The 142,447-nt window shown below is 43.6% G+C and overlaps 7 protein-coding genes, 1 long non-coding RNA gene, 3 other non-coding genes and 2 pseudogenes across 18 annotated transcripts; 6 read left to right on the top strand and 7 right to left on the bottom strand.

Annotated features, from left to right (window-relative positions):
- The first annotated feature begins 29,623 nt into the window (after positions 1-29,623).
- On the top strand, positions 29,624-31,579 carry SOWAHD (sosondowah ankyrin repeat domain family member D). Its single transcript, XM_059680569.1, has one exon. It carries the CDS (start codon positions 30,031-30,033, stop codon positions 30,997-30,999), a length of 969 nt encoding a protein of 322 aa, XP_059536552.1. The 5' UTR covers positions 29,624-30,030; the 3' UTR covers positions 31,000-31,579.
- A 6,345-nt stretch (positions 31,580-37,924) lies between these two features.
- LOC132225270 (nucleoside diphosphate kinase A 1-like) lies at positions 37,925-38,624 on the top strand. Its single transcript, XM_059680570.1, has one exon. The coding sequence runs from the start codon at positions 37,984-37,986 to the stop codon at positions 38,380-38,382; it is 399 nt and encodes a 132-aa protein (XP_059536553.1). The 5' UTR covers positions 37,925-37,983; the 3' UTR covers positions 38,383-38,624.
- A 4,829-nt stretch (positions 38,625-43,453) lies between these two features.
- LOC132225362 (U6 spliceosomal RNA) lies at positions 43,454-43,561 on the top strand. Its single transcript, XR_009450881.1, has one exon. It is a non-coding gene; the product is annotated as a U6 spliceosomal RNA (small nuclear RNA).
- A 14,657-nt stretch (positions 43,562-58,218) lies between these two features.
- RPL39 (ribosomal protein L39) lies at positions 58,219-62,051 on the bottom strand. 2 transcript variants are annotated; one of them, XM_059679799.1, is made up of 3 exons: positions 61,895-62,051; positions 60,301-60,404; positions 58,219-58,469 (listed from the first exon to the last, which is right to left on the bottom strand). In XM_059679799.1, the coding sequence occupies exons 1-3, from the start codon at positions 61,895-61,897 to the stop codon at positions 58,421-58,423; spliced, it is 156 nt and encodes a 51-aa protein (XP_059535782.1). In that variant the 5' UTR covers positions 61,898-62,051; the 3' UTR covers positions 58,219-58,420. The 2 variants fall into 2 exon arrangements, with proteins under 2 accessions (XP_059535782.1, XP_059535781.1); XM_059679798.1 differs by having other exon boundaries at positions 60,301-60,425; positions 61,895-61,983.
- On the bottom strand, positions 58,984-59,115 carry LOC132225384 (small nucleolar RNA SNORA69). Its single transcript, XR_009450898.1, has one exon. It is a non-coding gene; the product is annotated as a small nucleolar RNA SNORA69 (small nucleolar RNA).
- LOC132224701 (uncharacterized) lies at positions 62,007-88,264 on the top strand. Of its 3 annotated transcripts, none has more exons than XR_009450713.1 (4): positions 62,032-62,117; positions 69,571-69,755; positions 86,151-86,205; positions 88,145-88,264. It is a non-coding gene; the product is annotated as an uncharacterized LOC132224701 (long non-coding RNA). The 3 variants fall into 3 exon arrangements; XR_009450714.1 differs by having other exon boundaries at positions 88,118-88,264; XR_009450712.1 differs by lacking the exons at positions 69,571-69,755; positions 86,151-86,205; positions 88,145-88,264 and adding an exon at positions 67,344-67,523 and having other exon boundaries at positions 62,007-62,117.
- Positions 78,904-93,749, bottom strand: UPF3B (UPF3B regulator of nonsense mediated mRNA decay). 3 transcript variants are annotated; one of them, XM_059679795.1, is made up of 11 exons: positions 93,509-93,749; positions 92,514-92,620; positions 92,235-92,341; positions 87,864-87,962; positions 86,467-86,577; positions 85,561-85,604; positions 84,935-85,117; positions 84,493-84,531; positions 82,542-82,702; positions 81,667-81,961; positions 78,904-79,906 (listed from the first exon to the last, which is right to left on the bottom strand). In XM_059679795.1, exons 1-11 carry the CDS (start codon positions 93,662-93,664, stop codon positions 79,757-79,759), a joined length of 1,452 nt encoding a protein of 483 aa, XP_059535778.1. In that variant the 5' UTR covers positions 93,665-93,749; the 3' UTR covers positions 78,904-79,756. The 3 variants fall into 3 exon arrangements, with proteins under 3 accessions (XP_059535778.1, XP_059535779.1, XP_059535780.1); XM_059679796.1 differs by lacking the exon at positions 84,493-84,531 and having other exon boundaries at positions 93,509-93,748; XM_059679797.1 differs by lacking the exon at positions 92,514-92,620 and having other exon boundaries at positions 93,509-93,645.
- A 1,518-nt stretch (positions 93,750-95,267) lies between these two features.
- LOC132225303 (small nucleolar RNA U3) lies at positions 95,268-95,480 on the top strand. The gene has a single exon (XR_009450834.1). It is a non-coding gene; the product is annotated as a small nucleolar RNA U3 (small nucleolar RNA).
- Positions 95,481-102,266: 6,786 nt separating this feature from the next.
- Positions 102,267-124,372, bottom strand: RNF113A (ring finger protein 113A). Of its 3 annotated transcripts, none has more exons than XM_059679712.1 (3): positions 123,270-124,372; positions 123,081-123,149; positions 102,267-102,558 (listed from the first exon to the last, which is right to left on the bottom strand). In XM_059679712.1, the coding sequence occupies exons 1-2, from the start codon at positions 124,261-124,263 to the stop codon at positions 123,091-123,093; spliced, it is 1,053 nt and encodes a 350-aa protein (XP_059535695.1). In that variant the 5' UTR covers positions 124,264-124,372; the 3' UTR covers positions 102,267-102,558; positions 123,081-123,090. The 3 variants fall into 3 exon arrangements, with proteins under 3 accessions (XP_059535695.1, XP_059535694.1, XP_059535696.1); XM_059679711.1 differs by having other exon boundaries at positions 102,267-102,585; positions 123,270-124,371; XM_059679713.1 differs by having other exon boundaries at positions 102,267-102,547; positions 123,270-124,371.
- Positions 106,355-112,221, bottom strand: LOC132224503 (transcription elongation factor A protein-like 8). The gene has a single exon (XM_059679715.1). It carries the CDS (start codon positions 111,241-111,243, stop codon positions 111,031-111,033), a length of 213 nt encoding a protein of 70 aa, XP_059535698.1. The 5' UTR covers positions 111,244-112,221; the 3' UTR covers positions 106,355-111,030.
- On the bottom strand, positions 113,805-116,911 carry LOC132223898 (RWD domain-containing protein 1-like; annotated as a pseudogene).
- LOC132224501 (thioredoxin reductase-like selenoprotein T) lies at positions 121,401-122,094 on the bottom strand (annotated as a pseudogene).
- Positions 124,373-124,412: 40 nt separating the features above from the next.
- Positions 124,413-133,311, top strand: NDUFA1 (NADH:ubiquinone oxidoreductase subunit A1). The gene is made up of 3 exons (XM_059679714.1): positions 124,413-124,616; positions 125,757-125,846; positions 133,179-133,311. The coding sequence occupies exons 1-3, from the start codon at positions 124,515-124,517 to the stop codon at positions 133,197-133,199; spliced, it is 213 nt and encodes a 70-aa protein (XP_059535697.1). The 5' UTR covers positions 124,413-124,514; the 3' UTR covers positions 133,200-133,311.
- Positions 133,312-142,447: the final 9,136 nt, after the last annotated feature.

Here is a 142,447-nt window from a genome sequence, read left to right as displayed (position 1 = left end):
GTGGGGGATGAAGTTGGTAGGAGATGGGGTTGGTGAGATAGAGAAGGGCCCAATCATGTAGGGTCATGTGGGTCACAGCAAAGGATGGAGATCTCATTGTAAAGGAGATGGGAAAAGAGAGAACTTGTGGACATGGGCAACAGTGTGGTGATTGGGGAATATGGGGGGTCGGTGGTGGAAGAGAGCATAGAAGGGATAAATGGTGATAGAAAAATAAAATAAATAAATGGGATGGGAAGTGTTTGCTAAGACTGCATGTTATGGCATGAGAGGAATGTGAGGTGCTAGGACAATGCAAGGATTTTCACCCAAGCAACTGTAAGGATGGAGATTTCATTAAGTGAGGCAAAGGACACTGGAGGGAAACTCAGAAGGACTTCAATTTGGATGTGCTATGTTTGAGAGGCTCATTGGATCTCTCAAAGTGGGGCTGTTGAGAAGGCATCTGGATGTGTCCATATAGAACCCAGAAGAGAGGTCAAGGCAGCAGGTGTCCATACTGAGGGGAGTTTAAAGACTTGAAATGAGATCCTCAAGAGAGTGAGTACACAGACCGAATTGGTCCAAGGCCCAAGCCCTGTGGTTCTCCAACATCCACACTCAGGAAGATGCAGAGGAGGAGCCAGTAGGAGGCACTGAAGACTGACTGACTAGCCAGTGAGATCAAAGGAAACCCAGTGGAGCTTAGTGTCCCAGAAGCCAAGGGAAGGAAGAGTTGCATAGAGTGATCAACTATATCAAATGCTGGTGAGAGACCCAGTAAGGTAAGGACTCAGAACTCACCACAGCAGGAAAGGAGGGCATGAATGACCTTGGCATATTGCTATTTTATGGGAATGCAACCTGTGCAGTCAAACAGGGCCCTGGTTTCAGCAGGGTCCTGTGCTAATCTAATGCTTTTCTATGACCATCTTGAAATTCTTAAATAACTTCTTGTAGTGGTTTGAATGATGACCCTTCTCCCAAATATATAGCCACTTGAAATGTTACCTTAGTTGTAAAAGGGGTATTTGAAGATGCAATTAAGGTAAAGATCTTGAGATGAGTTCATATTGGATTAGGGGAGGCCCCAAATTCCAAGGTGTTATAATGAGAGAAGAGTGCAAAAAGACACAAAGAGAAGGTGATGTGAAGATGGAGGCAGAGATAGGAGTGATGTGAGGGAAGCAGAGTTTTGTGACCCCAAAATATGCTTTTGGGGGGCATTGATTATTTTCAGCTGATTATTTTTAAGGTACAAAAGACTCATAAAAGAAACTTTGACTTTCCCCTAACTGCATAAAAGAATTTAAATAGAGAGCCTGCTCCAGGAAGAAAACTATCTTAATAAATAACTACAGTTTAATATGAACCTGTGTGTCATAGACAGGGAGGAACCTAGCAAAACTGGTTTTATCAAAGTCCTCTCTGTCATTGTTAAAGATGGCCCAACAAACATTTATTTACCAAACATTGGCTTTTTCATCTCTACATGAATTGCCTTTCTGCCTTTTGAAGTTTTGACGTACCAAACCATTACACACACACACACACACACACACACACACACACACACACACACACACAATGGAGGGAAGGAGGGAGGAAGGGAGGAAGGGTGTGAGGGAGAGAGATTTGTTGCTCCACTCATCTGTGCATTCACTGGTTGCTTCCTGTATATACCCCAACTGAGGATCAAACACAACCCTGGCATATTGGGATGATGTTCCAACCAACTAACCCACCCAGCTAGGGCCAGGGTCTCATATTCTTATGGAGCCCTGTATATACATATGGAATAAAAATAGTCATTTTCCCCTGTTAATCTGTCTCATGTCAATTTGATTATTAGACTAGCCAGAACTTAGAAAGGTAGAATGAAATTTGTTTTTCCTCCCCTATAGATGCATCTACAAGGCAAGGAATGCCAAGAATTGCCTGTACCCATCAGAAGTTAGTAGAGAGTCATGGAACAGATTCTCTTTCAAAGCCTCCAGAAGTAACCCACCCTGATGACACCATGACTTGAGACTTCTGGCCTTCAGACCTGTGAGAGAATCAATTTCTATTGTTTTTAAGCTACTCAGTTTGTGGTAATTTGTTAAGATAACTCTAGGAAACAAATACACTTTTGAACAAGGGGCCCCATATTCTCACTTTGCACTGGGCCTTGAAAATTATATAGTCAGTCCTGCCTTGGCAAGTGTGGATTCTGAGGCTTGGTAGGTTGTGAACTTTGGAATGTGTTCAAGAGACAATGGGAGGTGAGGAAGTAGACTGCCAGAAAAGACAACTTGAATTTCAGGGAGTCTTGCTATAAAGGATATCACACAGAAATGGGGTGATGGATAGTTGGGGATATATGATCAAGAAGGTTGTGGTCCCTCTGGTCGGTGTGACTCAGTTGGTTGAGCATCATCCCATGCACCCAGATGTCGCTGGTTAGATTCCCAGTCAGCACACATGCCCGGGTTTCAGGTTCGATCTCCAGTAGGGGACGTGCTGATCAATTGTTCTCTCTCTCATTGATGTTTCTCTCTCTCTCCCTCTCTTATCCTCTCTCTCTTTAAAAATCAATAAAAACATATTTTTTTAAAAGAAAGTTATGGTCTTTTTAAAGAGAGGAAACATTACATGCTTGAATATAGATGGCAATGCTCCATTGGCAGGGAGAGGGATTAGTGATGCAGGAATAGTAGGGGAAATTTGCTTGAGCAAAGTCCTTCCAAGGGGAACAAATGGAAAATTTTATCTTTTCCCCCCAAAATCAGTGTTTTGTGTCTTAGTTGAAATTCTGCACCCACACCACACACAGCAAGCAGCAACAGCAGCATCTCTAGTCACCAGTATGTTTACCAAGAGTGTTCACATCCATGGTCTCATTTGATCCTAACAAAAAGCCTGTGAGATAATAAAGTAATTCCTTTCATGTCCATTTTTCAGATAAGAAATAGAAACTCAGGGGAGAAACCAAGATGGCGGCACAGGTAAAAACCGGAAATTGCTGCCTCCCACAACAACTTCAAAAATACAACGAAAAGACAAAACGGACATCATCCAGAACTACAGGAAGGCTGGTTGAGTGGAAATTCTACAACTAGAAGGAAAAAGAAAAGCACATGTAGACTCAGAGGAGCTGCGGAAGTAAAGTGCAGAGGTACGGAGGCTCGAGCGCGCTCGGAAAGGGGCGGGCACCTGAGGACGTGGCTGTCTTTTTGAATCGGGAGGGAGTCATAAGCTCCTGACTGCTCTGAACTCCGGTTCCTGGAAGTCTCTGGGGACCCAGGACTCATACGGGGAGAAACTAGACTGTCTGGCAGCAGGCAGAACTTGGAACTTGAGGGCGGCTTTCCCTCAGAGGTGCTTGCAGCAATTACCGGGACACAGACGCGCGGCCCCTTAGGGCAGGACTAAGGATCCGCCATAGCTGCTTGCTCCGCCCTTTGATTCCCTGAGTCCCCGCCCCACCCAGGCTGCGGCAGAGGCTTTTGCATATGAATGCCCTGGCCCTTTGCAACCTGAAAATTACCTAACAAATTGCAGCTGGGCCAGACAGACCCAGAACTTCCAAGAGAAGGCCCAAGGCCCCACAGCAGCTTGCATTGCTTCACAGCTGGGCCTCATCTGGGTACCTCCAAACTCCAAAAAAGGAAGGGGAATCTGCAGTTCTCTTCTTAGCTCCTGCTGGGTAACCTCAGGCAGAGGCTAAATTAGCACCTCCTTAGATCCAAGAGCCAGTGTACCCAGTGGTCAGAGTGGGACCATCCAGATTACAACTCCTCAGATCCATAAGGGACACACTCAGGGAGCAGACTCAGTGAGTACCAAAGCCCCACTGAAGCAAGTCTTGCCCCAGAAGGGTGTCTTCGGCACAGAAGTTCTCCCACTGCAGACACAGCTGATTCTCGCTGCCAATTGGCCTGGAGGTCAATTCCTCCCAGTGACCCTACAACAATCAAGGCATAACTACAACAAGACTGTGCACAAAGCCCACAAGGGGGTGTACCAAGAGTGTCTACCTCAGGTAACTGGGGAGGCTAAGCCACTGGGCCCTACAGGACACCTAGCACACAAAGCCACTCTATCAACACAGGGAAGCATAAAAAATGCGGAGACAAAGAAACAGGTCGCAAATGACAGAAATGGAGGAAAGCAAACGACTGGATATAGAGTTCAAGGCCACGTTTATAAGGTTTTTCAAGAATTTTATGGAAACCGCCGATAAATTTAGTGAGACCCTGGAGGATATGAAAAAAGACCAACTAGAAATTAAGCATACACTGACTGAAATAAAGAATAATATCCAGAGATCCAACAGCAGACAGGAGGATCCCAAGAATCAAGTCAAAGATTTGAAATACAAAGAAACAAAAAATACCCAACTGAGAAAGAAAAAAGAAAAAAGAATCCAAAAATATGAAGCTAGTGTAAGGAGCCTCTGGGACAACTTCAAGCATACCAACATCAGAATTATAGGGGTACCAGAAGAAGAGAGAGGGCAAAATATTGAAAACCTATTTGAAGAAATAATGACAGAAAACTTCCCCTACCTGGTGAAAGAAATAGACTTACAAGTCCAGGAAGCGCAGAGAACCCCAAACAAAAGGAATCCAAAGAGGACCACACCAAGACACATCATAATTAAAATGCCAAGAGCAAAAGACAAAGAGAGAATCTTAAAAGCAGCAAGAGAAAGACAGTCAGTTACCTACAAGGGAGTACCCATACGACTGTCAGCTGATTTCTCAACAGAAACTATGCAGGCCAGAAGAGAGTGGCAAGAAATATTCAAAGTGATGAACAGCAAGAACCTACAACCAAGATTACTTTATCCAGCAAAGCTATCATTCAGAATTGAAGGTCAGATAAAGAGCTTCACAGATAAGAAAAAGCTAAAGGAGTTCATCACCACCAAACCAGCATTATATGAGATGCTGAAAGGTATTCTTTAAGAAGAGGAAGAAGAAAAAGGAACTCTTACCATTTGCCACAGCATGGATGGAACTGGAGAGCATTATGCTAAGTGAAATAAGCCAGTCAGAGAAGGATAAATACCACATGATCTCACTCATTTGTGGAATATAATGAACAACATAAACTGATGAACAAGGGCTGATCCAGAGACGGAGAGGCATTGATTGGACTGTCGGGCCTTGGAGGGAAGGTAGGGGAGGGTTGGGGTAAGGGGGAAAGATCAACCAAAGGACTTATATGCAAGCATATAGGCCTAACCAATGGACACGGACAACAGGGGGGTGAGGGCATGAGCGCGGGGGGGGGGGGGTAGGGGGTAACGTGGGGATAAGGACACATATGTAATATCTTAATCAATAAAAAATATATTTTAAAAAAAGAAATAGAAACTCAGAGAGGTGACAATGGCCCAGGGCCATGGTAACTGGCAGACCTAAGGCTCCATTCACAATAAGGTCTTTCCTTCTCTTCTTGGCTGCCCATTTAAGCTAGTTTCAAAGTGCAGAGAGTGGAGGTAGCAAATTCATGAGGCATCTCCACTTATGAGTGTGGAAACCAGGATCTCAATAGGGGGTGCTGGCTGCTTCTCTCACAACAGTGATGCAGACCAGCCCTTGGCAAGATTCCCTCCCCAGAGTCAGCTTCAGAGTGGGCCAAATGGCAGGCAGCCAAGCTTGTGGAACGCACCCACTTGGAGCCAAGAGCCCTGTGAAGGGCACTGCAGGGACATGGGGTCCAACAAGCTCAGGCTTCTGCCCCAGAGAAGACAAGGGGCAATGGAGGCAGATTGAAGAGCAGGCAAGGCCAATGGCTGTGGAATTGAGGCTGGAGCAGGATGGCAGTTTGAAGCGCTGGTTGAAGGAGGGAAGTGACAAGCTGGGCTGTGGCAGGAGTGGGTGGGAGGGCAGTCAGGCTCTTAAGAAAACAAACAGCACATGTGGTCTGAAGTGTTTATCTCTCAAGCAGATTCCTAAGTATATCAAATCTTTTGTTGCTAAAGTGTTCTGAGATGCATGTTAAAACAACCTTCACCCCCTAAGATCTACTTTTTAAGTCTAACATCCCCTGCAGTTATCAACTGCATGTACAGCCTCTAGAGGTTAGTATGCTAAGCTGACCAACATGATGGTTGTAACTATCCATAGGGTTTGTCTCCAAAGAAAAGAATTGTTTAGCATAGCAGAAATATAAGCTATCTAGGCATGTTGTAAAGCCATTTGAAAGTAACTCAAAGCAAATTTTGTGAATATTAGTGTAGTGCTCTAGTCACATTCTGCTTTAAAAGGTTTTGGCAGCCCTAGCTGGTTTGGCTCAATGGATAGAGTATCAGTCTGCAGACTGAGGGGTCCCAGGTTCAATTCTGGCCAAGGGCACATGCTGGGTTGCAGGCTCAATACCCAGTAGGGGGGGCGCAGGAGGCAGCCAATCAGTGATTCTCATCATTGATATTTCTATCTCCCTCTCCCTTCCTCTCTAAAATCAATAAAATATATTTTAAAAAAAAGGTTATGGCAAATACAGACAAATTAAAAAAAAAAAAAAACAGCACATGAACTCTCCTTAGTGACAGTACACTGATCAGAGAAATATCACTTGCAGGCCTGGAAATGGCCAGGGAGGCATAACAGTGATTCTTGCTGCAGCCTCTTCCTCACTCCAGAGCTGAGGCTGCAGGGCAAGGTAGGTAGGCTTTTGCCATGTGACAAATAGACATAGCATTCTGTGCTTAGTTACCAAAGTCAAGACCAGGAGCTCGGAAGTCCCATTCCCAGTGGAACTGAGTGACCCAGATGCTAAAAGGACGGGCAGAGGATGGGCCGGGCCAGCAGGTGCCACGTGGGGCACTTGCCACAGCCTATCAGGCAGGTGCCAAGGGGAGCAAGGAGGCTGAGTGGCTCCATTTGCAGGAGGGGAGGGCCAGCTACTGCTCTCTGAATGTCCGCTAAAGAAAACAAGCTCCAGGAAGAGGACAAAGAAGCCCAAGGTCAGCCAGGGATCACAAAACAATACCAAATCCAGCTCTGATTCACTGAGGCTTGCCATTTGCCAGGCATTGTGCTATGTGATGTCTTTAGAAGCGCTACTTCAATCCTTAGGACACTACTGGGAGGCAGATGTAATTAATATGACCCCCCACTGTAGAGATGAGGAAGCTGAAGCACAGAGCAGTGCAGTGCCTTACAAAGGTCACATACTTAACTCTCCAAGGTGGGATTCAAACCAGGTCTTTCTGATTCCAAAGCCCATTCTTTTTTTTTTTTCTTTTTTAATTGTATTGATTTCAAAGAGGAAAGGAGAGGGAGAGAGAAATAGAAACATCAATGATGAGAGAGAATCATCAGTGGGCTGCCTCCTGCACGCGCCCTACTAAGGATTGAGCCCGCAACCTGGGCATGTGTCCTGATGGGAATCGAACTGTGAACTCCTGATTCATAGGTCAACACTCAACCACTGAGCCATGCCAGCTGGGCGAGCACCTCTATCTTGAACCCAATGGCCTCCTTAACATCACCACCTGGATGCCACATCATATTTAGGAGGCTCAACACCAAATCCCTGATGCCTTCCCCCAAAATCTGTTCCATCCACAATCTTCCTTGTATCAGGAATGGTGACTTCATGCTTTCAGTCACTCAAGCCAAAACCTTGGTGTCATCTTGCACTCCACATCCAATTCATCAGCAAATTCTGTCAGCTCTATCTTCACCATATATCCAGAACCCAGCCACTTCTTACTTCTTGGTAAAACGTAAGCAGATCACATCACTTCTCTGCTCGAAGCTGCACAACGGCTCCATCTTACTCAAAGCCAAAGTCCAAGTCTTCATCTCCAACTCTTCGCCCGCACTCACCTGCTGTGGGAATCAGATGACCGCCTTGCTATTCCTCCAATATGGCAGCCAAGCTCCTGGCCTGGATGCTATTTTCCCAGGTATCTGGTTGGCCTGTTGGCTCACCTCCTTCAGATCTTCTTGGTGAGACCTATAGGGGTTCAGAACAGGCCTCCTCAAGATATGCCACTTTGGCATTTGAATTGTTTTTGAGTGAAGGTAACCAAGACCCCATGGACTTGCCCATAATAAGAGTTATTAGCAGAGATAACTTTTTTATGACCTATCTATAGGGCAGGGCAGACTTCTCATTACTGAACATATGCTCATTCTGAACCCCTTCTGTTGTGTTGTGTATCAGTTTCATATGATTTCAATCTACTTGTTTATGACAAAAATTGAAGTTGTTTTTAAGAGTGAGGTTGCCCTAGCCAGTTTGGCTCAGTAGAAAGAGCATCAGCCTGCGGACTGAAGGGTCCCAGGTTCGATTCTGGTCAAGGGCATTAAAAAAAGAAAAAAAAAAGTGAAGTTGTTTTGCTCTAAGAATGAAGTTGTCATTATAAGTAAAGTTATTTAAATTTTTATTTTCCAATTACAGTTGACATACAATAGTATATTAGTTTCAGGTGTACAGCATAGTGATTAGACATTTATATACCTTACGGAGGTAAAGTTGTTTCACTCTGAATGAGGTAAGCTGTGTCAGGATGTCATCTCATCTGTTGTCACTAATAAGCACCCAGTAGCTCAGCTGCTGAGAGGCACCACTGGGGCTTAAGGAAAAGAACATGTGAAGAAACATGGCAGGGAAACATTTAGACTATCAATACCAAGAGTTTGTCAAGACTATCTGAGAATGTTTGGTCTGGTCAAGGCTACCCTTTGCTGATCAAAATCTCCCCAAAGACTTTTGGGGCATTAGCTCCTGCCATGGTAACAGCGACTCTGTTACCAGCAGCATCAAAAGCCACACGGCTGCCCTGAAAAGGAGAACAGCTCACCCATCAACAAGGCACCATCATTCCCTAGCAATGTGCTCTGGAAACGAGAAACTTTTACTTTTGCTCTGGCAGCTGAACTTCAGTTCTCAATTAGCTAAGCCATCTCTCACAAGTACCAACTCATATAAAGGTCCACCTCAACTAAATTTGGACTTTATTCCTTTCATCTCTGCTTAACTAAAACAATAGTGGGGTTAATCTATCATCGGTTTTGGGTTATGTTATCTCTTATGTTTTCTATTTATTTTAGAGAGAGAAGAAGGGAGAGGGAGAGAGCAATAGAAACACCGACCAGAGAGAAAGATCAACATCCATTGGCTGCCTCCTGCACGCCCCACCCCCCTCCCCCCGGCTGGGGGTCAAGCCCAAAACCCAGGCATATGCCCTGACCAGGAATCAAACCAATTACCTCTTGATGTATGGGTAGACGCTCAACCACTGAGCCACACTGGGAAGGCTGTTATTTCTTTATTGGCTTATTAAGAGACATTGTCCTGTATGCTATTGGCTTATTAAATTATTATAATTCCTAAACTAGCTGGTTTGGCTCAGTAGATAGAGCATCAGCCTGCGGACTGAAGGGTCCCAGATTTGATTCCGATCAAGGGCACATGCCTGGGTTGAACATCCAGATAAAAATGTAGTTTTGTATTACTTTTGTGGGATTTAAAATAAATAAAAATGAGTCCATTGCTCTAGCTGGTTTTGCTCAATGGGTAGAGCCTCGGCCTGCGGACTGAAGGGTCCCAGGCTCGATTTTGGTCCAGGGCACATGCCCGGGTTGTAAGCTCAATTCCCAGTAGGGGGCGTGCAGGAGGCAGCCAGTCAATGATTCTCTCTCATCATTGATGTTTCTATCTCTCTCCCTTCCTCCTTGTAAAAATCAATAAAAAATACTTTAAAAAAATGAATCCATTGAAAAATTATATGTTGTAACAGTTTCAATAAAATGAACAGAAAGTTTGAAGGACTCAGTAAAAGTGCTAAAAGCCATTCTTAGGGCAAGGGCCTGTTGTTAACCTCCAAGACTACATTCCTCCGTCCCTCCTCCCCTTTATCTCCCATCTCCAGCCCCCGACCCCGCACATCACACATAATGCTTCCATAGCACCTATCCTGAGTCTAAGAGCTAGGGATAGACAAAGGAGCCCTTTTCCCACAGAGTTGACTTTCTGGCCGGGGAGCCAGAGCCCCCCAGCTGTTCAGCCAGGACCCTGTGAATTGAAGGTCTGGATTGTGCAACTATAGAATCCAAAACACTTCATTTCTGGTCACCAAATGTGTGGAGATTGTTCCTTATATCAAACAATTCTCTGCCACACCAGCTAAGTGCCCTGCAATTTCACTCAATTCTGATGCAATCTACCCGTAAATAGCATCAGATTCCACAGGTAAAGGGCTCAGTCTCACAAGATTGCCTTCCCCAATACAGATGCCAGTTGCAAATGCAGGTTATCACTTGTGCTTCTGACCAACTGGCTATAGATCAGAGGTTCCAATGACCCCCTCCTTGAGTTTAATTAATTTGCTAGAATAGCTCACAGAACTCAGGGAAACACTTAGGTTTACCAGTTTATTAAAGGATATGATAAAGGATAAAGATGAACAGCCAGATAAAGAGATACATAGGGCAAGGTGTGGGAGGGTCCTGAGTGCCGGAGCTTCTGTGTCCATGGAGTTGGCTGTGTCATCTTGTGTGGATGAGTTCACCAGCCTGGAAGCTCTGCAAACCCCTGCCATTAGGATTTTACAGAGGCTTCCTTACACAGCCTTGATCAATTATTAACTCCATTTCCAGCCCTTCTCCCCTCTCTGTAGGATGAAGGGGTGAAGCTGAAAATTCAGTTTCTAATCATGGCTTGGTCACTCTGGTGACCAGCCCATATCCAGGAGCCATCCAGAAGCCCGCCAAGAACACTACTTGCCTCAATAGGGCAAAAGATGTGCCTATTGCTCTTATCATTTAGGAATCTAGGAATTTAGGAAGGGTTTTAGGAGCTCTGTTCCAGGGGCCAGAGGAAGAGACCAATATATATTTTCTATTATCTCACAATTAGAGGCCTGGTACATGAAAATTCATGCACTGGATGGGGGTCCCTCAGCCTGGCCTGCCCCCTCTCACAGCCCGGGAGCCCTCAGGGGTGGGAGGCAACCCGGTGATCAGGGGAAGACGACGCCCCATCACACCTCTGCTGTTGCAACTGCCAGCGGTGCAAGCCTCGGCCAGCCCTGGTTACCTGCGCCTCAGGCCAGCCCTAGGCTGCTGGGCAGCTGCCATCCAAGGCTTGCTTGCACCTTGGGCTGGCCCTGGGCGGCTGGGCAGCCACCATCTGAGGCTTGCCTGTGCCGGGCCAGCCCTGGGCGGCTGAGGGACTGAGGGGACTGGGGGACTCGGGAGGCAGGCACATGGAGTGGCCGGGCCTGCCCCTAGGCCACATGCCTGCTGCCCCAGTGGGGCTGAGGGGACTGGGCACCACCATCTTGTGGATGTGAGCACCGCCATCTTTGAGGGCATGGCAGTCTGTTAGCATATTCCCTCCTTATTGGCTGTGGGTGCCGCCATCTTTGAGGGTGTGGCAGTCAATTAGCATATTTCTTCCTTATTGATTGTGGGCACCATCATATTTGCGACGGCATGAGGGTCACTTAGCATATTCCCTCTTTATTAGATGGAATGATTTTCAAAAGAAAAACTTTGGTGGAGTGGTGTGGGGGAAAGCCATATCACAGTATGTTAAGAGAAGGTTGGAGGAAAAAGATGAGGCAGCAAATGCAGATCACTCTTTTGAACAATCTCGTCTAATAAAGTGGGAATATGCAAGTCAACCGTCACACTGTAATTATCAATATGGCCGCACCCACAGTGGAGGCAGGGATCCTGTAACACAAGATGGCTGTGCCCACAGTGGAGGCCGAGTTCCTGTAATGAGCCGTAACGAGCAAGCAGCAGAGACCTGAAGCTGCGTGGCACTGGGCTGGGGCGGGGGACCTGAGGCTGCACTCCCCACCTGGTGAGGCTTGACAGGGGACCTCAGGCCGCTCCCCCTGCCCCAGGCCAGGGGACCTCAGACCATGCCGCCACCCCAGCGCCAAGGGACCTGAGGCTGTGCTCCTTGCCCAGCAGGGCTTGACGGGGGACCTGAGGCTGCACCCCCACCCGGTGGGGTTTGACAGGGGATCTCAAACCACGCCCTCTGCCCAGCGGGGCTTGATGGGGGACCTTAAGGCTTGCCCCACACCCAGTGGGGCTTGATGGAGGATCTCAAACTGTGCCCCCCACCCGGCAGGGCTTGACGGGGTCTCAGGCCATGTCCCCCACCCAGCAGGGCTTGACTGGGGACCTAAAGGCACTCCCCCGACCCTGGTCCAGGCCGAGGGGACCTCAGGCCATGCCCCCCACCCTGGTGCCGGGTCAGGGGGCCTCAGACTGTGCCCCCTTCCTGGCAGGGCTTGACGGGGGACCTCAGGCCATGCCACCTGCCCTGGCACCAGGCCAAGGGACCTAAGGCCCCACCCCCTGCCCTGGTGCCGGGCCGGGGAACCTGAGGGTGCACTGGGGGACCTGAGGCTGCGCCCCCCCACCCACCCAGTGGGGCTTGACAAAGGTGGGGCCAGCTAGGTCTGGACCTCACCCAATGTGGGTGGGGCCGGCTGGGTCTGGGTCTGGGTCTCCCGCGATTTTGATGCACCTCAGGTGGGTGGGGACTTGACTCTGGGTCCTGCAGCACACCCCAGACTCTGACAAGAGGAAGATTTTCATATACATTTTACTAATTTCCTTTCATCTCTGACACTTCTATTATAGAGAAGGGGCAAATAGCAATTTAAAAATATTTCCTCTAATTAATCCCCTTTTAATGTGCACAAATTTTGTGCACTGGGCCACCAGTTTAGAAATAAAGGAAAGAGAGAAAGGGGGCAATAGCTAAAGGGAACCATTTTTGTTTTTCTTCAATTGGAGAATAAACAGCATATTTGTGTGCTAATGGAAAAGGTCTGATGGAGAGAGAAAAAATGATGATATAGGAGAGGGGAAAACTGCTGCAGCAAGGTCTTGAGGTTGGTGAGAGGGAAATGGGATCAACTGTAGAAGTGGAACATAGACAGTTAATTATAGTAACAGAACTTCACAGAGACTCAGTATAGTGTCTTCAACCCTAAAGCTTGGATAAGACCTTAGAAGTGATGTATTCCAACTTTATTCTGTACACAGGAATTGCCTCAAGCAGCCTCCCAGAAAATGCTGGTCCAGCCTCTGCTTAAACATCTCCAGTGATGATGAACTGGCTACTTCCCAAAGTCGCCATTTGCATCTTACATCCCCTATAATGGTTAGGTAGCTATTCTTAATTGTACTGCACCAAAATCTGTCTATCTGTCAATTTCACCCACTGGACACCAGGATTTGTGCTCCAGGACCACAGAGACTCACAGTAATATAAATTGCCAAGCATTTTTCAGATTTCAAGCACTCTTTTTTGTTTTAATTCCCAGCTGAGGACATTTTCATTGATTTTTAGAGAGAGGAAGGAAAAAAAAAGATACACCGATGTGCAAGAGACACATCATCTTGGGTTGCCTCCTGTATGCGCCCCAAGCGGGGCCGGGGATTAAACCTGCAACCTAGGCATGTGCCCTGACCAGGAATCGAACCAGCAACCTTTCAGTGCACAGGATGACGCTCCAGCCAACTGAGCCACACCAGCCAGGGCTTCAAGAACTCTTTTATAGATCCCTCTCTCACTGAAGCCTCACAAAAGTACAATGAAGATGGTATTATCTTCTCCACTGCACCAATGAAGAAACTGAGACTCAGGGAGATTTTTTTTTTTAATATATTTTATTGATTTTTTACAGAGAGGAAGGGAGAGAGATAGAGAGTCAGAAACATCGATGAGAGAGAAACATCGATCAGCTGCCTCCTGCACATCTCCCACTGGGGACATGCCCGCAACCCAGGCACATGCCCTCGACCGGAATCGAACCCGGGACCCCTCAGTCCGCAGGCCGACGCTCTATCCACTGAGCCAAACCGGTTTCGGCCAGGGAGATTAAGTGACTTACCAAAGGGAGCAGGCTTAGTAAATTACAGAACTATGAATTCACCGGACGTTCCTGAGTCTATAACCCACACTTACCTCTCCTCCACTCTGCCTTGGGTCCCTCCCTCTCTCTCACAGGCCAGCCCTTCAGTTTTTAAAGGCAGCTGTTATATCCCCCATGAGTCTTCTCCTCTAGTCAAACATTCCCAATTCTTTCAACCATTTCTCATCAGATATCCCTTCACTCCTGGTCACTCCTGAGGTGGGCTTCAAAACCTAAGCACAATAGTCCAGGTGTGGCCTGGTCTGTCCCGTTGTACAGAGCAGGCTTCTTGTGCCCTCACCCCCTTTGCTCTGTACACTGTCCTGCCATTCCTGTAGCCTGGAATCAAATTCCTGTCTTGGCAATGAAGCCTCAACAATTTGTTGTCTTACTCATTTTTCACTCATAAATATGAATAATTTGCATGTGTTTTTGGTCTGTTTTGTTCCTTTACAACGTCTTCAGTCCCCAGGAACCCTGAGGAAACAAGTGTTTTATGAACACAGAAGGAGATGCGTGAGGCAGCCCCAACACTTAATTATACTTCAAAAAGTGTGGAGAAGTGTGAAACCTACCCGGCTGGCTAGATTAGGCATGTGGACCCTACGTATCTCTGAGAGGAGTGTGTCCTCCCTCTGGATCTCGATGAATGAAACCGTGTCGACTTATTGCATCCGCATGGATTTCCTGCAGCTCAGAGCATCTGGCAGACAGGAAACAAATCAAGTGACTATTCTTCCCAGCCTGCTCTTGCCAAACTGGCTGCCAGGGGACCCTAAGAACAGAACTTCTGATGATGCCAGCTGGCCAACTGGAATGGGTGATTAAACCGGGGCAGATTTTTCCTTGTGCCTTAAGGGAGCAGCCTAACTTCCAAAAACATGGGAGCCATCCTGTGATAGTTAATACTGAGCTGTAGACTTCAGGGGCCTGGAGCACACCGAAGGCAGTTGACCCTGAACCCTTCACTGTACTGGCAGGGACAGGCAGGCTTATTTTTCTTCAAGGGGTTGATAATCTGAGCAGGATGCCAAAGATGGCACACAAATCCATTAGCTATGGCACTGGACCAGTTATAATGCTCTTTCCGTCTCTCTTCCCCTGCTGTTTGTGGGCACCACTAGCCACTACTGGAAGAGCTGACCCCTGGGTCAGCCTGTGCCCAGCTTGAGGTCCTCTTTGCCACCTCTACCAACCTGGACTAAATCTCCAGCACATCAAAGAGATCATGCTCGCTCAGTCAGTGTGGGTTAGTAGTTGAGCATCGACCCATGAACCAGGAGATCACAGTTTGATTCCTAGTCAGGGCACGTGCCCTGGTTTCAAGCTTGATCCCCAGTAGGGGGCGTGCAGGAGGCAGCTGATCAATGGTTCTCATCATTGATGCTTCTCTCTCTCTCCCCCTCTCCCTTCCTCTCTGAAATCAATAAAAACATATTTTTTAAAAAGAGATCATGCTCTTAGCAAAATCCAATTGTGAGTGGCTGCCCACACCTGCCCTGACAGGTGAAAGCAGCGAAAGAATGTGGTTTCTCCAAGGCCACAGATTGTACAGATGACAATGACAGACTCAGTGCCAATAAAGTCACAGGCCTTATTTATTGATCTCCAGAAACACAACAAATGACAATGAGGTGTGATACAAAATACAACCAAAAATGCTTCAAGTTGAGATCTCACCAGGTTCTGCTCATTCAAGTTGAAACAATGTTCAAGTGAACTCAACCCACACGTGGGTCACTGAAACACTGAGGTCAAGGCTTGGAGGCCTTGGATCATTTACAAAGATGCCGCAAGCACAAGCAGGAGGCTCTCTTCTCTCATTTACTTCATACAAGTGGCAGGAATGGTCGGTCTCACAGAGGAGCCACCATGAATTGTAGGGCTCAGATAGCAGAGTTGAGTGAGCCTCCAGGAAAGATCTCCAAACCAGAATTCTCTCCCCTATGATGCTCCCTATGTCTGAAATCTCCACCATTAGAGTCACTCCTTCAGGTTAACGCAGTGGTTCTCAACCTTCTGGCCCTTTAAATACAGTTCCTCAAGTTGTGACCCAACCATAAAATTATTTTCGTTGCTACTTCATAACTGTAATGTTGCTACTGTTATGAATTGTCATGTAAATATCTGATATGCAGGATGGTCTTAGGCGACCCCTGTGAAAGGGTTGTTCAACCGCCAAAGGGGTCGCGACCCACAGGTTGAGAACCTCTGGGTTAAGGCATTCAGGCCCCTATCACAAGGCAAATACAGGGTTTGGCAAAAGTATGTTTACATTGTATGCGAAACAGAGCTTATTCTTTTATTATTTATTGATTATTGTATGATTTTTCATACAACAAACAGTAAACATACTTTTGTCCCACCCTGTATTTCAGAATATAGGCAATTGACTAAACATCTGCCCGTTTGAGCCACACTGCCTGGTTTTGAATCCCGACTCCACCACATATTAGCTGTACAATCTTGGGTGATTCATTTAAGCTCATAACTGCTCTGCGCCTCAATGTCCTCATCTATAAAATGGCGGTAATACTGGAACTCATAAAGTTAGTTTGAGGGTTCAATGAGTTAACACATGTAAACTTGAAGCAGTGGCTGGCACATAAAAAGTGCTCACCCGACGTTAACTGTTATCATTATGATGGGGTAAGATTATGAAGGGCTTTGTATTCCAGGCAAAGGAACAATGTGGGCTCAGGTCCTGCCTGGTTCCTAGCCCCTGCTCCTCCCCCCTCCATGACTGGAGCCACTTTCTGAGGATCTACCAACCCTCTTGCTACAAGCTCAGCCCTGCCTCAGGCTCTAGGCCAGAGGGACATCAGCAGCTCTGGCCAAGCACTCTTGAAATTCTGTCTGGGGTCACCCTTGATGTCTCAGTTCTGGCTGCTAAATCTTTGCCTTTTCTCTTGTGTTTGCTTTGGGGATCTTTAACTTAGATAGGAAATTGGGGCCCAGTCATCTGAGAACCACTCAGGATACCATATGATAAAATGTCGGGTTGGGTGTTACAGGCTAAAAGGATTCTGTGAAGGAGGAAATGATTAAGTTTTGAGGAGTCAAGCAGAGCTGCCTGGAGGAAGCAGAGCTGGCAAAAGGTGGAAAGGAAAAACCAGAGTCTGGTCACCTGTCTGTACCTTTAGTTTAGCCCCCTAAAACTCACTTTATAATCTAGTTCCACTTCCCACTCCTCACTGTCTGTCCTATCCCACTGCAGTGAACTAGGGCATGTCCAGTTGTATCTGGAAAGATGGCAACGCTACTGAAACTGTGGACAGCAGTGGCATTTCTGGACAGACAAGACAGCATATCAATGCCCTCTGTTGGTTAGAGCTCCTGGAGGAAGCCCTTGAAATAAAACTGATGCTGGATCTTTAAAGCCACCATCATTATCATTTAAAGCCAACTTTATCATTCTTGAAGACCTCCCAAGAGGAAGAAGATCAGGCCTTTATTGTCTTTCACAAACGCTCAGCATCAGGTTCAGCTTGGGGTGAATCAAGTCATTCCCATAATCCTTTGGAAACCAGCTCACCGCTCCTCTGGCTTGGAGTTGACCAGTCCTGCCCTCAAATGACAGATCATAGGCATGGATAATAGACAGGATTTATCTATACCAGTGCTTTTCAAACTATCTGTGGTGAATGATAGAGGGTTTTTTCACAGTGTAAAATTCTTATATTTAGAATTAAACAGCTGGAGTGAGTTTAGATGATCCCAATTTTGTTAGCAACATCCAGAGGATCATAGTCAGGAGCCAGTCAAATACATGCCTTCTTTTCCCCATCAGGGCTGATCAGGGTGCGGACCTTGGCCATGCCAATGCCATAGAGTTTTTTCACAGCCTGTTTGATCTGGCGTTTGTTGGCCTTGACACTCACAATGAACACAAGTGTATGGTTGTCTTCTATCTTCTTCATGGTTGATTGGTCATCAGGGGAAGTTTGATGAGGGCAGAGTGGTCAAGCTTGTTTCTCCTGGGGATACTCTTCTGAGGATATGTGGGCAGCCTTCAAAGCCGTAGTGTCGTGGGCCATCAGAAGGTGGGTGACGTGCGGATCTTTCTTTGTGGCTGTGGGTGCCTTTCAGCACTGCTTTCTTTGCCTTCAAAGCCTTTGCTTTGCCTTCAGCTTTAGGAGGAGCAGGGGCTCCCTTCTTCGCTTTTGGTGCCATCTTCATGAAAAGGAGGTTATATCGTTTTAAAATTTCTAATCTGTCATGAACACATACTTTTGTAAAATTTTTAAAAATGATTCATACACTTGGATGCTGCAGCAATATCAACTTTCTATGAACATTTCTAAACATTCAATTTATTTTCTTGTTGGACTGGCAGCAGTCCACAGGCTGGCACCATTCAAGGCCTCTCTGGGCTCCATCTGCTCAGTGAGGAGATGCTGACAGCATGGATAGTGGACTCTATAAGAAAGGCTGGCTCTGCTGAGATGCTGTCCATTTCCTACCCAAAGCAATGATGGAAGAGATGCCAGGCTGGTGGAAGATCTGCCACTTGCTAGCACCCAGGTGACCCTAAACAAGTTACTTAACCTCTCTGAGCCTCAGTTTCCGCATCTATAAAATGAGGATAATGTCTAATACAGTAGTTTCCCTCCCTTATTCACTGGGGATATGTTCCAAGACCTTCCTTGGATGCCTCAAACTCTACATAGTACCAAACCCTTTATATGCTATGTTTTTCCCTGTACATACATACCTATGATAAAGTTTAATTTATAATTAAGCACAGCACCAGGCCGGTGTGGCTAAGTGGTTGCGCATTGACCCATGAACCAAGAGGTAACTGGTTCGATCCCCAGTCAGGTCACATACCTGGATTTTGGGCTAGATCCCCAGTAGGGTGCATGCAGGAGGCAGCCGATCAATGATATTTCTCTCTATCCCTCTCCCGTCCTCTCTCTCTAAAAATCAATAAAAAACCATATTTATAATTAAGCACAGTAAGATAAAAAACAATAACTAACAAAATAAAACAATTATAGCAACAGTATACTATAATAAATTTGTGTAAATGTGCCTCTCTCTGTCTCTTCCTCTCTCTGATAACTGATCTGATAACCAAGAAGGCTACTAAGTGGCTAGGGGTCAGACAGTGCATACAGTATGGATACACTGAACAAGGATGATTCACCTCCTGGGTGGAACAGGGTAGGATGGCAAAATTTTCATCAAACTACTCAAAATGGTGCACAATTTTTTTTTAATGAATTGTTTATTTCTGGAATTTTCCATTTAATAATTGTGGGCCATGATTAACCATGAGAAACTGAAACCATGGAAGGTGAAGCCACGAATAAGGGGGTACTACTCTAGTAACTTTCTTGTGAGGCTATTATGAGAATTAAATGAGATATAATATATGGAAAGCAGTTGTCACAGTGCCTGGCATGTGGCTAACTCTTACTATGTGCTAACTATAACAATATTGTCTATGCCGAAACCGGTTTGGCTCAGTGGATAGAGCGTCAGCCTGCGGACTCAAGGGTCCCAGGTTCGATTCCGGTCAAGGGCATGTACCTGGGTTGCGGGCACATCCCCAGTAGGAGATGTGCAGGAGGCAGCAGATTGATGTTTCTCTCTCATCGATATTTCTAACTCTCTATCTCTCTCCCTTCCTCTCTCTAAAAAATCAATAAAATATATTTTTTAAAAAATATTGTCTATGAAGCAGATGGGCTACAGGCAACACAATGTATTCCAGGTTTAGGAGTCATTCCATTTTTTTACTTGGAATGCCAGCATGGCCACCTGCTCCATTTTGTCATCTTTGAAATGGAAGTAACACTCAGAAGCTCTCATAAGACTGTGGGGAGGATCCAGTGCTCAGCTCTGTATCTGTCTTGCGCATAGTAAGTCAATGACTGGTAGTTAGAGTCCAATTATGTCCACATGCTCCCTCTAATCTAACTCCTATTCTGCCATAGACCATTCAGAGAGAAACATGCCCTCAGCTGGAAGAATAAAATTTAGCAATCTTCCATAATTTTGGTGTCTGAAACCAGAAACTGTAGGTTTTTGAATCAGTCAAAAGCTTTTGGTCATAATAGTAGGAGCATGGGCATTGGCGTCAAAGAGACCTATTTGAATACTGTCTCCATCACATGCTAGCTGTGTACCCTTTAATAAGTTTCTTCACCTGTCATTACCTCAGTTGTCTCATTTGTAAAATGCACCCAATGCAATTAACCAGTTATCTCTGAAGTGGGAATTCCACAACACAGAAGGGTTCATAGTGGAGCCCACCCTCTTTCATTTTATTTTTAGTCTATTCCAAGTTACGCAATTTCTGTGTTGGGTTGCAAATTTACAGATTATAACATCTGGTTTTAACTAAACCAATCCTCCCCAAATGGAAAAGTGGCTTGAAAAGATTTCTACAAATAAACCACAGCCTGCATGAAAATAATATGAAGGATACGAGTACAAGTGAGCAATAGGAAAATGGCAGAACTGACTAATCTCCCATTGCTAGTATGAGCTTTTCGTCAGCCCCATTACAAAGTAAAAGTAACAATAAACAAATTGGTGCTAAGAAATAAGCCACACACAAAAAAAAGAAAATATCAAGAAACCTAAAGTATGATTCGCATTCACTTTGTGAATAATACACACTTTATGTGTTTACTTTGTCTTATATTAGTCAATAATAATATGAAGCAATCATGATTAACAAGATCTTTAAAATCTAAGCATCCTCAAAATGGATGCTTAATGAACTATGATGGTAGTTAAGATGGTGGTTACTTTTTGTGGCAATTTTAATTTTATAATCTTTTTAAATCCTCACCTGAGGATGTTTTTTAATTATTAATATTTTTAGAGAGGGTGAGGGAAAGAGAGACAAACACTAATTAATTGGTTGCCTTCCACACACACCCCGACATCGAATCCAACCCAAAACCTGGACATGTGCTTTCACCAGGAATTGAACTGGTGACCCTTTGGTGCACAGGACGATGTTCAACCAAGCAAGCCACACTGGCCAGGGCTGGTTTAATTTTTTAAATTGTCTTATCAAAAAACTGGAAATACACTATGAAGTACTGCTTTGATAGCATTTTTTTTTCAAAAGGTGGGGATGGATTTCAAGATAAGTTTACTGAGAAAGTTGGCAAGCTATTATAGCAAAGATAGCGAAGTCTGATATATATGCAAAGTGCTATAGGGTTCATCAATATGGTATAGAAACTATACTTTTGATATACAGTAAAACCTTGACAGTATTCTATTTTGGAAGAGGGAGTGACACTCCATTTGTCACTTGGGTACCACACACAGGTTGGATGTGTATGTGTGTTTCCCCCACGTCCCGCGTGGTTCAGGGTTCAGGATCTGGAGGAGGGGCTGCACGCAAATGAAAGAGACGAGACGAGATAATTTGGAAATATTGGGGGGCCAGGTGGGCTAGTCCAACTCAAGGGGAAGGATTTCCACCGGTGCCCAGGCCTCGCCAGCCTTTTATTCAACTTTGGATACACATAAAACCCTTAGGCAGGCAATTGCGGTAGCAGATAGACTATCTTAAAGGTCAGTAAATATTAGAAAGATTTACTCTGAGACTATTTGATCAGGAAAGAGCTTGAGCCTCCATTGTCAGGACTAGACAATCGGTGCATAACTCAGGCCCTTGCCATGGGTTCAAGGTTCACCAGCGTTCCCGGATCCCTTTTTGCACTTCTCTGCTAGTGAAGACAATGGGCGGCCTCCTGCAGTTGGACACTGGTTATTTTGCAGCAAAGTCCTTAAAAGAGTTTCAAACTAAAAGATACACTTTCATACCCCCAAAGAAACCTGTACCCATTAGTAGTCACTCTCCTTTAGCCCTTTCCCTCCTCCACCCCACCCCCCAGCCTAGGCAACCACTAACCTACTTTCTGTCTCTAATGGGTTTGCCTCTTCTGGACATTGGGCGACTTGGAACACAGGGTGTCTGGGTGTCAGAAATGAAAGGCAGAAGGCACCAAGGGCACCATGCACTTACTGCAGGGTGCTGTCTCTGCCCACCGTATCCAAATGAGTAAGGCAGCATGGCATAGAGGCATGGGCACACCCTCTGCTCTACCACTTTTGAGCTGTGTGACTCTGGTCAAGTCCCTTAACCTCTCTCAGCTTTGTGTGTGAATTCTACATAAATATTGTCTTTTCCACTTACCTCACAGGCTTGCTACCTGGATCAAAGAGATAATTTTAAAATATAAAAAGAATTTGCCCTAGTTGGCTTGGCTCAGTAGATAGAACATAGGACTGAAACGTCCGCGGACTGAAACGTCCTGAGTTCGATAATCCTGGTCCAGGGCACATACCTCAGTTGCAGGCTCAATCCCCAGCCCCAGTCTGAGTGCATGTGGGAGGCAACCAATCTATGTGTCTCTCTCGCATTGATGTTTCTCTCTGTGTGTCTCTCCGCCTCCCTTCCACTCTCTAAAATTCAATGGAAAAATATCCTCGAGTGAAGATTTAATTAATTAGTTAGTTAGTTAGTTAGTTAGTTAATAATACACTTTGAAAACCATAAGGAATTGTTATTCCCAACCTCCAATTCCTCTTGACTAAAGTAAGGAAACACGTTTTGCTCACCATCCTCCTTCTCTCTCCAGATTGTCACAGCAAAGCCCCTGATGCTAGTTAGAACCTCCTTCCTTGCATCAACTTAAGGGCCAAGGGTGAGCATCCCAATCCTGGTTAAAAACCTGAATTCATATCAACAAAGGTCTGCAGTGGCTTTCCTCCCACCTTGAAATCTGTGCGAACTTTCTGATCTTCTCAATCTCTAGTTGGTTAGAGCGCCCTCGTGTGTCTCCACATGGTAATACTTTAGGTCTTTTCCAGGAGGAGACATTCCTTTCATCACAGTATCAATAAAATGTGTAATGGAAAATTTTTTTCTCACCACACTTCAGGGCCAATGCTTGACACTTGGACTCCAGTTAAGCCATTGCATCCCGAGTCTTTGGCAGGTTTCCTGCTTGCGCTCAGGCCTGATGATTTCTTTCTGCTTCCTGTTCACCCCTTTCTCCTTAGTCATTTTGAGAAACCTTAGTCTCATGGTTCATAGATGTCCACTTGGTCCTGCCACTACTGTTATTCCAAGCTTATCCAGTTCCCGAAGTAAGATCATGATTTTTTTTCTTTCTAAAAAGCACATCACACTTTACTGAAGGACTAACCAAAGCCACCTTTGGTTAGGAGAAAAGGTAATTTCAAAGTATTAGGAAAGAATTTTTTTTAATGTCTGTCTTTTTTTCATATATTTTTATTGATTTTTTACAGAGAGGAAGGGGAAGGGATAGAGAGTTAAAAACATTGATCAGCTGCCTCCTGCATACCCCCCACTGGGGATGTGCCCGCAACCGAGGTACATGTCCTTGACTGGAATCGAACCTGGGACCCTTCAGTCTGCAGGCCGACACTCTATCCACTGATCCAAACTGGTTAGGGCAGGAAATAATTTTTTAAGTATTTACTAAATATGAAAGGTATTCAAAATGGTAAACCTTTCACAGGGGTCTTCTCATGTAAAGCCCTGGCACTTGGAAAGGAGAAAATGATAAACAGGGACAGTGACATCTGGCAGTTTACACTCAAACATACACTCTCGCACACATATCTACACACTCTCACAGCCACACACTGTTGCTCAGTGGGAAAGGAGTTCTCTCATTGAGAATCATGTCATGCTATCAGCACAGATCTTTGGAAGAAGGAAAATTTCTATTTTATATCTGGAACCTCAAGAATGTTCCCTGTTCCCTCCATCAGCGAGCCTTATGGACACCTGGGGGACTTTCCTTCCCATATTCCCCCCTTGCCTGTTAGTATCCCTGGATTTTTCTAGATACGTAAGCCCCACTGGCAAATTCCACTGAGAGCCAAAGGCACATGTGCCTTTTGGCACACATCTCCACCCCCCGCCCCCAGGAGCATGTTCCTGAAAAGCTGCCTGTAAAATAATTTTTTGCAGGGTAATTATGATTCCCCACTGGCTTCCAATAAGATTTCTGAGCCGCTCCCTCTTCAAGATTGATTTTCAATATACACCCAAGACTTCAGCTTTAAGTTCCTCTGCCCCCTGCCATCCTCTCTGACAGTTACTTAAACCTCATCTGAAAAGTGAAGAAATCATCAACGAAGCATTAAGATCTCTCCTAAGCCTTGGCCAGATAGTTCAGTTAGTTAGAGCATCATCCAGATACGCCAAGGTTACGGGTTCAATACCCGGTCAGGGCACGTACAAGAAGCAACCAATGAATGCATAAATAAGTGGAACAACAAAAAATTGATCTCTCTCTCTCTCTCTCTCTCTCTCTCTCCCTCTTAAATCAATAAATTAAGAGCTGCCTGGCCAAAGAGCTGCCTGGCCGGTGTGGCTCAGTGGTTGAGTGTTGACCTATGAACCAGGAGTTCATGGTTCCCTTGCCAGTCAGGGCATAGGCCTGGGTGGCAAGCTCAATCCCCAGTAGGGGGCATGCAGGAGGCAGCCAATCAATGATTCTCTCTCATCATTAATATTTCTATCTCGGAGAGAACCAAGATGGCGGCATAGGTTAACGCCGGAGTTTGCTGCTTTGAACAACTACTTCAAAAGTGAAACCAAAAAACGGAAGGGACATCACCCAGAACCACAGGAACGCTGGCTGAGTGGAAGTCCTACAACTAGGAGGAAAGAGAAACGCATACGGACACTCAGAGGAGGCGCAGTGCTGAAGTCAAATTCTGAGGTGCGGAGTGCTCGCGCGGAGTGGGCTGGCGGCGGAGGGCGCGGTTGTTGTTTTCAATCGGGAGGGAGTCGCAGACTCTGAGCACCAGATCCGGGCGAGTCTTTAGGGACCCAGACTCAAACGGGAGAAGCGGGACTGTCTGGCTTCGGTCAGAGCGAGTGCAGCTTTCTCTCCGAGCTTTGCAGCGGGTGCTGGGACTCAGAGAGGCAGAGCCCCTGGGGACAGGACTGAGAGCCGCCATAACTGCTCTCTGCGGCCCACCCTGTTGATCCTGTGCGACCCGCCCCGCCCAAGCCCTGCACAGAGGCATTTGCCAGATAGCCTCAGGCAAAGGCTAGATTAGCACCTCCCTAGAGGACAGAAGTTCTCTCACTGCTGACACAGCTGATTCTCATAGCCACTTGGCCTAGAGGTCAAACCCTCCCTGGAATTAGCTACAACAATCAAGATTTATCTATAAGACTGCGAACAAAGACCACTAGGGGGTGCACCAAGGAAGCATAACAAAATGCGGAGACAAAGAAACAGGACAAAATTGTCAATGGAAGAAATAGAGTTCAGAACCACACTTTAAAGGTCTCTCAAGAACTGTTTAGAAGCTGCCGATAAACTTAATGAGATCTACATGAAAACTAATAAGACCCTCGATCTTATATTGGGGAACCAACTAGAAATTAAGCACACACGGACTGAAATAACGAATATTATACAGACGCCCGACAGCAGACCAGAGGAGCGCAAGAATCAAGTCAATGATTTGAAATGCGAGGAAGCAAAAAACATCCAACCGGAAAAGCAAAATGAAAAAAGAATCCAAAAATGCGAGGATAATGTAAGGAGCCTATGGGACAGCTTCAAGCGTACCAACATCAGAATTATAGGGGTGCCAGAAGATGAGAGAGAGCAAGATATTGAAAACCTATTTGAAGAAATAATGACAGAAAACTTCCCCCACCGGTGAAAGAAATGGACTTACAGGTCCAAGAAGCGCGGAGAACCCCAAACAAAAGGAATCCAAAGAGGACCACACCAAGACACATCATAATTAAAATGCCAAGAGCAAAAGATAAAGAGAGAATCTTAAAAACAGCAAGAGAAAGAAACTCAGTTACCTACAAGGGAATACCCATACGACTGTCAGCTGATTTCTCAACAGAAACTTTGCAGGCCAGAAGGGAATGGCAAGAAATATTCAAAGTGATGAATACCAAGAACCTACAACCAAGATTACTTTATCCAGCAAAGCTATCATTCAGAACGGAAGGCCAGATAAAGAGCTTCACAGATAAGGAAAAGCTAAAGGAGTTCATCACCACCAAACCAGTATTATATGAAATGCTGAAAGGTATCCTTTAAGAAGAGGAAGAAGAAGAAAAAGGTAAAGATACAAATTATGAACAACAAATATGCATCTATCAACAAGTGAATCTAAGAATCAAGTGAATAAATAATCTGGTGATCATAATAGAATCAGGGACATAGAAAGGGAATGGACTGACTATTCTTGGGGGGGAAAGGGGTGTGGGAGATGTGGGAAGAGACTGGACAAAAATCGTGCACCTATGGATGAGGACAGTGGGTGGGGAGTGAGGGCGGAGGATGGGGCGGGAACTGGGAGGAGGGGAGTTATGGGGGGGAAAAAAGAGGAACAAATGTAATAATCTGAACAATAAAGATTTAATTAAAAAAAAATATTTCTATCTCTCTCCCTCTCCCTTCCTCTCTGAAATCAATAAAAAAAAATTGCCCTAACTGGTTTGGCTCAGTGGATAGAGCGTCGGCCTGCAGACTGAAGGGTCCCAGGTTTGATTCCAGTCAAGGACATGTACCTTGGTTGCGGGCACATCCCCAGTGGGAGGTGTGCAGGAGGCAGCTGATCGATGTTTCTCTCTCATTGATGTTTCTAACTCTCTATCTCCCTCCCTTCCTCTCTGTAAAAAAAAAAAAAATATATATATATATATATATATATATATATATATATATATATATATAAAAGTTTACAAAATTCTACAAAGTAATAAATTAAAAGCAAAAAAATATCTCTTCTAGTTCAAATAGTCCAGAGTCTGTGATCAAACCTGTAAATACATTGAAGAGGCTGCTATTTGGAGGAGACATCAGGTACCCCCATTTCAAATGCAAATACCCTACATCTGACTTTTGGGGAGGCTATTTTCCAGGGCTCCAGGGATTTTTGCCCCACTCCCTTAGCAGGGAGCAGCCACCTCAGATGACTGGCATCTTCGTTTTAGGAGGGTTGGCACTTTCCCTTCTGCTCTCTGCTCCCTCTACCCCACTCCCAGGTGTCAAATTCCAGAGACCCTTTCTACTTAAATAGAGATGGGCCCTGGGACTCTGAGGAATCCTGTATGCAATACAGCTGGTGGCCTAGGGTAGGAAGCACTCGCTAAGAAAAAAATGAAATGAGTTGCTAGGGAGGCACTGTGGCTTTGGTCTCTGGCAAAAGAGTTAAGCAAGGGCACGTGCGTCATGGGTCTGTGGTACTGGTCAGACAACTGCCTTTGCAGTCTTTGAACCAGAGATATTATTAGTGCTGATAGCAAAGGGAAATGCCTGCTTAGTGGTGAGGAAAATTAAGTCCAAGCATTCTTCCATCCTGCATTCTCCATGCTGGCATTTTGATTAAAAAAAATATTGCTGCAGCTGTTTGCATATTCTGGAAGTGTGTGTGTATGTGTGTGGTTTGGTGTTTACAGATTTGGGGTTGTGGAGGGGAGTTTCCAGAGCAACGGAAGTAACTGCTTGTCAGTCAGGGTGCATTTTGAAAATGAAACCCTGAAAGCTGGGGCCCGCTTTGGGCCTGGGCCTGGGCCTGGTCTCTGAGGAGTCAGCAAAGGCCAAGGAGGTGGCTTTGGCTAGTCGGTTCAGTGAATGAACCACTGATCATTATTACTTTTTTTACTGAATTGACCAAATCTATGAGTTGCTTTCAGTGTCCTGCAGATTCAATCCAAGGCAGGAATGTGGGAGTGGGCATCAAGGTTCTGGCTGCTGATGCACCCTACCAACACACACACACAATGCCCCCACCACATATACACACAATCACATTTTCCCAGGTTGCCAAACTAGAAGAAGGTAACATATTTCTCACACACCTACTAGGTGCACAAGGATAGTATGACATAGTCATCAAAGAATTTAGAAGTATTTTTCTTTTAAGATTTCTTTTTTAGTATTTTTAATTTATTTTATAGAGGAGAGAGAGAGAGAGAGAGAGAGAGAGAGAGAGAGAGAGAGAGAGAGAGAGATTTGTTGTTTCACTTATTTATACATTCATTGGTTGATTCTTGTATGTGCCCTGACTGGGGATCAAACCCGCAACCTTGGCGCATAGGGATGACGCTCTAACCAACTGAGCTTCCTGTCCAAGGACAAAGAGTTTAGAATTTAATTGGCATGTGAGAACAAGGGGAGAGAAATACAACATAAGGCAGTCTGTGCCAGATGCCACGGCAGTAATACAAACAGAGGATTGAGGGAGGGAGAGTGATCACTCTGGGCTGGGGTAATCAGAGGCAGCTCACTGGAGAGGTGGAAACTGAGGCCATCCTTGAAGGACAGGGAGAAGAACTTCACTATTCAGAAGCTGTGAGGGAGGACAATCTAGAGGAGGGCAAGTTCAAGATGTACTCAGGCTAGGACAAGTCCATCCGTTTGGCTGAAACTTGGGGCTTGTGGGAGTGATTTGTAGCCAATAAGCCTGGCTTGGACACCGGTAGATCTGCACTAGAACAAAGGCTATGGTGTCACACAGACCTGTTCTGCCACTTCCTGCTGGGTGACCTTGGGCAAGTAGCCTAACCTCCCTGCAAACTGAGGATAATAATGATGCTTAGCTCTTGAGGCCATTGAGAAAACTAAAAGTTTTACATCTAGCACAGTGTCTGACACATAGTAAATGTTCAAAAATGGGTTACAGCCCCAGCTAGTTTGGCTTAGTGGATAGAGCATCGGCCTGCGGACTGAAAGGTCCAGGGTTAAATTCTGGTCAAGGGCATGTACCTCGGTTGCAGGCTCCTCCCCAATGTGTTTCTCTCACATCGATATTTCTCTCTGTCTTTCCCTCTCTCTTCCACTCTCTAAAAGTCCATGGAAAAATATCCTCGGGTGAGGATTTTTTTTAAAGGGTTACAAATGCTGTCATGAAGGAAAGCTCAAAATATTTAGGACTGATTCCCAATATTTGAGGGCCAAGGAGGAAAAGCCTCTGATACTTTCCATCACTGTCAGGCCCAGTGGTGTGAGCCTCCATCCCCTCTTGGCCTACACTATTGGACCAGCCTCCTGACTTCCTGCCTCTGCTTCTCCCATAATCATTTTCCTAAATACCACCTTAATCATAGCTGTGTTCCTCTCTGGCTCAAGAACCTTCTATGGCTCCCAATTGCTCACTGACTGAACTCCCTAATAACATGGGGGGGGGGGGGAGACAGGAGGCAAGAGCTACCATTTATTGAGGGAAGGAAAGAGCAAAGAGGAGGCCAATGTTAGGAGTTCAAAGGTAAAATATCATCCTCTTTTAAAAGCCCCTAAGCTCTGAATTCACAGAAATCAGCAGGTCCCTGAGGGAGAGAGCAGGACACATCTCTGAAGAGGGCAGGGCGTTCCCCTAGCCTCTGAGGGTGGAGCAGGGACCCGGGTGGGTGGGACAGTGGAATACCCCTTCTCCATTCCGGGACAGTGTCTACCTGGGTCCTGGTCTTGGGTTTCTGCAGGAATCCCGCGTAGTTCTGGGCGCTGCGGGAAGGGTCGGCAGCACAAAGGGCAGAGCAGGCGAATCTGGGTCACATGGGGTAGCCAGGCAGCCTTCGTGAATGCTAGGTTCGGGACAAAGGCGGCTAGGGGACAAAGTACAGGGAGACTCTTGAGGAGATAAGAAGGACGGTCCAAGGAAGGGGGCGGGGAGCGAGCTCCCAGGAGCCTTGGCTGGCAGCCGAGCTCAGCCCTCCGGGGAGAGGGCGCCCTCGAACCTCTTCCTCTCAGCAGCTGCTGGGATGCGGAGAACGACTGCTGGGGCAGTTGGGCTGCTCCGGGCGACTTTGGGGGCCGCTGGCAACCCTCCCCCGCGCGGGCCGGGAGGCGGGGCCTCCCAGCTCACCTGGGCATTTGGGGCGGGGCCGCCCGCAATCTGGAGGCGGAGGTGGCGGCGGTACCCATTGCACCGGGCGACCCCTCCACACTCCCACGCCCGCGCGGGGGCACTCCCTCGGCTCATTCGTTCTCGCCCTCTCTCCCTCTCTCCCTCTCTCCCCTCCCTTCATTTGCTCCCTCCCTTCTTCCCTCGGAGCCCAATTGCTCAAGCCGCTTCCTTCCCCAGCGCCAGTTCCTCTCCTAGTGGGGCCCGGGAAGGGCTGCGGACGCTAGAAACGCGGAGCGCGGCGGCGGAGCTGCAGGACCATGGCCGAGCCCGGACAAGCCGCGACGCCGGCGCCCAGAGCCTCCCTGCCATGGAGCGCGCACAGCCTGCGGAGCTCCCCGCAGCCCCGCCCCTCGAGAGTGGACGCCGTCAGCCTCGGCAGGTACCGGGGCACAGCCACCGCCTCCCGGCAGGCCTCCTTGCATGGCTCGCTGACGCACTCCGGAGCGGGCTCGGGGCGCCGGCGGGGAATGCTGCGGGAGCTGTTGGGGCTGCAGGGAGCAGCTCCCGCCGGGTGGCAGTCCGAGGGGCGCACGGAGGAGCAGTCCCCGGGCGGGTCGAACGGAGCGGGCAGCGGCAGGCTGTGCCTGGAGCCCCGGGAGCACGCGTGGATACTGGCGGCCGCCGAGGGCCGCTTTGAGGCGCTGCGGGAGCTGCTGGAAGCCGAGCCAGGGCTGCTCCTACGGGGCGACCCGATCACCGGCTACACGGTGCTGCATTGGCTGGCCAAGCACGGGCGCCACGAGGAGCTCATCTTGGTGCACGAATTCGCCCAGCGCCGGGGGCTGCAGCTCGACGTGAGCGTCCCGGGGAGCGGCGGCCTCACGCCCCTTCACCTGGCGGCTCTGCAGGGCCACTACCTGGTCATCAAGGTGCTGGTGGGCGCCTTGGGAGCTGACCCCACGCGCCGTGACCACAGCGGCCACCGGGCCTGTTACTACCTGCGGCCCGACGCGCCCTGGAGCCTGCGGGAGCTGTCGGGGGCTGAGGACTGGGAGAAGGAGAGCGACAGTGAGCGGAACAACGCCAACAACAACAGCAGCGGTGGCGCCACCACCGCCACCGGGTGGACGCTGCGAAGGACTCTGAACTCACTGGGCGCGACGGCCGCGGAGACACCGATGAGAGAGGTGACGTTGCCCAGCAAGGAGAAGGACTCAGCAGGCAGCCGGATGGCGCAAATTCAAGGTTTTTTTCGCCAGTTGTTCCCCTTCTTCCAGGACCGTTGAGGGCTACGTAGAGGAGAGTGCAGAGGGACGCGCCACTGTGGCGAGGCCTCGGTCCTCCCTTGTCCCAGATTCCACTGAAGGGGGTATGCGGCCGAGTGCGCTGGCCTGCAATGAGCAGACCACATCCGGTCTGTCTCAGGTACCTGTCACAAATCTCCTGCAGTCACTGGCCAGGAGACATGGAGACCAGGCGTCCTCTCACACCCCTCCCCCCACCCCAACAAAGAGAGAGCAAAGACCAAGCTGTCCTGGAGCCCAGTCCCAAAAGGAGCTGGAGTTAGGGGCAGGATCGCGGTCCTGCTTGGGAGAGGGAAAGTTAAGCTTCCAGTAGCCATTTCTGATCTGGCAGAAGTTTTGGGTTATTGCTAGAAGAATGAGTTAAGACTGTAAACCACTGATGCAGAGTGAGCGCCTAACTGCAGGCTTGACTTGGCTACTAAGGGGTCACTTAGTGCTGCCAGAGTCAGCCCCTGGCTCCCTGTTCCTGAGACAACCAGACCTTACTGGTACTTTTTCAAATGTATCGCGGATGACTTCTTAAGCATATTAAAGTGGAATTGTTTTCCTTTCACATGACAAAGCTGTCCTTTGATTTTTTTTTTCATTAACCACTGAGGTGGGGGAAGCTTCCTACATTTGCAGGGAAGAGGTCATCCACCCATGGCCAGGAGCTAGTGATCCAGGGCAGGCTCTGGGCCTCATTCTCAGAGCAAATGGCTGAGCTGTGCACTGAGGGAGCTGCTTTCACCTTGACTCTGAGTCTATTGGGCTCTTGAGCATCTAGGTTTGGGCTCCGGCACAGTCTCCTCCTAGAGTTGTGTGTAGGGGAAAGAAGGGTAGTAAAAGGGGAAAGCCTCCAGACGTACATTTCTGATAATTTGTGGTGAGTCATGTCATTTACCTGGACTTCTGGCCTCCAGTGAGACACACCCACTGGCACTTTTTTCTGAGATAGGACTTTAATCATCATCATTTGCTTTTTTTTTTTTTCACTCCTCACCTGAAGATATGTTTCCATTGATTTTTAGGGAAAGTGGAAGAGAGGGAAAGACAGAAATATCGGTGAGAGAAACACATCAATTGGTTGCCTCCTGCACGAGCCCCAACCAGGGCTGAGGCCAGGGAAGAGACTGCAACCAAATACGTGCCCTTGACTGGAATCAAATGTGGGACCCTTTGGCCAACGCTCTATCCACTGAGCCAAACTGGCTAGGCCCTAACCGCTAGGGCATCATTTGCTTTTTTTAAATTACACTTAATATATAAGCTGTAGTTTGAAAAATTGTTCCCAGACAAACTGAGCAGAATACAGCACAGTTAACTCGAACTGAGAGGAGGGAAAAGCAGTTGGAGCCTAGAGTTGTGTATAGGGGGAAGAAGGGTGGTAAAAGAAAAAAGCTTCTAAATATGCATGCTGCCTTAGAGAATATTTTAAAAAATAGTGCTGCATTCCTGGAGCCCTTGCAATGGACTGGTGTGTCCGAAGCCCTCCCATCTCAGTCCTTAAACACGAGGGAGAAATTGAGTCACTACAGAATACAGAAACCACCGTGTGCCCATTCATTCAGATTTCCATCTCTGCCTGCCTAGTGGGCCTATTTGCCCTTTTTTACTACCCACTCTGTGCCCCCAAACAATCCCACCTTCCCTTAAAAAACCCATTAGATTCTTCTCACCCATGAAATGATCCAAACCCTTCCTGTTGGTGTTTTCAGCCTGTCCCAGGTCTCTAGGAATGGCACCTTAAACATATTTATTCCTGGCTACTGGCATTTGGCATCAGCAGCTGGCATAACTCCCCTGCATCTTTTGTGCCCATTTATTTTAAAGCATACTTTATTTTTTAAAATATATTTCTTTATTTATTTCAGAGAGGAAGGGAGAGAGAGAGATGGAAACATCAATGATGAGAGAGGATCATTGATTGGCTGCCTCCTGCACGCCCCCCACTGGGGATCAAGCTGGCAACCCAGGCATGTTCCCCGGGCCAGAATCGAACCTGGGATCCTTCAGTCCAAAGGCTAATGCTCTATCCACTGAGCCAAGCCGGCTAGGGCTTTTGTGCCCATTTTATAGATACAAATTGGCTAACTGATGCAAGACTTTAGTTTCTGTTCCACCACCTCCCCCTTGACAACTGCCAAGGTGGGTTGGGCTTGGTGAAGGCTGCCAGGGCAGAGCCTTCCTGCCACATGGCTGAGTCTGCCGGTTCCTGGCTTGGAGGGAAGATTAGCATGTGCCTTTGCCCAACATTCAAAGGACACTTATATCAGTAGTCTCCTCCCCATAGGCTAAGTTTGAATCTAAACGTCTTAACTATTAGCAGATTTGGGGACCTGAGATGAGCATTCGCCTTGCTCTTTCCAAAATGAAAACCAAGTCAGCTAGAAGATTTGAAAGTGGGTTTCTATAGTTTTTCCTGTAGTCAGCTATTTTTCCCCACAGACTTTTCTCATCATGTGATATTGCCTAGCCTACCTCCTCCATGTAAAATTGAGGTTTGGCTGCAGGGGACGTACTCCCATTCTGAAAACTCTCCATGCCTAACATCAAGCCATTGGCATTTCTGGTATGCTTTTCGAGGCAAGACTGGTATGCTTACCCCAAGAGAAAGGATAAATTCCCTGAGAAACTTCTTTCCTGGGAAGCAAAACGGAGTTGAGCAGATGATGCGAATCTGCATTCTAGTGGGGCTTGCAGAGGAAAAAGGAGATGGGAAGTAGGGCTGTGAGGTGTAAACATGGGGGGAAGGGTGCTGCTCAGAGAGCAGGGCCTTGGCCCAGGCTGCAAGGTGCTGGAAAGGCTTTCAGGGAAGAAGGTAATTCCTGATCTGAGGCATGGGTGAGTGGGAGATGGTCAGTGAAGGGGGAGGGGCCTCCTGGCAGAGCCAGTGGAGTGTGTAAGGGCCGGTACACCAAGTACCAGGAAATGTAGGTCAGCCTGTTTGGCAGGAAGGTGGGAGCTAGGGAGTAATTAATGGCAAAGCTGGAGCAGTGGGTGGGGGTCCAGATCGCTGAGGGTCTCATAGATCATACTAAAAGAAGAACATTGGTTTTCACTTAAGGTACCTAGGAGCCATGGAAGGTTTCCAAGCAGAGGAGAAACATGAGGTTTTACCAAAATCACTCTGCCAGTCATGTTGAGGATGGATGTGCTAGATGATGGGGAAAATGAATCACACAAGCAATGTTTCTGGAGAAAACCTTCAAGTAAAGTCATGCTTCAGCAGAGAAGTTCAAAGACCCCCATAGAGGTCAGTGGCTTTCAAATTTCTCTTTCTTCTCAATAGACTTTGATCTAATAAATCTTATTTTGAAGCCCCAGGTGTAAAACTGACAAATTGAGACTAGGTTGCTGAGCTCCCCACCCCCTGCCTCTGTCTTAGACAGTAACATAGGGGCGTCCCTGGAGCAAAATTCAAAACCACTGGGGTAGGGAAAAGCTCTCAGCCTAACCTGGGTTCCATCCTGACTGCTAACTAGCGGCTTTGAGCAAATCACTTGTCTCTCTCAGTTGCAATTTTCTTATCAGCAAAATGGGAACAATACAATCTCCCTTGAGGTTTGCTCTGAGGATTGGAGATAATTGCAAGGTCTAGTACCTGCAGGACACACAGAAATAGGAAACAACAGCTATTGTTTGGCAGAATTGAAAGGCTCACAGCAGGCTTTTGTGGTGAAACTATTTTACCTGCTAGCCTAGTCCAGGAAGGATCTTGTGGTTACCTGTATCCCACCTCTAAAATGTGTCGGCATTGCTCGCAAGTTATTTCCTCCCTGTGCCAGTTGAGTGGCTTTTCCTCAAAGGAGATGTTGGTTCCTCTGCTGATGTTCTTCACAACCTACATTCTTTTACTTGAGGCACAATTGTAACAAGCTGCCTCACCTTGTTCTAGGCCCATAGAAGTAACAGCAGCAACTTAATAAGTGCCCATCAAATAATAAATAAGTTAGATATTGTTTCCAGATAAAATCATAAACTGGGCCCTAGCTGGTTTGGCTCAGTGGATAGAGCATCAGCCTGTGGACTAAAGGGTCCCAGGTTTGATTCTGGCCAAAGGCACATGCCCAGGTTGCAGGCTTGATCCTTAACAGGGGACATGCAGGAGGCAGCCGATTAATGATTCTCTCTCATCAATGTGTCCCTCTCTCCCTCTCCCTTCCTCTCTGGAATCAATAAAAATGTATTTTTTTTAAAACATAATAAACTGGAGTCAGAGCTAAACCTGAAATCCTCTGAAGAGAATAAAAGTATACAAGTCCGTTATCTCCTGACCCTATAATCTGTGAAAATGCCTTCCTCCCATTCCAGCCAACATACCCTACATTCCACACTCAGCCTCCATGTCTTCTATTTCCGTTTATTTTAATGAAGGAGCATGCCTGTCTACTTTCAAGATGTAACTCATGCTGTCAACCCATCTCCTCCAAGGGCTTTATTCCTTCAATCCCTTTCCTGTATCTTCAAGCTCACCCTCAATTTAGTTCAGTGCAGTAACATTTATTGAGTGACTAATATTTATTGAGGCTCTTTGGATGATAAACAGGCTCAAGTTTCCCCCCAGCCTTCTGGCTTAATCTTATGACTCTCTTCTCTTCACAGCCAAGCCTCTCAAAGAGGTCTCCTCCCCTCTTTACTCACCTCTTTTTTTCTAATTCCTTTTTTATTGATTGATTTTAGGGAGAGAGAAACATTGACTTATTCTTCTACTTATTTATGCATTCATTGGTTGCCTCTTATAGGTGCCCTGACCAAGGATTGAACCCACAACCTTGGCCTATCGTGACAATGCTCTAACGAGCTGAGGTACCAGCTAGGGCTTTCCTCACCTCTTTTTTAAAAATATATTTTATTGATTTTTTACAGAGAGGAAGGGAGAGGGATAGAGAGTTAGAAACATCGATGAGAGGGAAACATCGATCAGCTGCCTCCTGCACACCCCCTACTGGGGATGTGCCCGCAACCAAGGTACATGCCCTTGACCAGATTCGAACCTGGGACTCTTCAGTCCACAGGCAGATGCTCTATCCACTGAGCCAAACTGGTCAGGGCGTCCTCACCTCTTAATCGCTTCTCAACTCTATGCATTCTGGTTTTTGCCTCCATCATCCCAGTGCAATTGCTTCCTCAAAGGTTGCCTATGATGAACTTCCATCTGCCAAATGCAAGTCCTTATCTTAGTTCACTTCTTGGCCCCACTAGTCAATGTTGGTTACTTCTTCCTCCTTGAAACCCTCTTCTCTAGTCTTCCATGGCCTCCTATAGCTCTAATCACTGGTGTTTATCAAGCTGAAGTCCAGAAACTTTTCTCTTCACTCTATATTCTCTCCCTAAGTCATTTCATCCCTTCTCTATTCACCCTTCCTCACTCTACTCCATACACACAGTCAGTCCTTCTTGCTGTTCCTAAAAAGAGCCATGTTCTTCTGAACTCTGGGATTCCTACATGCTGTTCCCTCTCCAGAAACACTCTTCCCTCTATTCCTTGCCTCCCCTACCCCCTCCCACCTGGTTCATTCCCCCTTATCCTTCAGATGTTAGTTTAAATGTCACCTCCTGCCGAAACCGGTTTGGCTCAGTGGATAGAGCATCGGCCTGCAGACTGAAAGGTCCCGGGTTCGATTCCGGGCAAGGGCATGTACCTGGGTTGCGGGCACATCCCCAGTAGGAGATGTGCAGGAGGCAGCTGATCGATGTTTCCCTCTCATCAATGTTTCTAACTCTCTATCTCTCTCCCTTCCTCTCTGTAAAAAATCAATAAAATGTATTAAAAAAAAAGTAAATGTCACCTCCTTAGGGAAGTCTTCCCTCCCCTCAGGCAAGGTTAGCACCACACCTGATCTGCTCTTCAGTCTTTAACACACTTGAAATTATTCAAGCAGTTATTAGATTAATATCTCCCCTGCCCCCACTAGACTTAACTTCCATAAGGACAGGGACCAAGTCTGTCTTATTCACCACAGTATCCTTAGTTCCTGGTAGATGGAAGGTGTTCAATTAATAGGTATTGATTGAAAATAGAATCATAGATTTTACCTCAAAAGCACAGAAACAAAGAGCTATGTCACTTGGCTAGGCTACAGTCCCAGTTGGGGACCACCCACACCTGTGAGGACCAGTATGCCCTTCCTGAAAGCCTGCACTATTAATTCCCAATCTGCCTAGTCTGGCCTCATCATTGCAGAAGCCAATTCTTTGCAATAAATCACTTAATATATATATTTCTGCTGGCCCTGCCTCTCTGATTGAACCCTGACTCATACAAAAAGCAACCATGTTGCTCTAACCCAGCGGTTCTCAACCTGTGGGTCGTGACCCCTTTGGGGGTTGACCGACCCTTTCACAGGGGTTGCCTAAGACCATCGGAAAACACATATATAATTACATATTGTTTTTGTGATTAATCACTATGCTTTAATTATGTTCAATTTGTAACAATGAAAATACATTCTGCATATCAGATATTTACATTACGATTCATAACAGTAGCAAAATTACAGTTATGAAGTAGCAACGAAAATAATTTTATGGTTGGGGGGTCACCACAACATGAGGAACTGTATTAAAGGGTCGCAGCATTAGGAAGGTTGAGAACCACTGCCCTAACCGGTTTGGCTCAGTGGATAGAGCATCGGCCTATGGACTGAAGGGTCTCAGGTTCAGATTCCGGTCAAAGGCATGTACCTTGGTTGTGGGCACAGCCCCAGTAGGAGGTGTGCAGGAGACAGCTGATCAATGTTTCTCTCTCATCGATATTTCTAACTCTCTATCCCTCTCCCTTCCTCTCTGTAAAAAATCAATAAAATATATATTTTTTTAAAAATCCATGAAAACAAAGCAACCATATTATTCCAAGATGATAAGTTTGTGATCAGATTAAAGTTTATTCAGATGGAACACACCTAATAACATTCCTCAATAAAAGGAAACAAGATTGGTGGAGGACCGGAGGTGGAGTAGGAGCTCCAACAGCTGGAAGGGACCATGGCCAACAGTGAGCGCACCTTCATTGCCATCAAGCCTGATAGGGTCCAGCACCAGCTTGTGGGAGAGATCATCAAGCGTTTTGAGCAGAAGGGATTCCGTCTTGTTGCTATGAAATTCATGCAGGCTTCGGAAGACCTTCTCAAGGAACAGTACATCGACCTGAAGGACCGCCCATTCTTTAGGGGCCTGGTGAAATACATGCACTCAGGGCCAGTGGTTGCCATGGTCTGGGAGGGGCTGAATGTTGTGAAGATAGGCCGAGTGGTGCTTGGGGAGACCAACCCAGCAGACTCCAAACCTGGGACCATCCGAGGGGACTTTCGTATCCAAGTTGGAAGGAACATTATCCATGGCAGTGACTCCGTGGAAAGTGCAGAGAAGGAGATTGGCTTGTAGTTTCGGCCCGAGGAACTTGTAGATTACAAGAGCTATGCTCAGAACTGGATCTACAAGTGACGTGAAAGCTGCCCACAGTGCTTTCCCCACTCCATTTCCTCTCCCTCCCACGGCAGGGAACCAGACTGTAGCTGATCTACTTATCTCTGAGAACTTCCTTCTAATCTGGAGGGACACTCTTGGAGCTGTGAGTGTTCCCTGTACAGTGCTATATGCTACCGTCAGATTAAAATGTTTCACCCTAAAAAAAAAAAAAAAAAAAGGAAACAAGATTCCTTGGCTCCTTGGAGCAATGGCTAGTTCTAGGGCTAGAGAAGTAATAAATTATAACAGAAAGTATAAAATAAATATCCATAAGTCCATTTTGATATAAAGAAATGATAAAATAAACAAACAAATAAATAGAGAAACAGAGTCAAATCTCCCAAGCAGAAAAATTCCAAATAATTTATGGAGATACTCCTCTGTTAAAGTGGGGAGTGTAACTCCCCACTCCTTAAAGAGAGCTACATGACTTGGGGTGATGAATTCTAGAATTGTATACTTGAAACCTATATAATTTTATTAACCAATGTCACCCAATAAATTCAATGTGTGTTTTTGTTTCTTTGTTTTTTTAAATATATTTTATTGATTTTTACAGAGAGGAAGGGAGAGGGATAGAGAGTTAGAGACATCGATGAGAGAGAAACATCAATCAGCTGCCTCCTGCATACCCCCCACTGGGGATGTGCCTGCAACCAAGGTTCATGCCCTTGACCGGAATCGAACCTGGGACCCTTCAGTCCGTAGGCCGACCCTCTATCCACTGAGCCAAACCAGTCAGGGCCAATGTGTGTTTTTTTTTTTAAGAGAGTTACACATTGTAACTTCCCTCCAAAGAGTACAGTTGGGAAGGGAGAAGAATGAGTAACCTTACAGTGGAGAAACCTGACCAACACTACTAGAGCCAGGTGAACAGGCCAGTATCAAATCATGTTGATTATATGTACCCTTGATATGATCTGATAAGAATGGCACTTTATGTCGAAACCGGTTTGGCTCAGTGGATGGAGCATCGGCCTGCAGACTGAAAGGTCCCAGGTTCGATTCCGGTCAAGGGCATGTACCTTGGTTGCGGGCACATCCCCAGTGGGAGATGTGCAGAAGGCAGCTGATCGATGTTTCTCTCTCATCGATGTTTCTAACTCTCTGTCTCTCTCCCTTCCTCTCTGTAAAAAATCAATAAAATATATTAAAAAAAAAAAGAATGGCACTTTACCTCTGTGATCTTCCTCCCTAAAACTTATCTCAGTCTCATCATGAGAAAAACATCAAACAAAATCCAATAGAGGGGCACCCTACAAAATATTTAACCAGTACCCCTCAAAATTGTCAAGGTCGTCAAAAACAAGGACAGTCTGAGACATTATCACAGTCAAGAGGAGCCTAAGGAGGCCCTGGCTGGTGTGGCTCAGTTGGTTGAGTGTCCTCCCATGCACCAAAAGGTCGCTGGTTTGATCCCCAGTAAATAAATACATTTATTTTTTATTAATTGATTGATTGATTGATTTGAGAGAGAAGGGAGGGAAGGAAGAAGGAAGGGAAATTTGTTGTTTCACTTATTTATTTTTGGCTGATACTTATATGTGCCCTGATTGGGGATCAAACCCACAACCTTGGCATATCGGGGATGATGCTCTCACCAACTAAGCTACTTGGCCAGGGCAATTTTCCCATTTTATAGTCCAGGAAACTGAGACTCAGGGAGTGTAAGTGACTTGCCCAAGGTCTCACAGCTGGAAGGTGATAGAATCAAATGTTCCAAGCCAGACAGTCTGACACCAGAGTCTGAACTCTTAACTCCTTCACTCTGCTCTATAAGACAAAATCCCTGGTCTTGTTCTGACTCATCCCTTCCCAACCCTAGGGAGCTTTGATCCACTGACTATTTGAATGTGCCTGTCTTCCTACCTGTCCCTCTTTTTCTCTGTACTTCAAGTCATTATGCAAACAATCTGTCACTCCCAGATCAAAATAAAACCCCTCCCTTCACCCCACAGCTACCTCCAGTTCTCTCATGACTTGCATATCCACAACCCAACTGTTTATTGGACATCTCCAACTGGAAGTCTCACAGCCATCTCAAACTAAATACAACTGACCCTTGAACAATGAGGAGGTTAGGGGCACCTACCCCTGCACAGCTGAAAATCCGCGTACCACTTTTGACTCTCCAAAAATTTAACTACTAAGAGCCTGCTGTTGACTGGAAGCCTTACCAATAATATAAACAATTGATTGATATGTATTTTATACATTGTATGCATTATCCTATATAATAAAAGGCTAATATGCAAATCTACCCAACAGCAAATGACCGGTCACTATGATGCACACTGACCACCAGGGGGCAGATGCTCAATGCCTTTGGCAGTGCTAAGGAGCAGTGAGCAGGTGGGTGGTAAGGAGTGAGGGATCCTGGACTACGAGAGGGCACAGACCAGGCTGAGGGACACCCCACCACCACCACCACCAGTGCACAAATTTTGTGCACCGGGCCTCTAGTATATTATATTCTTACAATGAAGTAAGCTAGAGAAAAGAAAGTTTTATTAAGAAAATCAAAAGGAGCCCTGGCCAGTGTGGCTCAGTTGGTTGAGCAACATCCCATGCAACAATAGGTCCATGGTTTGATATCCTGGTCAGGGCACATGCTCCAGCTGCAGGCTCAATCCCTGGTAGGAGGCATGCAGGAAGCAACCAATCTCTCCGCCTCTTTCCTCTCTCACTAAAATGAAAAAAAAAAATTTTTTTTTAAAGAAAATCATAAGAGAAAATACACCTATAGTATTTTTTTAAATATCTGCAAATAAATGGACCCCCAGCTGGGCACATGCCTGGGTTTCGGGCTTGATCCCCAGTGTGGGGTGTGCAGGAGGCAGCTGATCAATGATTCTCTCTCATCATTGATGTTTCTATCTCTCTCCCCCTCTCCCTCTCTGAAATCAATAAAATAAAATTTAAAAAAACAAATGGACCCCCACAGTTCAAACCCATTTTTTTCAATAGTTATTTGCACATCCAAAACTGAAACCTTGATCCTTCCACCCTCCCACCAGAAAACTATTCTTCTCATGGTCTTTCCCTCTCAGTAAATTACACCACTGTCCACACTGTTGCTCAAGCCAGAAACTTGGGCATCATCTTTGCAAACTCCCTCTTTCTCCTCCCCTACTCAGTCAATCACAAGTCTTGTTGATTCTACTAAGTCTCTCTTATCTGTCCATTTCAGTCCATCTCCACTGCCTCTGCCCTAGTTCCAGTCACCATCATTTCTCACCTAGACTACAAACCACAGCCTCTCACTAGTCTCTACTTCTAGCATACCATGCCCCACCCCCAACCAGCCCGATCTCAGCAATCCGCTGCTAACCTCAGTGATTTCTTATACCCAAACTGGAGAGGCCACTATCCAATTCCAAACCCTTCAATGTTTCCCTGGGTCTCAGGATAGAATCCAAGCAAGCTCCCTCTCAAGGCTTAAAGGCTCCCTATGATCTGGCCCCAACTTGTCTCTCCAGCCTCATCTTCTCCACCCCCCTTACTAGTTTCCTCTAGTCTAGGCAGTTTCTCCCACCACCCTGTATGTTCCCTTTCTACACTGCCAACTCAGAGTGGCTTTCAGTTCCCTAAGTCTCCCAGCTTTCTTTTTACTGGGCTTTTTTGCAGTCCACTTCCTCTGTATAGGATATGACGTATGCCATATTCCACCCGCCCCCCCCCCCAGACCTAATTCCTCTTCAGCCTCAGGGCTCAGCCTGCCCCCCCCCCCGCACCCTTCCCCCCCCACCCGTTGCATGCTCAGAGCAGGTTCCCAAGGACCTATGCCATCCTTACCACAGGACTCAACACTAGGGGTGCAACTGTCTGCACGCTCGCCTGCCCACTGTAGACTGTAAGCCCGTGAAATGAGAGCTCACTACTGTAGCCCAGCACTCCTGCACTGTGTCTGCCCTGTAATCTATAATGGGTGTTTGTGGAATAAACAAGTGCAAGTTGGAGGTAGCTGACCTTGAATTTATATCCACAGGTCAGGCTTTCTGATTAAACTAATAGTTATTGTTTTGTGGCTCATTCACCTTCTGTTCCCATGTCCTCCTCCCATTGGTGAGCCCTGTGAAACACTTTTTCTAATGAATACCATATCAGACACACATTTAGAGAATTATAAATGGGCCATTAGAGGTTCATGATTTTAGAAGCAACTTCCGCATTTCAAATGGAAGAAAACTGAAGTCCCAAAAGCTGAAGTGGTTTGTTAGTAGCAGGCTCACTGCATCTAGAAATATGTAAGTTTAGAATACTTCCCTTGGGCCCTATAAATACTTCTCTCTCATTGTGCTTGTAATACTGTATGATAATGGTCTATGTGTAAAACTGGGACTCAGCCTCAGATTTCTTCATTCCAGTACTCTTTCTCCTCTTATACCATGCTGTGACACATTAAAGATGACCATGAGTTCTTTGATACTTTTCCCAATGACAGGTGGGATCTATATCCCCATCCCTTGAATACAGGTGGGTTCTGTAACTGCTTACTTAGATCAATATAATACAGCAAAAGATATACGTATATATTTGGCAGCCCAAGCTGAAAATGAGAGATCCCTTCTAAAAATTTATTAAGAATTTCAAGATGCCCTGACCGGTTTTGCTCAGTGGATAGAGCGTCAGCCTGCAGACTCAAGGGTCCCAGGTTCAATTCTGGTCAAGGGCATGTACCTTGGTTATGGGCACATACCCAGTTGGGAGTGTGCAGGAAGCAGCTGATTGATGTTTCTCTCTCATTGATGTTTCTAACTCTCTATCCCTCTCCCTTCCTCTCTGTGAAAAATCAATAAAATATATTTTTTAAAAAGAATTTCAAGATGGCAGTGCTCACATCAGCAGCACATGTACTAAAATTAAAACAATACAAAGCCCTGGCTCAGTTTGTTTCCCAGTCTGGGCACATGACCAGGTTGTGGTTTCAATCCCCAGTAGGGGGCAGCCGATCGATTTTTCTCTCTCCCTCTCCCTCTCCCTTGCTGTCTCTCTAAAATCAATGAAAAACATATTTTAAAAAAAGATACAGAGAAAATTAGCATAGCCCTGGCACAAGGATGACATACAACTTCGTGAAGTATTCTACATTTTTAGGCCATGAAAATGTAGTGTACAGCACAGGGAATATATTCCATGCTATTCAAATAATTTGTACAATGATAGATGATTATTAAACTCAGTGGTGGCTCTAACAGGTTTGGCTCAGTGGATAGAGTGTCGGCCTGCGGACTGAAAGGTCCCAGGTTCGATTCCGGTCAAGGGCATGTACCTTGGTTGTGGGCACATCCCCAGTGGGAGGTGTGCAGGAGGAAGCCAATTGATGTTTCTCTCTCATCGATGTTTCTCCCTACCCCTCTCCCTTCCTCTCTGTAAAAAATCAATTAAAAAAAAAAATTCATGGGAGGCAACCAGTCAGTGTTTCTCACATCGATGTCTCTCTCTCTCTTCCTCCCTCCCTCATTTCCTCTCTCTCTCAAATAAATAAAAACATTTAAAAAAACCTGTGTGATGAACACATCATAATATATCCTATATAATAAAAGGCTAACATGCAAATCAACTGAATGGCAGAATGACCAGTGGCTATGACACACACTGACCACCAGAGGGTAGATGCTCAATGCAGGACTGCCCCCTGGTAGTCAGCGTGCTCCCACACGGGGAGCACTGCTCAACCAGAAGCCAGACTCACTGCTGGCGAGTGCAGCAGCAGTGGTGGGAGCCTCTCCTGCCTCTGTGGCAGCACTAAGGATGTCTGACTGCTGGCTTAGGCCCGCCCCCCCACAGGGACATTCTGCTAGGGCTCCCAGACTGCGAGAGGGTGCAGGCCGGGCTGAGGCCCCCCTTCCCCAGTGCACTAATTTCATACACCAGGCCTCTATTATATATATTCATTATGTTGAACACCTGAAACTAATATATATTGTATGCCAACTTAATATTAATAAATTTTTTTAATGTCAAGATGGCAAAATCAGTGCATCAAACTAAGTACAGGGCCCTGTGTGGCTGCACAGGTCACAGGACCATGAAGCTGGTCCTGGTGTCAGTTTCAGGCTCCAGGTTTTAAGAGACTGGCAGCTTTCAGTTCCTGTCTCTTGGGACACTCAGTCAAGCCAACTGCCATGTAAGCACTCAACTGCCCTGAGCTGAGATCACCACACCATGAGAAGCCCGAGTCACATGGAGAGGCCCTGGTGGATAATGTGCCATCTGGAGAGAGACCAAGGAGCACCAAGGTGCTCAGCACATGAGTGAAGAAGCCATCTTAGAAGTGGGTCCTCTAGTTCAGGGGTGGGCAAACTTTTTGACTGGAGGGCCACAATGGGTTCTTAAACTGGACCGGAGGGCCGGAACAAAAGCATGGATGGAGTGTTTGTGTGAACTAATATAAATTCAAAGTAAACATCATTACATTAAAGGGTACGGTCTTTTTTTTTTTAGTTTTATTCATTTCAAACGGGCTGGATCCGGCCCGCGGGCCATAGTTTGCCCACGGCTGCTCTAGTCCCTGCCACCCAGCCAAGGCCTGCCCAAGTTCTTGACCCACAAAAATGTGATAGAAACAAAATGTCTGTTTTAAGCCACTACGTTTTGGGATAGTTTGTTACCCAGTAATAGATGATGAAAAAATATACTGTCTCTAGTGTTCTTCAAAATGTCAGTTACTAAGTCCTGACAATAAACCAAACATTTTTATTTATTAACTAGAGGCCCAGTGCATGAAATTCGTGCACGGGTAGGGTCCCTAGCAGCTGCCACCCGCCGGCTGGGGCCTCCCTTCCCCAACTGCTGGCTGCCAGCTGGGACCTTCCTTCATTCTGCGCTGCCCTCTGGTGGTCAGCACACATCATAGCAAGTGATCAAACTCCCAGTCAGTCGAACTCCCTAGGGGACACTGCATATTAGTCTTTTACATATATAGAAGATTTATTTTTGTTAATCCTCACCCAAGGATATTTTTCCATTGATTTTTTTAGAGAGAGAGAGAAAGGGAGAGGGAGAGGGAGAGACACAGAGAAACATCAACATGAGGGAATCACATTGATTGGTCACCTCCTGCACAAGCCCTGACCAGGGCCTGTGCTGGGGAGGAGCCTGAAAGGGAGGTATGTGCCTTTGATTGGAATTGAACCTGGAACCCTTCAGTCCACTGGCCGATTCTCTAGCCACTAAGCCAAACTGGCTAGAGCAAACCAAGCACTTTTAACACACTGTCTCATTTAATTGCCACAGCCAGTCTGTAGCACAATATTACTATATTTTTTAAATATATTTTTTATTGAATTCAGAGAGGAAGGAAGAGAGAGATAGAAACATCAATGAAACCCTAGTCAGTATGGACTGAAGGGTCCTGGGTATGATTCTGGTCAAGGGCACATACTTAGGTTGCAGGCTCGATCCCCGGCCATAGTCAGGGCTTGTGTGGGCAATAACCAATCGATGTGTCTGTCTCACATCGATGGTTCTCTCTCACATAGATGGTTCTCTCTCTGTCTCTCCCCTTCCCTTCCACTCTCTCTAAAAACCAATGGGACCCTGACCGGTTTGGCTTAGTGGATAGAGCATCAGCCTGTAGACTAAAGGGTCCCAGGTTTGCTTCCAGCCTAGGGCACATGCCCGGTTGCAGGCTTGATACTCCCTAGTGGTGGGCATGCAGGAGGCAGCCAATCAATGATTCTCTCTCATCATTGATGTTTCTCTCTCCCTTCCTTTCTTCAATAAAATATATATTTTAAAAAAGAAGAAGCAGGAGAAGAAGAACAACAACAACAACAAAGTTGGAGGTATTATGCTACCTGATATCAAACTATACTAAAGGGCCATAGTAATCAAAACAGCCTGGTGCTTGCATGAAAACAGACATATAGATCAATGAAATAGACTAGAGAGCCCATAAATAAACCCACGCCTTTATGGTAAATTAATCTGTGACAAGAATATCCAATAGGGGCAAAGGACCTAAATAGACACCTTTCAAAAGAGGACATTCAGAACGCCAAGAGACATATGAAAACATGCTCAAAGTCACTAATCATCCGAGAGATGCAAATCAAAACAACAATGAGGTACCATCCCACACCTTTCAGAATGGCTATCATCAACAAATCAACAAACGAAAAGTGCTGGAGAGGACAGGGAGAAAAAGGAACACTCGTGCACTGCTGGTGGGAATGCAGACTGGTGCAGCCACTATGGAAGACAGTATGGAGTTTCCTCAAAAAACTGAAAATGGAACTCCCATTTGACCCTGTGATCCCACTTCTAGGAATATATCCCAAGAAACCAGAAACACCAATCAGAAAGGATATATGCACCCCTATGTTCATAGCAGCACAATTCACCATAGCTAAGATCTGGAAACAGCCTGAGTGCCCATCAGTAGATGAATGGATTAGAAAAGTGGTACATCTACACGATGGAATACTATGCTGCTGTAAAAAAGAAGGAACTCTTAACATTTGCAACGGCATGGATGGAACTGGAGAGCATTATGCTAAGTGAAATAAGCCAGTCAATGAAGGAAAAATATCACATGATCTCACTAATTCATGGATAATAAAGACCATTATAAACTTATGGACAATATTAGGTACAGAGGCAGAACTGCCTCAAACAGATTGTCAAATTGCAGCGGGAAGGCCGGGGAGGGTTGGGGGGCAGGAGGGAGGGGGTAAGAGGTCAACCGAAGGACTTGTATGCATGCATATAAGCATAACCAATGGACATAAGACACTGGGGGGTAGGGGAGGCCACAGGATTGTCAAGGGCGGGGGGAAAAAAGGAGACATATGTAATACTCTTTGTAATACTTTAAGCAATAAAACAAAAAAAGAATATACAATAGGGTAAAGACAGTCTCTTAAATAAATGGTGTTAGGAAAACTGTACAGCTACATGCAAAAAATGAAACTAGATCTCCTTCTTACATCATATACAAAAATAAACTCAAAATGGAATAAAGACTTAAATGTAAGATCCAAAGCCATAAAACTCCTAGAAGAAAACACAGGCAATAAACTCTTTGACATTGCTCTTGGTTATATTTTTTGGGATATGTTTCCTTGGGCAAGGGAAACAAAAGAAAAAATAAATGAAACTATATCAAATTAAAAGTTTTTGCACAGTAAAGGAAACCATCAACAAAATGAAAAGACAACCTACTGAATGGGAGAACATATTCACTAATGATATGTCCGATAAGGGGTTAATATCCAAAATATATACAGAACTCATACAACTTAACACCAAAAAACAACACAAACCCAATCTGATTCAAAAATGAGCAGAGGTCCCTGGCTGAGTAGCTCAGTACTCCAAAGAGGACATAGAGATGGTCAACAGACATATGAAAAGATACTCAAAGTCAGTAATCATCAGATAAATGTAAATTAAAACCACAATGAGAAATCACCTCAGACCCATCTGAATGGCTATCATCAATAAATCAACAAACAAGTGTTGGTGAGGATGTGGAGAAAAAGGAACCTTCATGCACTGTTTGTGGCAATGCAGACTGGTGTGTGGAAAACAGCATGGAGGTGCCTCAAAAAATTAAAAATAGAACTATCATATAACCCAGCAATCCCACCTCTGGGTACTTATCCAAAAGAAACAGAAACACTAATTTGAAAAGATAATATGCATCCCTATATTCATTGCAACATCCTATATGATAAAAGCCTAATATGCAAACTGTCTCCTTGGGCCGTCGTTTGACTGGGAGTTCGACCGCTCCCTATGACGTGTGATGACCACCGGGAGGGGGAGGCATGGAACATGGTGGGCGTTGGTGATGTGCTGCAACCACTCATCAGTTACCTGGGGGCAGGGGTGATGGGGACGAAGTTGTGGTGAGAATGTGGGGTGCCTGCCACACCACTCTCACTCCCCCTGCTACCCTCCCCCAGGACACCAGGGCTCACGTGCAGGGGAAGCCCCCACGCTCAGGTGCCAGGCGCCCACCCCGCACCCGTGCGGCATCTCCTGGGTGAGCCAGGCTGCAGCTACCGGGACCACAGGGGCTGGTTGGGCTCCCTGTGGGTTCATGCAGGAGCTGGTCTGCGAGGCCAGCCAGGAGAGAGCATGCTGCCTGCCCGGCTTTCGTGCGGCGCTGCTGGGTGGTCCAGAGGCCCATGCTGAGCCCCACCTCACAGTGTCCAGCTACACTCGCCGCATCTCCATGTGGGGACTCAGGCGCCGTGACTTAAGCAGAGGGGGGCGTGTGGGGACTCGGGGGCTCAGGTGCTGCCCAGGGCCCAGAGGTCAGCTGGGATCTGCCCTTCCACACCAGACGCTCGTGCTTCGATCACCAGCCAGGCCTAAGGACAACACCCATGCTCGAATTCCGTGCACTGGGCCTCTAGTCATCTATAATAGCCAAGATATGGACGTCTAAGTATCCATTGATAGACAATTGGAAAAAGAAAAGGTGGCATCCTATATAATAAAAGCCTAATATGCTAAGTGTCTGACCGTTCAACAGTTTGACCAGTCGCTATGATGCACACTGACCACTAGGGGGCAGACACTCCAACCAGTAGGTTAGCTTGCTGGGGTCTGGCCAATCGGGACTGGACGCGATGGGCCGGACATGCCCTGGAGCCCCCCTGGAGCCCTCCCGTGGTCCCTTTCCAGCCCCAACTGTGCACTGGTGGGGTCCCTTGGCCTGGCCTGTGCCCTCTTGCAATCCAGGATCCCTCAGGGGATATCATAGAGCCAGTTTCAGCCTGATCCCAGCAGGCCAGGCTGAGGGACCCCACCAGTGCATGAATCTGTGCACCGGGCCTCTAGTATATATATATATATATATATATATATATATATATATATATATATATATATATATATATATATATAATGGAATATTATTCAGCCATAAAAACAAATGCAATCTGCCCAGTCTGAGTGGCTCAGTTGGTTGAGCATTGTCCCATGCACTGAAAAATTGCTGGTTGCAGGTTTGATCCCCAGGGGAGCATGCAGAAGGCAACTGATCAATTTTCTCTCTCACATAAATGTGTCTCTCCCACTTCCTCTCTCAAAGCATGTCCTCTGATGAGGATTAAAAAAAAAAAATGAAATCTTACCATTTGCAAAAACACGGATGAACTTAGAGCAGTGATGGCGAACCTATGACACGTGTGTCAGAGGTGACACGCGCACTCATTTTTTTGGTTGATTTTTCTTTGTTAAATGGCATTTAAATATATAAAATAAATATCAAAAATATGTCTTTGTTTTACTATGGTTACAAATATCAAAAAATTTCTGTATGTGACACGGTACCAGAGTTAAGTTAGGGTTTTTCAAAATGCTGACACGCTAAGCTCAAAAGGTTCGCCTAGAGCATACTATGCTAAGTAAAATAGGTCATACAAACACCGCCCTGGCCAGTGTGGCTCAGTTGGTTGGGCATCATTCTGTGCACTGAAAATTTGCCGGTTTGATTCCCAGTCAGGGCATATGCCTGGGTTGCAGGTTTGATCCCCAGTAGGGGGTATGCAGGAGGCAGCTGATCAATGTTTCTCTCTCTCCCTCTTCCTCTTCTTCTCTCTCTCTCTAAAAATCAATAAAAAAAATTTTTTTAAAGACAAGATACCATTTCACTTATATATACACAACCAAAAAATGAACAAACATGCCCTAGCCAGATTGGTTCAGTTGATAGAACGTCGCCCTGCAGACTGAAGGGTCCCGGGTTCGATTCCAGTCAAGGTCATGTACCTCAGTTGCAGGCTTGATTCCCCGGCCCTGGTCAGGGCCCCTTGTGGGCAGCAACCAATCGATGTGTCACTCTCACATCGATGTTTCTCTCTCTGTCTCTCCCCCTCCCTTCTGCTCTGTCCAAAAATCAATGGAATAATATCCTTAGGTGAGGATTAACAACAACAAAAAAGAACAAACAATGCAGAAACAAACTCATAGATACAGCGAACAAACTGATGGTTGACAGATGAAGGGGGTGGGGCTGGGTGAAAAAACGTAAAGGGATTAAAAAGTACAAACTGGTAGTTAAAAAATAGTCATGGAGATGTAAAGTACATCATAGGGAATATACTCTACAATACTGTAATAATGTATGGGGCCAGGTGGGTACTATAACTATATATGGTGTCAGGTGAGTATTACATTTATTGGGGGGGAATCACTTTGTAAGTTATATAAATGTGTAACCACTATGCTGTACATCTGAAACTAACATAATATAGAATGTGAACTGTAATTGAAAAATTAAAAACAAATTAAAGATTTTTTAAAATTGATTTTTAGAGAGGGAGAGAAAGAAACATCGATGTGAGAGTGTAACATCTATTGGCTGCCTCCTGCATACCCCCTACCAGGGATCAAGTGCCAGAAGCCAATTCCAGCATGTCATAATTGCAAGAGTTTCATCAAAAGGTTGATGGAACTTGGGGACTCAAAAAGGGCTGAGTCACATGTGTTGTCACCTATTGGGAATGGCTGAAGGCATTTCCCCAAATCTGAAAAGGGATGATTGCTTGCTGCCAGACAGCTCAGGGCATCTTAATCTACATGTTATTGCCTCTTACTGGCCAAACACCTGGACAGCCGCAGGCTGATTTTCCCCAGACAATGGACTCTGTATATGAAACCCTACCCCTCTGAAGTGTAGATCTCTGCCTTGCCTCAGGACAATTTGTGTTAATAAAAAGCATGGGGTCCTGAGATGTGGAGATCTTAGTTCCTTTTAGCTAAGCTCCGACCTCCAAATGCCTTTCAAAATTATGCTTCGTCTCAGGACTCTTTAAGTTACACACAGCCTTTCTCCAGATTGCTGAACCCTTCTAGATCCTGGAACAAGAACCCCAGCAATCAAGCTCACAACCCGGGTATGTGCCCTAACTGGGAATTGAACCAACAACCTTCTTGTACATGGGACAATGCCCAACCAACAGAGCCACACGGGCCAGGGCAAAAACTTTAAATATTTTTTTAAAAAGAAAATGCATACGTAACCAATTTAATCCTTGGGTGTTTGATTGGCTATTTTGTTTTAGATTTACAGAAAGGTTGCATGAATATTACAGAGTTGCTATATACCCTGTACTGTTTCTCCTATGGTTACTTTCTTTTTTTCAATGTTTTCAATCACAACCTCTACCCTGTGTTATTTGGAACTCAATTACAAAGGCTCCCTCCAGAAGGAGCAGCTTCAGATAAGACTCAGGGGAGTTCCTGAATCTCAGGAGCATTTGATTGTAGCTTGGATGCCTATCTTTGCAGTCCAAACCCAAGAATTTGTTTTTAGCTCAAAAGGGTATGTCTTTTTCAAATCCCACAGCTCATCGGCCTGTCTAATTTGTTTCAGGATTCTCTCTTGTTTATTTGACATGTTATCTTTCCCATGTCTTGGTATTCCTGGAAGCTTCTGAAAATACCCACAGAAAAGCAAACTTAAACAAAAACCAGCAGAAAGGCCTGCAGAAAGCACTGGGTGAACACTAGTAAAAGGAAGAGATAAAGGTCCAGAGACATAAGGTATTTCTTGAGGCAACACCAGGATTAGCACACAGGTCTGGTTTCCAGCTCAGAGCTCCACTGGAGTAAATGCTCTTGGGGATGCCTGTTCAGCCCACATGCCTGGGTTGCAGGCTTGATTCCACACTGCTCTCTCTGGAGACCACCCAGCCCACCCACAGAGCAGTCATGATTATACAGGACCCTGCCCCCTCAGCCACAGCTGACTGGGCCATTCAGGCTCACCCTCTCATGATAATGCTATTAGGATTCAATTATTCCCACCCATTCCCAGGGGCCAGCTAACCTGAGACAGAGAGGAGGCCACGTTTGGCCTTGTGCTAGAGGAGACGAGGCTGGTCTGCCAAGTGGGACAAGAGTAACGCGGACATGCAGAAAGAAGCTATAAGAAAGGTCCTAAGGGAGAGAGCAGCCTGCCTGGCTTCTCAATGGCTTCAAAGCCCTAGTTTTGGCCTTTTGAAGCCTGGCTGCCCCCTTCCTTGGGTTCCATGAGACATCTATGAAGGCTTGTATTAGATTCCTCTTTTGCTTTAAAAAAAAAACAAAACGCAATTGGCTGGCCAGCATGGCTCAGTATCAAACTATGAACCAGGAGGTCTCTGTTCGATTACTGGTCAGGGCACATGCCTGGGTTGCAGGCTTGATTCCCAGTGTGGGGCGTTCAGGAGGCAGCCGATCAATGATTCTCATCATTGATGTTTCTATCTCTCTCTCCCTCTCTGAAATAATATATATGTATATGTATATAGACAGCGCACGCAACATATATGAATGGCTCTATTCTAACACCGAAAGTTAATTTTCCTGTTCTTTAAAAAATGTTTTTCAGATTATAAATATACTCATTGTAGAAATTTTAGCTTTCTTTTAATTACACATTCTTTAAAAAGTTTAAAGACAAGATACCATTTCACTTATATATACACAACCAATAAAAGCATTTTTGTTGTATCTATACAGCCTAAGAAATACAAAAATGAAACCTAAATCACCTGTAATGAGATGCATACATGTTTGACAAACGATATGTACAAAGATGTTCACAGCAACACTAGTGATAAAAGCCCCAAACTGGAAACTATATAAATACCTATCAACAGGAAAATAAATTGTGGTGTATGCACACACTAGAACACTATGCAGCAATGAAACCGATGCAAACTACACACAATAACTTGGGTCAATATGTGATTATAGTGAGCAAAAGAAGACAAAAGTGCAGTTTAGTTCATTTATAGAAAATGTAAAAACAGGCAAGAGTAATCTATGCTGTTAGATGTTAGGATAGTGGTTACATTTGGGGTAATAGTGACTGGAAAGGGGACCCAAGGAGGGGCTTCCGGGATACTGATCATGGTCTGTCTCCTGATCTGGGTTGTAGCGATGCAATTGGATTCACCCTGTGAAAATGTATCACGCTATACACTTATAAGTGCACTTTTTGTATGCATGTTATAATTTAAAAAAAAAACTTTAAAAAAATAGCTTATAATTCCAGTTTTGATAGCAGTGAGGTTTTTCATTGAAGAATGTTAACTTTTTTAACTTTCCCTTTTTATTTGCTTCTAGAATGACTCTGGCCAGGCCTATGTTGCTGGTGTTTTTTCTGTTCCTTAACTACTTTTTTATTGATAATGGATATTTTTCCCATTGCTTTTTAAAGAGTGTGTAAGGAGGGAGAGAGAAACATTGACGTGAAGAGACATCGATTGGTTGCACCCTCCCAACTAGGGCTGGGGATTGAACCTGCAACCCAGGTACACACCCTTGACCAGGAATCAAACCCAAGACCTTATGATGTGCAGGCCGATGCTCTAACTACTTAATTACACCGGCCAGGGCCCCTCACTGCTACTATTAAATGCAACTGACTCTATGAAACATCTAAATTATCAGCCCTTCTGGAATCAATTATTCAAATTGATCAAGAGAAGTTTCACTTAGGGTCAGGCTGAGAGCCGCATCCGGTCCTACTTGCTGCTCCTGCCAGTCCCCATCAACAGCCTTGGACAAGCAGCCTGTCAGTGAGCACCATTTCCGCCTAACTTCTCCCATGACGAACTGCCCCTCCCCACTATCTTTGGTTGCTGTGTCTTCCTTCTGCTTTATCCAGCATATAGCACATGTCTGCAGGGGAGGGATCCACATCAACCTTCATCCTGCTCACTCCTCATTCCTCTTCTTTTCCTAGCCAGACACTGAATCAAGTGCTTTAGTGCATTATTACATTTCATGGTCATAGGCCTCTGAGGGAGGTCCCACTGGCCTCATGCTGCAGGTGACACTGAGGCTTACAACTGGTGAATAGTGAAGATTTGAATCTGCCAACTCTTGACCACTCTGGTGCTGCCTGCTTCTCAGTAAGCCATCAAGGAATCACCACAGGGGTGACTGCATTATCTTACAAAGGCTGACATCTTATATTGCACTTCTTGTGGGTAAATATAAATCCACTTCTCCCTTCAGGAAGCACAGACCTAGTTCTCCAGATGAGGAAACTAGTACTAGCAATTGTACAACCTAGCGAGAGGCCACTGGAACCAGAACCTGTGTCCAACTCCCAGGCTCAAAAGAAACCCCTTACACACAGCCAGCCAACACTGGTGCCCAAGTTCCTTTCTCTTTCAATTCTAATCTTACCTATTCAAGGTTTGTAGAGAAAGCCAGTGTTCTGGTAGGAGGAGTAGAGTACAGATAGGGCTGGTCCCACACCCATGTATGGCAATTAAAGTCAGGAATATATCCGCTTTAGAGGTCCCCCTGAGGAGCAAGGGGTCCCCAGCCACACGCCAGGAGCCCAGCCCAAAGTTCCAATGCTGGGAGGTCTCTGTAACTTCTGGTTGTGAACACCAGCGGGGATTTTGGCTGAGTGAGACAGAGGGCTGCTGGAGTCACAGGCATTCCTCTGAAATGGCCCATACACACTGACTAACTAGGGACTCACTTTCGTTGAGCTGTAGCAGAGGCCACTGTTCCTTTGCTGAACCCTCCCCCACACAACCAACAGGTTGGCACCACATCTGAGTCTCCACCAACCTGGCTAACAGGACCTAACTGATGGAAAACTTCCCTAACCTGGTGAAAGAAATAGACATACAAGTCCAGAAAGTGGAGAGTTCCAAACAAGATGAACCCAAAGAACCTTATACCAAGACATGTCATAATTTGCAAAGATTAAAGACAAAGAGAATCTTAATTTCCCAGGCAAGAAAAAGCTAGAGCTCATCACCACTAAACCAGTATTACAAGAAATGTTAAAGTCCTGGCCAGTGTGTTTCAGTTGGTTGGGTGTCATCCCGTTCACAAGGTTGCAGATTCAATTTCTGATAGGGGACATGCCTGGGTTGGGAGCATGCAGGAGACAGCCTACCAATGTTCCCACTCCCGTCCCCTCTAAAAATCAATTTTAAAAGGTTAAAGGGTCTTCTTTAAGAAAATAAAGACCAAAAATACAAATCAAGGCCCTGGCCAAGCACCCCAATTGGTTAGAGCAGTGGTTGGCAAACTGCGGCTTGCAAGCCACACGCGGCTCTTTGGCCCCTTGAGTGCGGGCGCGCACGTACAGTGCGACTTCTGCCACGAAGTTTCAATCAGATCGAGGGCGTTTTTAGCGAAGGCCAGCTTAGGAGTACCCTAATTAAGTTAATAACAATGTGCCTACCTGTATAGTTTAAGTTTAAAAAATTTGTCTCTCAAAAGAAATTTCAATTATTGTACTGTTGATATTTGGCTCTGTTGACTAATGAGTTTGCAGACCACTGGGTTAGAGCATCATCCCAATAACGCCAAGGTTGTGGGTTCAACACCCCCAATCAGGGCACATACCAGAATCTGTCACTTCCTCTCAAAAAATCAATTGATTAAAAAAAACTATTATATAATATATAAATCAATTGGCAATAAATACACACCAACAATTACTTTAAATACAAATGGATTAAATGCTCCAATCAAAAGACACAGGGTGGCTAAATGGATAAGAAAACAAGACCCTTAAACATACTGTCTACAAGACACTTCAGATCCAAAGACAGAGTGAAAGTAGAATGAAAGATTATCTCATGAAAATGGAAAGAAAAAAAGTTGGGATAGCAATACTTATACCAGACAAAATAGACTTTAATTAAGGCTGTAATAAGACACTAAGATTTCCACTTCTGGGTATTTACCTGAAGAAACCCAAAACAGTAATTTGAAAAGATACGTACAACCATATGTTCATTGTTGCCTTTATAATTAATAGCCAAGACATGGAAGCAACCTAAGTGCTCATCAATAGACAAATGGATAAAGTGGTGCCTACATACAGTGGAATGACTCAGCCATAAAAAAGAATGCAATCTTGCCATCTGCAACATGGATGGACCTAGAGTGTATTGTGCTGAGTGGAATAAGCCAGAGAAAGACAAATGACATGATTTTAAGTGTCGAATCTAAAAAACTAATGACCAAAACATACACTCAGAAAACATTTTAATGGTTGCCAGATGAGATGGGAGGTTGGGTGAAGAAATTAAGTATAAATTAAGGTAGTTACAGCCTTGTAACTACCCATAAATTGGTAGTTACAAAATAGTCATGGGGAGGCCCTAACCAGTTTACTCAGTGGATAGAGCATCGGCCCTTGGACTGAAGGGTCTCAGGTTTGATTCTGGTCAAGGGCATATGCCTTGGTTGCGGGATTGATTCCCAGTAGGGGGTGTGCAGGAGGCAGCTGATCGATCTCTCTCCCTTCCTCTCTGTAAAATGTTAAAACCAAAAAGACAAAATATTCATGGGGGACCCTGGGCAGGCAGGTCAGTTGGTTAGAGCATTGTCCTAATACACCAAGGTTGTGGGTTTGTTCCCTAGTGAGGGCACATACAAAAATCAACCAATGAATGCATAAATTAAGTGGAACAAATCAATGTTTCCCTAATAAAATAAACCTTTAAAAAAAGTTATTTAGAAAAGTCATGGGATTGTAAAGTGCAGCATAAGGGATGTTCTAATAACTATGTAGTGTCAGAGGGGACTAGATTAAGGTGATCACTTGGTAAATTATATAAATATGTAATCACTATGTTGTACACCTGAAACTAATATATTGTATATCAACTGTAACTGAAAAATAAAATAACTCTTTAATAGGATAAATTTGAGTAAAGAATTGCTTCAAAATTTTGTCCTACTAAAAAATAATACATTATTTTTTTAAAAAAATCATTAAAGTTTTTAATATTAGTGCTATTTTACATTTTTGCAGATCTCCTTAATATTTGCCTTAACAGTAGACAACTAAATTCTCTTATTTAATCTTGCAGTCTGTTGTGATGTCATGTAGCCTCAAAACTGCTGAGATACATCATTATATACTGTTTAAAAGTCAAGTTCAAATTAAGGGAAACCGCATGCCAGTAATTTAAACAAGGAAAACAAAAAGAACTCTAAGGTGTGATGGTATAGTATCTGCTGAAATTAGCTGCTACCTCTGGACCTGAAGGAAGTGAATGAGCCCTTCTTCCAGCTGAGATTCAGACCCGAAGAACTCCCCTTTCCCTCACTGCAGTTCCACCCTAATTCCAAAGCTATGAGGACACTTGCTACTTCCCACCTTCTCCAGACATTTGACATGGCCCGCATAATGGCCTATCATTAGCCATTTGCATATTATTAGACAAATCCAACTGATTAATCCCAAGTGCTTAGAATAGTGCACAGCACATAAATATCCAATAAATTTTATTTCTTTAGTGTCAAAGTATTTTTTTTCAACCATTTAAAATTGCAGAAATCTAGTTCATAAGCCATACAAAATCAGGCAGCAGACCAGTTTGTCAACCTCTGGTTCAGATGATTCCTACTTGTATTGAGGAAGAGCATATAAAGATGCTGTTCATTTTAAAAAGAATGTGCTACCCTCAGGCACGAGGATAAAAAAATATGCTCTCCTCATAACAGAAAGTATAAAAGTCATTAGCCACATGGAGCTATTTAATTACAATAAAAATTTAGCTGTGTACAGGCTCTCGGTTGGAGTGTCATCCCATGCACCAAAAGGTTGTGGGTTCAATTCCCCATCAGGGCGTGTACAGGAAGCAACTGATTGATGTTTCTCCTTAAAATCAATAAAAACATATTCCTGGGTGAGGATTAATAACAATAAAATAAAAATTTAAAAATCCATTTCTTACTCACATAAGCCATGCTGAAGTACTTAGTAGCCAGAGAACACTTGTGTCATTCAATACAAACCAGAATACAACAGCAGTTTAAAAGAGCTCACATTTATTACTGAATCAACCTTCTATTTCAGGAGGAAAAAATCAACAGAGCAAAGTCACAAGTTCATTAGTCTTCCAATTAAAATGCCCCAACTGTCCAGGCAGTAGCATCTTTTCAATCATTTGAGGGTGTAGGCAACCTGGATACAGCATAAATATGTGAGTCATCTCTCATGTGTGATTTCTCATAGGCCCAGTTTGGTTCTTCTCCAATGTCTCCTCTTCGAGTTGTACCTACACAGAAGGAAATTCCAAGTTACAAAAACAGTTTGACCTCAATTTAGCTGCTCTCATTCACCAGAAACTTTGCCTTTTCATGTACCACAATATCCTTGAAAGGTAAAGGGTCCAGGCTTTTCTTTCCGTTCACAAGTTTGGAGCTCTTTTTGGAGAGTAAAAAATGATTTGCTAGATGTTTAAGAACTAGTCAAATCAAATTTTTACCTCTCAAAATGATTCCAGGGTATGAAGACACTGGTTCTTATGTGGTACTGAAGCAGTGGGGAAGCTCTCCCCTCCCCAAGTGTATGCTCACCCAACTTTGATTCAACAGACCTGAGGTAGACTTAGACAGAGACATGTATATTTTGAAATACATCAAAAACAGTCATTCCTACATAATGGGTGTCACACACACACACACACACACACACACACACACACAGTTCCTGCGTAATTTTTACAATATATCAACACTCTCTCTCACTTTAATAGCAAAAAGTGATTTGCAGAGCTAAAGCCATCTCTGAACTGTCCATGTAAGCCTGCCATGATTTTACCCTCATAAAGGCAAAATCAAAATGACTAACACAAGATTTTCTTTCAGCAGGATAATGGCAGTACTTCCACAAAATGAAGCACTGTAATTGCAACCTGCTTTCAATATACTTTAAGTCTGAAGACAGCTGAGTTGATAGAAAAATAATTCTACTGTGCCAATTCTCTGGACCAAAAGTGTGCAATGATAAATATAAAATACTTCCCCAGCTCTAGGAGTTCACAGAGCAAGACGCTAATATTGATAAACGCAGGCACCAAGCTTCACATACATTTCTTTCAATCCTTACAACCCAAAAGCAGGTCCCACCACCATTAGAGAAACTGATGTTCATGTAGCTATGCTAAAAAAAAAGGGGGGGGGTGCTTTACTATGAATGCCTGATGTTCTCAACAGAAATCCATCAAACTTGTAGAAGGGCTGAGCTGCCAAACAAACCACTTCACCAAGTGCCTCAATGCTCTTTTCTCAGTACTGTATGATGGCAACGCCATGTGCTTTAAATTCTAGTTGCACCTGTAACAATGAGATATCCCCCATACACATTAATATGCATAAATAATAAAGACTACCGTTTATTACCAAATATACCAAAAGCAGCAAAGTGGTGGCATGTAAGGCTATAGAGGGTGGTGATTTTCACATGGTGCTGTTAAACACACCGCGCTGTCATTGGCAGTGAGCCTTTGGGTAAATCTCATTGATTTTTCTTCCCCTTCCAGACCTATCTCCAAAAACAAAACAAACAAAAAAACACAACAAACAAATAAAAAAACACCTATCTCAAGGACCACTGGGTCTCCAAAAAGCAGTGGGGTTGAAAGGCATGCAGGAGTTTTAAGGCCTGTTTTGCCAGGAATTGGCCTAGATGACCTGGGATTGGAAGTACTTTGTAATAATTCTAATAATGCCTATTCTTCCAAAGCCATCAATTCAACTACTTCTGCAGTGGAGGGCAATATTCCAATCTTTAAAAAAAAAGATAAACATTTCAAAGATGGATTAGGGAAGCATCATGGTCTTCCCTGCTGGGCTGTGCAATTACATAGCCTCCCATATTATGTTCTGGTCCAGTATGAAGACAACCAGGAAATTAACAAATATTGGAGGAGTGTCTAAGCCCAGCTGTGGGCTGGGTCATGTCCAGAAATCCAGAGGAAGTACATTAAAAAATTTCAGAGTGGTGGCACAGGATAAACTGGATTGCATACAACTTTTAATTACTTATGACCCCAAAGCGATCTTAAATTAAAAAAACAAACAAACATAGGAGGGTAGGGTCCTTACCTGATTTTATTACCAGTTTTCATCCGAATCCATTGGGGAATGGGCCGATTCTGCTTTTGTTTCTTGGCCAGGAACCTCTTGATCCTGAAAGTCTTGTGGGAAGACTGGGAAGGATATGCAATCAACTTAGAAATATCAGAACTTGCTGAAAATATTCAAAGTCAAGAACTTCCTCAATCCAACAAACATCTAAATACTCAATATATACCAAAAGCAACCCCCTAAACTCCAAAACCATCATGCCCTTTGTTTCATTTCTCGCAACTTCTCTGCAGGCAGAGACCTTAATTCCCATTGTTAAAAAGTCAGGAGGTATGTAACCTGCCCCCAAAGGAAGCATATTAATGTGCAAAGATGGGAGTCAAACCCTGATCCTTTCTGTTGAGTCTAGGGCACCCCAAGTCTTCTGGAGGAGGACCACATCAGGGATGGTGAGAGCTGGGGAACTAGGTTTTCAGGAAAGAACACAGCTTTTAGTAAACTAAATGTGTAACTTGCAAGTCTGTCTCAGTACCCTTCTTTGTAAAACAGGAGTATCCCCTCATTCAAGGCTCATTACAAAAGTAATGAGGATTTACACAATGTTCCCCACATTCAGTAGATCTACTCTAACCCGCCGATCATTTTGATATTAATTCTAACTTTACTTAAAAATGCAACTTTTCCAAGGATGATTATCCCCACTTCCCTTTGCAGCTTTTGGCTTTCATGAAGTACTCGGGTCACCTAACCCCAACCGATGTCCCGGACCCGCCCCGTTTGCAGGACACCCTGGAGGAATAGCATGAACGCTCCTCTAAAGTCTGGCGCTTGTGGCCCAACACACCTTTGCATATTAGGGGCCATTTTAAAAAAGGCAAAGACTACACCCATCTCCCAGTTCTCAGTAGTTGTAAATTAAATTTTCCATCAACCATCAAAACTATAAAACACCAAATACGGATCTTCTCCATACCCAGAAGCCTATGCTCAATTTAAACTTCTCAGGGAACCGTCACAGGAAAAACCCAGTGACTGTCCGCAGTGGGCATCTTACGAAGAATGCCCAAATGGCAGAGGTTTGTATCACAGTGTCCTTGCTCCAGGAGCTTCCATAGGGTAAAGCTCAAGTCCCTGGAATGACTAAAAAACTCCTGGAAGCTCAAAATGTGGTAGGCTCCAGGCCGCCAACTTAAAAAACTTTACGAGAACCAGCAGCCCCATTCTATTCTCGATGCCAGGTCCATGTCATAGGCAGCCAGCAGTTGGGCCACGATTGCCGCGTCGTCCCCCGCCCCCCCCCCCCCCACTTCTCTGCCCCAGAATCAGCTCGCTCGGGCGACGGGAAGCGGAACCCGCTCGAGGCGGCGGCCTGGCACACAGGGCACCCCAGTCAGACCTCGCAGCGCCAGGCAGCCCGCCCCTCCCCAAGGGCTAGATTGCTTACTAGTTTCCCGCCAGGCCCGCCGACTGGAGCAGGGCCCAAACTCGGCCTTCCCTGCAAAAGGCCTCGAAAAGGCCCCCGCATCTCGGCGCAGCCCGCGGCGCACGCCAACTCGCGGGATCTGAGAACTCGGGGAGCCTCCCCCACGCGGATGGTAAAGGATGGACTTACCATGGTGAGGCAGAGGCGAACGCGCGCACCTCGATGGCGGAGAAAGAGAGAGAAGGAAGCGGAAGGACGTATTTAGTGGCACTGACGGGGTGGGGCTATGGGGACTGAGGCGGTGCATTCACCACCCCCTCCGGGCGGGCCCTCCCCTCGCGCGCTCCCAGGGAGCTGTGGGAACGCGGGCTCGGCCCTGGGAAATGCAGTTCGCTTTGCGCGTCTTCTGTAGGTGGGTTCCTTGGAGTCCTTCAGTGTGCCGGGGGCACCTGTTTCGTGGGTGAGGATGGCAGCGATCATAAACACCTAAGCAGAAGCACTGGGAGGCCAAGGGAGCGGGGTGGGTGGGTCTAACTCTTAGGGCTGGGGGAGGGACGACAAGTCTGAGCGCCAAGGGTTTGCGCCTGCGCCTGGGCTGGGAACGCCTTTGCTGAATTGTTTGAAGTGCAGTAGACCCTGGGACTATACGGTTTTAAACTGTGTGCTTTCACTTACCCTCTGGATCCCGGGTTTCACATCCGCGGACTCAACCAAAACAGTATTTTCCACCCGCGGTTTGGAATCCTATGGTGCAGATGTGGAGGGCCAGCCTTATGCATTGGTCTAGGACTGTATGCATTGTTCTACGCCATTTTATATGAGACTTTTATCTGTGGATTTTGGTATGGGGGCAGGGGTCCTGGAACCAATCCCCTGGTGGATACCAAAGGGGAACTGCCTTTTGGAGATTCAAAATTTATGCGTGGATTTTTTTTTTATTACATCTTTATTGTTCAGATTATTACATTTGTTCCTCTTTTTTCCCCCCATAACTCCCCTCCTCCCAGTTCCCGCCCCACCCTCCGCCCTCACTCCCCACCCACTGTCCTCATCCATAGGTGCACGATTTTTGTCCAGTCTCTTCCCGCATCTCCCACACCCCTTTCCCCCCCAAGAATAGTCAGTCCATTCCCTTTCTATGTCCCTGATTCTACTATGATCACCAGATTATTTATTCACTTGATTCTTAGATTCACTTGTTGATAGATGCATGTTTTTTGTTCATAATTTGTACTTTACCTTTTTCTTCTTCTTCCTCTTCTTAAAGGATACCTTTCAGCATTTCATATAATACTGGTTTGGTGGTGATGAACTCCTTTAGCTTTTCCTTATCTCTTTATCTGACCTTCAATTCTGAATGATAGCTTTGCTGGATAAAGTAATCTTGGTTGTAGGTTCTTCGTATTCATCACTTTGAATATTTCTTGCCATTCCCTTCGGGCCTGCAAAGTTTCTGTTGAGAAATCAGCTGACAGTCGTATGGGTATTCCCTTGTAGGTAACTGAGTTTCTTTCTCTTGCTGCTTTTAAGATTCTCTCTTTGTCTTTTGCTCTTGGCATTTTAATTATGATGTGTCTTGGTGTGGTCCTCTTTGGATTCCTTTTGTTTGGGGTTCTCTGTGCTATATCTTGGTCTCTCTCATCTTCTGGCACCCCTATAATTCTGATGTTGGTACGCTTGACGCTGTCCCAGAGGCTCCTTACACTATCTTCGTATTTTCGGATTCTTTTTTCATTTTTCTTTTTCGGTTGGGTGTTTTTTGCTTCTTCGCATTTCGAATCTTTGACTTGATTCTTGCGCCCCTCTGGTCTGCTGTTGGGTGTCTGTATAATATTCTTTATTTCAGTCAGTGTATGCTTAATTTCTAGTTGGTTCTTTATCACAACATCGAGGGGTTTCATTAGATTTCTTGAGGATCTCACTACATTTATCGGCAGCTTCTAGACAGTTCTTGAGAGACCTTAAAAGTGTGGTTTTGAGCTCTATATCTTCCATTTCTGACATTTGCGTCCTGTTTCTTTGTCTCCGCATTTTTTTAATCTTTTCTTGGTGCAACCCCTAGTGGTCTTTGTGCGCAGTCTTGTTGTAGTTAAGCCTTGATTGTTGTCGCCAATACCGGGGGTGATTTGACCTCCAGGCTAACTGGCTATGAGAGTCTATGTGTGGATTTTTGACTGCGTGAGGGTTGGCCTAACAATCCCCCCCCCCACCCCCGTTGTTGAGTGTCAACTATAGTGGTCACCTGGCTGGGTGGTGGTGGAAAAAGCAGAACAGCTGGGCAGGGGCTGGACCAGGTGTGCCCTGTAAGCCTACAGACTGCCATAGAGCTGCCTGAGCAAGAGGTTGTCAATCAAGGTTTTAAGGTGAGAAAGTTCTGGACAGAACCATTTTCTTGGTTGCTAGGAAGCCCAGACTGGCTTTGTAGTCCACCTTTGGCAAAATGTACAGGAATGAATGGCAGCATTTTGGATGTTAATGTTCCATTTTCATCTTTTCCCATTTAAAAACAAAGGTAGCTCAGTTGGTTAGAGCATCATCCTGATATGCCAAGGTTGTGGCTTCCATCCCTAGTCAGGGCACATACAAGAATCAACCAATGAATGCATACATAAGTGGAACAATAAATTGATGTTTCTCTTTCTCTCTAAAAATTATAAATTAAACTAAAAATTATTTTTTGTTAACATAATGCTATGTGAAGATTCAGAGTCACTGGTAGGATATCTTAAGCAAATTTTAAGCCATGAGTCAATATATACCCTACATATACACCAACAAGCTCAGTAACATCAGGCATGATTTCTTTCATTCCTGTATTGTAACAGGGCAAATTGTGTGTGTGTGTGTGTGTGTATACACTATATATATATATATATAATTAGAGGCCTGATGCACAAAATTTGTGCACTCAGGGGTTCCCTCAGCCCTCTCACAGTCTGGGAGCCCTCGGGGGATGTCCGACTGCTGCTGCACTCACCAGCCGTGAGCCTGGCTCAGGGCTTCTGCATTGAGCATCTGCCCCCTGGTGATCAGTGCGCATCATAGCGACCGTTTGTTCCGCCGTTTGGTCGATTTGCATATTAGCCTGACTGCCTCTGCCTCAGCCCCACCACCATGGCTTTGTCCAGAAGGACGTCTGAAAGGTCTCCTGGTCTAATTAGCATATTACCCTTTTATTAGTGATATATATATTGCTCTCTTGGCTCCCTGGAATATATATATATGGCTAATATGCAGTGTCCCCTCGGGAGTTCGACTGGGAGACCAGGAGTTCGATTGCTCAGTATGATGTGCACTGACCACTGGGGGGCAGCGTGGAATGAAGGAAGGCCCAGGCCGGCAGCCAGGGAAGAGAAGCTCTGGCCAGCAGCTGGAAGGCCCTGATTGGTCCTGATCTCCGTCCAGGCCTAGGGACACTACCCATGCACAAATTTTGTGCACCAGGCCTCTAGTTTTAGTATAAAGTTAACACATTTATATGGGTCTACAGACAAAACCAGAGATGAAACATTTACAGTGGTCCAGCTGCTACCCCAGTCTCTCCCCCTTTGTTCCCTCCCCATAGGCTATTTTTCCCCACAGGTAATTTTTATTAGGCGCTGATTTCTCCTATTGTTTCTTTTTGAAAAATATCTGAATCTTTTCATTTTCATTTAATTTCAAATATTAATATCTATTTTAGAATACCCCCGCCCTTCCTAAGCAAAAGTAGCATGAGAGCACTTGTGAGGTGGAGAGAAGGAAAACCAAAGTGGCACACAGTAGTTGGCTTAGAGCACAGGAATTGAGGAGGTTGAGCAAGCAGCCATCTGCAGAGAATAAAGGCATTTGGATAAAGAGGAAAAGATTAGGAAGATATATGTATTCACTTGAGAAAGTGAACATCCTTACTATATGTAATATTGGGATAGATTGGGCATAGAGGATTGGGGGAAAAGGTCTTCAGAGAAGGGGCTGCTTGAGGGAAATCCTGGCCGAGAATAGGAGAAAGCAGAGAAAGGGAGTGAGGGAAGGCTTTTCAGAAAGAGAAAACTATATTTGCAAAAGTGTAGAGGCTAAGAGCATGTATCTAGACCTTCCCAGGATAGGCTCAGGAGTCTGAGCTTTATCCTGGAGGTGAACAACTGGCAACATCTTTAGCAGAATAATTTTTTGCTTAAAGCCATTTAATATAGATACCCACCCTTGATTCTTTCTCTTATACCCCGATTTCAATCTTATACCCTAGCAGTGGTTCTCAACCTTCCTAATGCCGCGACCCTTTAATACAGTTCCTCATGTTGTGGTGACCCCCAACCATAAAATTGTTTTCGTTGCTACTTCATAACTGTAATTTTGCTACTGTTATGAATCGTAATGTCTCCGCATTTTGTTATGCTTCCTTGGTGCACCCCCTAGTGGTCTTTGTTCGCAGTCTTATAGATAAATCTTAATTGTTGTAGCTAATTCCAGGGAGGGTTTGACCTCCAGGCCAAGTGGCTATGAGAATCAGCTGTGTCAGCAGTGAGAGAACTTCTGTCCTCTAGGGAGGTGCTAATCTAGCCTTTGCCTGAGGCTATCCGGCAAATGCCTCTGTGCAGGGCTTGGGCGGGGCGGGTCGCACAGGATCAACAGGGTGGGCCGGAGAGAGCAGTTATGGCGGCTCTCAGTCCTGTCCCAAGGGGCTCTGCCTCTCTGAGTCCCAGCACCCGCTGCAAAGCTCGGAGAGAAAGCTGCACTCGCTCTGACCGAAGCCAGACAGTCCCGCTTCTCCCGTTTGAGTCTGGGTCCCTAAAGACTCGCCCGGATCTGGTGCTCAGAGTCTGCGACTCCCTCCCGATTGAAAACAACAACCCGCCCTCCGCCGCCAGCCCGCTCCGCACACTCCGCACCTCAGAATTTGACTTCAGCACTGCGCCTCCTCTGAGTGTCCGTATGCGTTTCTCTTTCCTCCTAGTTGTAGGACTTCCACTCAGCCAGCGTTCCTGTGGTTCTGGGTGATGTCCCTTCCGTTTTTTGGTTTCACTTTTGAAGTAGTTGTTCAAAGCAGCAAACTCCGGCGTTAACCTATGCCGCCATCTTGATTCTCCTGAATCGTAACGTAAATATCTGATATGCAGGATGTATTTTCATTGTTCGCGACCCACAGGTTGAGAACCGCTGCCCTATAGCCACAATTTCCAACCTTTTTCACGTCAATAATTACTAAAATTCTGTGGCAAATCAAAAAATGTATTTTGCAGATCTGACAAAAAAAAATAGGTATATTTTTTATTCATTCACACTGGATGGCTATTGTTGTATTGGTTGTTTTTTGTGATTTATCACTATGCTTTAATTATGTTCAATTTGTAACAATGAAAATACATCCTGCATATCAGATATTTACATTACGATTCATAACAGTAGCAACATGACAGTGATGAAGTAGCAACGAAAATAATTTTATGGTTGGGGGTCACCACAACATGAGGAACTGTATTAAAGGGTCGCGGCATTAGGAAGGTTGAGAACCACTGCACTAAACAATGTTTGCTCTCTTGTGCTTTTGGAGCCCTTGGGATTCTTGTTGCTCAGGGCTCGCTCTCTTGGCTCCCTGGCATTCTCCCATGTGGCCCACAGCCATGTGGACCCACACACACTAATGGACTGCAACTAGCCTGATGCTGGGCTGGACGCTGCTCCAACATGGAACAGAAACTCTGGACACCAGCTCTGATTTTAGCTCTACTGAAACCCCAGCTACACTTCTTCTATGACTAGACTAAGGGAAAGGAGACCATGGAATCCCAGGGATATAATTCCACAGAAATAAAGTTTTCTACTATATCATATCCTCTCATGTCTCAGAAAATCTCTTTTCTCAAGATACTGCAAGGACTCCATCCCCAACATCAACAGAGGGAGATGAGGCACATTTTTCTCAGGTACATTAGGTTATAATATAAACTAAGGGCTCACTCTTTTTGCCTCTTTATGCATTTTTACATGGGTTATATATTTGATTTGTTTATTATGGATTTTCTGCCAGCTTTGAGGTGGGAGAATACATTCTAAGCTAATTGTTTTATTGCTTAAAGTATTACAAAGAGTATTATGTATGTTTCCCTTTTTCCCCCTTCTTGACATTCCCCCAGCTTCCACTGTCCCCCAGTGTCTTATGTCCATTGGTTATGCTTATACGCATGCATACAAGTCCTTTGGTTGATCTCTTACCCCCCCCTCCCGCCCCCCAACCATCCCCGGCCTTCCCGCTGTAGTTTGACAGTCTGTTTGAGGTTGCTCTGCCTCTGTATCTATTTTTGTTCATCAGTTTATAATGGTCTTTATTATCCATAAATGAGTGGGATCATGTGGTATTTTTCTTTCATTGACTGGCTTATTTCGCTTAGCATAATGCTCTCCAGTTCCATCCATGCTGTTGCAAATGGTAAGAATTCCTTCTTTTTTACAGCAGTGTAATATTCCATTGTGTAGATGTACCACTTTTCTAATCCATTCATCTACTGATGGGCACTCAGGCTGTTTCCAGCTCTTCGCTATGGTAAATTGTGCTGCTATGAACATAGGGATGCATATATCCTTTCTGATTGGTGTTTCTGGTTTCTTGGGATATATTCCTAGAAGTGGGATCACAGGGTCAAATGGGAGTTCCATTTTCAGTTTTTTGAGGAAACTCCATACTGTCTTCCATAGTGGCTGCACCAGTCTGCATTCCCACCAGCAGTGCGCGAGTGTTCCCTTTTCTCCGCATCCTCTCCAGGACTTGTCGTTTGTTGATTTGTTGATGATAGCCAGTCTGACAGGTGTGAGATGGTACCTCATTGTTGTTTTGATTTGCATCTCTCGGATGATTAGTGACTTTGAGCATGTTTTCATATGTCTCTTGGCTTTCTGAATGTCCTCTTTTGAAAGGTGTCTATTTAGGTCCTTTGCCCATTTTTTTATTGGATTGTTTATCTTCCTTTTGTTAAGTTGTATGAGTTCCCTATAAATTTGGAGATTAGGCCCTTATCAGATATGTCATTGGCAAGTATGTTTTCCCACACAGTGGGTTTTCTCGTTGTTTTGTTGATGGTTTCTTTTGCTGTGCAGAAGCTTTTTATTTTGATGTAGTCCCATTTGTTCATTTTCTCTTTAGTTTCAAGTGCCCTAGGAGCTGTATCAGTGAAGAAATTGCTTCGGCATATGTCTGAGATTTTGTTGCCTTTGGACTCTTCTAGAATTTTTCTGGTTTCCTGCCGTACATTTAAGTCCTTTATCCATTTTGAGTTTATTTTTGTGTATGGTGTAAGTTGGTGGTCTAGTTTCATTTTCTTGCATGTATCCGTCCAATTTTCCCAACACCATTTATTGAAGAGACTGTCTTGACTCCATTGTATGTTCTTGCCTCCTTTGTCAAATATTAATTGAGTATATTGGTTCGGGTCGATTTCTGGGTTCTCTGTTCTATTCCATTGATCTATATGTCTGTTCTTGTGCCAGTACCAGGCAGTTTTGAGAACAGTGGCTTTGTAATACAGCTTGATAGCTGGTATTGAGATCCCACCTACTTTGTTCTTTCTCAGGATCGCTGCAGCTATTCAGGGTCTTTTTTTATTCCAGATGAATTTTTGGAACGTTCGTTCTAGGTCTGTGAAATATGCCGTTAGTATTTTAATGGCAAGTTTGTTGAATTTATAGATTGCTTTGGGTAGTATGGACATTTTAATGATGTTGATTCTACCAATCCATGAACATGGTATGTTCTTCCATCTGTTTATGTCTTCCTCTATCTCTTTTGTCAACGTCCTGTAGTTTTCTAAGTAGAGGTCTTTTGTCTCTTTAGTTATGTTTATTCCTAGGTATCTTTTTTTAAAAAAATATGTTTTATTGATTTTTTACAGAGACGACGGGAGAGGGAGAGAGAGAGAGAAATATCAATGATGAGAGAGAATCATCCATCAACTGCCTCCTGCACGCCCCTGACTGGGGATCGAGCCAGCAGTGCAGGCATGTACCTTGACTAGGAATTGAACCGTGACCTCCTAGTTCATGGCTTGATGCTCAACCACTGAGCCACACCAACCAGGTGGGTGTTGCATGTTTTTAAAATTCTTGTGTCATACAAATGTGCCTCTTGCCACATTGGTTGAAAAATCACTGTCCTATAGCAAATCCTGTTGTTCTCTCTTAAAAATAGAACTAGAATCCAAATGGTCCTCATTGCCCCCACTCTGGCTCAGGACTCCATTATCTCTCCCTTGGATTATTACAAAGCCCGCTAACTCTTCTCTCTTCTTCTGACTTTCCCCACATAATCTCTTCTAAACACGGATGCCAGAATGATCCTGTTAAAACCAGTCCAATTGCGTCACTCATCTGCTTGATCATGATCTCATTCCAGATAAAACTCCCAAGTCCCTACAATGGCCCACAAAGGGCAAATTCCATCAGACCCTTCCACCCCCACCTCTCTGACCTCATCTCCGACTGCTTTCATCTTCAGCTGACTGCTTCGGTTACACTGGCCAGTTATTTTCCCATCTCAGAGCCTTTACATTTGTTGTTTCCTTTAGCTGGAAGCTTCTTCCATCAGTCTTTTTAGGTCTTTAATCACATGTCACCTTCTCAGTGAGGCTTTCCCTAATCACCTCATTTATTTATTTATTTAAATATATTTTATTGTTTTTTTACAGAGAGGAAGGGATAGAGATAGAGAGTTAGAAACATCGATGAGAGAGAAACATCGATTAGCTGCCTCCTGCACACTCCCTACTGGATATGTGCCCACAACCAAGGTACATGCCCTTGACCGGAATTGAACCCGGGACCCTTGAGTCTGCAGGCCGACGCTCTATCCACTGAGCGAAACCGGTCAGGGCCCTAATCACCTTATTTATTTAAAATTGCAACTTCTGTCCCTGGCTGGTGTGGCTCAATTGGTTGGGCGTCATCCCATGCACTGAAAGGTTGCCAGTTTGATTCATGGTCAGGGCACATGCCCGAGTTACCTGCAGAAGGCAGCTGATCAATGATTCTCATCATTGATATTTCTATCTCTCCCTCTCCCTTCCTTTCTCTGAAATCAATAAAATATTTGCACCGAACCAGTTTGGCTCAGTGGATAGAGCATCGGCCTGCGGACTCAGGGGTCCCGGGTTCGATTTTGGTCAGGGGCATGTGCCCTGGTTGCGGGCACATCCCCAGTGGGGGGCGTGCAGGAGGCAGCTGATTGATCTCTCTCATCGATGTTTCTAACTCTCTATCCCTCTCCCTTCTTCTCTGTAAAAAGTCAATAAAATATATTAAAAAAAAAATTGCAACTGCTCTGACCAGTTTGGCTCAGTAGCTAGAGCGTCAGCCTGTGGACCTAAGGGTCCCAGGTTCGATTCTGGTCAAGGGCATGTACCTTGGTTGCGGGCACATCCCCAGTAGGCGGTGTGCAGGAGGCAGCTGATCGATGCTTCTCTCTCATCGATGTTTCTAACTTTCTATCCCTCTCCCTTCCTCTCTGTAAAAAATCAACAAAATAAATATTTTTAAAAAATTGCAACTTCTGCTTTCCACTCAGCATTTCCTAACCACAATCATGCTTTATTTTTCTCCATAGAACTTTCTGATATAATTTTTTCCTTTTTTGTCTGTTCCCATCCCTACAACGTAAACTCCATGGGGGCCTAGATTGTGTGTTTTGTTCACTGTTGCATTCCTTAAGCCTGGAATAGTGCCTCACACATAGTAGGTGCTCATTACATTTTTTTTTAAAAGATTAAACAATTTCTGCCTGGCCAGTTTGGCTCATTGGTTGAGCTTTGACCATGAACCAGGAGGTCATGATTCGATTCCTGGTCAGGACACATGCCCAGGTTGTGGGCTTGATCCCCAGTAGGGAGCATACAGGAGGCAGGCGATCAATGATTCTCTCTTCCTCTCCCTTCCTTTCTTTGAAATCAGTAAAAATATATTTTAAAAAAATACAGACACCATCCTGTTTGCCGGCTGGCTGTACACAAATAGGAAGTGGGTAGGTATGCCCCAATTTTCAAACCTCTTCTCTCTCCTCACACTTGCAGTCTTTCCTCTTCCATTCTCACTCTCTGTTGGTGGTCTTGCTTCTTAGTCATTGAGAAAATTTGAGCCATCACAGAATTTCCATAACTCACCTATCACATCCCAGCTAACCAGCACCTGGCACTCAAATCCTCTGCCTTCCTCCTGTTCCTACAGATGAAGTGCATGTGCCAAGGCCAGCCTTTTTGCTTGCATGTGCCCTCGATCCTAACCTCTGTCACCTATTCAGGAACCGTGTTCTGGCAAGCCTTTCTTTTCTGTCCTGCTATTCACTGGATTGTTCCTATCAATGAATAAATAGTTGAGCCCTAGCCAGTTTGGCTCAGTGGATAGAGCGTCGGCCTGCAGACTGAAGGGTCCTGGGTTTGATTCTGGTCAAGGGCACATGCTCGGGTTGCAGGCTCCATCCCCAGTGGGGGGTGTGCAGGAGGCAGCCGATCAATGATTCTCTCTCATCATTGATGTTTCTATCTCTCCCTCTCCCTTCCTCTCTGAAATCAATAAAAATATACTTCAAAAATAAATAGTTGATCATCTCTCCCATCTTAAAAACCTGCTCTTTACTCCAGCTCCCTTTCCAACTACTGCTCCTTTCCCTCCTTCCCTTTACAACAAAACTCTGAAAGATCTGTTTATATTTACTGTTTCCAATTTTTCTCCCCCATTATTTTTTTGACATATAATACACATACCATAAAAGCCATCATTTTAAAGTTACAATTCAGTGGTTTTTGTTTTTATTTTTAAAATATATTTTTATTGATTTTAGAGAGAAAGTGTGAGAGAGAAACATCAGTGATGAGAGAGAATCACCTTTAACTGCTTCCTCCACGCCCCTCACTGGGGATCCAGCCCGCAATCGGAGCATGTGCCCTGACCGGGAATGGAACCGGGACCTTCTGATTTCATAGGTCGATGACACTCAACAGCTGAGCCATGCTGGCCAGACCAATTCAGTAGCTTTTAGAATATGAGCATACTGCTAATTTGAGAACACTTTTATTATATCCACTAGAGGCCCAGTGCACGAAATTCATGCATGGAAGTGGGGGTGCTCTCAGCCTGGCCTGCACCCTCTCGCCATCCAGGACCCTTTGTGGATGTCCAATTGCTGGTCAATCAGACATCCCTCTCACAATCCAGGACCACTGGCTCCTAACTGCTTGCCTACCTGCCTAATTGCCCCTAAACCCTTTGCCTGCCTGCCTGATCACCCCTAACTACTCTCCTGATTGCCTGATCATCTCTAACCACTTGCCTGCCTGCCTGATCAACCTTAACCACTTACCTGCCTGCCTGATCACCCCTAACTGCTTGTCTGCCTGCCTGATCGCCCCTAAACGCCTCTGCCTCAGCCTCCTTCGCCGCGGCTTCATTCCAAAGGACGTCCACAATGACGTCCAGAAGGTCGTTCGGCTGCCCAGTCTAATTAGCATATTATGCTTTTATTATTATAGACTAGAGGCCCAGTGCACAAAAATTTGTGCACTCGGGGGGGAAGGGGGGGTCCCTCAGCCTGGCCTGTGCACTCTCGCAGTCTGGGACCCCTCGGGAGATAACGCCCTGCTGGCTTAGGCCTGCTTCCGGGTGGCAGAGGGCAGGCCCAATCCCTAGGTGCAGCCCCTGGTCGGGCTCAGAGCAGGGCCCATTGGGGAGTTGGGGCGCCTTCCCCTGTCATGCACAGAGCAGGGCAGATTGGGAGGTTGCAATGCCACCCTCAGTCACGCTCAGGGTAGGGCCGATTGGGGGGTTGGGGCACCGCCCCCTGTCACACTCAAGGCAGGGTCGATGAGGAGGTTGCGGCGCCACCCGCTGTCACGCACAGAGCAGGGCCAATCAGGGGGTTGGGGCGCTGCCCCCTGTCACGCACAGAGCAGGGCCCATCAGGGGGGTTGGGGCTCCTTACCCTGTCACGCACAGAGCAGGGCCCATCGGGGGTTGAGGAGCTCCCCCCTGTCACTCACAGAGTAGGGCCGAAAGGGGAGTTGGGGCACCGCCCCATCACACACAGAGCAGGGCGGATCAGGGGATTGGGGCGCCGCCCTCTATCACCCACAGCAGGGCCGATCAGGGGGTTGGGGCGCCGCCACTCTCACACTCAGGGCAGGGCCGATGGGGAGGTTATGGCTCTACCCTGTCACACACAGAGCAGGGCCCGTGGGGGCAGGGGGTTGGGGCGCCACACCCTGTCACACACAGAGCAGGGCCGATCAGGGGGTTGGGGAGCTCCCCCCTATCAGGCACAGAACAGGGCTGATCAGGGGGTTGGGGCACCTTCCTCTGTCACGAACAGAGCAGGGCAGATAGGGAGGTTGTGGCCCCGCCCCCTGTCACACAGAGCCGCAGGGCGACCAGGGGGTTTGGGCGCTGCCCCCTGTCACGCTGATCCCAGTGCCGGGAGGCCTCTCAGCTCCGCTGATCCCGGTGCTGGGAGGCATATTACCCTTTTACTATATAGGATAGAGGCCTGGTGCATGGGTGGGGGTGGCTGGTTTGCCCTGAAGGGTGTCCTGGACCAGGGTGGGGGTTCCCACTGGGGTGCCTGGCCAGCCTGGGTGAGGGGATGATGGCTGTTTGCAGCTGGTCACACACCCTTCAGGGTGGGGGGTCCCCACTGGGGTGCCTGGCCAGCCTGGATGAGGGGATGATGGCTGTTTGTAGCTGGTCACACACCCTTCAGGGTGGGGGTCCCACTGGGGTGCCTGGCCAGTCTGGGTGAGGGGCTGAGGGCTGTTTTCAGGCTCGCGTGTGACTGAAGCTCCGAACTGCTCCTTTTTTTCTTTTTTTCTTTTTTATTCTGGGCCAGCTTTAGCTCTGAGGCTCCAGCTCTTAGGCCTCCGCTCCTGAAAGCAGGTATCTGTTTGTTTCGGTTCTATAATCGAAACTCTGTATCAACTCCAGCTCTGAGATCCCGGGCTCGCTGAAAGCAGGTTTCTGGGGTTTTGTTTAGCTTCTATATTTGTAACTATGTTTCTTAAACTGCAAGCTCAGAGGCTGGCAAGGCAGGCGGGCAACGTTGGAGTCCTCCGTCACTGAAGCAAGCAAGCCTCATGTTAGTTTCAAGCTGCCTGGCTGCCGGCTGCCATCTTGGCTGTCAGTTCATTTGCATATCGCCCTGATTAGCCAATGGGAAGGGTAGCGGTCATACGCCAATTACCGTGTTTCTCTTTATTAGATAGGAGATTAGCAGTGACTTTCCATCCTCCTTCTCCCCCAGCCTTAGGCAACCAATATTTCTGTTTCTATGAGTTTGCATATTCTGCACATTTCATATAAATGGAATCATACTTTGTCATCATTTGTTTTTGGCTTTTTCACATAGCATAATCTTTTCAGGGTTTCTTCATGTTGTAGCATGTGCCAGTACTTAATTCCTTTTCATGGCTGAATAATATTCCACTGTGTGGACATATTTTGTTTATCCATTATCAGTTGGATTCTAGGGTTGCTTCCACTTTTTGGAAGTAGTGAATACTATAAACACAGTGTGCTTAATTTCTTGCAGTCCTTTCCTGCTTTGGTGTTTTCAATACAGCAGCCAGAGGGATCCTTTTGTTGTAAAATATTGGCAGATTATATCACACCTCTGCTCAAAACTTTGCAGTGGTTCCTGTATCATTCTATATGGTAATAGACCGTATCTTCACTATGCCTCCCATCGGCTAATCAGTGCGATATGCAAATTAACCACCAGCAAAGATGGTGGCTAATTTGCATACTGCAGGCAGGGCGGGACAGCGCCATCCTGCCTGCCCCGCCGCCATCTGGGCCTGCTATTTGCGACCCAGGGCGGTGGGGCGGGACAGCACCATCCCTCCTGCCCTGCCGCCATCCGGGCCTGCTACCTGCGATCCGGGGCAGCGGGCATCCCATGTGCAACCCGACCCGGGGCAGCCGGGCAGGGCAGCAGCGGTCGGCTGGCCCACCCAGGCGTCCCATGTGCGACCTGACCTGGGGCGGCGCCCCAATCCCCTGATCGACCCTGCTGTGTGCGCGACCCAGGGAGGCAGGACAGGCACTGAGGGATCAGGCCTGCCATCTGCCACCCGGGGATCGGGCCTAAGCCAGCAGGTGGTTATCTCCCAAGGGGTCCCAGACTGTGAGAGGGCACAAGTGGGGCTGAGGGACACCCCCCCACCCCCCTCCCCCACCAGTGCACAAATTTTTGTGCACTGGGCCTCTAGTCTCTATATATAAAAGGCTAATATGCTAAGTGTCCCTCCATCCGTCCAACCAGTCACTATGATGCACACTGACCACCACCAGGAGGTAGATGCTCAATGCAGAAGCTGCCAAGCTGCAGTGACTTGGCAGCAGCGGTTCTTGGGTGACACTCTAAAACCAGAGAAGAGGGAGCCCGATTCCTCGAAGGGCCACACGATTCCACCTTTGGCTGTGGGTTATGTTGTTGCTGGGGTACTGTTGGCCCCGAATCTGGTTTACTGCACACTTGGATTTGTGTTCCACACCCTGTACGACAGCAACTTTGCAGAGTGCCCTCTCGCACTTCGGGACCCCTTGGGAGATGTCAGAGAGCCAGTTTTGGTCTGATCCCCATAGGCCAGACCAAGGGACCTCACCTGCCAGAGGGACCCCGCTTACTCCACAGGTGCCGGGGAGGGACCGTGGGAGGTTGGCTCCAGGGCATGTTCCCCCCTGCCCCCCGTCTCACCAGCCACCTTCTAATTAATTTCCTTTCAATGTGCACAAATCCATGCACCGGGTCACTAGTTCGGAATAAAAGCCCAAGTCTTAACTATGATTTGCTGGATCTTGCCCATTAGCTCTTGTGACTTTATTCCATCCCTTTAGTCGACTCTCCCCCTTACTCACTCTACTCCAGCCATAATGGCTTCTGCCATTTCTGAACAGGCCAGGCACACTCCTAATCCCAGGGCCTTTTCACATATTTTTCCCTTTGTAGTAGGAGCTTAATATTTGTGAATGCATAAATGAGCTCTGGATATTTCTAGGGATTTTTAATCCTATGTATGTAGCTGTCAATATATATTTTCCAAGAATTCACCAAGTATGAGCCTATCTTTGCTATCATGCCTTCTTTAAAGACATAAATGATCATAAATTTTTGTGGTGTATAGGACAGCCCAGGAGACAGTAAAGAAAATTCTGGGCAGCCCCTATAGAGCTTCTAAATACCAAACAAAGGCTATAAAATTTCTCTAACTTTTCTCCTATGGAATTAGTTTAAAGATAACATCTGTGACTACCATAGAAAGTTAGATCTTAGTTTGCCTCTTGAATTTTTCCTGCCTACATCACTTAGCATCACTTCTTTCACCAGAACAGCCAACTCCCCATGGCTGTAAGAATCATGGGGGCAGGGACTGTGTTCACTACCATAGTCTCAGTGACAACACTAGGAGGCGCTCAATAAATGTTTAGATATCCAGGTCTGAACTGTCTCCATTCTGTCTTTATTTCCAGAGAAATCAAAGTCTGTGTCTGAAGAAAAGTGAGCAAGAAACTAAATGAATGTAACTTTTCTGTTGTTTACAGCATAGTTTTTTAAAAATATATTTTATTGATTTCAGAGAGGAAGGGAGAGGGAGAGAGAAATACAAACATCAATGATGAGAGAGAATCACCAATCGGCTACCTCCTGCATGCCCCCTACTGGGGATCAAGCCCGCAACCCAGGCATGTGCCCTTGGCAGGAATTGAACCTGGGACCCTTCAGTCCACAGGCCAACACTCTATCCATTGAGCCAAACCAGTTAGGGCTACAGCATAGTTTTTTATTAAGAAAATGAAACTATGAGTTATGAGGAAGTGGTCTTCACCCCTCCCCCCCTGACACAAGAAAGAGAACAAGGAAGTAAACAAGAGGAAGGTGGCAATGTGGAAAAGGCAGGCAAGATGGACTTTAAAAACTATTTAGCAGGAGGGAGGGCCTTCCTGTAGTCTCTCCAGTTGTTCTGGTTTAGGGATTTTCTCTAGCAACACGTGGCAGTTTAGGGGCAGGAGACTCCCACACCACTGCCTTTCTCACATGGTGCACTGTGCTCTGGTTATTTCTAGCTGTCTCTTGCCACCACTGGGCCATGGTTCAAGGATAAGGACTTGTTTGAGTCCTTGACCGCCCCCCCCCCCACGCCAGGGTCTGGCACTGTCAGTGATTAGTAAATGTTTGCTAAATGAGTAAATAAATGAGAAAAAATTTACGGGGGTGGGGAGTGTGGTTTACTGAGTTGAACTGGCAAGGCAAGTAGAACAAAAGAGGGAGGTGCTGACATGAAAACAGCCTTAAGAGGGCTGGCAACAGGCCCTAGGCTGGGTAAGCAGACAAGTGATGCCAACTTACGAATGATGGGTTTCAGAGCATCGCTTCTCCTAGGACCAGCTCCTCTAACTTCTGCCACCAAGAGGGTCTGCATTTCACTAATGACCTCAATACTTCCAAATGCAATGGACACCAGATTTCTTATTTTCCTTATCCTGTGGCATCAGACATTGCCTGCCATTCTCCTTAAAATTTTCCCTTCCCTTCTTTTAGTATTCTCTCCCCCCAAGGTGAGGACCATTCTCTTTGTCATCTTTGATGGGTCTTCTTTTTCTTTTTATTAATCTTCACTTGAAGATATATTCCCATTGATTTTTAGAGAGAGTGGAAGGGAGAGGTTAGAGACAGAGAGAGAGAAACATGGATGTGAGAGAGACACAATGATTGGTTGCCTCCCATACCCACCCGGTCCAGGCCCACAACCAAGGTTGTGCCCTTGACTAGAATCAAACCTGGGACCCTTCAGTCTGCAGGCCGATGCTCTATCCACTGAGCCAAACCGGCTAGGGGTTGATGGCTCTTCTTTACCTGCCTCTTGGGATACTGGTTTCTAAAAGCTGAGGAAAACACAAAGCAGTGACTTATTAAGTAAATATAAACTGACACCATGTTAGGAGGAACTAGCAGGATGAAAATTAAGCAACAGGTCAAGGATGTTATCTAAACATTTTGGTTCTTATGGAATAAGAGGGAACCATGATTTGATTTTCTTGGTGGTTAAAGTAAAGGCAGAGGTTAGTGAAGGTAGAAACGAATATCATTCCTCCCCTTTCAGAATTTGCAAGAGGTTAATTCAATATCAAATTTAATTTTTGAAAACGAATAGCTATTTAGTAAAAGTTAATAAACACACTTAGCTTCATACTTGAGTGATGTTGATATTTATTGACACTAATGAAAAATAAGCTAAGACTGAGAGTTGTTATTTAAACAGGAACAAATATGGGTGCAGTTTCCTTCCTGGATAGGCCATGCACTTAGCTCATGAGACCTAAGATAAAATAAAGGTTGGATTGTCAAGAACCAAACAAGGGTTAAATTTTACTTCTTAATATAAAAATTGCTAGAGGCCAAAGGAGATGTTTAATAATATTCTTTCCACTAACATCACATAAGCACACAAAAATCTAAAACTAATCCTAAAATTTTAGGACACAGGATATAGACATGACATGACTATTTAAATTTTGCATACGCAAACACTTGTTATAAACTTCACTGTACTTGTACTACAATTACATGATTGTTGCTTCTACACTACACAAAGTCAACAGTTATCACCAACAATGAATGTAACTAGATCTAAACAAGACTTTAAACAAGACTTCAAAAAGACTCTGCTCCACTAAATTAAGAAAATTCAATTCAGGAGTAACAAAATCTTTTGATTTTAAAGCCGGCTCCCTTCTTCTCATGTCATACCTAATTAAGTCCTCACTTGACATTTCCCACCTGCAAATTGCAATGCATGTCCACTCTGATCTTTGTCTGACACTTTAATTTGTAGGAATTGCAAAAAAATGAAATCGTACTTCCAGTCTGTACCCGCAATCAGGTTCCTGCTTTGACACAAAATACACTCCTCTGCAGTGTACCCCACCAGCTCAGCGACCCCCTTTCTCTCTCTATTCCTTTGCCCGGAGGCACTTCTGGATTACTTAATACATGCTCTTTGACTGCCTACACAGTCAGGAGGACATGTATGGCATTTGGACTTATCACTCCTCTCCGTCTTCTTTTCTATGGCTAATACCACTTTCCTGCTTTTTTTCTATTGCTGAATCTCCAGACTTGGTGCCGTCATCAGGGGGACAGAGTCGATTTCGGCTTCGAGCACCTGGTTGGTAAAGCTGCATTGCTGGGCGATCCTAAAGTAAAATGAAATGTTAAAACATTGCTACTTAGTGTTTACAGGGGATTTTCAATCATAGGTTATGTATTGATATATACCAGAACCAACTCATACAAGGCCAAAAATGTGAGGGCACTATACATGACAGCAAGTATTGGTGGTTAATTTGCTTCTAACAGCCTGCTTCCTTTCCCCGATCTCCAAAGAAAAGCAACCATTTTATAAGTATTATTTTATATGCCTAGGGTAAATTTTCAATAAAGCTATTGTCTAATTTTCTTAACGATTTCAAGAGTAACTGAATTAGCTAGATTTTTTTTTTTTTTTTTTAGAAAAACCACAACCATTGCCTACCTCTCTTCCCTATCGGTAAATCGACTCTTATTTTTTAAAATATTTTTATTAATTTCAGAGAGAAAGAGGGAGATAGAAACATTAATGATGAGACAGAATCATTGATTGGCTGCCTCTTGCACACCCCACACTGGGGATCAAACCAACAACCCGGGCATGTTCCCTGAGTGGGAATCAAACCTCCTGGTTCATAGGTCGATGCTCAACCACTGAGCCTTACACTATTGATTAGTTGTTTTTCCAACTGTTTATCTTGAAAAATTTTAAATCTATAGAAATATTGTAAAACTTAAACAATGAATACTAATACCTTTCTTCTAGATTTTAACTTTGTCACACGTGTTTTTTCTGTCTCTAGTATGTAAGCACACCTATATACACATTGAACAAGGATATCCTTTTACATAACAATACAACTGCTATTGATCAATCATAGCATCACACTAAAAAGACACCCAGATATTATATGCTTCCTGATATGATGCATAGGAAGTACACAACACTATCTATTAAGTGTTCTTGCCAAAAATTTCAGCCTCATATATTCAGGCCTCTAGGTGAGGGCATGCCTGATTTTGTGAATAAAATGTGATTGGCACATAGCCACACTCATTCTTTTACATGTCTATGCTTACAGAGCTTAGTGGTTGTGACAGAGACCATATGGCCCACAAAGCTGAAAATATTTACAATCTGGCCCTTTATAGAAAACATTTGCTGACCCCTGCCCTAGATATGACCATCAGTTTTCAAGGAAACAAACATTAAGGAACATGTTAAATGATACCACAGGAATGTAATTAGCCAATCTGGACCATTAGAAGCTCTACAGAACAAACTGGTTTCTGCAACAAATAAATGAAAAACAAAAGGAGGGGGATTGTTTAGATTAGAAGAGATTTAAGGGGAGATATCAAGCAAATACAATTTGTGGACCTTGTTTGGAGCCTATAAAAAAGATATGAATGAGACAATTGGGAAAATCTGAACACTGAGCAGGTAGGATGTTAAGGAATTATTAGGTTTTTTAATGTAAAAATGCTATTTGGGTTATATTTATTAAGAAAAAGACTTGATTTCTAATATTGATGAATGTAAAGAAGAAATTATATGTCTTGGATTTGCTTGAAAACAATCCAGTAGAATGGGTAGGGATGGATTAGAGTCGAAAGGAGGTTGGCCTCCAGTTGATAATTATTGAAGCTGAGTGATGGGTACATTGTATTATTCTGTTCTACTTTTGTGGATGTTTGAAATTTCTACAGTAAGTTAATAGAAGGACCAAACAATACTGAAAAAAGCTGCAGAGTTAAAGTTCCTATAATAAAAATGTCTATAATAGAATTTCCTTTAAAAGTTCTATAATAAACAATGAGCTAGCCCTTTTAGGAAAAGAAAAAATAAGTGTAACAAAAGGAGCACCTTGTTTCTAATGCGATCTCTCTTAACCACTTCCTCTTTCTTTTCCGTTTTTTCTAAGCTGGCTAGTGATTCTGTACTTTCAGTCTTCTTTCCTTTATCCCGAAGTGCTTCTTTCTCTTTTTTAATTTCTTCTTCCTTTCTTTTAAAAGCCTTTTCTTTCTCGTAGCGCTCCCGCTGCCTCCGGCGTTCTTCTTCTTGACGCTTTAGTCTCTCTCTTTCCCGAAGAATGCGCTCTTGATCGCGTTCATAATCCCGTTCCCTCTCCCTGTAGTCTCTGCCACTCTCATCTTCGGGTCTGCATGAAAAAACAAATCTGAGAATGTACCCACAAAGATCTTCCAATCACAAATGCAGGAACACTCTGATTCTAACTTGGCCACTGCAATGAGGCTGCACTTTTGGAGCAGAGTAAAAAATAAATACGAGCATGTAACAGCCCTAACCAGTTTGACTCAGTGGATAGAGCATCGATCCATGGACTGAAGGGGCCGAGGTTCCATTCTGGTCAAGGGCATGTATCTAGGTTGCAGGTTCCATCCCAGGGTCTTGTTGGGGCACATGCACATGCAGGAGGCAACCAATCAATGTATTTCTCTCACATTGATGTTTCCCTCTCCCTCCCTTCCACTCTTTCTAATAATCAATGGAAAAACATCCTTGGGTGAGGATTAACCAAAAAAGAAAAACAGTAACAAAGAAACAAAAGTCATCCACCCAGATCAAGATATTAGAATATTTAAAACCTTTCCTCCTCATCCCTGTGCCCCTGTTAAAACAGCTTATTTAATTCAGGTATAAGTCAAGGACATAGCAATAAAACTAGCGTCAAGAAATACGTTCAAAACAAATGTACTAAAGAGCCCTCGCCTACTGACCTCTTAGGCTTTTCATCTTTAAATTCGCCATCACAACGTTTGGGCAATGTACAACTTTGCCCACTGGCTCTTTCATCACTCAGATTCTCTTTGTCCAATTTCTTGGCCTTTTCTCTTTTGTCCAATTCTTTTTCATCCCCCTTTTCTGGCTTCTTGAGCAACTTTAAAGAGAACAAATTTATTTTGAAGGGTGGGACACTGTCTTTTACGCCTATCAAAGAAAACAATATACTAAATATTTTAAATTTTGACTAGAAAAGGCCCCTTTTTTCTGCAGATACTTAAACTTTCAGGTGAACAATAGTGCACAAGAGCAGTAATTTACTAAAAGGTTGTTATTAATATGAAAGTGTTATCCACTCAAATGACGTGGTTTAATCACTTGTGGCAATAGGATCAAGACTCCTTTGGCTTTAAAGGGGTCAGCCTTTAAGTGAACCAATGCATACGTCCAAGTATGCCTTTTATAGCAAAGCAGCATGTCAATACAACTTGATGGGAAAATATGCCACAAATTCAAAATGCTAGGTAGAGCATTACTATTGGGAGTATTTTTATGTATTACTTGGAATGACAAATATCTTGGTCACCAAAGGAGCGATCTATTGTGAGAATAATTTTGCCTTGAGCCTGAGAGTAACTTACTTATATAATGGTACAATCATATTATCATTAGAGATGAATAGTAAGAATTATTTGGCATTGGATTTAAAAATCCAAATACCTCATACAACAGCACAGTGAAGTTCCATCTCTACTAAGTAGGAACTCTGTACAATGTCATCATGTGTATGAGAGGATGTAATTCTAAAATAAAAGCGTTTCATATAGACCAAATTTCTAACAAATTTTTTTTCATACCACTGCTACAAATCTCTAGAATACCCCCAAGTGTTGGATATTCAGAAAGACTCTTAGGCAAAATGGAAGAATTTCAAGTCTCAGGGTGAAGGCATCATACAGGTTACCAAGCAAAAGGCCAAGCACCAAAAGATTTAAGCATGAAGTATTTCAGCACAGTCAGCCACTGCAAATGGTGAGTCCAAACTGGACACTAAGAAGGCATTACTGTAACGTGAGGATACCATGTACAGGTTTCATTGGAGGTGTTCTTATTTCTCTAATGAACATCTTTGTTGGGAAGCCAAGATGTTCATTACTCTAATAAGAACATTAATGGGTGTCTCTAGCATGGATGGCTCTACCTTCTGCCTTGCTGGTAGTTAGTAATAGCAAGTCAAGTCACTTGTGGTATGGCAGACATTGCTACAAAGAATTAAGATGGGAACTTTCCCACACTGTGGCCAAGCCCCTTATCAACAATAATGAGCCCTGGAGAGCCTCAGGGAACCACATAAACTGCTGAATTTTGAGGAGGTAAAAGGAGACCCTACCACCTCCACAGACTCTGAGATTTTTTCTAACTTTCTCTGAAATACTTAGTACTTCCCCAAGAAGTTCACTGGAACAAGGGCTGTCCAAGCCATGCCCTGAGAAGGGAAGCTGCAAGGCCGGGATCTTTCTATAGGTTTTCCTCTTCCTGTATGCAATGTGTTAATCAGAATCAGCTGCTTATAGATTCCCAGGGAGATGCAAGAAGGTAACATGGGAATCATGTGAGAGAGGAAAGCACGTAATGCAGGATATTATCTGTAGTACTTGCACAAGACAGTTATGAGAGGCAGCTAAAAAAGAGAAAGAGCTATTTAGGCATAGTTGTCCTCTGGCTGTATATTGTTGAAGCTTCTGGGGACAGAGCAGAGCATCAGGAAGTCATATGGGCTTCCTTTTAAAGTAGGAATTTAAAATAGCTTGCTTTTAAGAAGACTCATCAGTCTGAAGGGGTTTTCTACAGGTATCACTACCACCACCACCAAAAGGATTTATTAACTAAGACCTGTGTGTGTGTGACATGATACTAGGTGTTCTGTATCATGTACTTGGTCCTTACATTTTTCTGATTCACAGCTTGTAACAGAAACCTGTGTACCTGAAGACAGTGGAAAACAAACAGATGAGGCAACTTAATGTATCAAATATGAAGGAAAAGCTGAATAAAAACCATAATTCATGCCAGCCAGCCCTATTTTATGAAGAATTGACAGAATAATCATCTAAAAATTGAACATTTTAAATGATAAAAATAACACAGATCTGCCCTGAATAAATAGCATGTAAACTACTTAGTCCTTTTAAATTATCTTAAAATTAAAAAATCATACTATTAGTATTATATAAAGATTTTAATTGGTTCACTTGCCCCCCCCAACCAAAAAGGACAAAAACAAAACTGAATACCTATATTTACACCACACAAGATGCATGCATATTTATAAAGAAGTAGATACATGCAATTTTCTGTAACATGCAGTCAGTTTAAGTTATTTTCATACCTTAATCTTTGGTTCTTCCTTTAATTTGTCCCTTTCTGGAACTCTTTCTATCTTCTTTAGCTTTTCTATATCTTTCCTTTTTCGTTTCTCTTCTTCTTTCCATTTCCTCCTCTCTTCTTCTCTTTGTCTTTTTCTTTCTATTTCTCGCCGCCTTCTTTCTTCTCTTTTCTCTTCTCTCATTCTCTAGAAAGAAAGATCGACACACACCTTCAAACAAGATAATCATCACCAAAACTTAAATCAATCCCAAAGGCATGGCGGGCACCCACTAAACTGGATCATCTTTCCTTCCTACTTTCTACCTCCTTAACCCCCTCCCCACCCCATTCAGTATATGAGAATGAAGTCCAGGACTTGCTAGTATCAGTCTCCCACTGCTGCCTTGCTGTATTTCAGAAAAATCAAGAGTGTCTCCTGAACAAGCTAAGGGCTCTCTGGGTTTGCAGAATGATTCTTTGATCCAGCAACCAAAGAGAAGGAGGGGGCCACTAAGCCAAATCTCTAAAGAATAATGTTAAGAAAAAGCAGCTGTTTCTCCTAGGGGATCCCAATGCTCTTAAAATGTTTAACAGAATGTGAACCAATGAAAAAAAAGTATTGAGAAAACTATAAAAACAGAGGTTTACCTGCTTGTTTTTCAGGAAGCTCAATAGTGGGGTTGTCTTTTTAGCTACATAAATGTAAACAGATTATTAATAATACTTATCCACCCCTAGAAAGGATTCCATTTTCTGACATTCCCTGCCAACCACCCAAGGTGGGAAAAACTATACCCCTTAGACAGACAGTTCACAACTATATTATCAGAAATTTTTTTACAGTATTCCAATTCTGCAAATTTAAAATACCTTTTAAAAATTAAAGAAGTACAAAATAAAACAATAAACTGTTCTACAGATGGGAGTACAAATTTGTCCAACTGGGAATATATACGTGTCTATTAATAAAAACCAACTTTTAGAAGAATATTTAATTCATTTTTTAGTATTCTGAACAATACTATCTAATCTTGTAGTTAGCTTTTGAAAACATACTTCCTTTGGATAAATTCTTCGGAGTGGACATCCTGGGTCAGAGGCTATGCTTATGTTTAGAGTTGATACAGTAGTGACAGCTTACTGCTAGAACCAACATCCAAGCTAGAATTTCTCAAGAGGTTTTCAGTTTTGTAGTCACTAAATCCATTTTTTTATATATTTCTTTTTATCAATATTAGCTTCTTATTACTAGAAAACATCAGCTGATCTTCAAATGCTTACCAACATCTAAAGGTACCATGAGTCTTCAAACATTTTATACTTATGTTACATTTGTGTGGCACTAAATAGGTCACAGAGTTTTCCCCATCTAATCAGAGCAATCGCATAATCCTGTGACACAGGTATTATCCTCTGCTTATTGCGGTAAAAGAAAGAGTCTCAGAGAAGTTAGTGCTTTCCCCATGACCATACAGCTATCAAGTGACAGAAGTGGAAGTCAGACAGGTCTTCTGATGAAAAAGCCATTGACCTTAATTCCTTTTGTCCACTTACCTATTAGTTCTCTATTTTTAGCTTCTATTTCCTCTAGCAGCGTCTCTGGAGTAGATGTCATTTTCTCATTATCAGCAGCATAACTTTCCAAAAATTTTCTATATTCTGGATCTAAATAATTGTTTAAGGAAACAGAAAATATAGTAGAGTTTAAACAAACAGGAAATTATTATCTAGGATTTTATCAAAGAAGATTAATTTTCTACATCATGGAAGATTGAAAATAAACCTATACCCACAAGATAAACTATTTACAGCTTTCTTGGTTACTCTCAGAACTCCTATTAGAGATACCCACAAAGGGAGTATGGTGTAACATGGGGTCAGGGAAAATGAGATAGCAGAGATTATAATAGAAACTTCAGGGATGATAAAATAGTTTGCTTTTGAAAGTCACTGCTCCTACTAATCCAGAGTCACACTTGTGAAAGAAATGCTATGTGTATATAGTTACAGTATATATTTATTATGCATACAGAATGTAAGCAATTCCTGTATGGGTAATCTTCACTTTAAGTAAACTCAACATATGAAAATCAGATGTTCCAAAAAGACACAAAAGGGGAATGTCATGGATGGCACTGGAGGTGGTGGTAATTCTTGGAGTTCTTTCCTAGATGCCTCTGACATCAGACAGGGTAACACATCTGAGTTACTATACTTCTTGTATTTGGAGTTTCGATGCAGTGTGGACCATATCACTTGATCTAGTCTTCCAGGTCTGAATCTATCATATAATCAATAAGCAGCTGCATGTTGAGTCTTTTCTGTGTTCTTTACAAAATGGTTATTATAGTAGAAAATAATGGAAATCAAACTAGATGGTTCTAAAATATCAATCTGATAGAAAATATTGCAGCTAAGCCATTATCCAATATAAGTTACAGAGATCTCAAAATCTGGGTCCAGTTTACCATATGTGGCAATTATTCCAGGTTTTTAGTTCCTCTCTTTTGGCTCAGTGTAACTACTGTGTGTGTAGTTAACTTCATATTCAAAGCCAAGAAAATAGGACTCACCACTTTGGTTACTTCATATTAAGTTACTTGAATACATTAAGTTTTCCAGTAGAGCTCTCAATAATAAAGCTTCCTCTTTATAAAAATGGAAACCCAAAAGTTTGATAATCATAATAGTGGTAAAAGCCTCAAGTAGCTGTTGTACTACTCAATGGTGGAGGAATGAAATGCCACTAGCCAAAGAGAGTGAAAACTCTATAGGAAACCTACCTCCATTTTAACAGTTAAGCAAAGCTTTCATCAATGAATTATATTTCATATTAACTTTATCCCATATGTTCTATTATTTAAAAGCTTGGAGTCCAATTAATTCTCACAAAGGTAATACTTTTTAAAAGCCTATGGCATTAGCATTACAAAACTAGAGCTATACTGTACCATCATCGATAGTCCCAACTTTAGTATCTCTTTTCTTAGTCTTCTTTTTTGCAGCTTTTTGAAAAGGAGCAAACTCTACTATTGCAGGATATTCCTGACCTGTTTAGAAAAAAAATATCATACTTGTTATATAACAAAGAAAATATCAAGTGGATAAAAGAGAGCCCACTGCTCTCTAGGCTTTTCTTCTTTTTTGGAGGGAGGGGCTTTGTCTGTATTTTTATTAAAAACTCTTAATGTTGACATTATTGTAGGTTTCCCCCCTATTTCCCCTTTCCTAGCTTCCTTTGATGGCAGTCATCTGAGAAGTGTCTCCAAATGGGCATCAATCACACTGGCCCAACTAAAGTCAACTCTACCAAACGAGCCCCTAATGGAAAAAATGAAATGAATAAAACATTCATTTAGCCCTGACCGGTTTGGCTCAGTGGATAGAGCATCAGCCTGGGGGTTGCGGGCTCGATCCTCAGTAGGGGGCGTACAGGAGACAGCAAATCAATGATTCTCATCATTGATATTTCTATCTCTCTCCCTTCCTCTCTGAAATCAATAAAAATATATTTAAAAAACAAAAAAAAAAACCCACAATCCAATTTTTAAAAGTTCAAAGGACTTGAACAGACATTTGTCCAAAGATGATATACAAAAGGCCAAAAAACATATGAAAAGATGCTCAGATGCTCAAGAATATGAAAATGTTAAACTATTAACTCATTAATTATTAGGGAAACGCAAATCAAAACCACAATAAGCTATCACCTCACATCCATTAGAATAGTTACTATTAAAGGAAAAACACCCCACAGAAAATAGTAAGTGTTGGTGAGAATGTGGAGACAGAATGCTTGTGCTTTACTGGTGGGAATGTAAAATGGTGTAGCTTCTATGGAAAACAATATGATGATTCCTAAAAAAAATTTAAAATAGAATTACCATATGACCTAACAATTCCACTTTTGGGTATACAGTGGGGCCTTGACTTACGAGTGTCCTGACTAACAAGTTTTTCGAGATACGAGCCATCTCTCGGCCGATTTTTTGCTTTGAGTTGCGAGCTAAAATTCGGGTTTTTTGCTTTGAGTTGCCAGCTTCAGATACCCCACCGCTAGTTGGAGCAGCGAACGTCACAGTGAACGCCACATCAGCCCAGCATCACGTGTCTCACTTGTTCACTTTTTGATTTGACATACGAGTAATTTGAGTTACGAGCTCCGTCACAGAACGAATTAAACTCTTAAGTCAAGGCCCCACTGTATATTCAAAAGAAGTGAAAGCAGAGACTTGAATAGATTATCTGTACACCCACATTCACAGAAGCATTATTCACAATAGCCAAGCGTTCAGAGAAGCATCCATGTTATATATTTTAAAGCCTGAATAATATAATATTCCATTGTATGTACATACTACATTTTGTTTATCCATTCATCTTTCAAGAGATATTTGATGAATGGATAAACAAAATGTAATATATATATATACATATACACACGCACACACGCACACACACACACACACACAATGGAATATTATTTGGCCTTAAAAAGAAAATTCCGACATATGCTACAACATGGATAAACCACAAGAAGTCAAATACTATATGATTCCACTTGTATGTGGTACCTAGAATGGTCAACTTCATAGAGATAGAATGATATTTGCCAGGGATTGGGGAGCGGGGAACATGGGGAGTAGTTTTTTAATCAGTATAGAGTTTCAGTCTTGAAAAATGAAGTTCTAAAGATTGGGTGCACAACAATGTGAATGTCAACACAACTGAACTGTACACTTAAAAAATGGTTAAGACTGCAAGTTTTTAAAATATCATTTATTTTTTAAAATATATTTTTATTGATTTCAGAGAGGAAGGGAGAGGGAAAGAGAGATAAAAGCATCAGTGATGAGAATCATTGATCGGCTGCCTCCTGCATGCCCCCTACTGGGGATTGAGCCTGTAACCCAGGCATGTGTCCTTAACCAGAATCGAACCTGGGACCCTTTGGTATGCAGGCCGACACTCTCACTGAGCAAAACCAGCTAGGGCTGCAAATTTTAGTATTGTGTATTTTACCACAATTTTTAAGAATGCAAACAAAAATAAAGGAATGAGCTAATGATACATGCTATAACAAGGATGAACCTTGAAAACATGCTAAGTAAAAGAAGCCAGTCACAAATCCTGGTGAATGCAGAATCAGATTGGCTTAATAACTGATATATGTGAAATGCCTAAAATAGGGTAAACCATAGGTAGAATAGTGATTGCCAGGGGTGGGAGGGGAAAACGGGAGATGAATGCTAATGGGTATAGGATACTTTTTGGAGTGATAAAAACATTCTGTATTTACATAGAGGTGATGGTTGCACAACTTTGTGAATATACTAAAACACTGAATTTTATGGTATGTGAGTTATAACTCAATTAAAAAAAAACACAAATGTTGCCCTAGCCGGTTTGGCTCAGTGGATAGAGCGTCAGCCTGTGGACTAAAGGGTCCAGGTTCGATTCCAGTCAAGGGCACATGTCCAGGTTGTGGGCTTGATCCTTAGTAGGGGGTGTGCAGGAGGCAGCTGATCAATGATTCTCTCTCATCATTGAGGTTCCTATCTCTCTCTCCCTTTTCCTTCCTTCCTCTCTGAAATAAATAAAATATATATTTTAAAAAACAAAACAAAAAATAAATGCCCTGGCAGGTATGGTTTAGTTGGTTGAGTGTGGTCCTATGCACCAAAAGATCACTGGTCAGGGTGCATGCAGGAGGCAACTGATTGATGTTTCTCTCTCTCCCTCTACCTTCCTCTGTGTAAAAAAAAAAAAAAAAAGAAGAAGAAAACATTTTTTTTAAAAAAAACAACTACTGGAAAAAAATATACCAGGTCCCTGCTATAGAATAATATCACACAAAGTATAAAGATCATTGACATGTAGACATAAGCCAGAATAAAATAACTAGAATTGACCAGAAGGTATCACAAAGCAGTCATGGAGGAAACATGACTGGAAATCCTGGTGAATGCAGAATCAGATTAGCTTAATAACATATATACGAAAAGGAATAGATAAACTAGACTGAAAAAAAACAAAACAGAAGTGATTCCAGACTATGGAGGGCCTTAACTACGAGGCTAAAGAGTTAACTTTTTCACAATTGTTCTTAAATCACTATTTTCAAAAAGATTAATTTCATGGCAATATAACAGACTGAATTATACAGAAATGGAAAACCCTACAAGTTTAGACAGTGGTTGTCTAAGCATTAGGTGACAAGGACATAAAGTATGAAAGTATTAGTAAGAATAGATGGACATGATGTTAAAAAATAAATTTAAAAGATTCCTCTCTCTCTAAAATCAATCAATAAATAAAAATTAGCCCTGGCTGGTTTGGCTCAGTGGATAGAGCGTCAGCCTGCAGACTGAAGGGTCCCAGGTTTGATTCCAGTCAAGGGCACATGCTTGGGTTGCAGGCTCGATCCCCAGTAGGGGATGTGCAGGAGGCAGCGGATCGATGATTCTCTCTCATCATTGATGTTTCTATCTCTCTCTATCTCTCCCTTCCTCTCTCTGAAATCAATAAAAATATATATTTAAAAATAAATAAAAATTACAAAAGATTCATCACTTGTTTATATGTAAGGTATAAAAAAAGAGAGGAAAAGATTAAATACAACTCAGATTTCCAGGCCAAGTCACTAGGAAATCACTGCTATCTACTGGAATAAAGTTGGAGTAGAGAAGTAGCTAGTTTGTAGGGATTAATAAAGTTGGACAGTAGCATTATTCCAACAAGTAATTATTGGCAGGAGAAGATTTGGCTTTGGGTAGTGGGCACACAGTACAATATACCACACCTGATCTTGTACCACCTCAGACCTATATGATCATATTAACCAATGTCACCCCAATAAATTTAGTAAAAAAGGAAAACAAACAAAAACCTACAAGTAACTATTGGCTTAAACGACTTGAATAAATAAATGCTGGTCCTTAAAGCAAGATGAGAAGTAAATGTTTAAAACTTGTCATACAAGTGTAAAGAGTCACTTATCCATATTACTGTTGAAACTAGTAAATAGTCAAAATAACAGATATTCTAATTTTAGGGCAAAAAAATTGTCAGAGGAGGAGAAAACAGGCAATTTCATTCAGTTGATCAAAGTATGAAATAACAGGTTAATAAAAACACCTTAGGGGTGAGAAAAGTCACATATTTATAAGATTGTAATAGGCTTATCAAATGTGTGAAACTCTTTAACTATTGCACATTTTATCACTCGGGATTTTGGAAAAACTATCAAAGCATTGAGAAAATACTGTGATACACTCTGTCTTAGACAAATGACAAAGAAACCTCTTGTTACTAGGACTCACCTTTATTGTCAAGGAATACATAACCATCAAAGCGATCCCTGAACAAAATAATGTCCTCTTGGTTTTTAAAGTTGATGTATGCTCTGGCATACATATGAGGATACAGACTGCAGAGAGGAAAGCAATTATGTAAATGTGCTTGCAGGTGTCTGGCTGAATTATAAGAATGGGTATATTAAAGAGACAGGCTCAAAAATCATATAGACATTAGTACGATAAAATGGAATGGAAGAAACCTTTTTCATTTACCCCTCCTCCCCCCTCTTTGATTTATTTTACCTAGTATCATTAGAAAAAAACTCAAAATAATCATGCTCGGGCATAGGCTGAAGATGTTCTTGAAGCTGCTCCTTGGTCAAAGTGGGAGGTAATCTCCGAATTACCACCTTCAGAAATGAATAAGTAAAATAAAATTAGTACAAATCAATTTTTTGTCATACCTGAAAGAACCAATATCCCTGAAGAAAGCTGGGCTTTAAAAGAGATCACCTATAAAAACCCTGGAGAAAATAGTCCTCTAATGCTAGGAATCAATCAAACATAATAGTAACTCGGTTTTAAAATTTTTCTTTGAAATGAGAACTGTCTGGATCAAGAAAAATATCAGGTTCTGTTAATCCGAAGCCCCGCAGTTTACTAGGTTTTTGTATCATTTTCCATCACGCATTTTTCAATAGATGTGGTGGTAAGAAATGAGTAGGCCAAACCTGGTCTTTTATGGGTGCCACAAGCTCTTGATTTACTAATATTTCCCTAACACATCCTAAAACAAAACCCTTTCTCATTCAGCATAAAGAATTCAAAGCTGCGGAATACCGAAAATTCCCTCATCCCAAACAGGATGAACCCGATGTGGCCCCCAGACCATTAGTCCCAATACTCCCTCAACTCGCCTCCATTAATATTTCCATCACAAACTATGCCCACCTTTGATAACCCCTTCGCTATTTAATACCCCCCATTAACGTTTTAATTCCTCATTCTCTTTATTATCACCCCATCCCATTATCATTTCACAGCTCTGATCTACACCCTTCTCGTCTAGGAATTCCCCTCCCCCCCGCCCCCGTTTCCTTCACTCCCACCCCCGGGCTTGGCCGAGAGCCGCCTCCCGCCCCATTTCGGTCCAGTGGATGAGACAGGGTGATGCGATTTTCACTCGGGTGAAGAAACAGAAAGGGAGACTGGGGGAAGAAGGCAGCCCCATTCCCAACCATCCTCCATGGGTGGCGGACGCGTCCCGCCCTCTCACGGGCCAACCGCCAGCTAGGCACCTTGCTCAGCGCCTCTTTCTTCTCCTTGTTCCGATCCTGCTTATCTTCCCCTTTGGTGCTGTCCCCCGAAGCCCCACTACCACTGCCTGTGGCCCCCGGGGGAGTCAAGAGGGTTACTCGCTTCTCCTTAGGCCTATAATCCTTCTCTTCCTTCATGGTTACGGCTTGGCTCCTCGCGGTCGAAGCTCGGCCCGAATGCCCCTACCGGGCACCTACGACTCCCTTACCCACTGCCGTCAGAGCTCTGCCCAGTCTCGTCACAGCTCCGCCCCCAACAAGCTGCCATAGTGATAAGACAACCCCGCATTCCATTGGGCCTCTTAAGGATCTCGCGAGACTTTCAAGGCGTTCCGCTTCCTCCGGTGAATAGATTTTAACACCTAGTCTTACGTTCCCGCTAGCCGATTCCCCGCGTCACCCAATACCCTCTAGGCTAGGTCCAGACTCCCCTAGGGCCTCTCTCTACAGTACACCTTTTAGCAATTTCGCCATCTTGACTACAACGACTCTTCTGCGGACTACAAATCCCAGCGTGCAAAGCAGTTAGATGCTTCTGGCTGGGAGTTATATTCCTATTTTTAAAAGTAATCCTCTCCTGAAGGGTCCCAGGTTCGATTCCGGTCAAGGGCATGTACCTGGGTTGCGGGCACATCCCCAGTGGGAGATGTGCAGGAGGCAGCTGATCGATGTTTCTAGCACTCTATTTCTCTCCCTTACTCTCTGTAAAAAATCAATAAAATATATTTTTTAAAAAATAAAATAAAAGTAATCCTCTCGTTTTTTTGTTTTTAATATATTTTTACTGATTTCAGAGAGGAAGGAAGAGAGAGATAGAAACATCAGTGATCAGAATCACTGATCAACTGCTTCCTGCACACCCCACGCTGGGTATGGAGCCCCCAACCCGTGCTTGTGCCCTGACCAGGAATCTAGCCGTGAGCTACTGGTTCATAGGTCGGAGCTCAACCATTGAGGTACACCAGCTGGGCAATACTGTAATTTTGAAAGTTTAGTGTTTTGCAGATCAAAACATAGGTTCTGTGGGTTGTACTTGACTACCTGTTCCTCAGATAAACCTGATGTTATCCAAAGTTTACCTTACTAGGTAACTTGTGTTTTCTATCAATTCTGAGGGGAAATAGAGGTTGCCACCCAAAATGTGTCTTTTGGATATTATTTTAAGCTGGTTATTATTAAGAAAAGAGGAAGAAGACATTCAAGACAAACTTTGGCTCAGTGGATAGAGCATAGACCTGCAGACTGAAGAAGGGTCCTGTGCTTGATTCCAGTCAAGGGCACATGCCCGGGTGGCCAGCCCGATGCCCAGTAGGGGGCGTGCAGCAGGTAGTCGATCAATGATTCTATTTCATTACTGATGTTTCTCTCTCCCTCTCCCTTACTCTCTGAAATCAATAAAATATATTTTTTTAAAAGAAAAGAGGAAGAACCTTTCACCATACCCCTAATTTCCTAACAGAATTTAGAAAGCGGACTTGTTCCAAGAAGAGAGCTATCATCATAGTTACTATGAACTAGTGTGAGACAGGGAGGGACCTAGCAAATTCCTCTCTGTGTTCCATTGTTAAAGATGGCCAAGCAAACAGTTATTTAGCAAACATTTGCTTTTTCATCTGTATGTGAATTGCCTTCCTGACCTTTGAAATGTTGTTTGTTTTCCATTACAAAAATATGAACAGATTTCTTGTCAAATATTAAACAAGTATAGTAACACATTTTATAGATAATAGAAGTAAAGGAAAAGACTATACTTTCAGGGATCATTTCTATAGTTCGTTACTAGAGAAGTTTCTCTGATCGTGTAGAGCACCCGAAACCACGAGGAGGAGGCGCAGGTTCTCTCCTGAGCATGAAGCTGGCTCTTGATGTTGCATATGCAACTGCCTCTTGCCATTGATGATCATTCTTGTCTTCCTTTGGGAGGGCAAGAGGGAGAGGACACAGTCTGAGTGGTTTCTTTAAGGTACAAATAAAGCTTTAAAAAAAGAAATAAAGGAAGACAATTATAAAGAGGAATAATGAACTTACAGAAATTCAGATTTGAGTGTTTGGAACTATAAAACCCTAAATAAAAAAAAAATCACAGAAGAATATATAAGAATAAAAGTTAAGATTAGAAATATTTCTTTTTTTTAAAAAAATCCTCACCCAAGGATATGCTTTTTATTGATTTTTTTTTTTGAGAGCGAGAAAGAGAGAGAGAGAGAGATAAACATTGATCAGTTCCCTCCAGGGATCAAACCTGCAACCTGGGTATGTGCCCTGACCAGAATAGAACCCATGACCTTTCAGTGCAGGGGAGGATGCTCAATCCACTGAGTCACACCGGCCAGGGCACGATAATTTACTCTTGTGCAAACTTCCTCATGCATCCTGGGCTTCTGTTTTCCTCTTCAATCTAATCTCTGCTGTCTTCCCAACTCAGTTATTTAGGATCAAGTTTAACCATGTTTTAAACAAGATTATATGCCGAAACCGGTTTGGCTCAGTGGATAGAGCGTCAGCCTGTGGACTGAAAGGTCCCTGGTTCGATTCCGGTCAAGGGCATGTACCTGGATTACGGGCACATCCCCAGTAGGAGATGTGCAGGAGGCAGCTGATCGATGTTTCTCTCTCATCAGTGTTTCTAACTCTCTATCTCTCTCCCTTCCTCTCTGTAAAAACTCAATAAAATATATATTAAAAAAAAGATTATAGTTTCTTTCTTTCTGGTATAAATAAAGTCAGAAAGGCTCTTCTGTCATTCTTAACATGAGGCAATCTCCTAGTCCAAAATAGTTGCTTGAGCTCCAGCCATTTGATCAGCATTCCAGCCAATAGGAAGGAGGAAGTCACAAAGAGCATGCCCCCTCTTTTAAAGGATACACTTCCACTTATATCAATTGGCTAGCACTTAGTCTGAAGGGAGGCTGGGAAATTTTGTTTTTTCTAGATAGCCATCTGAGCTTCTTTTATTCAAGACAAAGGAGAAAGGGGGTAATAGGGGATAATTAACAGTTTTTATCTCATCAACTAATTTGTAAATCATTCTAGAGTGAGGATCTTGCTTTATACCTCTATAAAGTTCAGTGCTGACAAGGACCTCAGTAAAAATCTCTTAGTGCCCTAGCTGGTTTGGCTCAGTGGATAGAGCGTTGGCCTGCAGACTGAAGGGTACCAGGTTTGATTCCGACCAAGGGCACATGCCTGGGTTGCGGGCTCAATCCCCAGTAGGGGACCTGGTGCAGGCAGCCAATCAATGATTCTCATCATTGATGTTTCTCTCTCTCCCCTTCTCCCTTTCTCTCTGAAATCAATAAAGAAATATATTTTTTAAAAAAGATTATCACAGAAAGATGTGTGGAAGCCTCTAAAAAAATCTCTTAGTAATTATGGTTAATCTTTTCAGCAAACATTTAGTTAGCACCTATTTTATGCCACAGATTGTGTTGGGAGGCTGGGGGCTACAAAAATGAAATGAACACAGGAAACAAAGACTTCACCCAAAAAGTGTTGATCTAAGCAGGTATTTGAACCATTACAAAACTTGTCAGGAAGAGGAGGGGAAAGACATTCTAGGCCAGTGGTTCTCAACCTTCCTAATGCCGCGACCCTTTAATACAGTTCCTCATGTTGTGGTGACCCCTAACCATAAAATTATTTTCGTTGCTACTTCATAACTGTAATTTTGCTACTGTTATGAATCATAATGTAAATACCTGATATGCAGGATGTATTTTCATTGTTACAAATTGAACATAATTAAAGCATAGTGATTAATCACAAAAACAATATGTAATTATATATGTGTTTTCCAATGGTCTTAGGCAACCCCTGTGAAAGGGTCATTCGACCCCCAAAGGGTTAACGAGCCACAGGTTGAGAACCGCTGTTCTAGGCAAAGGGAATAGTTAATAAAAATTATCAGAGGTATTAAACAGCATGTCATGTTAGGAACTGTGGACCATCTGGTATACTTAGACCATTTGTCTCAAGCAGGGGCAATTTTGCCCCCTAGAGAACATTTGACAAAGTCAGAATTTTTTTGGTTTTCACAACCAGATGAGTGCTACTGCCAACTAGTGGATAGAAGATAGATACTGCTAAAAATCTCCTCTCCCAAGGAATTATTGGGACAAAAACCACAATAGTATTGAGGCTAAGAAATCCTGCAGTATAGAGTGCAAAATGGGTAGGAGTGGGAGGGCTTAAGATATGAAGCCCGAGAAATCAGCTTGATCCTAAAGAATCTTGTTTTCCTGCTAAAAAAAAAAAAAAAAAAAGTGTACTTTATCCTGGCGATTGCGATGGAGAAATAAAGAAAAATTTTAAAATAATTCTTTATTGTTGTAAGTATTACATATGTCCCCCCTTTTCCCCCATTGACCCTCTCCAGCCCGCCCCCCTACCCCAGACCCTCACTGTCCCATTGTCTGTGTCCATGGGCCATGCATATATGCATATAAGGTCCTTGGTTGATTACCTCCCATCCACCCACCCTCCACAACCTTCCTTCTGAAATTCCACAATAATTGAAAAAATTTTTTTTCAAAAAACATTTTAACACATTAAGTGCCATGTCAGTCACCGGTGACTGACACCATACTTTCCGTCCAGAAGACAAAACAGGCTGGGCGCTTATTATGGAAATGTTCAAGTATGCCTAAAAGTAGAGAGAATACTATAATGAATTCCCATCAAACAGGGACTCAATTTCAATAATTATCAATATTTTTTATGTAATCTTGAAAAGTGTGTTTATTTAAAACAGCACGACTCACCCGGACAGTGTGGCTTAGTGGTTGAGCGTTAACCTATGAACTAGAAGGTCATGGTTGGATTCCTCGTCAGGGCACAGGCCTGGGTTGAGGGCTCAGTCCCAGTAGGGAATGTGCAGGAGTCAGTCAATCAATGATTATCATTGAAAGGAGTTTTTAGGGGTGAGATAGGAGTGTTTAGGGGTGAGATAGGCAGGTTTAGGAAATTTTAGGAATTAAGGGGCCCATGGAAAAAGCACAGGGCTACAGAGCTGCAGGAGGTACACATCGAGTAAGGGAGCTGGGAGCTGCAGAAGGTGTACATTTACAGAATAAAGGGAAGGAAGCCCCTCATTCAGAGAGGGAAGAGGAAAGCCCAAAGGGAATAGGAGAACAATAAGGGGGAAGAAGAGGGGAGTCTCTGGTACCTCACATGAGGTTTGAGCTCTGAAGTTGCTATAGTGACCAAATCAGAGGGGATAGTGACCAATCAGAGGGGATACCAAGGCACAACGAACTGCAGCCTATATAAACCATGGAAAAAAGGGACTCAGTGGGACTCTTTCCCCCTCCCCACGTGGGAGTCTGTGCTTGTTTCTCACCTTTTGCTATACCATCTTTTCATCCATGGTTTCATTCTTCGACTCCACTGGACAAGAATCTGGGAACAATCCTGCCCAGAGGAACACCACGCATTAAGGTCCAACTTTCCCGTATCCTCATCATTGATATTTCTATCTTGCCCCCTCCCTTCTTCTCTCTCTAAAATCAATTAAAAATTTAAAAAAAGCAAGACTTTTGGGATTGGAGTTTATTGATAAGGTTAGGTTATTGGACCAAAGTATTTCATTTTAGGAAACTAGTGAGCTTGAATGATTGTTAGCATTTAAGGAAAAGCAACTTTATTCTCTGGCAGAGGAAATTACATGTTATCTGGAAGCTGCATTCTCTTGTTAGCATTCACATCTTTAAATTTTTCTTCTTTTGACTGACAGATCCTGCCTTAAGTTTATTTGTGCAAATAGCACAGGAGGACACTAACTCCATGCAGACAGCAGCCCAAGGGTCACACCAGTTCTTCCAGCCTCACATTGGTAGACAGAGGCCTCTACTGTGGAGATTTCCTGGGGGCACTTTTGGGAGCCTGAGCCTGAGTGTCAGCCTGTGGCTTGTTTTGAGTCTTGGCCTTGGACTTCGGCCCGCAGAGCTTGAAATCTCATGTCAGGTCTTTAAATGCCGCTCAGCATGGACACCTGCTGCCCTGACCCCTGCTCAGGTTCCATACTGACACATCCAGATGCCTCTTTGACAGCTCCTCTTAGAGATTTAACGGGCCTCTCAAATGTAGCATTTTCAAACTGAAGTCCTCCTGAGCTTCCTTCCAGTGTCCTTTGCGCCTCCATCCTTCCAGTTTGGGTGAAAATCTTTGCATTATCCTATCACCTCACTTTCCTCTCATACCATAACATGCAGTCTTTACAATGAGTTCTCCCAGCCCCCTTGCTGTGGCCCACATGGCCCTACATGATTGGGCCCTTCTCTATCTCACCAACCCCATCTTGTACCAACTTCATCCCCCACCATCCCTCCTCATGCTGGTCCACTACTCCCCAGTCCCACCTGCTTGTTCCTTGGTCACACCAAACACGTTCCCCACCCCAAGGCCTTTGCACCTGCAGTCCCTCTGCCTGGTGTTGTTACCTTTCCCCATTCACTACCAAGGCCTGCTCCCTCCCTTCATTCAGTCCTGCTCAAAGTCGGTGGGCCAAGAATGCCTTGCCTGGTCACCCTTCTCTAGCACCACCCTGTGCTCCCTCTCTGTTATCATCCCCTGCTTTATTTTTATCCCTTTGCTGTGCGTGGATCTCTCCAACTAGAATGTAAGCTCCACGAGTTAAGGGATTTGTTTTTTTTACTGCCGTCATCCTCACCGCCTAGCTGAGCGCATAGCACACATGTGTTGAGTCAAAGAGTGAATCAGTTTAATCGTGTTGCTCTCCCAGCTAAGAATCTTACAGTGTTGCCTCACATCTCCGTGCCTTTGCCCATGCTATTCCCTCTGCTTGGAAGGCCCTTCCTCCCCCTAGCCTGCCTGGAAAACTCTTACTCATCCTTCAAGACCTGACCCAACTGTCGCCACCTTTGTGAAGCCCCTGCCGCCAGGTAGTTAGCCAACGGTCCCTCCGTGACCCTGCAGCGTCGTGTACCTGCCTCCATTAACGCTGGGCTCTCATGTGGTTTTCCCGTCTGTCTTCTCCAGTGAACTGTGTGATCTTCCTGAGGACAGACACCACGTCTTCTCATCCTGTTTCCCTAGGGTCTAGTCCGGTGCCTGCACAGCCTTAGTATTTGGCAAAGGATTGCTGACTGACTGAGTAAATGAACCGACAGATGAGGGAAGGAAGTAGAAAGGAGGGAAAGAGGGACCATCTCTTTGCCTGTAGATGTCCTCAGGGTCCCCCTCACTAGGGAAGCTCCCTCTTCTCTAGACTGACCTCAACCCCTCGCCCCTTCATCCACTTTCTAGAAACAGGTGCTACCCTCTTGGCCACAATGACCTTAGCTTCCAAACTTCAAAATCAGCAACCATGATCTGACTAGATTTATCATGTGTTTTTAGAAATAACAAGAATGAATTTTTGAAATCTATCACATGTAGGCCTGTGGCTGCTCAGGTTTCTGTTAGGGTGAATGTGACCAAGAATCAGAGCTTACGGATCTAATACATATTGGCTAGAGGATAGTTAGAAGCTACTGTACAGGCGAGTGCAGAGAAAACCCATCCACAATCCTACATCCTTGATGCTAAACATTAATTTTTTTTAAAAAAGTATTTCATTTATTTTAGAGAAAGGGAGAGAGAAAAGAGAGGGAAGAGAGAAAAGTGACAGCGAGGGAAAGAGAAACATTGATCAGTTGCCTCTAGTAGGCGCCTCGACTGGGGATTGAACCCACAGTGTTTTGGTGTACTGGGTAACGCTCCAACTAACTGAGCCGCCTGACCAGAGAAGACTTTTATATTTTTAACAGAAATCTCCATCTGTAAGGGTGTTTCCCTCACTGGACCAGGCCTTCCTTCACTATCAGTGGAAAAGGCATGGACTTAAATCTTCATAACAATCTTACTCTTGTTTATTGTGCTTTTTCTGGAAACCTTCGATAACTGTCTCCACCCCTAAAGTCTTTTTTTGTCTTTGGGTGAAGGTGGTATTTATGGTGATGGCTTTGTCATTTTGGTGAGAATTATTCAGTTTTCTTGGGTCTCTCCCATGTATGCATGTACTAAACTTTTTTCTCTTGCTAATGTCTCATGCCAATCTGTTTAGACCAGCCAGAAAAACCTTGAAAGGCAGAGTAAAATTTTTCTTTCCCAACAGTTTAGGCAAGTAAGCCAGGAGAACTCACTGGCTGGGACATGCTGGCTCAGTGGATAGAGCATGGGCCTGCGGACTGAAGGGGTCCGGGTTTGATTCCAGTCAAGGGCACATGCCCGGGTTGTGGGCTTGATCCCCAGTAGGGGGCGTGCAGGAGGCAGATCAATGATTCTCTGTCATGGATGTTTCTATTTCTCTCTCCCTCTCCCTTCCTCTGAAATCAATAAAAATATTAAAAAAAAGAAAAGTCTCAAAGAAAGTTCATATCAGTAGCCTATGGGAGCTGGTAATGATCATTGAAAAATATTAAAAATAAAGATTGATGGAAGGGCCTGGATACCAAAACCCATCAGTGAATCCCTGACTCAGACTATAATTAGATTGAGAGATCATAAAAAATGTATGGTTAATAAGATTATGAAAGTTGGGTTGTTTTAAGCAGGTATTATGTAAAGAAGTTATGCCAACTTTATCTGAATGTTTAAATAGGAATGGATATTATGTCTGGCTGTGGAACATTTCCCCTACCCAGCACTGTAAAACCAAAACTTGTTGATTAAATCTTAATGGAAGCTATAGATAAGATAGTTCACCCAGCACACAGCAGAGTCAAACACTGAATACCAAGAATTGTAGTGGAGGAATTAGGGTAGCTTTATTGCAGGGCACCACACAAGAAGAACTGGAAGCTATCACTTAAAAACCCAGATCACTGATGGCTTACAATTGGGGGTTTTAAAGGCAAAATATCATGATTAAGCACGAGTAAGAAGTTCAGGGTTGTGGGCTGCGTTGTTCATTGGTCAGTTCTTGTTGAAGCTTCAGCAATTTTCTTAATCTCATTTTAGTTCGTGGTGGCATCCTGTCCAGGGTCTTCTTAACGCCAGGTGGTCCTTTCTGCTTAATGATTTCTGCAAGACATCTTGGGAGTGTGAGTCAGTGATGTTATCTTAAGAGCAGAAAAAAACAACATCAGAGCTATACATCCTATGCTTAACAGTTACTTTCTTCTAGTATCTTAAGCAAAGTATCATAGCTACTGGTCAAATGGTTGCTTAGGCTTTTATATACAGTAGGTCCTCGGGTTACGTCAGAGATCCATTCCTACAGCGCGACGTAATGCGATTTTCGCTGTTAAGTCAGAACCCACCTACATAAGCACCTATGTCACTCACCTGGAGCACATACACAGCAGTAATGAAGTGAAACAGTAAAAAAATTTAAAAGAAAGATAAAATTTAAAAGAAAGATTCCTGACCTTTACTTGTGGTAAATAAATAATAAAAAACATAAAGCACATACGCACATATGTTGAAATGATGGAACTGTTTTTAAAAAAAATATATTTGTATTGATCTCAGAGAGGGAGAGAGATAGAAACATCAATGATGAGAGAGAATCATTGGTTGGCTGCCTCCTGCACTCCCCCCACTGGGGATTGAGCCCTCAACCCGGGCATGTGTCCTTGACCGGAATCGAACCTGGGACCCTTCAGTCTGCAGGCTGACACTCTATCCACCGAGCCAAACCGGCTAGGGCCTATTTTTTTTTTTTTAATAAATAAATGGGAGATGGCGACGTAACCTGAGGACTGTCTGTATACAGATATAAAAGAACAGTCCTGACCGGTTTGGCTCAGTGGATAGAGCATCGGCCTGCAGACTGAAAGGTCCCAGGTTAGATTCTGGTCAAGGGCATGTACCTTAGTTGCAGGCACATCCCTGGTATTAGGTGTGCAGGAAGGAGCTGATCGATGTTTCTCTCTCATCGATGTTTCTAACTCTCTATCCCTCTCCCGTCCTCTCTGTAAAAAATCAATAAAATGTATTTTAAAAAAAGAACAAAGTTTTGCTAACAGTTATGTAACCTTTTGTATGTTTTTGAAATCTTTTATTGTCATTTTGGTTAATTGAATAAGTATCCTATATAATAAAAGCCTAATATGCAAATTGTCGCCTCTGGTGGTTGCCCTGCAGATGGCGACCAGCAGTGGTGGCGGGGGAGGAACCGTCGCCCAGCTCCCAGGCACTGAGGGAGCTGGGTGGGCCTGGTCCCAATCACGCCGCAGGCAGGATGGTGAAGCAGGTGAGGGGCAGCACCAGACCAAGGTGGGGTGCCAGGCAGGGCTGCGAGGCTGGGGGCGCAAAGCTGGGGGTGTGAGATGGGCCCGATCTCTGTAGCACAGGCCACCCCAAGGGACCCCACCCATGCATGAATTCGTGCATCGGGCCTCTAGTTGTTTCATAATGACCTATAATCCTATTAAATATTTTAGAACATTTTGATAATTTGACAAACTTCCCCAAATTCCAATTTTAAATATAAATAGAACCTTTTTCTTGACCTGGAATTAACTTTGAGGTGTTCCAGAGGGCCCCTGGAACATCTCAAAATATTTTTGTTCTCTCTATGAAATAGATATTAAACTGATTAGGCTTATTTGATATGTTAAATTACATGGGAAGCATTGTGAAATAAGTGATGATAAACTCCTAGGATATATTATATGGGTAAAGAATGGCTGTAAATTAAACAAATAGTTGGGATTCTGGGAAACCCAAAATAGCTTCTTGGTTCTGTCAGTTTCCTTAGTAAATTCCTTTTATATATATTCCTTATCCATTATAGTACATTGAAACTAGATTTCATTCAACTGCCACTAATTAAGGGTTATCGATATGTTCTTATTGTTGTATATATATTTTCCAGATGGGTTGAAGCCTTTCTCTGCTGCAAGAACGATCCTTTACAGTGGCAAAGAAATTGTTAGAAAATGTGTTTTGCATTTGGTGAATACCTTCCATGGTCTCTAGTGATTGAGGCACCTACTTCACTGGGTAAAAATCATATGAACCTTGATGAAGGCCTTGAAAACTTCTTAGAAGTATCACTGTCTCTATCACCCTCAATCATCAGGCAAGCTTGAGAGAACTAGTGGAAAAACCAGATTTAAGCAAAACAAGACTTAATTACATAGGACTGAATGATGGGGATGATTACTGTTTTGTTTTTTAAAAATATATTTTATTGATTTTTTGAAGAGAGAAAGGGAGAGGGGTAGAGAGTTAGAAACATCAATGAGAGAGGAACATCGATCAGCTGCCTCCTGCACACCCCCTACTGGGGATGTGCCCGCAACCAAGGTACATGCCCTTGACCAGAATCGAACCTGGGACCCTTCAGTCCACAGGCTGACACTCTATCCACTGAACCAAACCAGTTAGGGCGATGATTACTGTTTTTATGACTTTTTGTTTCTTATGTACCTGGTTCTTTAATTTTTGTTTCTTCCCCAGATATAAGGAAATCTTTCCTCTTAAGCTAAGTATGACTTAGAACAATTTGATAAATTATACCCTTTGTAAGCAGAACTGAAACAATTCTCTTTTCTCCCTGATTGATCCCTCCAGAATTCAGAAACTCTCAGTGAGTATTCTTATTTTCATGGTCATATTGTTATTTGTATAAGTTCAATAAGAATCTGTTCTTCTTGCATAGGACACAATTGGAAACTGATTACATTACCAAGGCTTTGACTAGGAAGTCAAATTAGAGAAACATGCACAGACGCAGATATGACCAGACAGCTTTAAGGAATTAAAATTGACTTATGGAAGCCAATAAAACCCTTTGAAATACTGGCTTGACAACCTGCTTACAAGGTTCCTAGTGACCTTACCAGGTGAGTAAGGAAGGTCATTTCCTGGCTGGTACAGAGACTTAAGGTGTTATGGTGATCTCAAGAAGAGAGGAATTCACCCAAAAATCTATACATATTGCAAGCAGTCTGATGGTAAGTCCTTGCCTTGGTTTTTCTGGCCTTGAGAAGTCTTTTAAAGTTCAATCTGAAGATTCCTTATGAAAAATTCCAGTAAAGAAATTTAAAAGAGTATCTATAGTTAATTGCTATTCTTGCTGCTCCTATGTAAATAACAGGATAACTTTATTGAATCTAGACTTATTTTGCAAACAAATTAGTCTTAATTTGACTGTCTTTGGTAAAAATGGGGGGTGATTTTTAACTTTACTTATTTGGGTGACCTGGTTAACAAAGTATTACAAGTTTCAGGTGATTTTAGAGAGAAAAATTATGTTTCAGTAAAACTATAATATACACTTGAGGATATCAGATTCTAGTTAATTGTCTTTGAGGTTTTATTTTCCCCCTATAAACTGGACTGGGTCCTGAATTCTTCTAGTTTCCCCAAATATTTGGCTGTAGCTCTCCAAACTCACGTTTCTAATTTTCTCCCTCTCTTCTGACTTGGAATCATTGAGAAGTGAAACTGCCCTTTTCCCTGAAGCCCTGCAAACAAACTGACATTAGATGACTTGTAAACTCCCAGAGGAATCTCCACAATAACTAATACATGGACAATCTTTGTGCCTATTGCAGAAGGATCGCCAGAGATATTCAAACTGAAAAATCTATCAGACTGCCACTGCCTGCCTTCACTCCATCAAAAGATGTTTCAATATTGACATCTAGAAATCTTTTTTTTTTTTAATATATTTTATTGAGTTTTTACAGAGAGGAAAGGAGAGAGAGAGTTAGAAACATCGATGAGAGAGAAACATCGACCAGCTGCCTCCTGCACACTCCCCACTGGGGATGTGCCCGCAACCAAGGTACATGCCCTTGACCAGAATCGAACCTGGGACCTTTCAGTCCGCAGGCCGACGCTCTATCCACTGAGCCAAACCGGTTTCGGCGACATCTAGAAATCTTGACTGGCTGCACCCTTGGCTCAGAAACTTGTATAATTTGCTGCAATCATTAACCATTGTTTTCTGTTTGTTTCCATGGACACGCCTCTTATTAATTACCTGATTGCTTGCATAATACAGGCCTACCTTTGGGGGCCTAACTGCAAAACAGCCTCCTGAAATGAGGCACAGCTTTGAACTGAACTGACCTAGTCTCAAGACTGAGACTGGTTTAATGCAGCATGGAACTTAGCTTCTGAAATGTGAAACTCTTATTTGAAGTTTCACATGTGGGAGTGTGGGAGAGCAAAATTTGTCACCCCAAAATATGTCTCTTTGGCATAAGGATTACTTTAGGCTAGTTCTTGTGGCTAATCTAATAATAAAATTAAAATGAGGCAGATTAACAGGAGAAAAACAAATTAAAGTTTAATAACATTCATACCTCCTGTATACAGGAAAACTGAGTAAATTGCCCAAATGGTGGAAGCCACCACCTTAAATACCACCTTCAGCTGAAAAAGACCTTGGGAATGGAGAGCCAGTTATGGGAGGTTACCAGGAAAAGCAAACTAAACAAGTGTAAGATTGTTATGCAGATTTCAGCCCAGGCCAATAAATCTATTGTTAACAGTTTCTTCTACAGATTTGGATATCTTCTTCCTGGCACAGTAAGGGAAAGACCCTTACATCTATAAGATTTTCCTTATAAGGTAAACGTCCTTTTACAAAGGGTAGCTTCTACAGTGGAACCTCCTTTCTAATTCATTCTGGAAGGCAGTTTGAAAACCGAATCATTTTTTTCTTTTTTTCCCATTAGAAAACATGCAAATTGAATTAATCCATTCCAGACTCCCAAATGATTCCCTGTTTTAACCTTTCTTATATATAGTACATGTCTAATGTACTGTTTAATCTATAAACAATGTAAATGAAAATTTAGCAAAAAGGAAGTGAAATGTACAGTTAAAAATGAAAATTTAATAATAAGCAGCAACAACAGCAAAAAAAAAAAAAAAAACCCCGAAAATATTCACAGTATTTTATGAAAATCCAATACTCTTTCATGATAAAAACACGTAAAGTCAGTATAGAAGGGAACTTCTTCAACATAAAAAAAAGCATCTAACACTGAGCTAAACTCACAGCTAATAACATACCTAGGCAGTGAGAGATTGATGCTTTCCTCCTAACATCAGGAACAAAACAAGGATGTCTGCTCTCACCACTTCTATTCAACATAGTACTAGAAAGTCCTGCTGTAGCCGTTGGTCAAGACAATGAAATAAAAGGCATCCAGACTAGAAAAAAAAACGTAAAACTATTTCTCTTTCCAGATGACATGACAAAGTAGATAGAAAATCTGGAGGGGTTCAACATGATTACAGAACAAGATTAAAAAATCAATTCTATTTCTATATACTTGCAAAGAACAATGTGAAAATGAAATTTATATAGACAATTTTATTTACAATGGCATCAAAATTAAAATATTAGGAATGACACTAATAAGAGTTCAATATTTATAATCTGAAAATTAAAAAGCATTGTTGAAAGAAATGAAAATTTAAAATACATAGAAAAGTATGTGCTTATCAATTGGAAGATTAACATAAACATTAATTAGTATTGTTAAGATGGCACTGCTACCTAAATTGATCTACAGATACAATGCAATCTCTACCAGAATCTCAGCTGGAAAAAAAGAATCCCAGGTGATTTATTTGTAGACATTGATAAGCTGATTCAAAAATTCATAAGGAATGCCCAGCCAGTTTGGCTCAGTGGTTGAGCACCAAACTAAGAACCAGGAGATCATGGTTCAATTCCTAGTGAGGGCACATGCCCAGATTGCGGGCTCAATCACCAGTAGGGGGGGCATGCAGGAGGCAACCAATCAATGATTCTCTCTCATCGTTGAGGCTTTTATCTTTCTCACCCTCTCCCTTCTTCTCTGAAATCAACAAAAATCTATTTTTTAAAAAAATGCATTAAGAATTGCAAGAGATCCAGGATATCTAAAACAGTAGGAGGACTCACACTTCCTGACTTTAAAACTTACTATAAAACAACAGTAATCAAGATCTCGTGGTACTGGTATAAGGATATACATAGATAAATGGAATAGGATTGAGAGTCCAGAAATCAGCCCATGATCAAATGTGTGTTTTTTTTTAAATGTATATATATTTTAAAAAATGTATTTTATTGATTTTTTACAGAGAGGAAGGGAGAGGGATAGAGAGTCAGAAACATGGATGAGAGAGAAACATCGATCAGCCGCCTCCTGCACACCTCCCACTGGGGATGTGCCTGCAACCAAGGCACATGTCGTTGACTGGAATCGAACCTGGGACCCTTCAGTCCACAGGCCGGCGCTCTATCCACTGAGCCAAACCGGTCAAGGCTAAAATATATTTTTATTGATTTCAGAGAGGAAGGAAGAGGAAGAGAGAGATAGAAACATCAGTGATGAGAAGGAATCACGGATTGGCTGCCTCCTGCATGCCTCCCACTGGGGACCGAGCCCACAACCTAGGCATGTGCCCTTGACCAGAATCGAACCCAGGACCCTTCAGTCCCCAGGCTGATGCTCTATCCACTGAGCCAAACTAGTTAGGGCTGTGATTTTTTTTTAATACTATGCTAAAAAGCAAAATAGGATCTGGGTTTGATATGTAGCTTTTGCTACTTACCTCAATACTATGTGGGGGTTTTTTTTGTCTTTAATAGTTGATAGTCAATATTATATTAGTTTCCCGTACCCAGCATAGTGGTTAGACATTTATTAAACTTACAAAGTGATCACCCGATAAATCTAGTACCCACTCCCACACCATAGTTATTACGCTATTATTGACTATATTCCCTATGCTGTACTTTACATCCCCGTGACTATTTTATAAGTGAATTTGTACTTCTTAATTCCTTCATCTTTTTCACCCAGTCCCTTAAAGCCCCTCTCATCTGGCAAACGTCAAAATATTCTCTGCTCATCATTGATGTTTCTCTCTCTCTCTCTTTCTCCCTTCCTCTCTCTGAAATCAATAAAAATATATATAAAAAATATATTCTCTGTATCTATGAGTTTGTTTGTTTTGATTGTTCATTGTTTTTCAGATCCACATATAAGTGAAATTCTATGGTATTTGTCTTTCTCTGAATTATTCCACTTAGCAGAATACATTTTAGGTCTATTTATCTTATTGCAAATTGTAAGATTTCATTCTTTTTTATGGCTCAGTAATATTCCATTGCATATTTGGCCATCTATCAATGGACACTTAGGTTGCTTTCATATTTTTGTCTCTTGTTATAGACTTTGTTTTATAGTCTATTTTGTCTGATATATGTATTGTTTCCCCAACTTTTTTTTCTGTAATCATTGCCAGTTTTATTTCTCTGGCTAAGAGATCCAGAGGTGATTTGAGGCTTACATTTAAAAAAAAATTTTTTTATTGATTTAAGAGTGGAAGGGAGAGGGAGGGAGAAACATCAATGATGAGAGAGAATCATTGATCGGCTACCTCCTGCACACCCGCTATTGGGGATCGAGCTCACAACCCAGACATGTGCCCTTGACCTGAACCGAACCTGGAACCCTTCAGTCCGCAGGCTGATGCTCTATCCACTGAGCCAAACCAGCCAGGGTTATATTTTAATAGTTATTTCACCAAGAGTTCAGGGGCCTCCATTGCCCTTATAAGCTGGTTGCAAATTATTTGATTCTTTTTTTAAAAAAAAATATATTTTATTGATTTTTTACAGAGAGGAAGGGAGAGAGAGAGTTAGAAACATCGATGAGAGGGAAACATCAATCAGCTGCCTCCTGCACATCTCCTACTAGGGATGTGCCCGCAACCAAGGTACATGCCCTTGACCGGAATCGAACCTGGGACCTTTCAGTCCGCAGGTGATGCTCTATCCACTGAGCCAAACCGGTTACGGCTATTTGATTCTTACTTATTAAAGAACTTTAATTCTGTCTGTGACACAAGTTCATTAAAAATACATATAAGTGCCCTGACCAGTTTGGCTCAGTGGATAGAGTGTTGGGCCATGGGCTGAAAGGTCCGGGGTTCGATTCTGGTCGAGGGCATGTGCCTTGGTTGTGGGCTTGATCCCCAGTGGGGGCGTGCAACAGGCAGCTGATCCATGTTTCTCTCTCATCAATGTTTCTAACTCTCTATCGCTCTCCCTTCCTCTCTGTAAAAAATCAGTAAGAATATATTAAAGCATACATATTAGAAAAAAGAAAACTCACACCACACAGAAATGAGCAAAGTTTTTGATGTATATATGTATGTATATATGTATACACACATGCATGCAAACACACCACTTGGGATTTTTATCGTACATATGTGAGCTGATACTAAATATGCTTTGTAACTTATGTTACTTTACAATATAGAATGAACATATTGTCATGCCTTTGTGTAAAACTTCCTAGTTGAAAAATAGACCTGGGGAATGGGTCAAAATACAAAATCCAGTAAGATGCTGGTTAACAAGTAAACTATCTAAAACAAAATTCTACCAGATGATGAAAAGTAAAATGAAGATAAAAGATACATCAGAATATGCTAACAGAAAGCAGGGGCCAGATTTTACTATCAGGTAAAATAAAAAGAATTCAGGGCCTAAAGCACACAGGATAAGGTTGTCCGTGAGAATGTCTTTGCTTTTAATGCATCATCACAAACTTGTTTCTTACTCTTATTTCTTCTCTAAGCCTTTCCAACTCATATATTCCTCTTAGCATTTCTTCAGGGTTCAAATGCCTAACGGGAGTGTCTTCTTTGAATGCCTGCACAGGTTGAGTCAACCCGCTTCTAAGGTTTCCTTCTGCCTCCTGTGGTACATCTTCTGAAGGGTGGTCTTCCTCAGCCTTTGGCATATTCTATGGCTTTCCTTCATTTTCTTCACAAGACTTTTGCATGTTGAGTATTTTTCTATTATTTCCTTTTTGAATAAATTAATCCTGCAGGGATCCAGTGGATTTTTCTCCTTCTTCCCTCACTCAATTTGTGTTGCGCCCAAAAGACCAAATGTCCTAAAAAGATCCAGGGCACTTTCCCAACTTTTTTTTTTCATTTCCATTTGCCTGAAATATCTTTTTCTATTCCTTTATTTTCAATCTGTATATCTTTTGATCTGAAGTGGTTCTCCTGTAGGCAGCATATGGATGGGCCTTATTTTCTTCTCCATTCAGCCACCCTGTCTTTGGATTAGAGCATTTAATCCATTTACATTTAAAGTAACTATTGATAGATAGGTATGTAGTTATTGCCATTTTATTATTCAAATTTTTATCCCCTTTTTCTTCTTAAAGAAGTCCCTTTAACATTTCTTGTGATGATGAATTCCTTTAGTTTTTTTTCTTATCTGGGACAGTTCTGTATTTCTTGATCTGGGTGGTGGTTATTCAGGTGTGCCTATATAATTACTAATATTGAAAAATTGTGCTTTATGCACTTTCCTAGATGTGTATCTTCCCATCTCAGTAAGTGGCACCATCTTCCATCTGGTTACTCAGGTCAAAAATTTTGAAGTCGGCACGCAAAGACCACAAGGGGGTGCACCAAGAAAACATAAAAAATGCGGAGACAAAGAAACAGGACACAAATGACAGAAATGGAGGAAAGCAAACTGCTGGATATAGAGTTCAAAACCACACTTTTAAGGTGTTTCAAGAACTGTCTAGAAGCCGCTGATAAATTTAGTAAGGCCCTCGAAAAGACTGGTGAGACCACCAATAAATGTTGTGAGATCCTCAAGAAATCTAGTGAGACCCTCAATGTTGTGATAAAGGACCAACTAGAAATTAAGCATGCACTAACTGAAATAAAAAATATTATACAGACTCCCAACAGCAGACCAGAGGAGGGCAAGAATCAAGTCAAAGATTTGAAATACGAAGAAGCAAAAAACATCCAACCAGAAAAGCAAAATGAAAAAAGAATCCGAAAATACGAAGATAGTGTAAGGAGCCTCTGGGACAGCTTCAAGCGTACCAACATCAGAATTATAAGGGTGCCAGAAGATGAGAGAGACAAAGATATTGAAAACCTATTTGAAGAAATAATGACAGAAAACTTCCCCTACCTGGTGAAAGAAATAGACTTACAAGTCCAGGAAGCGCAGAGAACCCCAAACAAAAGGAATCCAAAGAGGATCACACCAAGACACATCATCATTAAAATGCCAAGAGCAAAAGATAAAGAGAGAATCTTAAAAACAGCAAGAGAAAGAAACTCAGTTACCTACAAGGGAATACCCATACGACTGTCAGCTGATTTCTCAACAGAAACTTTGCAGGCCAGAAGGGAGTGGCAAGAAATATTCAAAGTGATGAATGCCAAGAACCTACAACCAAGATTACTTTATCCAGCAAAGCTATCATTCAGAATTGAAGGTCAGATAAAGAGCTTCACAGATAAGGAAAAGCTAAAGGAGTTCATCACCACCAAACCAGTATTATATGAAATGCTGAAAGGTATCCTTTAAGAAGAGGAAGAAGAAGAAAAAGGTAAAGATACAAATTATGAACAACAAATACACATCTATCAACAGGTGAATCTAAAAATCAAGGGAAAACATAATCTGATCAACAGAATGAACTGGTGATTATAATAGAATCAGGGGCATAGAAAGGGAATGGACTGACTATTCTTGTGGGGGGGGAAAGGGGTGTGGGAGATGCAGGAAGAGACTGGACAAAAATCGTGCACCTATGAATGAGGACAGTGGGTGGGGAGTAAGGGCGGAGGGTGGGGTGGGAACTGGGTGGAGGGGAGTTGTGGGGGGAAAAAAGAGGAACAAATGTAATAATCTGAACAATAAAGGTTTAATTAAAAAAAATTTTGAAGTCACCTTGACTTTTCTCTTTATCTTATACCCCATATCTAAATAACCAGAAAACCTTGTCAGTTTTACTTTCACTCCTTCTCACCATCTGGTTTGATCCACTATCATCTCTCACCTGGACAAAGGCTGTAAGTAGCCTTCTAACTAATCTGTCCCCTTCATCCTTTGACCCTCCAGGTTTGGTTTATTTTCTCCCTAGAAACCAGTTTTTGTTTTTTTCTCCTTTGACATGAAGATATTTCTTAATGAGATAAATGTAGACCCATGTGTAACAGATACTCCAATTAAGATAGAAAACATTTCCTCTGTCCCCTCAAAGTTCTAAAAGGATCCCTTTTTGGGAGTCAATCCTCACCCGAGGATATTTTTTCCCTGTTGATTTTTAGAGAGAGTGGAAGGGGGAGAGAGAGAGAAAAACATCAATGTGAGTGCCTCCCATACTCGCGCCACAAATGACCAGGGCTGGGATGGAGCCTGCAACAGAGGTACAGGCTCTTTGTGTTCTTTACTGGAATTGAACCCATGACCCTTCAGTTGGAGCCAAACCGGCTAGAGCCAGAAGGATCCCCTTTATGTATGTATGTATGTATGTATGTATGAAATTTTAAGGCCAGTTTATTAAGTTCATTAATTGTTTTTTCTTAGAAGAAATAAAAAAAGAAAATCAACACCGTCTCAGCATAGGCACAGATGCTGTGGCAGTCTAAGCCTCTGCGGATGAGGATGGTCCGTCAATTGGTCAAGTCACTCCCTGGGTGAGCAGTGTTGTAGTCTGGGTCATCCTCATCATCCTCCAGCTCCAAGTCATCTATTTCCTGGGACGACGATGCATCTACCTCCACACTGTTTCTAGCATCCTCCAAGAACTGGGTATCAGATGTGTCAAGATTGTGATCTGTTTCAAATAGCTGTTTCCTACTTATTTATTCCTGCTTGTTTTTTTTCCCTTCATTCTTTTTAATTTTCAAGAATTCTGCACCAAACTTGGCTTTCCAACTTAAGAAATTCTCAACAGGAGTACAATGAAATCATTGCTTTTTGGCTTCTTCTGCTGCTTTTTCTTTTTGTTTCTTTTCTTCTTCTCCTAGTTTTTACTTGATCCACTATTTAATTTTTCTTGTACAGCTGTCACTAAAGTAAAGATCATCACCATACCAAGGTTTACTTCTGCCTGTAATACTAATAATTTTAAGATGCTTGAGACAACAGTATCTCCTAGATTTTCCTGGGAGAATATTTCATAAAGGAGGACTTCATCTGGATATTTCTCACCATATGTAAACTTGAGTGTAGTCTGGACAGTTTCATCATTTTCTCCAGCCTCAGATGTCACAGTAATGGTGAAGCTAGGAGAATTTTCTGATAATACTGTAAAGGAGTCGGGGTACATGGACTCCAGAGCCTCCAGCTCCTTGCGCTGCTCCTCACCCCTCGCCATACTTTGTCATCATTGCACTCATTGCCGCCCATGGATCGCCCAGACACCCAGGTGGTGAGCCATAGCTGGGACCACAGCTGCACTGGGAGAGCGGGCAGTGGCAAGGCTGGCTCAGGAGCAGAGTCCCTGGCTGGGAGGCCCGGGCCCCCAGAAGGACCCTTTTAAAGCCAGTATCAGATCATGTCATTCCTCTGCACAAAAGCTCCCGGTTGGCTCTCCATCTTATTGAGATAAGGCTGTAAACAGTCTGCACCGCCCCTCCCTCATTATTTGTTATCTAATCTTGGAGTTCTTTCCTCTTCCTTGAGTCCACTCCAATTATATTGCTTCCTCACTGTCTGGTACTTTCCTGCCTCAGGGCCTTTGCACATGATTTATGGCTCTTTTCTGAAATGCTCTTCTGCTGTATACCTGCTTTGTTTAGGTCTCTGCTCAAATGTCACCTATCAGAAGAGGCCCTCCCTCACCATCCTAAATAAAATAACCTTCTCCACACCATTGCATTGCTTTATTATTTTTCATAGTACTTATGTCAATCTGATATTATGTATCTGTATGCATAAATCTGTTACTGTCTCTCATGTAAGTTCTATGAGAGGAGGAACTTCAGGGCTTTTGTTATAGCTCTATCTCCAGTGCTTAAATCAATCAATACCTGACCATATAGTGGGTGCTCAAAACTATTAAATTAATATCCACAGATTCCAGTTTGTTTACCATCATGTCACCTGGACTAGTACACCAACCTAACCCATCTCCCTGTTTCATGTCTGGTTCTTTCAATTCATTTCGCACACCATAAAATTATGTTTATAAAATTCAAATCTGATCATTTCACTTTCTTTCTTAAAACCCTTTGAAGGCACTCTTTCGCCCTTCAAAGTCCCTAACATGACTTGCAAAGTTTTTTGGTCCTGACTACCTGGCCACTTTGCCTTTTTCCTCCAACCACCCTGGACTGTTCTGAGTTCTGAGCTGAAACCAGTCTCTTACTTCAGGTCATTGGAATATACTTAACTCTCTGCCTGGGATATTCTCTTTCCCACTAGGGTCATTTCCTACGGGAGACTCCTCTGACTTCACACTAGGTTAGCTCTTTCAGAGTCCAGCTGCAATCTCATCCCTGCTGGCACTATTTTTGTAGCATGAAAAATACCTTGAGTACACCACTGATTTATGTACTTTTGTAGTGTTATTATCCCTTTAAGGATCTGCTGCCTGGCCAGTGTGGCTCAGTGGTTCAGTGTCAACCTATGAACCAGGTCACGGTTTGATTCCAGTTCAGGGCACTTGCTTGATACCCTGTGGGGGCATGCAGGAGGCAGCTGATTAAATTATATTTTTAAATATATGCTTATTGATTTCAGAGAGGAAGGGAGAGGGGAGAGATAGAAACATTAATGTCGAGAGAGAATCATTGGCTGGCTGCCTTCTGCACGCCCCCTACTGGGGATCGAGCCCGCAACCCCAGCATGTGCCCTCAGCTGGAATCAAACCCAGGACCCTTTATTCCACAGGCCGATGCTCTATCTGCGGAGCCAAACCAGCTAGGGCTAAAAAAATATTTTTAAAAAACTATACTAAAAAAAAAAAATCTGCTGAATGCTATGGTTTCTAAGAATAATGTTCATTTGCATATATTTTGGATATTCTATTAAGATTCAGACAGGTATTAAAAAAACATGTGGAGTAGTAGACAAATGTTTTCTTTTCCTCTTCTCTTAGCTCTTTAACTTCTTGTGTGCTCTTGCTCTGGGGAGCAGGACCTGGCCTTTGGGTTCCCCTCTTCTTCCCTCCAGGCAATTAGTTTACCTTTGCCTTTCCCTCTCCTAAGCACCAAGGGCGCTTCTTTTTATTATTATTATTATTATTATTATTATTATTATTAAAATATTTTTATTGATTTTCTAGGGGAAAGGAGAGGGAGATAGAGATAGAAACATCAATGATGAGAGGGAATCACTGATTGGCTGCTTCTTTCACACTCCACACTGGGGATCGGGCCTGCTACCCAGGCATGTGCCCTGACCTGGGAATCAAACTACGACCTCCTGGTTCATAGTTTGATGCTGAACCACTGATCCATACCAATTATTTTTATTTTTTAATTTATCTTTATTGTTGAAAGTATTACCGATGTCCCCCTTTTGCTCCCATTGACCCCCTCCAGGCCCTCTCCCTGCCCCACTCAGGCCTTCACCACACTATTGTCTGTGTCCCTGGGCTATGCATGTATGCATATAAGTTCCCTGGTTAAGCTCTCCCCACCCACCCTCTATCCCTACCTTCCCTCTGAGATTCATCAGTCTGTTCTATGCTTATGTCTCTAGATCTATTTTGTTCATTAGTTTATTTTGGTTCATTAGATTCCACATGTGAGTGAGATCATGTGATCCTTGTCTTTCTCTGACTGGCTTATTTTGCTTAGCATAATACTCTCCAGGTCCCTCCATGCTGTCTCAAAGGATGCAACCACTATGGAAAAACAGTATGGAGTTTCCTCAAAAAATTGAAAATGGAACTGCTGTTTGACCCAGTGATCCCACTTCTAAGAATATATCCTAAGAAACCTGAAACACCAATCAGAAAGAATGTATGCACCCCTATGTTAATAGCAGCACAATTTACAATAGCTAAGATCTGGAAACAGCCCAAATGCCCACCAGTAGATGATGGGATAAAAAAGCTGTGGCACATTTACACCATGGAATATTATGCAGCTATAAAAAAGAAGGATCTCTTACCCTTTGAGAGAGTATGGAGAGACCTAGAGATAATTATTCAAGGGCCCTTCTTTTGTTTCTATAGTTTCCTGAGCCTACACAGCCCAGTAGGCTCACTTCTATTATCTTTGTAACTTTCTACATAAATGTCCTCTTATAATCTGAAAAAAAAGACCAACTTTTGATATGTGCTTTTAATTCCATCCCTTGTCAGTTCTAGCGACCTCCTAGAACTTAGTCATCAGCAGCATTCTTTCCCTTTCTTCTTGTTTTCTCCTGGACTCTGTCTCTGATTATATAACATATAACAATTCAATGTATATCTTTTTATTTTTCCTGCCAGAAACATAACTTTACTATTTAAACATAGTGAAAAATCTAAAAAAATTTCAAGCAAGATAGAGAAGTCCAAAGTTAAGAGTAACCAATTCCCTAGACCAGTGATGGCGAACCTATGACACGCGTGTCAGAGGTGACATGCGAACTCATTTTTTTGGTTGATTTTGCTTTGTTAAATGGCTTTTAAATATATAAAATAAATATCAAAAATATAAATCTTTGTTTTACTATGGTTGCAAACATCAAAAAATTTCTATATGTGACACGGCACCAGAGTTAAGTTAGGGTTTTTCAAAATGCTGACATGCTAAGCTCAAAAGGTTCGCCATCACTGCCCTAGACTCTCACCATCAAAATTAAGCAATGTTCCCATTTGATGACTATTACTTTATACATTTTTTAATCACTGTATATCTTTTCCTATAAAGCTTTATTCTACTCTTTTTTAATATTTTATTGATTTTTTACAGAGAGGAAGGGAGAGAGATAGTTAGAAACATCGATGAGAAACATCGATCAGCTGCCTCCTGCACATCTCCTATTGGGGATGTCCCCGCAACCCAGGTACATGCCCTTGACCGGAATCGAACCCAGGACCTTTCAGTCTGCAAGCCGATGCTCTATCCACTGGGCCAAACCGGTTTCGGCAATTCTACTCTTTTTTTTTTTTTAAAATATATTTCATTGATTTTCCACAGAGAGGAAGGGAGAGAGATAGAGAGGTAGAAACATCGATGAGAGAGAAACATCGATCAGCTGCCTCCTGCACATCCCCTACTGGGGATGTGCCCGCAACCCAGGTACATGCCCTTGACCGGAATCGAACCTGGGACCTTTCAGTCCAAAGGCCGACGCTCTATCCACTGAGCCAAACCGGTTTCGGCAATTCTACTCTTTTTTTAAAATATATTTTATTGATTTTTTACAGAGAGAAAGGGAGAGGGATAGAGAAACATCAATCAGCTGCCTCCTGCACACCCCCTACTGGGGATGTGCCCACAACCAAGGTACATGCCGTTGACTGGAATCGAACCTGGGACCTTTCAGTCCACAGGCCAATGCTCTATCCACTGAGCCAAACCAGTCAGGGATATTCTATTCTTGAATAACTTTTTAGCATAAATTCTCAGGAATATTTATTTAAAATTAACCATTTTAATGATTATTTTGTTAGTCATTGCCATATTTCTTGCCATACCTTTTTTAAATAGAATTTATTGGGGTGACATTGGTTAATAAAATTATATAGGTTTTGGGTATACAATTCTACAATACATTTGTATATTGTATTGTGTGTTACCACCCCAAATCAAGTCTCCTTCCATTACCATTTATCCCCCCTTTACCCTCTTCTACCTCTCCCACCCCTCTATGATACTTTTGTTAATCCTTACCCGAGGATATTTTTCCATTGATTTTTAGAGAGAAACAACATGTGAGAGAGACACATCGATTGGTTGTCTCCTGTACGCCCACTGACCAGGGCCAGGGATGGAGTCTGCAACCGAGGTATGTGCCCTTGACCAGAATCTAACCTGGGATCCTTCAATCCACAGGCCAATGCTGTATCCACTAAGCCAAACTAGCCAAGGCCTTTTAAAAACACTCTCTTCCTTTGCTCCTGTTTCTCCATCTGCCTCTACAAGGTCTTCTTTCCTGTTTCCTATTTGGCCCAGTCTCTTTCTCTCATCCCTTAAATGCTATTTCTGTGTGATGCTTTCTTTATTAAAAAAAAAAATACATATTATTGATTTCAGAGAGGAAGGAAGGAAGAGAGAGAGAGAGAGAGAAAAACATCAATGATGAGAATCATTGATCAGCTGCCTCCTGCATGCCCCCTAATGGGGATCGAGCCTGCAACCCAGGCATGTGCCCTGGATCAGAATCAAACCAGGACCCTTCAGTCCGCAGGCTGACGCTCTATCCACTGAGCCAAACCAGCTAGGGCCTGTGTGATGCTTTCTCAAGCCCTTTTCCCAGTAGGCTTCTCAAGTATCTAAGGTATCTCCACGATACTTTATATACTGTTATAGAATGTTTCACATTAATACACTGAGAAGAGTACAGCATCTCTCCTATGGTTTTTCTTCTAAAAATGAATAAGCTAAATTTAATAATAAGGAAACATCAGACAAACCAAAATTTGGAGGTAGCTACAAAATAACTGGCCGGTACTCTTTAAATATGTCAAGGAAATGAATAACAAAAGAAAGACTGAGAGTTCTTCCAGAATAAGAGACTAAGGAGACATCACAACTAACTGCAATGTATGACCCTGAATGGCACTATGGTCCAGAAAGAGGACATTAGTAGAGCAATTGATGAAATTTGAATAAGGTCTGTAAATTACTTAACAGCATTGTACCAATGTTAATATTGCAATTTTACTAACAGAATGCAGTTATGTGTGTATAAGAGATCTGTTTACTCCAACTTTTTATTTCAATGCAATCCCAATCCAGCATGTTTTTGCAGTAGTTGACATGATGAATCTAAATTTTTTATGGGAATGCAAATAAACAACAACAAAAAAAGTTTCACATTGTGAGTTTGTGTTTCTGAACTCCTCCAAAGCTGGGATTGGGTTTATCCTGAGAGATCAATCCAGTGCACTTTTTTTTTGTACTCATCACACCTGTCACTGATGTCTAGATCCATGAGTACAGGGGCTGTGTCCATTGTTTGCTAATATCCCTTATGCCTGACATAGAATAGCTGCTCAAAGAATATCTTTTTTTAACTTATATCTGCTTATTTTTTATTGAGTTAAGTATAAAGGCCCAGTTAATCAATTCATTAGATTGGTCAAGGCAAGACACTTGAACTATAAAAGAATTTTAAAAGCGGTTGGTCTTTTAGTCGTTTCTCTGGTATTCACACACGTGTGCACACACACACACACACACACACACACACACAAACTGTTAGAGGATTTTGCATATAGGATCTCCCCCCATAATTTTGCATAACTTGCTATTCAAAATCTGCAGTATTTTGAAACCTATATAAGTAGGACGTAACCAAATTAGAGATGTCTGATAAACTCTTATAAAGGGAGAACTTCAGCTTATTCCCAAAAATATAAATTCTAAACAATAAAAAAGGAAAATTCATATCAAATCACAACAGATTTAACAGACATCCTTGAAAAAAAAATCAAATTCTAACTCATTTTGCAATGTTTTCAAATATGACTAAGGAAAAATGGTACAAGTAGTAATGTTTACATTTTTAGAAAACTATTAATTCAGTGGATTGGGAGGAGAAAAATTACTATACAGTATTATTGCACCCCACGAATGTGCAGAATTCCAAAATGTGCCAGCACTAAAAACTGTCTTGCATTGAGGTTTTCCAAGAGGTACAACGAGCCTGCTAAGAAACATCTGGTCTGTACTAACAGCTTGCTGTCTTCTGTACAGGCCTTCATAATGTCAGTCACGCTGCTCTTGCAAAAATCCCGTAATGTAAAAGAGTTTTGCCCAAACCGGTTTGGCTCAGTGGATAGAGCATCGGCCTGCGGACTCAAGGGTCCCAGGTTCGATTCCGGTCAAGGGCATGTACCTTGGTTGCAGGCACATCCCCAGCAGGGAGTGTGCAGGAGGCAGCTGATCGATGTTTCTCTCTCATCGATGTTTCTAACGCCCTATCCCTCTCCCTTCCTCTCTGTAAAAAATCAATAAAAAATATTAAAAAAAAATAGTTTTCAGAGCTGATAGGTGGGGCTATGATCGATGATGTGGGATTGAATCCATATGGACATTGAGCTTCATTTCATTGTCAAGAATTTGAACAAGCTGTTGCATGGATGGAAGATGACCAGATTCCAGCTTAGACCATACAGGTACATCATTCAAAGTTATTTCAAATGCACCTGTTGACATACACTGGTTCTCAATCATGTTGCTCAAGAAGAAAACCATCATACACGCATAGACCTTATTTTCTTGGCCCCACTGCCAGATGCTAGGAGCTTGCATGCCAAAGAAAGCAAAAGGATCCTTGCCAACAATTATTAAGCCTATTAAAACTAGTTTGAAGATTGACAGGAAAGATGCTATGTGTCTATATATTGGTTGAGGGAGGTAATTCTCTCCTTCAATGTGGATGTCTGGGTACCGCTGGCTAATAACCCACATGTACTCCTCAAACACCCGCCTATAACCTCAGGAAACACAAATCTGGAACTTGAGCAGCGGGCCAGTGGCGTACTGCATCTTTAATCTCTTGCTAGGCACGCCGCCCAGGTTGGCCAAAAAGCTGCTCCGGACCAGTGGGGACGCCGCCACCAGGAGTAATAGCAAAAGCTTCATCTTCCTCGAGCCAACCACTTCAGCCGCACTCAGACCAAGACTGCAGCCAGTCAAGGCCCAGCAGAAGCCGGGAGCCGCTCTCAAAGAATCTTTAAATGAATTAATGATGTGAATTAAAAAAGTCCTAACCCACAATTTATTCTTGCATTTCTTTCCAGGGATCAGCCCAAATTCTAGCCAGATCAACAAAAATTTACTAATCATTTGGCCTCACTGGCCTCCCTACCTCTTATCATCCCTCTCCCTGCAATCTAATAGTCTGCAACAGAAAATTTTTTATAAGTCTGATTTTGTTCCTTTTCCCAAAACTCTGCTATCTCCCCATTACCGAAAGAATATGTAGTCAAGCTTCTCAACTTGGGTTCAAGGATTTGGCCCCAGTCTCCCTCTTGAAAACTCTCTGGGTTTATTTATTAAGGACTTATTATATGTCAAGCACTGGGCTAGTTACAGGAGTTCACAAATTAGTTGGGAAGACAGGTATCTAGATTAACTTTAATAGGGGGTGATATTACAGGGTCTGTGACTGCAGTTGCAGACAATGCATTATAAAATACTAGGTTTTTGCCCTCTGCAATGTCCAATATGGTGGCTACCAGCCACATTTCAAGTGCTCAACAGCCACATGAAGCCAGCAGCTATCATATTGGACAGAACAGCATAGATCATTTCAATTATCCATGGAAGGGGTGGTTAGTGTAGGTGCTTCAAAGAGAGCAAGGGCCACTTCCCATACAGGCATTCTGTGGTGTTAGCCACCAGTCAGTCCCCCAACCCAATTCTCCCACTCACCTTCCCCATACCTTGGCTGGGGTGTATTATGGCACAGGCTCCCAATAGAGATAATGCATGAAAGTACTTTTGCAAAACATTAAGTGATACTGAAATGTGATATAATAGATTCAGTTCTTCCTTTCACCACAGTTTTGGCTATTTCAAGCAAATTCTAGCTCTTTTCTCAAATTTCTCCCATCCTTGTAATTTATGCCAAAGAGTTCTGAAAAGTTACACACAGGCAGCATTTATACCAAGTAAAAATATAGATTATACTTACCTTGATGCTTTCACAAGCCATCTATCAAGGAACCTACTTCATCACCTGCCTTTTCCTCTGTCAAGTTCCCTAGAAAGGAAGGACACAAATTAAGATTTCCAAAATATTTATTTTGAAATTGGAAAATAAGGGAAAACTAAGTAATGGGAATTGGACCCGAATCGGGGTTTTCTGGAAAATCATAAGTACCATCCTCTTCTGCTTCCTGATTCTTATCCAGTTTAGCAATCAATTCTTTCGCTGGATTGAAGACGCCATTGGTCTGCTGATCGCAGACGTAGCAGCGCGGGGTCGTGCGGAAATGCTGCAGTGCACAGCTCTCGCAGAAATAATGCCTGCACTTGGTGACGACTGGGTTTTGGAAGGACTGGCGACAGATGAAACACTTGAATGGTATTTCCTCACTATCGCTTCCCACTTCATAATTTTCATCTTCATAGACACCATAGCGACCCTCATCAAGCTCACGTTCGATCTGCCACCCATGCTTGTAATCTGATCGGTCATGGAGGAATTTGCAGCTGTCTCCGAAGCCACAAAAGCCAGTCTCCTTATAGTCCTTACAAATGTCGGGCTGGTAATCCCAGCGCACGGTGGCACGTAGATGCTCGGGAGCTCGGATGGGGCCCTTCCGCACCATTCCGGAGGAAGCATTGCCCATAGATGTATCCTTGGGTTTCATGTATTTCTGATAGTTATTGATTCCCCGATAGATCTTGTCATCTTCCTTGCCTCTCAGCTCCTCCTGGATCTTCTGGCTGCGCTCAAAGATGGCTTGTGCGTCACGCTCCTTTTCTGTGTCTAGCTCGTAGACAGCAGTCGCCCCCATATCCTCTGGCCCCACGGGTTTCGCCGAGCGGGTGGACTTGTAGACCACACGGAGAGTCTCAGCCTCATTCCCCTTCCCATCCCCCTCCTCCTCCTCGCTACTCAATTCACAGTAAACCACCTTCTGTTTACCACTGCCACGAGTCTTCTGTATCATCGGATTGTGGGTCGCCCGCTTCTTTTCGCGGCGAACCACAGTGCTGCCTTCGTCGCTGCTGCTGCTGCTGCTGTCTCCGGGCTCTGGGTCGCAGATCGGGCGCTTCCTGCGGCCTACAGGCCCCTTTCGCCCAGGCTTTTTGAACAGGAAGGTGCACACCTGATCCGTCGCCTTTCCAGGGGAAAGTTGCTCTGCCATTGTGCAGTCCCGTGCTCCGAAACAGAGGCTTCGCGTTACTGCACGCTCCGCCGAGAAGCCCGAGCCAAGTGCGCCGTGGGAAACTGGAGCACTCGGGTGCGCGAGTGCGCCGCTCTAGAACCCTGCGGGCCACCGTCGTTTCCGCCGCTGTACGTGACCCCGCCCAGCCGCGGGGCTCAGTGGGAAAGGATCGAAGTCGGTCGCTTTTCGGGACCTGGAGGTGTTTTTCTGGCCTTGGGAACCTTGCCGCGATGTGGTTCGAGATTCTCCCCGGGCTTGCTGTCATGGGCGTGTGCTTGCTCATCCCCGGCATTGCCACCGCGCACATTCACAAGTTCAGCAATGGGGGCAAGGTGAGGCGGCAGCCGCGGCGGCTCCGCGGCCCGGCGTTACGTAAGGGGCCATGGCTTGGGGAGGTCATTAGCATCCGGAACCTCCGTGGGAGAAGGGGGATACCGAGGTCGCCCCCCCCTCCCTTTTCCGTATTGCCTAAAAGCGGAGGTTTGCGGAACGAAGCCCGACGGAAACAACATTCTACTAGCAAAACCCGGCTAGTTGTTGGGTGGAGAAGAGTGGGCCGGAGGGCCGAGTAGACTGGGGCTTGGAAAAGTAGAGGAGCAGAGGTTAGGTCCAGACTCCTCCTTAGAGGAGGGAGGTGTCACTTCCGCTTGCCCCCACTCGTAGTCTTTCATGCTCGATTTTGATTTTAACTCCTTGTATTCACATTTTAGTAACTTCTCATTCTTCTTCCCCAACCTTAGTTAGGTTTTTACTTTGAACATTTTTTTTATCCCCCATTTTCTCTTGCCTTTAAGAATGTACCTCAAGATCCTGGTTTTTTTTCCCCCATGTTGTAATTACCCCCTCTTCCTAGTCCTTTATATCATCTCTAGGGTACAGAGTATAAATGTGTTTGCTTTTGGGTTTTGTGGTTGTCCTTCACAAAATCGCTGTTTTCTTTCCATTAGGTCCCAAAAAGAAACAAGTAGTTATGTCGTTAAGAGGGCGTGGGGGAGGGGAGGAAAGAAAAAATACCCAGGTTAAAATAGAAAGTGTAAATTACCATGTTAATTCTAAAGTTTGGTGGTCCGATTTTTTTTTTTTAACGGAGGGGAGAGAGGGGGTGGGAGGGAGGAGGAGGAGGGAGAGAGAGAGAAACATCAATTCAACAGACACATCCATTGGTTGCTTTCCACTTGCACCCAGATTGTGTGGGGGATGGAACCTGCAACCCAGGTACATGCCCTTGACTGTGCCCTTGACAGGAAATTGAACGTGGGACCCTTTGGAGCTCTGGCTCACACTCAAACCACTTACCTACACCGGCCAGGACAGTGGTCTGATTTTATTTAGGATTCTAGTCTTATATTGTTAATTTGGTTTTTGTTTCAGTAATGATTCCATTATTCTATAATGTCACTTACTAAAGTTCTAATATTCCTCTATTGGATCACTCATCTTAAAATTGCAATAATTATTTTTTTTAATTGTAGGAGAAAAGGGTAGCCTATCATTCATATCACTGGTCTTTGATGGAAAGAGATAAGCGAGTCTCTGGAGTTAATCGTTACTATGTGTCAAAGGTAAGATAGCTCTGATGCTACTAGGTATCTGCCAGGGTGGCGGTGGGTTCTAGTAATGTTTTGCCAAAGGTCTTACAGTGCTAATTGAATTTTCATTTTCTTGCCTGCTAGTAAGGTTGAGCAGCCTTTTTCACATTTACTGATTGTATTTCTTGTTCTGTGGATTATTTGCTTATATACTTTACTTGCTCTGTTCCCTTTTTTATTTATAGGATTTCTTTATGTGTTTTGGATGTTAAGCTTGTCTTTTTTACATGTACAAATATTTTTTCCAGTTTCCTGCTTGTCTTTATAATAATAGTTTTTTGTTGTTGTTCATCCTCACCCAAGGATATTTTTTTAAAGTATATATTTATTTATTTAAAAATATTTTTTATTTCAGAGGGAGAGAGATAGAAACATCAATGATGTGAGAGAATCATTGATCAGCTGCCTCCTGCACACCCCACACTGGGGATCTAGCCTGCAACCCGGGCATGTGCTCTGACTGGGAATTGAACTGTGACCCCCTACTTCATAGGTCAATGCTCAGCCACTGAGCCATGCTGGCCGGGCATACCCTAGGACTGTGGTCGGCAAACTGCGGCTCGCAAGCCAAATGCGGCTCTTTGGCCCCTTGAGTGTGGCTCTTCCACAAAATACCATGTACAGTGCGATGGAAACTTCGTGGCCCATGCGCAGAAGTCGGTATTTTGTGGAAGAGCCACATTCAAGGGGCCAAAGAGCTGCATGTGGCTCGTGAACCGCAGTTTGCCGACCACTGCCCTAGGATATTTTTTCATTGATTTTGAGAGATAGCGGAAGGGAAGGAGACAGAGAGAGAGAGAGAGAGAGAGAGAGAGAGAGAGAGAAAGAGAGAAACATCGATTGGTTGCCTCTTGCATGCTCACTGACCTGGGCTGGGGATGGAGCCTGCAGCCAAGGTATGTGCTTGGGACCCTTCAGTCTGAGGGCCGACGCTCTATCTATTGAGCCAAACTGGCTGAGGCTGATAGTAGTTTTTTAAGTTCAATGTTCAGTTTGTATTTTATTATTCTTTTTTTTTTTTTTTTTTTTTTTTTTTTTAATTAAATCTTTATTGTTCAGATTATTACATTTGTTCCTTTTTTCCCCCCCCCATAACTCCCCTCCTCCCAGTTCCCGCCCTACCCTCCGCCCTCACTCCCCACCCACTGTCCTCATCCATAGGTGCACGATTTTTGTCCAGTCTCTTCCCACATCTCCCACACCCCTTCCCCCCCCAAGAATAGTCAGTCCATTCCCTTTCTATGTCCCTGATTCTATTATAATCACCAGTTCATTCTGTTCATCAGATTATTTATTCACTTGATTCTTAGATTCACTTGTTGATAGATGCATGTTTGTTGTTCATAATTTGTATCTTTACCTTTTTCTTCCTCTTCCTCTTCTTAAAGGATACCTTTCAGCATTTCATATAATCCTGGTTTGGTGGTGATGAACTCCTTTAGCTTTTCCTTATCTGTGAAGCTCTTTATCTGACCTTCAATTCTGAATGATAGCTTTGCTGGATAAAGTAATCTTGGTTGTAGGTTCTTGGTATTCATCACTTTGAATATTTCTTGCCACTCCCTTCTGGCCTGCAAAGTTTCTGTTGAGAAATCAGCTGACAGTCGTATGGGTATTCCCTTGTAGGTAACTGAGTTTCTTTCTCTTGCTGTTTTTAAGATTCTCTCTTTATCTTTTGCTCTTGGCATTTTAATGATGATGTGTCTTGGTGTGGTCCTCTTTGGATTCCTTTTGTTTGGGGTTCTCCGCGCTTCTTGGACCTGTAAGTCCATTTCTTTCACCAGGTGGGGGAAGTTTTCTGTCATTATTTCTTCAAATAGGTTTTCAATATCTTTGTCTCTCTCATCTTCTGGCACCCCTATAATTCTGATGTTGGTACGCTTGAAGCTGTCCCAGAGGCTCCTTACACTATCCTCGCATTTTTGGATTCTTTTTTCATTTTGCTTTTCCGGTTGGATGTTTTTTGCTTCCTCGCATTTCAAATCATTGACTTGATTCTTGCGCTCCTCTGGTCTGCTGTCGGGCGTCTGTATAATATTCGTTATTTCAGTCCGTGTGTGCTTAATTTCTAGTTGGTTCCCCAATATAAGATCGAGGGTCTTATTAGTTTTCGTGTAGAGCTCATTAAGTTTATCGGCAGCTTCTAAACAGTTCTTGAGAGACCTTAAAAGTGTGGTTCTGAACTCTATTTCTTCCATTGACAATTTTGTCCTGTTTCTTTGTCTCCGCATTTTGTTATGCTTCCTTGGTGCACCCCCTAGTGGTCTTTGTTCGCAGTCTTATAGATAAATCTTGATTGCTGTAGCTAATTCCAGGGAGGGTTTGACCTCCAGGCCAAGTGGCTATGAGATTCAGCTGTGTCAGCAGTGAGAGAACTTCTGTCCTCTAGGGAGGTGCTAATCTAGCCTTTGCCTGAGGCTATCCGGCAAATGCCTTTGGGCAGGGCGGGTCGAACAGGATCAACAGTGTGGGCCGGAGAGAGCAGTTATGGCGGCTCTCAGTCCTGTCCCAAGGGGCTCTGCCTCTCTGAGTCCCAGCACCCGCTGCAAAGCTCGGAGAGAAAGCTGCACTCGCTCTGACCGAAGCCAGACAGTCCCGCTTCTTCCGCCTGAGTCTGGGTCCCTAAAGACTCGCCCGGATCTGGAGCTCAGAGTCTGCGACTCCCTCCCGATTGAAAACAACAACCGCGCCCTCCGCCGCCAGCCCGCTCCGCGCACTCCGCACCTCAGAATTTGACTTCAGCACTGCGCCTCCTCTGAGTGTCCGTATGCGTTTCTCTTTCCTCCTAGTTGTAGGACTTCCACTCAGCCAGCGCCCCTGTGGTTCTGGGTGATGTCCCTTCCGTTTTTTGGTTTCACTTTTGAAGTAGTTGTTCAAAGCAGCAAACTCCGGCGTTAACCTATGCCGCCATCTTGGTTCTCTCTTATTATTCTTAATGTTGGGTTTTATGTCTTGTTTACAAATGGGCTTCCTATTTAAGATTATAAAAATATATTCTTCCAATTTCTCCAAATACTGTTACAGTTTCTGTTTTCTTTCTTTTTGTTTTTGTTTACATTTAAAGCTTTGACCCATCTACAGGTCATTTTGGGATATAATGTGGAGGCAGAATTTAACTTTCCTTTTTTTCCAAGAGATAGGCAGTTATCACAATAATCTATTTATAGATCAATTCATTTTTTATTTGAAATACCACTCTGGTAAACTAAATTTCCATGTACACTTGGGCCTGTTTCACAAATGTGCTGTTCTATACACCATTGGTTTGCAAATTCCTGCACTAATATCATACAAATGTAAAGATTCACTATTATTTTCTATTTGAATGAATAATATGAAATTGCTGTTTTTGTGGTTCAAAAATGACCAAGTAGAAGCATAGGGGAGATAGTCAATAATATTGTAATAACTATGGTGCAAAGTAGGTACTGGAAATATGAGGGTGGAACACTTTGTAAAGTACATAATTGTGAAACTAGTACAAAATAATATTGAATGTAAACTGTAATTGAAAAAAAAATTTAAGAAGTGAAGTGGAAATCCAAAATATGACCAATTTAGTAGCATCTTCATATGGTTCAACCTAATAGTATGTTCTAATATATTGTAGGAGTTCATCTTCATTACTCTTTTTAAAAATTTTACATTTTTATATTTTCCCTTTGCTCATTTATTCCTCACAACAAATTTAGTTAAATATTAATCCCATTTCATAGATGAGAGAACACAGGGTCACTGGTTAAATCACTATGAGGACTCAAATTAGGTGATCTATCTCAGTGTAGTGTTTTTTGAGACTCTAGTCTAAAGAACATGGTAATAGCTATCTACTCATGTTGAACAGTATTTCTCAGTGTGGTCCACGAATAACCATCATAATCTGGCATACAAGATACAATGCAGGCTCCTAGGCCTCTGGCCCGACCAGACAAATTAGGATTTCTATAAAGTGGCTCCTAGGACTATGTAAGTTTAATTTACCTTAAGGTGATTCTTCCTGCAGTAGTAATCAAAATACCTGGACTGTGTTATTTTAATACCTGAAAGAAATGTCATCACTAATCTTTTTTTTCTTTATTGATTAAGGTATTACATATGTGTCCTTAACCCCCCATTGCCCCCCCCCCCGTTCATGCCCTCACCCCCCTGGTGTCTGTGTCCATTGGTTAGGCTTATATGCCTGCATACCAGTCCTTTGGTTGATCTCTCCTCCTTACCCCTCCCCTCCCCTACCTTCCCTCTGAGGTTTGACTGTCTGATCCATGCTTCTCTGTCTCTGGATCTGTTTTTGTTCATCAGTTTATGCTGTTCATTATAATCCACAAATGCTAATCACTAATCTTTTACTCTATAATTTCTGAAGTATTTGGTTGTGAACTGATTTAGATAGAGTGGGTCTTCTGAATAACTAGTGTCATGTTATGCGTACATAGGACAAGAGTTCTGGAGTTGGGGGGCCTTGAACTTGAATTCTGGCTCTGCTACTTCCTTACTAACTTTTTTTTTTCTTTTTTTTTTTTTAATTAAATCTTTATTGTTCAGATTATTACATTTGTTCCTTTTTTTCCCCCCCCATAACTCCCCTCCTCCCAGTTCCCGCCCCACCCTCCGCCCTCACTCCCCACCCACTGTCCTCATCCATAGGTGCACGATTTTTGTCCAGTCTCTTCCCACATCTCCCACACCCCTTTCCCCCCCAAGAATAGTCAGTCCATTCCCTTTCTATGTCCCTGATTCTATTATGATCACCAGATTATTTATTCACTTGATTCTTAGATTCACTTGTTGATAGATGCATATTTGTTGTTCATAATTTGTATCTTTACCTTTTTCTTCCTCTTCCTCTTCTTAAAGGATACCCTTCAGCATTTCATATAATGCTGGTTTGGTGGTGATGAACTCCTTTAGCTTTTTCTTATCTGTGAAGCTCTTTATCTGACCTTCTATTTTGAATGATAGCTTTGCTGGATAAAGTAATCTTGGTTGTAGGTTCTTGGCATTCATCACTTTGAATATTTCTTGCCACTCTCTTCTGGCCTGCATGGTTTCTGTTGAGAAATCAGCTGACAGTCGTATGGGTACTCCCTTGTAGGTAACTGACTGTCTTTCTCTTGCTGCTTTTAAGATTCTCTCTTTGTCTTTTGCTCTTGGCATTTTAATTATGCTGTGTCTTGGTGTGGTCCTCTTTGGATTCCTTTTGTTTGGGGTTCTCCGCGCTTCTTGGACCTGTAAGTCCATTTCTTTCACCAGGTGGGGGAAGTTTTCTGTCATTATTTCTTCAAATAGGTTTTCAATATCTTGCTCTCTCTCATCTTCTGGCACCCCTATAATTCTGATGTTGGTACGCTTGAAGCTGTCCCAGAGGCTCCTTACACTATCCTCGCATTTTTGGATTCTTTTTTCATTTTGCTTTTCCGGTTGGATGTTTTTTGCTTCCTCGCATTTCACATCATTGACTTGATTCTTGCGCTCCTCTGGTCTGCTGTCGGGCGTCTGTATAATATTCGTTATTTCAGTCCGTGTGTGCTTAATTTCTAGTTGGTTCCCCAATATAAGATCGAGGGTCTTATTAGTTTTCGTGTAGATCTCATTAAGTTTATCGGCAGCTTCTAAACAGTTCTTGAGAGACCTTAAAAGTGTGGTTCTGAACTCTATTTCTTCCATTGACAATTTTGTCCTGTTTCTTTGTCTCCGCATTTTGTTATGCTTCCTTGGTGCACCCCCTAGTGGTCTTTGTTCGCAGTCTTATAGATAAATCTTGATTGTTGTAGCTAATTCCAGGGAGGGTTTGACCTCCAGGCCAAGTGGCTATGAGAATCAGCTGTGTCAGCAGTGAGAGAACTTCTGTCCTCTAGGGAGGTGCTAATCTAGCCTTTGCCTGAGGCTATCCGGCAAATGCCTCTGTGCAGGGCTTGGGTAGGGCGGGTCGCACAGGATCAACAGGGTGGGCCGGAGAGAGCAGTTATGGCGGCTCTCAGTCCTGTCCCCAGGGTCTCTGCCTCTCTGAGTCCCAGCACCCGCTGCAAAGCTGGGAGAGAAAGCTGCACTCGTTCTGACCGAAGCCAGACAGTCCCGCTTCTCCCGTTTGAGTCTGGGTCCCTAAAGACTCGCCCGGATCTGGTGCTCAGAGTCTGCGACTCCCTCCCGATTGAAAACAACAACCTCGCCCTCCGCCGCCAGCCCCCTCCGAGCACTCCGCACCTCAGAATTTGACTTCAGCACTGTGCCTCCTCTGAGTGTCCGTGTGCGTTTCTCTTTCCTCCTAGTTGTAGGACTTCCACTCAGCCAGCGTTCCTGTGGTTCTGGGTGATGTCCGTTCCGTGTTTTAGTTTCACTTTTGAAGTAGTTGTTCAAAGCAGCAAACTCCGGCGTTAACCTATGCCGCCATCTTGGTTCTCCACTTCCTTACTAACTTAAACAACTTTTAACCTCGCCATTCCTCCTTTTTCAACCTGTAAAAATAAGTGAAATGAGGCTAATAGTATTTTCCTCATGTTGACTATTATTTTATACAACGGTTTTTCCTTACTGTTCTCTGACTCTCTCAGAGTGCTTTAGAGAAGGATCCAGATAGTAAATACTTGGCTTGCTTTAGTTCTGATTGCAGGGGGAAGGTCTTTTCATATAAAGTGGTATGTTTGCTGCTATCAGAAAATGAAAACTAGCCCAGCTTGTGTGGCTCAGTGGCTGCGTGGACCTATGCACCAGGAGATCTCGGGTTTGATTCCTGGTCAGGGCACATGCCTGGGTTTCAGGCTTAATCCCCAGTAGGGGGTGTGCAGGAGGCAGCCGATAGATGTTGATGTTTCTCTCTCCCTCTCCTTTCCTCTCTCTAAAAATCAATAAAAACATTTTTAAAAAAATATATTTTATTGATTTTTTACAGAGAGGAAGGGAGAGAGATAGAGAGCCAGAAACATCGATGAGAGAGAAACATCGATCAGCCGCCTCCTGCACATCTCCTACTGGGGATGTGCCCGCAACCAACGTACATGCCCTTGACCGGAATCGAACCTAGGACCTTTCGGTCCTCAGGCCGACGCTCTATCCACTGAGCCAAACCGGTTTCGGCTAATAAAAACATTTTTAAAAAAAGAAAATGAAAACTAGAAGTCATTATAAGTTATTCTTTCTTACTTTAGTGATTATAAAATTCAGTCTAAGTTATTGTTTCAGTGAAAGAAATGTGGGATGTAAAAGTACTTTACTAACAGAATGCCATTTGGTGACACTAGAAATAAGAGTACATGTAGATCTTTGACGGTAACAGAATTCTCACATTTTTCTTTTTAATTTGTTTTTCAGGGTTTGGAGAATATTGATTAAGGAAGCACTTCCTGATTAATTAAAAATAACTCAGCTTTGCTCATCTACTCCTGCTAAAAGGTTATGCAGTATATTATGTAATGCATAATAAAAGTTAAAAAGTAAAATCAAAGGTCTTTTTTATTTTTTAAAATATGACTCCACAAGATCAAGCAGTCTACCCAAGGTAGCTTTAGCACTTAAAAAAAAACCCCAAGAAGGTAGCTGAGCCGTGTAAAATTATAGACATAATGTATACCAAGCACCTATTACTATGCCAGTGCCTAATGTGTCATAAATGGTAGTTGCTGCTATTGTAATAGATATTTAAAGACATTTTTTTCTAGTTCCTTTTCTGGGTGAATCAAATACTATTTAAAATTCCAGTTAGGATGCTTTTAAAACTGAGACTGCACTTCCTTTCAGTTTTCATGCATTCTCTATCTAACACATAATATTTGCTTAAGTGTTGATTTTTGTTTTAGTGGTAGAGCAGCAACAATCATTATGTTTATTAAAATAAATGTACTGAGCCCTAACAGGTTTGGCTTAGTGGATAGAGCAGGGGTGGGCAAACTTTTTGACTCGAGGGCCACAATGGGTTCTTAAACTGGACCGGAGGGCCGGAACAAAAGCATGGATGGAGTGTTTGTGTGAACTAATATAAATTCAAAGTAAACATCATTACATAAAAGGGTACGGTCTTTTTTTTTTTTTAGTTTTATTCATTTCAAACGGGCTGGATACAGCCCGCGGGCAGTATTTTGCCTACGGCTGGGATAGAGCATCGGCCTATGGACTGAAAGGTCCCGGGTTTGATTCCAATCAAGGGCATGTGCCTGGGTTGCGGCTCATCCCCATGTGGGGTGTGCAGGAGGCAGCTGATCAATGATTCTCATCATTGATGTTTCTATCTCCCTCCCTTCCTTTCTGAAATCAATAAAAATATATTTTTAAAAAATGAGTGTACTGACCACTTGAAATAAAGCATTGCATGTTCACTGCTAAAAGTAACCACATAAAGATCTGAAAAGGTGAAACTCAGCCTGTTATAGATCAACACCTCAGGTGACCATAGGACCTCTAGGTGAGAAGATGAAATTACTTTTTATCTGCATCCTTTGTCCACTTTGACATTTGTTCTGCTTATGACAAACACCTGCACTGTGTGATTTTCATCAACCTCATCTTACTGGGCAAGGTTTACAGAATAAGGAGATGGTATTCACACTTATCCTGTATAATAAAAGCATAATATGTAAATTGTCCCCTTGACCAATGGGAGGTCACCTGCTTGCTATGACATGCGCTGACCACCAGGGGGCGGCACGGAACATGATGGGTGTTGGTGATGTGTGACCTCTCACTGGCTACCTGGGGGCTGGAGCCAGATGCCCTGAGAGGAGCCGCCCCACACCCACCTGGCTCTTCTGGGTGAGCCAGGCCGCAACCAATAGGACCACAGGGGCTCATTGGGCTCCTGGTGGGTACAGGAGCTGGTCTGCGAGGCCGGCCTGGAGAGAGTGCTGCCCGCCCGGCTTCCGTGCAGGCCCAGAGGCTCAGGCTGTGCCCTGGCCCAAGGTGTCTGGCAGCACTCACTGAAATTCTGCGTGGGGACTTGGGTGCCGTGACTCAGGTGGAGGGGGTCACGCAGGTCCCCAGGGGCCCAGGTGTTGCCCAGGGCCCAGAGGTCAGCTGGGACCTGCCCTTCCACCCAGAGGCTTGTGCTTCGATTGCAGGCCAGGCCTAGGGACCGCACCCGTGCATGAATTTCATGTACCAGGCCACTAGTACTCTATATTGTGCTATCTTTTGATGATGAAACTTTTCAATGAAAGCCATGGTCATGATTGCAAATGTTAATATAACCTCTGATCTACATTTAGTGCTGCACAGGTCTCATTTAATTTATAGTTATGAGAACTACCTGGAAAGGAAGAAAGGGCAGGTAGTACAGTAGGGATACAGAAGACTTATTGACAACATTACTAAATCTGTCACTAAATCTACTGAGTTTTAGGCCTGTTATCTCTCCACTGTTCCTCTGGGCAGGGATCATCCACTAAGTTTATCTCCTTAGGTGAATGTCAGGAATGTATAGTGGGGGGCTACAAGATGACAGGTAGAAATCAGTTGGTCAACATTAGGGTCTGAAATCTTCACCTCTTTGTGTGTGTGGCATATGCTATGAAATTGAGGTTTATTTTTATGCTCTTCTGCCTGGGAGTGAACCTGATTAAGGCGCTTGGAAGATAAATTACAGTGGTGCTTTGTAGCCTTCATTGCTCTTGCTTGTTTGCAAGTGCACTTAGCCAGAAGGGTTTTCATACAGCAATTACAGGATGGGGTGATCTGTCCACTGGCCTTGGGTCCATAACTCACCTGCTCTTAAGGATTTGAAATGGGAAACAATGCCATTCATCTGGTTGTATTTACTATCTTTGATTTTAAATAGATACCATATTCACATAATTCAGAAGTCTAGCAAAATAAGGTATTTAGTGAAAAAACTTGCTTTAATCCCCTGCCCAGCACTTGCTCAATTATCACACCACCACATATTCTTCAGTCTTCCATAATGAAGAATCGTCCTGTTTGAAATTACATTTACCAGGCTTCCATAATTATTTCTAGGGTCAAGTGAAATAGTCAATAGGAAAAGACTTTGAAAAAGGTTAGAGAAGGTATGAACACACATTCAGGAAGGGGGTGGGTATGGCCCTGCCCATTGGGAAACATCTATGAAAAAAAGGGAACATTTTACTATCAGCAATTCCAACTCTTAAAGACATTTCTGATTCCTCCGATGAGGAAACAAAAGTTCAGAGATGGGAAGTGATCACCTTAGATTGTGGCAGAAGTGAGACTAGAATCCTGGTGTTTTGACACAACCTAGAGTGCTTTCAACTGTTCTTTGCAGTTCACTTCAACAAACTGCTAAATAAATGCTACATGCCAGGCTGCCAGAGACCAATTCCAGTATGTTCAGCAGGGCTGCATCTGGGAATGGCTGCAGGCATTTCCCCAAACCTGAATAGGATACATTAAATTGATTTCTTGGCTGCCAGACAGCTAAAAGGCATCTTAAATCTACATGTTATTGCCTCCTACTGGCCAAACACCTGAACAGCCATAGGCTAATTCCCCCATTCTGACAATGGACTCTGTACTAAACCCTGACCCTTTGAAGTGTATCTCTCTGCCCTGCCTCAGGACAAGTTGTGTTAATAAAAAGCATGGGGTAATGGGGACGGGGAGAACCTAAGACCTTAGAACTTAGCTCCTTTAGCTAAGTTCCTCTGACCCCCAATGCCTTTCAAAATTATATTTAGTCTCCAGACTCTTTATTAGTCCCTGGACTCTTCTTGTTTAACATCTACACACAGCCTTCTCCAGATTCCTGAATCCTTCTTGATGCTGGGACAAGAACCCCAGCACAGGGCACTGTGCCTCAAATTTGAATATAATACAGCCTTGCCCTCCGGGAGCTCACAGAGTGAAAGACAATGACAGGATGGGGTGATGAGTACTATGATAGAGGTTTGTGGGAGGTGCTGTTGGGAGCATAGAGGCGGTGCTTGACCCAGTCTTCTGGTTGGAGGAGGGAAAGGGCTTAGGATAGATATCCATGTGATGCCCACAGCTGGCCAAATCTTGAAGGTTGGGTAGAATTTACGAGATAAACAACTGACAGGAGGACACCGTGCAGAAAAAATATCATGAGTGTGGGGACAAAAACTAGCATGACTGTGGGAACAATCTATAAGCAAGTTGTGCAGAGCTAGAGCAACGATCTCGAAGCAAGAAGTAGAAGGAAAAGGGACTGGAAACATTGGCAGCCTCTGCAAGGCAGGAAGCAGGAGAGTGAGATGGTGATGACTTGCATACATCTATCTGGCTGCTCTGAAGAGGATGGACTGAAGCAGTGGTTTTCAGTTTTCAGCCTGGGCGAGTTTGCCCTTTAAGCACCTTTGTAAAGTTTGGAGACTTTTTTCCATTGTTACAAAAATGGGGAGTTGGGTGAGTTGTTACTGCCATCTAGTGGTTAGAGGCCAGCAATGCTAAATGTCTTACAATGCAGGGGACAGCCCCTCCCCAGGACAGTTTTAGGTAGCCCAAAGTGTCAATAGTACTGAGACAGAAACCCTGAAAACAGTAGCGGGACCTCCATCAAGGAAGATACCAGGAAGTGTTTGTTTTTTTAATTCCTACTTTTCAGGAGTATATGGAAGCAATCCCCTTTCTCCCACTCCTAGTTATTTTTTCATTAAATTGAAGATCCCAGGTTCTCTCTTGGCTCCTCTGTAAACCCAAACTTTATTGCTTCCCTGGAGGCATTTGTTTCTAAAGAATGTATCCCAGCCCTAGCCAGTTTGGCTCAGTGGATAGAGCATTGGCCTGTGGACCAAAGGTTCCTGGGTTTGATTCAGGTCAAGGGCACATACCTTGGTTGCAGGCTTCTCCCCGACCGGGACCCTGGTCAGGGCATGTGCAGGAAGCAACCAATTGATGTGTTTCTCTCACATTGATGTTTCTCTCTCTTTCCCTCTCTCTTCCACTCTTCCTAAAAATCAAGAAGAATATCCTCACGTGAGGATTAACAAAAAATAATAATAAATAAACAAAGTTTTTTTTTTTTTTTAAAAAAAGAATGTATCCCAACTCACTGCAGTGTTGTGCCTCAGGCTGAGAAAGCAAAGAAAAAACCCTTCCCTTTTTTATTTTAAATATATTTTATTGATTTTTTTACAGAGAGGAAGAGAGAGGGATAGAGAGTTAGAAACATCGATGAGAGAGAAACATCGATCAGCTGCCTCCTGCACACTCCCCACTGGGGATGTGCCCGCAACCAAGGTGCATGCCCTTGACCGGAATCGAACCTGGGACCCTTGAGTCCGCAGGCCGACGCTCTATCCACTGAGCCAAACCGGTCAGGGCAACCCTTCCCTTTTTGAGGAGTTGATATGCAATGTTGGGAGGGTTGGGAAGACCGTCACATCAGGAGGCTCCACCACCTTTCAGCTGTGTGACCTTAGGCAAGTCACTTCACTGCTCTGAGCCTCAGGTCTCCTTTCTCTCAAGTGAAGATAGTACATCCTCTGCATACGTCCTTGGGTATCTGAGACTGTCATGAAGTCATGTATATGAAATAGTTTGTAACGGTACAGACCTGTGCGTGTGGAAGGGATCATTGCTGGTGTTATAAGCACCCCTTGAACAGCTATCCAGGCCACCCCCAGGTCCCTCAAAGGCACTTATCCAAATGTGATGTCAGGAGGACCCTTGGTCCCAGTGCATAACTAAGTGTAGGTGTTGGCAGTACTCTTGGATTCCCACCTAGAATAAGTGATCACAACCAAAGTGCTGTGTTCCCAGAGCACTGCAAACAAGACAACAGACAACACTGACCTCAATTGCTCTGAAGGTATTTTCTGGAAACAGAGGAAAATCCAGCTAAATGCCACTGTGAGAACCGAGTTCCTGGTTACCCCTCTCAGCAGTTACCACTTGTTTTAAGAGAAGGTGGTGACCAGATGGGAATGAAGCTGGCCACCATACTCAACAGGAAGCTTCTGGTTAAGAGTGGGAAGTGGGGTGAAAGTTAAACATCACTTGGTTTTTAAGATTTCATATCACCTTGATACTTCTGTGACCTGAGAACTCAAATTCTCCTACTCTTGTGAGACACAAAACACATGGAAAAATTAGAGTTTTTTCTTTACCGAGTATGTTGATGCAGATTTTAGGCAACTAAAGAGACTGGCACTCAGCTTCTTGGTTTGGGTCTGTGTGCTTGTATAATGCTCCCCTTCTCCCTCCACTTCCCCCATATCCCTAACCACATATTTCACCTCTGAGGTCTGTATACTCTAGAACAGTGATGGCAAACCTCTTGAGCTCGGCGTGTCAGCATTTTGAAAAACCCTAACTTAACTCTAGTGCCGTGTCACATGTAGAAATTTTTTGATATTTGCAACCAGTCTTTGTAAAACAAAGACATATTTTTTATATTTATTTTATATCTTTAAATGCCATTTAACAAAGAAAAATCAACCAAAAAAATGAGTTCGCATGTCACCTCTGACACACGTGTCATAGGTTCACCATCACTGCTCTAGGGCAACCCTGGAGTTTTCATCCAGTGCCTGTAGTTATGACTGTGGCTCAGAACAACAAGGCATCACTATCAAAAGTCCAGGCAGCCCTGGCTGGTTTGGCTGAGTGGATACAGTGGAATGAAGGGTCCCGGGTTTGATTCCAGTCAAGGGCACATGCCCGGGTTGCGGGCTCAATCCCCAATAAAGGGCGTGCAGGAGGCAGCTGATCAATGATTCTCTCTCATCATTGGTGTTTCTATCTCTCCCTCTTTCCCTCTCCCTTCCTCTCTGAAACCAATAAAAACATATTTTAAAAAAAGTCCAGGCAGAAATTGCAAACATATGCCGAAGGAATTTCTTCTCTGATAATGCTCCTAGGGCAATGGAAACTAAAGAGAAAATAAACAAATGGGACTACATCAAAATAAAAAGCTTTTGCACAGCAAAGGAAACCATCAACAAAACAACAAGAAGACCCACTACATGGGAGAACATATTTGCCAATGATACCACCGATAAGGGTTTAATTTCCAACATTTACAAGGATCTCATGAAACTTAACAAAAGGAAGATAAACAATCCAATAAAAAAAATGGGCAACGGACCTAGATAGACACTTTTCGAAAGAGGACATACAGAAGGCCGAAAGACATATGAAAACATGCTCAAAGTCACTAATTATATGAGAGATGCAAATCAAAACGACAATGCATTATCATCTCACACCTGTCAGAATGGCTATCATCAACAAATCAACAAACAACAAGTGTTGGAGAGGATGTGGAGAAAAAGGAACCCTTCTGCACTGCTGGTGGGAATGCAGACTGGTGCAGCCACTGTGGAAAACAGTATGGAGTTTCCTCAAAAAACTAAAAATGGAACTCCCATTTGACCCAGTGATCCCACTACTAGGAATATATCCCAAGAAACCAGAAACACCCATCAGAAAGGATATATGCACCCCTATGTTCATAGCAGCACAGTTCACCATAGCTAAGATTTGGAAACAGCCTAAGTGCCCATCAGCAGATGAGTGGATTAGAAAACGGTGGTACATCTACACGATGGAATACTATGCTGCAGTAAAAAAAAGGGAACTCTTGCCTTTTGCAACAGCATGCATGGAACTGGAGAGCATTATGCTAAGTGAAATAAGCCAGTCAATGAAGGAAAAATACCACATGATCTCACTCATTTGTGGATTATAGAGAACAATATAGACTGATGAAAAGGGACAGACCCAAAGACTGAGAAACAGCGATCAGGCTATCAATCCCCAGAAGGAAAGTAGGGGAGGGCAGGGGTAAGGGGAAGAGATCAACTGAAGGACTTGTATACATGTATATAAGCCAAACCAATGGACATGGACAACAGGAGGATGGGAGCATGAGTGTGCGGGGTGGGGGGCGTAGGGGAAGGCTGGGGGTTAATGGGGGGGATGAGGACACATTTGTAATACCTTAACTAATAAAAAAAAAAAGTCCAGGCAACCAGGAACAGCTCTGCTATAGTACTCATATTCTAACCAAGGCACTGTTCACTGATGCACTTGTCCTGTGGCAGCCCTGCATGCTCAAGGATGGCTGGAATGTTCTGAGAGGTCTTTGTGACATCATGACTCTCAGGGGTCTGCCCATCTGGGACTGCCCAGTACTGTATTTTAGGTCTGTGGATTTTACTATTGGCGGATGGGCCTCAGCTTAGGAAAGGTCCTGGGCTCCTACCACTTCCTTCCCCTTTTTGTTATAGTCTGGTAGCCCTTTAGAATTGAAGCACATCACTCAGCCGCATTTACTCAGAAACTGCCTAAATCCAAGATGCCTTGCTACGTTTGACTTGCTAGTTACCTTTTCATGTGAGCACACCTTATCTTCCTAACTAGATTACAAGTGCACCGAGGGTAGGAACCTTGTCTTACTTGGCTTTACATCCCCACACCTGCCATTCCTGTGCTTGTGCTTTGCAGGTACTTAAAAGACATGTGCTGGCAGACTGGGTTCACTTGACAAGGAAATGTTAGCATTTAGCCAGAGCTTCATCCCCAAAAGCTGACATCCTTGCTAGGCATAGGTAGGGAGAAGGAAGAGGAGGGAGAGGGAAAAAGAATAAGAAGGTGAATAGCGGGGGGGGGGGGGGGGGGGCGAGGATAAATAAGGGAAGGGAGTGTTAGGGTGAGCTCGAGCGTATAAAGGTAGAGAAGGAAGAAACTGAGAGGGAATGAACATGACTGAGGGGATACAGGTGGGAAAGAATGTAATTCAAGGCCCAGGGTGTGAAGTCCTAAAGAGAGGATCCCCTCTCTTCCTGTGCTCTGAAGTTAGCCACCCCTACATCCATCCTACAAAACTCTCTCACCGACAGGTGCAGGCGGGGCCAGTGAGGCCCTGCCTCTTCCCCCAGGGTCTGTCCAGCCAGTCAGCCTTAGGGTCCAGGTGGGCAGGGCCCAGATGGGCAGGCCTGGCCCTCTGTCTCCCAGGGCCAGACACAACATACACTTGACACACACTCACCCAGGATGGCCTGCTGCCTAGAAGGAGACTCTCTAAACATTATCTGGGCGTTCAGCAGTGGTTCTTTGTGCACAGGCTCCACAATAGGTGATTGATGGGTGCAACAGTCACCCATTGTGGGTGCATCGGGGAGGCAGGGCTCCCAAATGATAGGGGAGCCTCAGGGCACCAAGGTGGGGACTGGGGCTTGAGACTTCGAAGCCTGCAGAGTCTACTTCCGTCCTGAGGAGAAAGAGGCTGAGCCTCTGGCCAGCTCCTCCTCCCGGCCCCACCTGCTCCTTGCATCTTTCCCCTCCCTCTTGGCGTCTTCCAAGCCACTTCTCCACACTTCCCCGCATGGGAGAGCAGTGCCAGGTTTGGAAGAGCCTGTCCTCGATGCTGCCTGACAGTTCAAAAGGCCTCTAGTTTGGAGCATCCTGGAGGCAGAATTTGTGGCTTCAGTGCGGGCCTTGGCTGGGAGGTAAAGTTCTGGTTTACAGGAGTTTAAGCTCCTACTTCAAAGAGGAGCCTTTCTAATCTACTGGGGCATCTCTTCTGGCTCTCCCCATGAAAGCATTTTGCCCGCAAGGCAAGGAGTTTCTGGTCCCTTGCCTGCATCTCACTCTCCCCTGGACAATTAAGAACCCAGCTGCCAGCCATCCCAGGCCAGGTCCTCTTACCA

This window comes from Myotis daubentonii, chromosome X (genome assembly GCF_963259705.1).
Source record: "Myotis daubentonii chromosome X, mMyoDau2.1, whole genome shotgun sequence".
Lineage (NCBI taxonomy): Eukaryota > Metazoa > Chordata > Mammalia > Chiroptera > Vespertilionidae > Myotis > Myotis daubentonii.
This window is presented reverse-complemented; position numbering and strand designations above follow the sequence as displayed.

Coding starts and splice junctions, on each gene's coding strand:
- NDUFA1 (XM_059679714.1), top strand. CDS start 124,515: ATGTGGTTCGAGATTCTCCCCGGGCTTGCTGTCATGGGCGTGTGCTTG. Junction 124,617..125,756: donor AGTTCAGCAATGGGGGCAAG/GTGAGGCGGCAG, acceptor TTTTAATTGTAG/GAGAAAAGGGTAGCCTATCA. Junction 125,847..133,178: donor ATCGTTACTATGTGTCAAAG/GTAAGATAGCTC, acceptor TTTGTTTTTCAG/GGTTTGGAGAATATTGATTA.
- RNF113A (XM_059679712.1), bottom strand. CDS start 124,263: ATGGCAGAGCAACTTTCCCCTGGAAAGGCGACGGATCAGGTGTGCACC. Junction 123,150..123,269: donor TCAGGAAGCAGAAGAGGATG/GTACTTATGATT, acceptor CTTCCTTTCTAG/GGAACTTGACAGAGGAAAAG.
- UPF3B (XM_059679795.1), bottom strand. CDS start 93,664: ATGAAGGAAGAGAAGGATTATAGGCCTAAGGAGAAGCGAGTAACCCTC. Junction 85,605..86,466: donor TAAAAATAGAGAACTAATAG/GTAAGTGGACAA, acceptor ACATTTATGTAG/CTAAAAAGACAACCCCACTA. Junction 79,907..81,666: donor GAGATCGCATTAGAAACAAG/GTGCTCCTTTTG, acceptor ATTTTACTTTAG/GATCGCCCAGCAATGCAGCT.
- LOC132225270 (XM_059680570.1), top strand. CDS start 37,984: ATGGCCAACAGTGAGCGCACCTTCATTGCCATCAAGCCTGATAGGGTC.
- RPL39 (XM_059679798.1), bottom strand. Junction 58,470..60,300: donor AAAACTGGTAATAAAATCAG/GTAAGGACCCTA, acceptor CCTTCTGTGTAG/GTACAACTCGAAGAGGAGAC.
- LOC132224503 (XM_059679715.1), bottom strand. CDS start 111,243: ATGCCAAAGGCTGAGGAAGACCACCCTTCAGAAGATGTACCACAGGAG.
- SOWAHD (XM_059680569.1), top strand. CDS start 30,031: ATGGCCGAGCCCGGACAAGCCGCGACGCCGGCGCCCAGAGCCTCCCTG.